Genomic DNA, 112,721 nt, shown 5'->3' on the forward strand with positions numbered 1-112,721 from the left:
TTCCAAGTGCTCTGAAACATCTGAAGGTGACACAAAACAGGGCTGTAACTCTGGGAAAACACAGTATTTTGTCCAATTCACAGACAGCTTGGAAGAAAAACACCTCAGGTGAAGTGATTTTGTGGTGGCTGCACCATCCTGTTGGGTCCAAAAGGAACCTGCTCCCTCCAGTTCTGAGCGTGTCTTTTTACGTGACATTTTGAAAAGGCCAAAATATTTCATCTCAGGACTGTGGAGGTTTCATTTGGGGAACAGAATTTCATGTGGGTGAGTCACTGGGGCTTCCTGATATCCCCTGGAGCAGGGGCTGGAGTGGGATTGATCCGTGTCCTACCCCAAAGCTGCTCCATTGGACACACTGGGGACACGTGGAGCCACTTTCTCTGATCTCAGGGAAGGGTCTGAGGCTATTTTTGGGGGGGGAAAGACTATTGACTGCCATGAATTTGCTAAAAACCTCGGTGCCCCAGAGTCACCATCGTTACCAAAGGAAGGCTCAGCCAAAGCTCGTTACCAGCTGAGATGTAATAAGTGCAATATTACAGCTTTAAACCTTCTGTTTCATTGCAAACAGGCTTTCCTAGAAATCCTTCATCCAGAAATAACAGCTAACCAGGAATAGAGATGCTTCCCACTGGAGGCTTGGGAAAGATTCTGTCTCCTGGGCTTTAGATCCATTAAAGGAAGGGGTTTTCATCACTTTAGCACCTGAAGAGTTGCTCTTCCAACACCATCACAGAATCCCAGGATGGTTTGGGTTGGGAGGGACCTTAAAGTCCATCCAGTTCCATCCCCTGCCATGGGCAGGGACACCTTCCACTAGCCCAGGTTGCTCCAACCCATCCATCCTGGCCTTGGACTTCCAGGGATCCAGGGGCAGCCACAGCTTCTCTGGGCAACCTGTGCCAGGGCCTCCCCACCCTCCCAGGGAAGGATTCCTTCCCAATATCCCATCTATCCCTGCCCTGTGTCAGTGGGAAGCCATTCCCTCTTGCCCTGATATTCCATGCCCTTATAAAATTTCCTCTCCAGAGACTTTCTATGACTGTTTTTGGGACATCAGCAACAAGCCTAAAAACATGTGATTAAAAGAAAAACAACCCTGGTGTTAAATGAGCATGGACCACCTTATAATTAATTTAAGATTAACGGGGAACAACTGAGTTAAAATTCTGTAACGATAATTAGCAAGCAAATTACAACAAAGGAGAAGGCAGCAACTAAAAGTAATTATAGTGTACATACATTAAGATCCTGCACTGCCTAGAAAATAACCCGTGTGTGCTCTGAGATAACTGCACTGCTTGGAGCAGTGGGACAGCACAGCAGGGCCCCCCCAGCCTGGAGGGGGTTGTGGGGCTCCTCTGGGCTCCTGTTTGTGCTGTTAAATCTGAACCTGAGCAGGGGAGCAGAGCTGAACCAACCAAAAAGGGAACTTCATTAGAGCTGCCAAGTGAATTGTTTAGGGGACGAGGAGGAGAAGATTGGCTTTGCACTCTTCATTCATCACCTCCCCTCCCGGGCTCCGGGCTGAGTTCTGGTGTTGGCTTTGCTGTCGGGATTTCCTGCTGCTCCCAGGAGGAATCCTGCCTGTTCCAGGTGGGGACAGGCACAGCCTGGAGACAGGCAGTGCATTTACTGCCTTGGCCCTGCCTTTTTGCTCCGGGTTGGTTCTCAGGCCTTGTGTGTTTGCTGGAGAAAACAAAACAAAAGAAAGGCAGTTCTTGTTGTCTCCTGAGTGCTCTGTCCAGTTCTGACACGGCTTGTGCTGAGCAGCTCACAAATGTGAGGAGATTTTGTGTAAGGATGTGAGTTCTTTTAATGGATAGTGGGAGATGAGAGAATCAGAGAGCCGTGGAATCATGGAATGCTTTGGGTTGGTAGAGACCTCAAGGATCATCTGTGGGCAGGGACACCCCCCACTAGCCCAGCTTGCTCCAACCTGCCCCCTTTGCCTTGGTCTTGTCTTCCTCTTCCTCACCCCCTGGCCCCCATCACACCTCCTGGAATGGTTCCAAGGCTCCTGAGCAGCTCTGACTGCTTATGTCGAGTGTTATGGCTCTTTCTCAGTGCACCTGGACAGACAGAGAACTCTTCACTCCTGAAAACGCCTCGTCCCTTGAAATTCCTGATAAAGAAGGTTAAACAGCATTTTTAGAAATCTGGTACAAAGGTACTGAGAGGCCAAAGGCATTACCAAGCTATACTAAAACTTAGAGTACATATATATATATATAAAATATATAGATAATAGATAATAGATAATATAACATATTATATATAATATAATATTGTATATTATAAAATATAATATATAATACATAATATAATATATTATATACAATACATATTATTATAGATAATATATATTATATAGAATATATAATATACTATATATTACATATCATATACATTATATATATAATAGATAATATATTATATATAATAATATATGATATTATAATATATTCTATATAATATATATTATATAGAAAGAAAGAATATATAGAGAGAGTATGGATAATATAGAGAGTATATATAATACAGAGTATATATAATAAATAATATGATATATTCTATACAATACATACTATTATTTATATTATATATTATACATATTTTATATTACATAGTATATACATTATATATATTATGTATATGTTATATATAATAATGTATATAATATTATAATATAATATTTTCTATAATATAATATATTATATATAATATGGAATATAGAATATATATAATATAATATGATACATATGGTAATGTAATATATAATATAATATATTATATATAATAATGTATACGATATAATATATTCTATATCATACATATATATATAATATATATATAATATAATAGATATATAATATATATATTATATAGATTTTAAGACATCAGGTTGGACTCACACAAGGGTCTTGAACAAACCCCTTCACCTCTCCTGGCTCTTTCCAGTTGGGAACAACCTGCCTGGGGCTTTCTTCTTCTTCCCAGCTCTCCCCATCACCCCCTAAACCAGGGGGGCATCCCTGGGATGTGGGACAGCAGGGAAGGGACACCCAACTCCCCTGGCCCGGGGGGGGAGCAGGGCTGTGTCACCTCCTCCCCCTGTCACCCTCACACGGTGCCAAAGCATCAAATTTGGGTTTGCAAACGACACCTTTGGGTGCAGCTGAGCAGAACCAGAGCGCTGACAAATGAGGAAGTGGCTGATGTTCCAGCACAGGTCATTTGTTAGGACAGAATCCTTTCCCCCCCCCTCTCCCCCGTGGGTTTTTTTATACATTCCTTTTTTGTTTCAGCATTCCAGGGCTCTGATTCATGGGCTCAGACCACTCGAGGTACAGACACCAGCGAGAGCTGCATTTTAACGAGGGAGCAGAGCTGGGTGAGGAGTGGCCTCTCTCCCGAGGTTAATATTGTAAATGCATCTTAAATGTCTAATACATAATCAAACGCCATAAAAATGGAAATGTTATGAGTATTGAAGCCCAGAGAAGAAAAATCATTGCTCATTGCTCCTGCTACCAAAGAATTCGTCTGTGAATCCAAGCTGCAAACTCGCCCGGAGTCACATTCCTGGAAATATCAGGATGGGGTGACAGAGATGAACGGGCTGTGCCTGCTTTTTCCATGTTTCAGAACCCTGGGAAGAGCAGGGTGGTCTCACTCCCAGACCCCAAGGGCTTTGCTAACCAAAGGTTGGTGGGTTTGTCCCAGATCCAGGCTGCCTTCTTTCCAGATCCTTGAAGCAGCAGCACCAGCTGCTTCCCTGTCCCTGGAATCACAGAATTCCTGAATGGTTTGGGTTGGAAACTACCTCAAAGATCACCCAGTGCCACCCCCTGCCACGAGCAGGGAGGCCTTCCACCAGCCCAGGTTGCTCCAAATTTATCCAACCTGACCTTGGACACTCCCAGGGATCCAGGGGCAGCCACAGCTTCTCTGGGCAACCTGTTCCAACATGGGAAAAGGATTTGGGATCCCTGAGGAGCAGCACAGGCCCCAGCAGGAGGCAGGATGGCTGCTGAGTGTCTGACAGGTGATGAGCTCTGGGAGGTGCCAGGCAGAGGACGATGCCCTGAGGGTGCCCTGTGTGCTGGAAGGTACCAGGAGCTGATCCCACCCATCCCAGGAGAGCTGCAGGTGGGATGATTGGTTTCCAGGCTGATGGGCAGCTGTTCCTGCTGTGCCACCTTCTGATCAGACCCACCAGGTGCTCTCCTGCCCTGGCACAGGGCCAGCAGTGATGGGCAGAGGGTCAGGACAGGCTCTGCTGTCACTGCCAGCAGGGAGGAGTCTCCTCACCCCCAGCCTTTGCCAGCTGAGCTGCCCCAGGGGCTGTGTGGCACCCAAAATGTCCACACATCACCCACCAAGCATCACCTGGGACTGTCAGCCAACAAATCTTGGCCTCAGTCCCCCCCCTTGCACTGCTGGGAACACATTTGGGGATGTCCCCTTGAACCATCTGCTGTATTTGAGCTCAGCAGACCCAAACAAGAGGCTTTTTGTGGCCTGATTTACCAACCAATGGAAGATTCTGGTCGTTCCTCTTATGCCATCCCATCCCAGGTGTCACCACATCCCACCCAGGAGTTCTCCTGCTGGTGCTGGGCAGGCAGGATGAGCTGCTGGACCCTGGGGGCCCCCAAACTGCCTGATCTCACCCCCTGCAGAAGCACCCGGGGCTCTGCACACCCCTGTGTCTGCACACACGTGTAAATCTGCACTCCACACACGTGTAAATCTGCACCCCACACACGTGTAAATCTGCACACACGTGTAAATCTCCACCCCACAGCCCCTTCTGCTCCTCAGCCCAACTTCTGACAGGAGGGACCCTCCCCAGAAGCCCCACCAGGCCCCCAAACCTTAAAGGCAACAGGCCTGGATGTTGTAAAAGTGCTTCTGGAACACAGGATTTTCCACAGTAAGCGGGATTTGGCAATGAAATTCCAAGCCCTGCCAACTGAGGATGTTTGGATTCAGCTTTTTCACTCAAAATGTCATTTATCCAACTAAAGTGGCTTGTAGTGAAGGGCTGGAGCTGACAGCAAGCCCACCCCAAAGCAGCTGATGCAGGCAGCAGCAGAACTCACAGTTGTTCCAATGCCCCATTTCTCATTTTCAGAGCAGAAAGTTGCAGTCTGAAGTGCTTTTCTATTATTATTGTTATTTTATTGCAGTGACTATTTGGGAAGGAAAGAAGGTTGATTATCAAAATTGCAACCAAAGACATCAACATTGTCAAAATGTGGTCTTGGGCTTGCTGGGGGCTGGGTTCATCTGCCTCCTCAGCTGCTTGGAGGGGTCAGTTTTATTACAAATAAAGCTTGGGGGAAGCTCAGCAAACACCAACACCCTGGGAATGTCACTTTGTAAATAAAGCAAATAAAGAGAACAACCTGAAGCTGAAGTTTTAAAGGAGACAAGTCCATCTTGACTTATTGTTATTATCCCCTAATAGTTTACACTGCATTATTCCATAATTACTCAGTGAATCACACTGACACTTTCCATGTTGGCTGTTCCAGTGAGTTACTCCCAGGCCTGGCTCTGAAGGCATCATCACTCTTGCTCACAGAGGTGCTGCTCCATGGGTCATGTCTTGCAGTTATCCCACTCCAGGAGAGCACAGAGACACCATTTCCTTGGGTTTAGTAACAGTTTCTCATCTCTGTAAATAATTCCTTGTTAATTATGCTCCCAACCAGCTGGTGCTTATTGTGCAGCCCCATGAATAATAGAAGGGGGAGTAAATCCTTATTTTAATAAGGCCAAGAAACACTTAATTCAACCACTGTGCACTAAATTAAACAAATCTCTTCCAAAGCACCTGTGAGAGGGAGCTGCTCCCCTGCAGGGATTGCTTTGTCACCACCTTTCTTCAGGCCACTGATGCTTTTATTGTGCCCACGTGGACCTTGCTGGTGCCATCTCCATCTCCTCTGCTTTGCTCTGGGGTCCTGCACTGGCAGTGGCTGAAACAAAGGGCTGTTTCTCTGAGCTGCAGTTTTATCCTGCTGATAAAACTCTGATTTGTAGAGAAATCCCTCTTTCTGAGCCTCCCTGTCGCTCACTTTTGAGCCCAACTGGGTTTTGCCACAGGGGGCAGAGGCCACCCCTGGGCACACCATGGCAGGGCAGCACTTTGGATTTATTGCCACTGCTTTTGTTGCTTGCCAGAGAATATTTTCCCAAGTCCTAGGGGTGCTTTGTCCTTGCTGGGTGTGCTTTTCCAAGTGCCAACAGATCTACTTAACTTATGACCCGAGGGAAGGGCTGGAGCTGGGCAGGGTTGGGATGGATATGGGAAAAGGTTCTTCCCCCAGAGGGTGGTTGGCACTGCCCAGGCTCCCCAGGGCAGTGGGCACGGCCCCAAGGCTGCCAGAGCTCCAGGAGGGTTTGGACAACGCTCTGAGGGACAGGGTGGGATTGTTGGGGTGTCCTGGGCAGGGACAAACCTGAATCAGTGAGTGCCAGGGCTGGTGCCACCGATGGCACACAGACTGTGACAGGCAGGGCCTGTTGCCACAGGGCAAGGGGGGATGGTTTTAAACTGAAGGAGGGTCAATGTGGATCAATATAAGGAAGAAGTTTTTTGCAGTGAGGGTGGTAAAATGATAAAACACTGGCACAGGCTGCCCAGAGAAGCTGTGGCTGCCCCTGGATCCCTGGAAGTGTCCAAGGCCAGGTTGGATGGGGTTTGGAGCAACCTGGGCTGGGGAAAGGTGTCCCTGCCCATGGCAGGGGTGGAACTGGATGGGCTTTAAATGTTCCTCCCAATCCAAACTATTCTGTGGGAAGGAGGAAGGTTAAAACTGCTCCTCACAAGAGGAGGGAAATGTTACTGCCCATGGAAGTGACTCAGGAAGCCAAACCCTCTGAAAACTCCTTCTTCTGACCCCAGGGCACTGGTGGGAGTCCCAGACTGGAACTGGAGCTGGCTGTTAACACCACAACCAGCTTAAAATTAACTCCTCATTTCCCCCTGCATGGCTCATCCCCCTTTCCCAGGGAGCTCTGTCTGCTCCCAGGCAGGGAAGGGATCCCACTGAGCAATTTTGGGTCCTGTTTCTGCATCCCCTCCCCACTCGACCCCAGTGCCCAAACCAGTTCCCAGCTCTGTGACAGCAGCACCACCATGTCTAACGTGGTGCCACTCTGTGAGTCTGCAGCCTGTTTCATCAGAGCCCAGAACCCAGTGCAGGGTGTGAAATGACTCACTTTCAAACAAGATGAAACATTTGGGTATTTATTTGATCTCACTCTTTCATTTCCCGGTGACAGAGCAGCCCCTCTTCCCTTTGTGGATTGGGAAATCCTAATCCAGCCCATGCCAGTCCTGTCTCTCAGCAGGGGTTTCTCTCTGAAAGCAGCTTGCATGGAAATGTAATGCAGTTACATAAAAGTCAGCGTTTTGGGAGACTTACATCTATTTATTTAAGATGTTTAAACTAGAAAGTACTCGCAGAGATAATGATTATTTATGACCAGGTGTCACACCTTCTTCAAGTACTGAGGGGCTCTATCCAAACACAGGGAAAACATCAGGCAAACAAGGAAATGATAAAGAGGATATTTGATTTTGATCCATCCTGTTTCCAGTTCCAGCCTCCTGAGGGGAAGCAACAAACTGCTCTTGGAAGCCACGGCACTGAGGGCACCCTCTGGCACACCGAGGGCATCACCAGCACCAGGAGGGGCTCAGGGAGATGCCCTTTGTCCAGGAACCTGCTCATCCCAAATGCCAGCCCCACAGACCACCCCCCTCCCCAGAGCTGTTGGTTCTCCCCTGCAAACGGGCTGGAAAAAAGCGACGGGATTGCCCCAAGGGCTGGGTGTGGGTCCTTGGGCAGGGCAAGGAAGGAGGAATTAGAGCTGGGGAATCAAGGAATCAGTGATGGAGAGTCTGTTCCATCCAGAGGTGGCAGTGGCAGGGCCAGGCTTTCAGAGGATCACGGAATCACAGACGCTTTGGGCTGGAAGGGACTTTAAAAACCATCCAGTCCCAGGCTGGAGCCACTTCAGGGGGGAAATCCCTGCTTGGCTCAGCTCAGCTGCATCTGCCAACGCAGCCCCCAGCATTCCATGGATTTCCCCAGCCCTCCAGCACGGTACAGGAGCAGTTTTCCAGCAATCCCATCTCATTTCTGAAAGGTTCCTCCCCAGAAAATGCTTAAAGCTGAATGTTCCCTGGCCAACCTTTCTCCCCCCAGTCGAGCCCAGCCTAACACACTTTAGCAACGGATAAATCTCATAATCAGGCCTGGATTGTTTTCCTAACAAACAGGGGGATTTGCTCAGACTGTCACCCTTAAGGCAACTAGTGTTTGTAAGACAACCAGGAGATCATAATTACACAAACAAGCCCAAGGTGTGTACACAGACCTACCTCAGAGGAGGAATCTGAAGCAGGTGTGTCAGGATAGAGAAGCCCAGAGCTCTTCTGGTCGCTGGTTCAGCCCCTTTACTGCTCCCTGGAGTAGCTCTGGACCACCTGAGTGGTCAGGTGAGTGCTCACCTGAGTCCCACCCCCCAGTTCATGTGGGTGCTTTAGGTTTGCACCAGCAAGGAGAGAACCAACCCACAGGCAAAGGAACAGCTGGAGCTGTGCCAGGGAGGGTCAGGCTGGATCTCAGGGAAAGGCTCTTCCTGCTGTCCCTGCCCATGGCACTGGATGGTCCCCAAGGTCCCTTCCCACCCAGTGATTCTATGATTTGTAACCCCCAGGCTTGCTGAGGTGCTGGAAGGTGCCCAGGAGGTGGATGGTCCCCCCAGCACTGATTTGCAGCCCAAAAGCTGGGGGTCTGCACAAAGACCCTGTGGGGCCCAATTCCAGCTGTCCCAGGCTGAGCTTTCCCTGCACCAGAAAAACACCACTTTTTTCCCTTAAGAAAAAGATCAATATTTTGAATTCTTCCTTCTATTTCTGAGGTCAGCATCAGGTGTTTGCAATTATCACAAAGAAGCACCACATTACTTCATCCGGAAAAAGCAGAAGCAAATAAATTGGAAATACTGATTATTTGTCTTGTGCAATTACCCTGAGAACTGTTCCCTGGGGACTCGCTGCATGATGTCATGTCAATGAACGTGAGAAAAGAAATTCTATTGTCATGAAAAACACCCACCACGAGGAAGATACTCAAGGATTTTTAGTGTCCATGTGGAAATGTCTCCTCTGAGTCCCTTCTCACCCCTCTCAGACACGTGATAAACCTGCTGGGTCACTATTTCCAGGGGCTAAACAGGGAATGTTGGAGGACACTGCACCAAATATTTAGGAGTAGCCATAAGGAAAATAAACAGCCCTGCTTTTCCTCTGTTTTGTGGAAGGTTTGGGGAGGGTTTGTGGAGTGTGATACACGAACTGGCAGATTCCCAGCTGCTGATTTCCCCCTTATCTGGAGCCTCCTGACTGCCCTCACTTCTCATGGCACCGAGGAATTGATTGTGGCAAAGCAAAGAGAGAGGCTTGGGAGGTGTCCATTCCCCAGATTTTAGAGCCTGGGACATTGGCATGGGAGCAAATCCTTCCTGGAAGCATCTTGTTTACAAGATTAGTGAGAAAATTAAAAAAAAAAAAAAAACAACACAAAAAAACCAACGGAGAAGTTGTTAAAACAACTCAAATTCTTGCAGATATAAAGGAGAAAGAGGAGGGGATGGCCCAAAACGGGGCTGCAGACAGCAGAAAGTGCTTGGGAGGTGCATTTCCAATCAAGCTTTCCCAGCTCTCCCTGGAGGTTTTCCACCTGTTGTTTTAAAATATCACCTCAGAGACAAAATAGCTTTGAGAAGGAAAAAAAAAACAAACCTCGATGTGCCATCGGAGGGAATCATCCAGTGCATTACCCACTGCTCAGGGAAGCACTAAAGCACCACCCAGCCACATCCAACCACTGGAAAAGTGGGAGAGAGTGGGAGGGAGGCATCAGGAATATCGATTTCTGCGATATTTTGGGGGAAAAAATATAAAGGAAAAGGGGAAATTTCAACTTTTTGGTTTTCATACCCAGAGCAAACCCAATTCCCTTGGAGGGGGAAGGGAATCAATTCAAACATTCCTAAAACCACCGAGGATATTCCTTCAGGGAATGTCTCTTCAGGAAAACTAATTCTGACAACATCTGTCTTTGTGTCAAGGCAGAGTCAGTCCAGATGTCCCTCCTGGAGGAACCTTCTTTCTGCTGCAGTTTCATTCCTTCAGGGGGTTTTTCCATCTCAGAGCTTCCTTGCTTTTTCTTCCCCATGGGATTATATTAAAGAAGAAAGAAGGTATTTTTAATAACAATAATAGAAAAAATTAGTTGTCAGCCATCCCATTTCTCATCCCTGGAAAAAGGTGCTGAAACTCCCTTGCTGTTCAGAGGAGGGACCCAAACTTCCTCTGCTGAGCAGGAGCAGAATCCAGCCCTAAACATTCCAAGTTCCCCAGTGTTGGTTGGGTTTGGTTTGGGGTTTTTTGTGGGTTTTTTTTTTTTTTTTCCTTTTCCTTTAAATCAATGTCATTTAAAATTACATAACTGCAAAAAAGCATCTGAAAAACTTAAGGATGGCGCTTCTATTTTATCAAACCTTTTCTCCATTAATCTTCCCACACAACTGCTGTCACCCATTAGCCTGCCAAAGGAATGGGAGCTGGATCCTCTCTGCTTGGCAGCTCAGCAGGTGGCACTTACCTGCCCTGCCAGCCTGTCCTGCTCAGCTCCATCCCTCTGGATCCTCATTCCCAAGGACAACGGGAAGATTAGTGAGGACAGGCCTTTAGCACCAACCCAGTGGCCTCTAGTCCTGGCCAAACCACAGAAAGAAGGTAAACCAACCCCCCCCAAATTCTCCTGCATGGTCACCTGGGATTGCCACAGCTGGGAATTGCCTCAGTGAACCTGGGCTGAAATATCTGGCAATAATCCCACTGGATCTGCAAGGAACTGCAGCAGCTTTGGGGCTGTCAGATTTGATCCTTTGAAATAGTTTTTGACAGGAATTCAAGTTTCTTTTGATGGAGAGGGGGAGTTTTTTTTTTCCTTGTGCAGAAAGGGGCTGTTTCCCTCGGGAAATGTCACTGCAACCCCCCCGGGATCTGCACAGCCCTGGAGCCTCCACGAGCCTCAGGAACGTGCCAGGAGCAGAGTTAGGTCAAAGCTGTTTGTCAGAGAACAGCCCTCTTTATGCTTCCAGCCACATCCCTCAGGTACTCCAGTGGTTTTTATAATAATTGCATTTATTGATTCCCTGCAATGTGACCCCTGAGCTCGGCTGGAGCACACGGAGCCAGAGCAGCACGAGGCAGGGCTGGGGACGTGAGACTTGGACCTTCCCAAACCTGCCTGGGCCTCTGTCCTGGCCTCACAACACCCACCTCCAGGTGACCCTTTGTGCTGTCACCTCCAAAACCTGCTCTTCCATCCCTGGAAGTGTCCAAGGCCAGGCTGGACAGGGCTTGGAGCAGCCTGGGACAGTGGAAGGTGTCCCTGCCCAGGGCAGGGGGTGGAGTGGGATAATCCTTAAGTTCCCTTCCATTCCAAACCATTCTGGGATCCTGTGATTCCACGGGGTTGGAGGATGCTCTAGGCTGGGTTTGGAGCCTTCCAGGGCCTTAAGGGGCTCCAGGAGAGCTGGAGGGACTTTGGACAAGGGCCTGGAGGGATAGGACAAGGGGGAATGGCTTCCCACTGCCAGAGGGCAGGGCTAGATGGGATATTGGGAAGGAATTCTTCCCTGGGAGGGTGGGGAGGCCCTGGCACAGGTTGCCCAGAGAAGCTGTGGCTGCCCCTGGATCCCTGCAAGTGTCCAAGGCCAGCTTGGATGGGGCTTGGAGCAACCTGGGCTGGTGGAAGGTGTCCCTGGCCATGGCAGGGGGTGGCACTGGATGGGCTTTAAGGTCCCTTCCAACCCAAACCACTCAGGAATTCTGTGATTCCAGGGACAGGGAAGCAGCTGGTGCTGCTGCTTCAAGGATCTGGAAAGAAGGCAGCCTGGATCTGGGACAAACCCACCAACCTTTGGTTAGCAAAGCCCTTGGGGTCTGGGAGTGAGACCACCCTGCTCTTCCCAGGGTTCTGAAACATGGAAAAAGCAGGCACAGCCCGTTCATCTCTGAAGGAGATGGAGGCAGGTCCAAGTCCCCTTGTGTCCAGGGTATCAGAGGGACAAGATGCCCCAATGTGGAATGACAGCAACTTTTCCCGCTAGGAAAAGCCTGGGAGAACTTTGCTTTTCAATTTGCTCCAAAGAATTCACGTTAAAATCACTTCTTGCCAAATCCAGAGGTGCTTTCATTGGTTTCATTGCCTCTCCTCTTTTCTTCAGCCCTGAAATGGAAAACAGGAAAAAGAAAAAAAAAAAAGAAAGGAGATAATTGGGAAGATGCCAATTGAGAAGTTTAAAATAGATTTAAATCCTTCCTCTCCTCTACCTGCAGGAGAAATATATATATATAAACACACATACATGCATACATCTATATATATATATATATATTTATGTATTACCATTTTGTTCCTTTAAGGAAAGGCAGTGAATAATGGTGCTGTCAGGAAATGCCAGTTTAACAAGACTCTGCTAATTAAGGGGCACAGGACAGCCCTGCCATGTGTGGCCTTGCACAGGACCCCGGAAAATCTAATTCCAAATCTATGTCAAGCCCATGGATCAACCACACAGAGTCCCCACCAAAATCTGGGATGAGGGAGGGTTAAATCCTTTCAGATGGGAGGGGATGGGGGAGTCCCACAAGTGTGGCAAAGGTGACCCCTCTGTGGGGTCCCAACCCCAGCTGAGATCTGGCTTCTCCTAAAACCCTCCTAATTAATCCTCAGCATCCTCCTGCATAATGCCACAAAATCCCACGTTTATTTGCTTTCCCCACACTGTGAATCTCAGCCTAATCCCCAAAAGAGCAGCCACATCTTTACTCACTTGGCCATTTGTTTGATCTCTCCCAGGTTTGTTTCTGTTGCACACACACGAGGCACAGGAAACAAGATGTCAAAAGTTTCCCTATTTTTGGAGCTGGAAGCAGAGTTGTAAAATGCAAAGGTTTTTACTGCTCTGCTGCTGTTTGGATAAAGGGGGCAGATTAAGGAATACCCACATACCATTGATGTGCCTTCAGGATTTTGTTATGGCTCAAGTATTTCACCTCCCCAAACTGAGAACTCACGGCCCCAAAAGGCTTCAGACCCCCCAAAAATCCCTCTAACAGCTGCAGTGCAGGGCTGTACCTGGGAGGGTTCTGCTCTGAGAATCCTCAAATAATTTGGGGAATTTCACAGCTGGAAGCTCAATACATGGAAAATCCCCTTTGGCATAAAGGGTGTTGGAATGAGGGTGATGTTTGGGGGGTGGCAGCAGCCTGTGGGTTCCCTAAAGCTGCTCTGGGGTCACACAGAGGGTGGGTTGTCACATACTCTGGGATTTGAGGCAGCAGTGACAGAGTGGTGGCTTCCATGGAAACCCCTATTTCCAAGTGGTTTGTGGCTTTCTCATCCCTTGGGAGCTCCAGTGGGAGTTTGTTGGGCAAAGCAGGGAATTATTCTGGAAGGATTGGGGTTTGCAGAACATGTTTTTGGCTGATTTCATCACATCTGCCCCCCTGGGGGGGTCACTGGGTACTGGTGCCCAGGGCACAGGCTGCCTTGTCTGCCAGCTGTGCCCAGCTGTGCCCAGCCTCTGCTTTCTCCACCAGTATTCCCAGTGGCACCAGGGATGATTCCGGGCAAGAATCATTGGGGGATTTGAACCTCTGGGGACTTGAACTTCTCATCTGGGGACAAGTGGCCTTTTAGCATCTGTCCCCTGTTCTTCTTGCTTTGAGTTCCTGAGAGCTGGAAATCAATAACTTTGTTTTCAAGGGGCTTTGAAAGCACGAAAAAACCCCCAAACCACTGGAAGGTAGAAATGTGATCCCAGGATGCTGGAATGGTTTGGGTTGGAAGGGACCTAAATCTCATCCAGTGCCACCCCCTGCCAGGGGCAGGAACACCTTCCCCCAGCCCAGGTTGCTCCAGGGATCCTGCACTCTTTGAGCCCATCCCTGTAATTCCACCTCCTGATTTTAGTCCCTTACAGGATGAATTAAATAATAATAACAAAAGGGTCCAGCAGAACAAAGTACTATGATTTACTTTCCAGGAGGTTTAAAGCTTTCATTTAATGCTTTTTGTCTTTACCTGAGTTGATGTTTGAAGTGAAAATGAAGTTTCAAAAGAAGGCAATGCTTTTGGTGAGGAAACCTTCCCAGTATTTGTCTTTCCTTCACCTTTCAGGGGCACACAGGTTATGTTTTGGGGGGGGGGGGGGGGGAATGACAGAACTCACCCAAAATAATTCACTGGATTTCTCACCTACCGTTTGATTTCCATCCAGAATCCATCCTCCAACAGAAGGAGCAAACTCACACAGCCCAAGGGATAATTTCAGAAATGACTTGTTGATTAATTAGCAATATTTATTGACAGCAGCTCTGTTATTTCTTCCAAGTATTAAGCCCAATAAGCTTTTCAGCTGCTCAGGCTGTGCAAAGAATTAAGCAGGACTCTGTTGCAGCACAGGGTGCACAGGTAATGAGCTGCTTTCTCAAATAACTTAAAAAATGGAGACAATTTCCAAAAGGTGGGTGGTTGGGAAGGGAGAGATTTCCCACCAGCCGATGCCAGCTTGGAATTTTATGGTCAGGTTTGATCTGCTTTGTCTTCGTGGTGAAGCTTTTGGATTTTAGCTCAAGGTGAAGATGGTCTTGGCCATCCCACTCCTATTTACCATCAGCTGGTTTTCTTTAATTAAGATTTATTAGAATAAATCAGGTGGGGAGATTGGAGCAGACAATTTGGAGTGGGAGCATTTAAGGGGGAAAAAGCAGGTTTTTGTACAAACCTGATGTCCTTTCCTTTACAATCCCATTTTGTCAGGCTACTCCCACCCAAAAAAAAAATGAGTGAAAAACCCTTTAGAGAAGGGGAAGAGTCGAAAACAAGCAAGTGGACACAGCCCAGGGCTGAGCTGGGTTTCTCTAGCCAGGCACAATCCATAGTCCTGGCACCGCCCGGGACCGTCTGTGCCGCGAGGTAACGAGTTTGTGGAGGAGGGAATATTTGAGGACGTTTCTAGCCAGGCACCTTTTATTTCCTTGGTTTGTGGGGATATATCACGGGTGTAACAGTCTCAGACCGCCTCGTGGCGAAGCGGTTGGGATGTTTGTTATCCTGAGAGCGAGCCAAGGGGAAAAACTCCCACTGGTTTCAACAGGCGGCAGGAAAAGAAAAAAAAAATAAATAAAGCTGAGGTGGCTCGGAAAGGAGGCGGAGAGAGTGAATGGGAGCGACCAGAGATCGCGTTGGAATGGATATGGGAACTTCTGCCCTTTCCCCGTTCGCTTTACAAAAGGTCACGGCCGTGCCTGGGGTGTTGGAAAGGTTTTGATGTTTATTAGCGACGCTAAAAAATGGGAAAACCCCGCCGGGTGTAGATACGAGCACTGCAAACCAGCGAAGTTATCGGAGGGCGTAAAGCTGAGCCCGCATCGAGTTCGTGCAAATCGCTGCTGCCACCACCCCTATATCTGCAGGGCACAAGCTCAGGCCCCTCAATCCCGTTTTTCCCCATGATCCCAGGGCCAGGAGCGGGATTTTGGGGACGGCTTGCCACCAAGTCGGGGTTCGCTGCACGTTTTGCAGCTTTGCCACAATAAAAAAAAAAAAAGCAACTCTCCGGGAGAGGCTGGAGATAACCAGGCTGGAACAACTCCATCTATTGGGTAAAAATATACGGCTCGAAATGCACATGGAAAACGAATTCAGAGGGAAAGGAAAAAAATCAGAGGGGATTCAAAGCAGTTACCGGCACTTACAGCTTAATTGGACACAATTAGAGGAATGTTTCTTGCTACTGTTTGAAAGCAAAATGAAGGTAAAGGCAGCGGCTTCCAGAGAGCCGAGCTGAGCAAACCCGGGGAGATGCCAGCCTATATCCCAAGTTATTCCCGTCTCGCAAGGTGTTGGGGAAAAGGGGCTTTTTTTGGGTGTCCGATGCAGGGCAAAAGGAGCATCTGACCCCAAAGGGCTCTCCAGGCTCGGCGTGAGGTGGGCAAAGGGCAGCGAGGGCCGGGGTCAGGGGGTGCTACTTCGCTGAATGCGTTTCTCGCGGTTCCCACTCATTTCACGGGAGTGGAGGAGCTCGGAGCAGCTTCGCCACGGAGACCAAAAAGCCAAAAGACCCTCCGCCCCAAGCAATCACCCCCTTCGCCCAGAAAACAGCGGCTGCACGGAGCAGGCTGCAAAGCTCGCCTGCGTTTCCCGAGGCTTTGCCTGGCTCCGTGATATCATGTTTTCCCCCGGGGATGCTGAAAAGCAGAAAAACAAACTCCTGCTGGAGGAGGGAGGAGGGAGCGGGGAGAGGAGGGGGCGGCGGCGGCTCCGCCGGGGGATAACGCGGGGGTGGAGGAGGAGGAGGAGTAGGGGGGGCTACTCCGGTGAAGCAGCGGCGCGGTCGGGGCCGAGCATCCCTCCCTCCTTCCCTCCGCCTCCCGAGCGCGGCTTGTGCCGAGCGGCGGGGCTGCCACCGCGGCCGGGACTGGCACCTCGCAAAGCTTCGCCCCGCTCTTCTTCTTCCACCTCCTCCTCCTCCTCTTCCTCCTCCTCTTCCTCGCCGGCGGAGCGCGGGATGGGAGCGCGGGGCCGGCGGAGCGCGGGGCGGGCGGGCGCGGGCCGGGGGTAGGTCCCGCATCGGGCACCAAGAGGGAAGGGGGGGGTTTGTCCCGCAGCGAGCGGGTGCCGGGAAGCCACAACCGGGGGAAGCGGGCGAGCGGCGGGGAAACCCGCGGGGGGGAACCCGGCGGGCGCGGAGCATCCCGGTGCGGGCGGGGCGCGGCGCCGCAGCATGTGAGCGGCGCGGGCGGGCACGGCCCGGGGGGGGAAGGCAGGCGGGCAGGCAGGCAGGCGAGGCGGGCAGGCAGGCAGGCGCGGGCGGATCGCGGCGGGGGCCGCCCCGCTGCCCCCCGCGGGGGTGCGGGAGGCGGCGGGGCCCGGCATGCCGCGCTGCCGGAACTGCTGCTCGGTGGCGGGGCCGCGGGCGCTGCTGCCCCCGCCGCTCGGGGCCGCGGGCGGGGGGGGCGCGGGGATGTGGCGGCGGCGGCGCTGAGCCCCCGGCGGCGGGGAGCGCCCATGGCGCGGGGGCGCGGGGCGCCGGCGCTGCGCACTCGGCTGCACGGGCTGCGGCACATGTGCTCGGGGCGGGCGGCGCCGGCGCGCCGGGCTCTCTGGGTGCTCGCCTTCTGCACGGCGCTCGGCTTGCTGCTGGCCTGGTCCTCCGACCGCCTGCTGCACTGGCTCGCCTTCCCCTCGCACACCCGCGTGCGCACCGAGTGGAGCCGCCAGCTGCCCTTCCCCGCCGTCACCCTCTGCAACAACAACCCGCTGCGCTTCCCCCGCCTCTCCAAGGGGGATCTGTACTACGCGGGGCACTGGCTGGGGCTGCTGCTGCCCAACCGCACCGCCCGCCCGCTGCTCACCGAGCTGCTGCGCGGTGACGAGGCGCGGCTCCGCTGGTTCGCCAAGCTCGCCGATTTCCGCCTCTTTCTGCCGCCCCGCCACTACGAGGGCATCAGCGCCGAGTTCATGGACCGCCTGGGCCACCAGCTGGAGGACATGCTGCTCTCCTGCAAGTACCGCGGCGAGCTCTGCGGGCCGCACAACTTCTCCGCGGTGAGTGCGCGCGGGGAGCCCCCGGTTCCCCTCGGTCCGGGGACCCCCCCCCATTCATTCCTCTCCGTCTGGTGACCCTGGTTCCTCTCGCTCCGGGTCCGTGTCCCCCCCCCCCATCATCATCCCCGCGTCGCTCCCGGCTCGCTGGCCGCGTGTTTTCCCACGGTGCCGCCGCTCGGGGCGTTGCGGGGTCGTGGCGGGTCCCGGGGGGGTCCTGGCAGGGCACCCACAGCCCCCGGAGCTCCTCGGACCCCCCTCGGAAGCTCTGCCCGCGGAGCCGTGCCCCTGAACGCTCGCTTCTCCTCCGGACCGAAGCTGATGCTCTCTGGTCCAGGAGTGACTCTCCCTGGTCTAAGGGTGACTCTCCCTGGCCGTCAGCGGTGGGTGTGAGGGGCTGGCTGCTCCCTTAGTTTTTAATTCAAAAATTTAAAATTCCGTTGCCATCCCAGCTAGTTCCGCCCCATTTTCCCTGTTGCTCCCAGCATAGTTGCCTCTGGACTTTTCCCACCTCCGGCTGGGAAGCCAAGTTGCCCCAGGTGCGCTCTGGCTGTAGGAGCGGGTCAGCCCCAGCACTGCTCCGTCCCGCTGGGGTTTGATGGTGTCCGGTTCCTGCTCCTTTTGCTCCCGGTGCATTCCCGGGAGTCGGCTGAGCTGCCCCCCCTGCGCGGCCGTGCGGGTTGTGCGGCGCGATGTGGTTTGAAATGATGAGTTTTGCTAATTGGAGCTGCCCTTCACCTCCCGCAAGGTGTGTGAGCCCCGGGGCGCCCGGCAGGGACTCGCCCGTGGGATCGACTCCCGTAACTCAGGGCGGTGTTTTACAAACCACGGGGAGTCTCCCAGCTTGAAAAAATTCCCGTAGGGCTGTTGGCGAGCTGTGGTGTGATAAGAGGAGACACCCGAATCGCTCTAGATGAGACCTGAAACCAGACTCACTTGAAGGACCTTTTCATTGATAGCAGCCGGGTGTTTATTGTGCTGGAATATTCTGCTCCTCTAATCTCTGCAGATATCCGGGAGAGAGAGGTGTAGGCTGTGATTAAATACTCCTGCTGCTGTTAGTGGTGCTGCTGTCTGTGGGGAGAGATAACCAGTGTGAGCCGGTGCTGCTCCACACGCGGGAGAGGAGCTGAATTCCCTGCTCTGTAAGTGCTGCCGGAGATGCAGCCTGAAAATCAAACGGAATTGTCTCTTTGGACTTGTCACATCAGCCCAGCTGGCTGCTAAATTGTAAAGGGGAGGAGAGAGAGAGAGAATCCCTGCGGGATGAAGTGAGCTGCCCGGGAGTGTGGAGTGAGCTGAGCATATGCTGCTGCAAAGAGGAGCAGAAACGGCACAATTTAAACAAGAAAAAAAAAAAAGACAAGTAAAATGGCATATCAAGACAGATCCTCTCTAGCAGGACAAGGTTGCAAACTGGTGGCATAAGGCAATTTGGGAATAATAGGCAGAAACAGGCAGTGGGTGGTGAGTGAAAAGCTGCCTCCCTCTCCCAGTTCCCAGGTACAGGTGTGACAATGTTTGCCAGTCATCAGCAGGGCCTGCCTGCAGGTTTTATTGAACTCTTCCTTGCTCCAAGTTGCAGCAGACACGGCAGTGTGCTCCATGTTGTCCCAAGAAAATCCTGGAGTGCTGTTTTGGCATGACGTGGGCGAGGGGAGCAATGCAGGAGTTCAGGGTTGGTGTAACTGGTCACTCCCTGCTCTGCAGCCGCTGTTTTGTGGCCCCAAGGTGGGCTGATGAAGGGGGTCTTCTCCAGCCACCCTGCAGAGGTCCAAGAAGCTGCCTCTGGAGGGTGGGAACGGGGCTGTGTGAGCCCTGAGAGCTTTTTGGGAGCTCACAGCACTCGGGGACCTCCCCATCCCTCCTGGCACTCCTGGCACAGGGAGTCACTCAGCTGAGGGAAGGGGAAAAATACAGGGGAATTTTCTCCCTCTTCCTCCCATCCCCAGGGTTTTGTGGCCCCAGGGACACACCAGGCTGGAGGGAGAGGGGCACCCCTGTGCCAGGAAACAGCTGGATGTGCCCTCCCTGCCCCAGGTTGCTGCGTGAAGGGTGAGGGGGGGTTGGTGACAACTCCCTCCGTCACGGCACGTCCTTCCTCCTCTCTGCTTTAGAGCAGAAGAGAGTGACCTCTGTGCTGTCCTTGAGTAGAGGCTGAGGAGCTTTTCTACCTGTGAAGCCCTAGCAAAGAAGGGTGTTTCCTGGGGAGATGCTGGGAACAACTTCTCCGGGGTCTGGTGCGTGTCCAGAGGGCTCGTGGTGGTGGGATCTCACTGCCTGGGACGTGTCCTGGGGGATGGAGGTACCAAACCCAGGGTTTGGGGTTTGCTGTGAGGGCTGAGCCTTGGCCAGCCCCATGAATCCCCTTGGGTCTGGGTTCCTTGAAGCTTCTGCTTTTCCTCCCTGAGCTGGGAGGAAATAACACCAGGGAGAGGCAAGAAAATTGTGCAGTTTGAACTGGGCACAGACGTGAAGCGAAACGTGGGAGAAGGACCAAGTGCAAAGGGAATAAGTGATGGTGTAAAGAGTATTTTGCAGCTTTTATATCTGCTCAGATGCTCAAAGAGCATTTTCTGTCTGAAGAGACGAGAGTGAGGTGAGCTTTCAGCACACCAAAAACCCAAACCAGACGTGGTTCTGAGCAAACAAGTCCTTGCTTAGATCTGAGGCAGAAGAAAAGGCTCTGGAGGAGGGAGCTGCTCTCCTTTTATCCCTTCCAGCTCTGTTAGTGCATCTCATACAAGAGATTCCCTCTCCTTCCAGCCCATTTAGACCTTTAGGGTGTGGTGGGATTTGCCCTTGGGTGACATGAAGAAGCAAAGGGTCACTTGAGAACAAGCCCAGCAAACCCACCACGTGTAGGTGGTGTCTCTTTTTTATTCCTTGATGTGTGTAAATCCAGGGGGAGCACTGACCCCTGGGCTCAGGGCTGCAGGGCTGCAATGATTCAGTGGCATTTAGCTGATTTATGACTCAGGATTGAATTATTTTCTTGCCTTGGTCAAGGAGGGGTTTGTTGGCTCTGTACAGTGTGGCTTTCCTTATTTCCATAGGCTGGAACTAAAGCTTGGCCTGAGACAGTGATCATCCCAGAATCATGGAATGGTTGGGGTTGGAAGGGACCTTAAAGCCCATCCAGTGCCACCCCCTGCCATGGGCAGGGACACCTTCCCCCAGCCCAGGTTGTTCCAGGCCCCTGAGCACGTAATTCCCTGATTCCAAGGGCAGGAGCCACTCAGCAGTTTGTGTCCTTGAGAAACTTCTTCCAATTTCCGATATAAAACTGTCAGAACTGGGCAGTTTAATGATTAAGGATGGAATTTGCTTTCCCTTGCAGGAATGGCCCCATCTGTCTGTATCTGAGCATCAGGATTAAGTGGACAGTTGCTTTGCTCTGCATCACTTGGATTTGGGTGTTGATTTATTCCCCTGAACTCGCTGTCTCCAAAATATTTATCTTGGTCGCCCTGTCCTTTGCTTATTGATTTCTTTCTCTTTATTATTTTTCATTCTGAGAAAGCCATTAATGCATCCAGCACCTTGGGCTCTGTTAATGGGATGGGATGTTGGGCTAATTATCTCATCCTGATTTAAGAACTCCCCAAATCAAACTTGTCACCTCTACCTGGGAAGCTGGGAGGGGAGAGAGGAGTTTTTCTGGCAGGGGTGGCAGGTTTTTGGTCTCCCTCCTCAGTGAAACAAGCCCTGCTGAAGGCTCTGCAGTCAATACCTGGTAGTGCTTTTATTTGCTCACCAGTTATTGTTTTGTTAAACAGTTGTATTTATAGATATTGTATTTACAAATATCATGTTTATAAATATTGTGTCTATACCCCGGACTTTAGGGGTAGCAGTTCCACAGAGACCCGGCTACTGCTTTGCTGCTTTTTAAAAATATTGCTGAAATGTTTGCCTAAAAATATTAGGGATGTTCCTCAAATATTCCCCAGATGGGGGCTGTAATTTTGCTGTTTCCCCACCTTATATCCAGCAGTGTCCAGGGTGAAGCTGACCCTCATCACACTGAATTAATGAGGCATTTCAGCACCGGGTTTGCTGTGACAGCAGATGGAAACTCTTGCCTCCAGCTTGGACAGACCAAAGCTTGGAATGGCTGCAGGCACCTTATTTACCACCACCAGAAGGAATTGCACAGTAATTTCAGTGTGTGTATGTGTGGGTTTGGTTATTTGGGGATTTTCCTTGCTCCACTGTTTTCCCCAATTCCTTTTTACACCCTTATTCCCTAATATTTTTTATTTTAACCACTTATTTTTAGCACCAGTTCCAAACATAACTTAACTCTGGCTCGGTGGCCCTTTTGGAAGGGAAGTGGGTTGTGTTTAATGATGCTGATGTGGGGCTGAAGCTTTAAATATAAATAAAAAAATCCCCCAATTGTCCAGCTGCCACCTAAGGGAACTGTGAGTGGAGCCAGTTGGATTCATCCTGGTGCCAATTCCGTGCTCTCCCCACCAGCCTGCAGCAACACGCAGCAATATTGCTAATTTTGTGTTCATGGCAAAGAATCTGAGCAGGAATTAGGGCTGAACTGTGCCAAGTGCTGCCCGCTGTGAAAAATGGGCTGCTCCAAAGGAGCTTTTGGGGTGATTTAATGTATTTTGGGGTCAACTGAGGGTGGATATTCTTGTTTCCCTGCAGGGGTTGTTGTTGAGGTGACCTGGGGAGCAGTTGGGCTGGGGAATACAAATGGGGATGAGGTTGGCACCGAGTTGCTGGGTCCTGACTGGGCACGAGGAGGTGGGCACTGCCCCTGCCCTGCCAAGGCAGGTTGGCTCTGGAGGGTGTTGGAGATCCCAAAGAAATCATGGAGCAAGAAAAGCTGGGCAGCAGCCACGGTCTGGGGCTGTGGGATTCTTCTCTCACCTCGTTTAATTTGGGAACTTGGTGCTTGTGGAGCAGCAGCTCCTTCAGCAGCCGTGCAGGGCTGGATTTGGGAGCCCGAAACGGGACGGGGCTGGAATGTGGTCCCCAAATTCTCTTTATTATTATATTTTTTGGCTGCAGACAGCCTAATTTATGCTGTCTGAGGGGCCTGATGGCCCACATCAGCAGAGCACCAGAGGGAGAATGTCAGCTCAGGGCTGCAGCTGGATGGGAGGAATGTTTGCCATGAGCTTGGAGCGGAGGGATGGGATCAGCTCAGGGGGAGGTGGGTGTGGAGCTGGGAGGGAATTCAGATAGGTTTGGCAGTGACCCAGGTTGTTGAGAAGGGTTGATATATCACTATTTCTGGTTCCTGGGGTTGGAATTAGCCCCTGGAATTGCTGTGTGGCCGTTTGCCAAAGCACATCACTCCTCTTGGCTTCTGGTGTGGAGAAGGTGAACGTTGGATTTGGGCAGGGGCTGGTTCTCCTCACTCTTGGCCTTCACGAGGTGGGTTAGGTCTGGTTGGGATTCAGAGCTCCCATCTCCTAGGGGACTTGGTGTGACTTGATTTTTTTAATAGGTGTGAGAACTTTTAATTTAAAATCTCTGAGAAAGCTTTGCTTTGCTGTCATCTTGACTTTTCACCTTCACCAGGCAAAGCAGACCCCTCTAATAATGTTATTTTCCACTGGAAAAAAAAATGGAGATGCTTTGAAAACTCTTCTGTTGGAACATTTTGGGCCAATTCTTGTTCAAACAGGTTTTATGCAAAGACTTTACTGGTACCTTTCCACACAGTGCAAACCAGGATCCTGCCAGGAGGAAAACCATTTCCATTGGTCACTATGCAGTTGTCACAAAACTGTATTTTTCCACCCTCTAATCTGTGGAGCATCTTCTTGAAAGGCAAAAAAATATATACTGAAAATATATTGCCAAGCTGAGGAGAGGGTGGAGGGTTATGGCAGGCAGAGAGGTTACATCTGGGATGGATTTGGGAGGTGGGACCAAAGGAGAGTGTCCAAGCTGGATGAGGCTCTTTGAGGAGGTGGTTTTTAATGAGGATGTGTTTGGGATGGAGCAGAGACAGGTTTCAAGGGTGAGGGTGGAGAGGAACCTGCCCAGTTGGTCTCCAGTTGGGAGCAGGCTGTGGGGAACAGCCCTTTCCTGCTTTGGGGAGGATCAGTTTGGTTCCAGCAAAGCTTCTCAGACTTTTGCCTCTATTTTCTTTTTTTGTTGTTGTTGTTTTTAATTTGAAAAATGACATTGGGTTTTAAAGGCTGGCACAAAAGTGATGTGAGGAATGTGCCTCCCTGCTGGGTCAGCACTAACAGCTCCCAGCTCCATCAATCCACCTCTCTGGGAAAGCCAGGGGGGAATTTTTCAAGCTGATGGGGAAAATGTGCTGCCCAGGGTCTGGCTGGGAACTCCCCAGGCTCTGGAGGATGAGGGTGTTCAGGGGGATTTGCTTTGTCCTGCTCATTTTGCAACATAAAAAAAAAAATGAGGTTCTTTATATTTTATGGTTTTACAGGTCTTTGTTTCTGGGTAGCACTGTGAGTGTGTGGGGAGGAGGATCAGGGAAACATGGACTGGTTTGGGTTGGGAGGGACCTTAAAGCCCATCCAGTGCCACCCCCTGCCATGGGCAGGGACACCTTCCACCAGCCCAGGTGGCTCTAAACCCCATCCAACCTGGCCTTGGACACTTCCAGGGATCCAGGGGCAGCCACAGCTTCCCTGGGCAACCTGGGCCAGTGAACTCCCCACGCCCCTAGCCAAGAATTTCTCTCCATTTATTCTGGAGCCGTCCATCAGGAAACAGCATAAGGGTTACCCACATGCTAAATGTGCAACCATCAACACGGGTTTGTTTTAGTTATAGAAGAGATTCCAAATAATTACTCACCTCCCTACAGCAGAATTAACATAATTAGGGACATAATTACAGTTACCAACCACTCAGGGATTTGGTGAAGGCTTAATTAATATTTGCAAATTGGATCTGTGACCATCTCCTGCATTCTGGGGGACAAAGAACAGGAATTCTTGGTCTGTTGGTGCCAAAGGACACTGGTGTGGGGAGGTGGAGTCAATCCAGGTGTTCTGCAGGATGGGAGCCCTTTGGATTTGGGCTCCCCACTGGCCCCAGATATTTGGGAGATGCTGCTGAGGGTTTGCTCAGTGAAAGGGGCTCTGGGAGCCTGAGACTGCTGGGATTGCCCTTCCCTCTGGTCTGGTTCAGAGTAATGTCATTTATCCTGAAATTCCAGGGCTGCTGGAGCTTGTTCCCAGTGGGATCCTTCCATGGTGCCATCAGGGCTTTGCAGCATCCTGGGCTGGCTCCAGGAACAGCTGCTTTTCCCAGTGGGATGGATGAAATGGGAGCTGGGATGAGCTTTTCCTTTTGGGGCTTGCTTTTCCCACCCTGTCATTTATCCTGAAATCCCTGGATCTTGTTCCCAGGGGATTGTTCCATGATGCTACAAGGTGCCCTAAGGGCTGGATCCAGGAGCAGTCTTTTTTCCCAGTGGGATGGGTGAAGTTGCAGCTGGGATGAGCTTTTCCTTTTGGGGCTTGCTTTTCCCATCATTTATCCTGAAATCCCTGGGATGCCAGAGCTTGTTCCCAGTGGGATCATTGCCTGGTGCCATAAGGGCTTTGCAGCATCCTGGGCTGGCTCCAGAAACAGCTGCTTTTCCCAGTGGGAATTGCAGCTGGGATGAGCTTTTCCTTTTGGACCTGCTTTTCCCATAATTTATCCTGAAATCCCTGGATTTTGTTCCCAGGGGGGTGTTCCATGATGCTACAAGGTGCCCTAAGGGCTGGATCCAGGAGCAGTCATTTTTCCCAGTGGGATAGGTGAGGTTGGATCTGAGATGAGCTTTTCCTTTTGGGGCCTGCTTTTCCCATCATTTATCCTGAAATCCCTGGGATGCCAGAGCTCCTTCCCAGTGGGATCATTGCCTGGTGCCATCAGGGCTTTGCAGCATCTCAGGATGGCTCCAGGAGCAGCTGCTTTTCCCAGCAGGATGGGTGGAATTGCAGCTGGGATGAGCTTTTCCTTTCTGGACTTCTTCTCCCATCCTGGCTGTGGATTTGCCACCTCCTGAGCTGGGATGGAGGAAAACTCTTGGATTATTCCCACTTTCTCCTCCCCTTGGAGGGGCAGTTCTCCATCCTCCAGGGTGGAACAGCTGCTGCAGGGGGTTGTTCCAGCTCATTTATCCCTGGGATGGGCTGAGCCTGTCTGTCTGTCCATACCTTTTGCACGTGGATGCCATCCAAGGTCCCATTTTCCATTCCCTTCCATGCAGGCAGAGTCCAGCCTGGTCTTGGCATGGATGCAGGAATGCTGGGATGGCCTGGGGTCTGATTTCAGGGCTGGCAGGGGAAATCCTGCCTCAAGTGGGTTTCCCAGGCTTTGAAAACCAGAAATCAGGCTCCAGAGGTGGGTGTTGTCCCCAAAAGGCTTCACAGCACGTGGGCAGGTGTGGCCAGGGCTGCTTTACATTGCAATTCCCTGTTTTCCTGCATTTCCTGGCCATTTTCACCACTTCTTTCACCCTTCCCTAATTTCCAGTCCCTCTCTGAGCCAAAAGTCACCCATCAGTCTTGGTCTGCTTTGAGATCAGGGCTCTACACTCTTCTCTCCTTCTGAAAAGGGGGATCCCTGAGGCTGCAAACCTGAGATGATGCAGCTGATTCATTTCCCACTTGTGGGAGTTCTTCCTCTTTTTTATTTTTCCTCCCCCCCCCCTGTAATTTCATGCAGTGGGAGCAGATATTTGTAATTTTTTTCAGTGATTGCTCCTCTCCCCTGTTCCCCCAATTTTATAATTTACTTCTGGAATAAAACAAACTCCAGCAAAACATCCTCCTCAACACCCTTGAGCTTTAAATTTTCCAATAATAAAGTGGGAACATAAATTAAGAACTAGAGCTGTTACTAATCTTATGACCACACTCACTCCCATCCTGATTTTCCTATGGTGTATTAAATCAAGAAGAATGGCCTATTATAATACAATTAGCTGTGATTCACAGGCAGGAATCGCTGGAGCCAGTGTGGGGGGAAAAAAGTTGCATTAATATGATTGGAAAAGGCTTGAAACCTTTGTGATTTGGGTTTGTTTTTTTTGTTTCTTTCCTTTTTGCCTTTTAAAAACCCTTCAGATGCAGCCATGGGAGGTGAGGGGGGGGAATTCACTCTGTATTTTGTAATAAATTTGTGTTATGATCCAAAATGTCTCATTGTGGGCATGTAAATAATTCTGGGCTCCCAGCATATGTTACTCACATCAACAGTCTCATCCTTTTAGCTTTGTTAGATTTAATGCCTCAGTGCCCCCAGTCTGCTCTGGTGGAAGGACCTCAGTCTGCTGGCACAGTGGGCAGGAGGAAAAGTGGCAACAACTTGGCCTTGGAGCTGTTCCAGCTCCAAACCAAACCAGGCAGAGCTCTGAGAGATTTGCTGGAGAAATGGAATCAGGGAATCAGGGAGTGGTTTGGGTTGGAAGGGTCCTTGAGATCATCACCACCTTCCAGTGGTGCTGGGGTGCAAGGAATGCTGCCCATCCTGAGCCTTAGGGTGAAAATGAGCTTTATTCCAGCTCAGGGCTGTCTGTACCTGTATCCTACGTCCAGAGGTACCTCCTCCCTCCCTGCTTTGCTTTTCTCCACTGACCACAGCAGGGTTGGGGCAGGGTTTGGGGCCAGGTTTTACTGTAGAGCTCTGAATTTGGGTGGGGTAAAATCTGCTTTAGTTATTATCACAGAATCCCAGACTGGTTTGGGCTGGGAGGGACCTTAAATCTCATCCAGTGCCACCCCCTGCCATGGGCAGGGACACCTTCCACCAGCCCAGGTTGCTCCAAGCCCCATCCAGCCTGGCCTTGGACACTTCCAGGGATCCAGGGACAGCCACAGCTTCTCTGGCCAACCTGGGCCAGGGCCTCCCCACCCTCCCTGCCAACAATTCCTTCCCAATATCCCATCTATCCCTGCCTTGTATCAGTGGGAAACCATTCCCTGTGTCCTGTCCCTCCATCCCTTGTCCCCAGTCCCTCTCCAGCTCTCCTGGAGCCCCTTTAGGTGCTGGAAGGGGCTCTGGGGTCTCCCTGGAGCCTTCTCTTCTCCAGGCTGAACGATCAGAATTCTCTCACCCTTTCCTTGCAGGAAAAGAAAGGAAAGGTGGAAGCTGAGTGGCATCTGCCCTGGCTTGAGGAAATGTGGAATCTCAGAATGGTTTGGGTTTGAAGGGACCTTAAAGCTCATCCCATCCCATCCCACCCCTGCCCTGGGCAGGGACACCTTCCATAGAAACAGCTCTATGTGCTCTCAGGCTGCTCAGGGAGCATTTGGGGTCTCTTGGAGGACTTGCTGCTTGGGACTGTGACCCTGAGCTGTGTTTCTGGTGGAAAGGAGGCTTCAGGGTCATCTCATTCCCATGGAGTTGGGGCTTGAGGTCCTTTAGGCTCTGACTTGGGCTTGTGCTCCTTAAGGCCTCATAATTCCAAGCAGTTGTTGCCTTTTCTCCCTGCAGGTGCAATCCCAGTGGGAGACACTCTGTGCAGATCCCAAGGGTTTTGAAAATTCCCTTTTGCCTGTGCTTGTGAGAGAGAGGAAAAGCCCCCTCTGTCCTTAACCAGCCCATGGGAAGAGACCTGGATTTCTCCCACTCTGCCTGAGGGCAAACACTGACCAAAACACCCAGAACGTGCCTGGAATCACTTGCAAAACTGGGAGGGAAATTTAAGTTGACTTTTCTTCTCAGCCCTTTCTCAAGGTGCTGGAGGGAAGTACCCACTTCCACAGGGATTTATTTCCCAGGCTTTGTTATAGGAATGGTGGGGAGAAAGTCTGAGGGTCCTTTCCCATCCCAGTCTAGAAGGGAATGTGGCTTGTGAGTGTTTCCACTGCTTTATATTGTTTTTTCAAAGCCTTGTCGAGGGTTAAAAGGAATGTCTGTCCCTCCTTGCTGCAAACATTCCAGCTTTCTCCTCCCTGCCTGCTCTCCTGACACTTGGGAATTGCCCCTCCATCACCTCCAGGAGCCAGGGAGAGGTTTTCCCCCTTTTTGCAGGCGGGGAGATGGGGTGGGACAGAGATTCCAGGCAAACTCCAGCTGTGCTCCCACCCCTCTGTGGCTCCCTGGAGAACAGGAATTCTGCCCAGCTCAGGGACAGCCACTGCCCTGTCACCAACCTGCTCCCCTGGGGCTTCTCTTGGGCTCTTTCCTCTCTCTCAGACCTTTTTTCTTTCCTATATTTAGTCCAAAACGCTGGAAAACAGGCCAGATTTTTGCTGTGCAGCAGGAAAACGGCTGGGAAGGGCCCTCTGGAACACACCAACACGTCCCTCCAGGTGCACAGAACTTTATAACAAATATTTTGCAATAGCAGTGGATTTCCTAAGGGGTAAAAAGCCTTTACCCTCGATTTTCTTCCCCTCCTGGCATAATGGATGGTGGGATGGGGAGGTTGGGATCACCTGCAGTTGAGATCTCCAGCTAATTCTCTGCACTGGGTGCTAATTAAGCATCTCCTGCTCTCTAAACTCAGCTGAATGCAACAATTTATCCCTTCAGAGGGTGCATTTCCACCATGAGGTCTCACCCTGCCTGAGTTATTCCCTGTGAAATACTGAAAATATTTCCTGTGTGAGGTGTGTTGTGTGCTCAGAATCCCAGCTCCCTCCACCACCAGCTTTGGAATATCAAACCCATCAATCATTCTGGTTTTAATAATGTCTGCAGCCATAGATTCTCCCCCTGGAAGCCTCCTCCAAGTCTTGGATGACTTATGGCACCCGGGGCTGGGGCTGGATCCTGGTTTATTGGTGGTTCTGGTGCATCCACCAACATATTTCAGCAGAGGAGCCAGCCAAGGATTCCTGCAAAACTGGCTCTTTGCTTTGGGAAAAGTGCTTTTTCTTTTTATCCTTCCCAACTTGGCCTCCTCTTCTCTGTCCCTGTGTTGAATGTGGCTTTGATTTCCCTCAGCCCTTCCCTCCCTCCAGCTTTCTCAGTCTCCCAGTGCTCTCACACCCCCTTTTCCCCCTCCCTGCTGGGGTTGGGGACACGAGAGTCCCCAATCCTGTGCTGAGGTGGTGACCCCTCATGTGCAGGGGCGAGGTTGTGGTTGTAGGAGCTGTTTCAGGGTCATGCTTTGTGCTCCCTGCTCTATAATTAAATATTAAAAAGCAATTTCCAAGCATTAAAAGGTTGATCTCCCCGACTCTAAGATCAGGTTTTCCTAACCCTGGAGGGCAGAGGCTTCGTTGTGGCTTTTGTGCCAGGCAGGAAAAGTGAGGAGAGGGATGGGACAGATGGATGCTCCTGTCTTGGATGGGTTTTTTTCCTCCTGCTTCAAGCTCCCAGGTTGGCACAGCCTTTGCAGAAGGCTCCTGGTGCTCTGCATCACTCCTGGTGATTTTCCTGGCCTTATTTCTCCTTTCCATCATGTTCCTGCAGCTTTTATCATGTTTTCCACTCTATCTCCAGGCCGTGCTACTGCTTGGTTGTTCAAGTCCATCCCACTTTTCCCTGTTGGTTGAGCAGTGTTTTCCATCAAATATTGAAAATAAAGCTTTTTATGTTTCAAACATCCTTCTTAAGATGGTGGGGCCCAGAAGTGCCCAGGGTGTTGCCTCACCTGGTGCTCTGTGTGCAGTCCTGGGCCCCACCATGGGAGAAGGATGTGAAGGTCCTTGGATGAGGGTTCATAAAAATACCATTTTAAGATGGTTAAAGGTTTTCTGAGGTGTTTGTGTTTTGCTTTCTGGCTTGGGCGTCGCTCCAGGTGAAATTTCCGAGCTTTCCTTGATGGTCTTAAGGAGTAAGATCAAAAAAAAATCAGAGTTTATGGATGTCCTCAGTGCTGGCCTTTGAACATCCAGCCCTGTGTGATCACACAGCCCAGGGCTTGGCTGGGTGGAACGAAAGCTCGGGGTAATCTTGTGATGTCTGAGCAAGTCAGTGCTGTGCTCAGCTAAAAAAAGTTGCAGGTTTTAGGGCTGGAGAGGGGAGAGGGTCAGCAAGGCCCAGTGCCAGGTCCTGTTCTGGGGTCGTAACAACCCCTTGGAACGCTCCAGGCTGGGGGAAGGGGTGGCTGGAGAGCTGGGAAGGGACCTGGGGGTGCTGGTGGCAGCAGCTGGACACGAGCCCAGCTGTGCCCAGGGGGGCAAGAGGCCAAGGGCACCTGGGCTGTGTCAGCAATGGTGTGGGCACAGGAGCAGGGCAGGGATTGTCCCCCTGTGCTGGCACTGCTCGGGTCACACCTCCAGGGCTGTGTCCAGGTCTGGGAATCTCAGGAAAAGAAGGACATGGAAGGGCTGGAGCGTGTCCAGGGAAGGGAACGGAGCTGGGGAAGGGGCTGGAGCAGCAGGAGCAGCTGAGGGAGCTGGGGGGGCTCAGCCTGGAGAAAAGGAGGCTCAGGGGGGACCTTCTGGCTCTGCAACCCCCTGGCAGGAGGGGGGAGCCGGGGGGGGTCGGGCTCTGCTCCCAGGGAACAAGGGACAGGAGGAGAGGGAATCATCTCAAACTGCTCCAGGGGAGGCTCAGGTTGGACAGCAGGAGGAATTTCTTCCTGGAAAGGTTTGTTAAACATCAGGATGGGCTGCCCAGGGAGGTTTGGAGTCCCCAGCCCTGGAGGTGTCCAAGGAAGGCCTGGCTGTGTCACTCAGTGCTCTGGGCTGGGGGACAAGGTGGGCATCGGGCACAGGGTGGGCTCGATGTCCTTGGAGGTCTTTTCCAACCTCAGTGATCCCGGGATTCTGAGGTGAGGAGCGTGGGGGTCGGTGGGGAAGACAAGTGGCGTGGGTTTGAGGAGCTGCTCTGCTCTGTCCCAGCAGCTCTGGCAACACCTGGAGGGGTTTGCAGATGGTCAGACGAGCCAGGCAGGGAGATGCCGAGTGCTGGGGAAGAGCTGTGAGTTTGTGGTGGGTGGATGGTGGGATCTGTGCTATCCAAACATCAGAAATAGCTCCTGAGGCTCCTCTGCGTTTCCCAGCCTGGCTGAGTCATCCCTCTACCTTTTCATTAACGTTGTGGGCGCTGCTGTTTTTGGGATCTTCCTTGTTGGCCCGTCCCCAGCCTGCCTGGGGTGGTGATTGCCTCCCAGGGAGGATGTGGTGGGATGTGCCTGAGTCCCCACACTGCTGGAGAGGAGACTCAGGGAAGGGGGAGGATTTCCCTGAGCGGCACCTCCACCATTGTAGCTGTTCCTGTGGCTTTGAGGGAAGTGGAAAACAGCCCTCAGCTCCAGAGGGAAAACCACACTCTGTGGCATGAGGGTGAAACTACAGAGGGGTTCCTACAGAAAGGCTTTCATCCTGTCCCAAAATGAGGGAGGAGGGGAGCTGGGGGTCCTGTCCAGCCTCCAGGAGGGGCCTGGGGCTCCTCATTGCCTGCACCTCTGGAATGGGAATTCCATTTTGGCTGAGCTCTCATGGGCCCCATCCCTTCCCTCTGGCTCCCTTTGTCTCTTTTGCCCTTCCCCTCCCTGTTGCAGCTCAGATGGACGTTTCTGGTCCCTGCTGCAGGAGGTGGGTGTTCCTTTGGGCTCCTGCAACCAGATGTGGAGGGTTAATGGGAAGGTTCGATCCACTGATTGTCCCCCTTGGTAGGGAGAAGGTCAGAACTGAGGGCAGCGTTGGCTGGAATGGAACAGATGAGCTGGAAAGGCCCCACAACCACCATCCAGCCCACGTTCCCCTCCTGCAGCTGGGGGAGATCCCAGCCCTGGGCTGAGTCTCCCAGGGCGATGGGAGGAGAGGATGGATTTGGGGAAAAGAGTATTAAAGGGGGAGAAGGGGAAAAGTGAAGCGTTGGATCAACTCTGAAACGTGCAGGTGACTCTGGGCAGTGTGTGCAGGGGGGAGGGAAGGGGCTGAAGGGGGTTTTCAGCTCTGTGGTGGTTCTAATGCTCAGAGATTTTCGTGGCTACTGACCCAAAACACCCCGTTTCTAAGGGGAGAATTTGAAGAAGGTCGAGTAGAAGCACTAGAACAGCTTTTCTTTCTTTTAAATATGTTCTTACTGGCTCTGGTGCTGCTGGGAGAGATGGTCCATGCTGAGGGGTGAGTGGGGATGTTCTCCAGGAGCTTTGCTGGAGCCACCAAATGGGTTAAATGAATAAAGGGAAAAACATAATGAATAGACATCAGTGACTCTGGAGAAACCAACCTTCTCGAGCAGCACCAAGGTCACAGAATCCCAAAATGGTTTGGGTTGGGAGGGACCTTAAATCTCATCCAGTGCCACCCCCTGCCCTGGGCAGGGACACCTTCCACTAGCCCAAATTGCTCCAAGCCCCTCCAACCTGGCCTTGGACACTTCCAGGGATCCAGGGGCAGCCACAGCTTCTCTGGGCAACCTGTGCCAGGGCCTCCCCACCCTCACAGCCCAGAATTCCTTCCCAATCTCCCATCTCTCCCTGCCCTCTGGCAGTGGGAAGCCATTCCCTGTGTCCTGTCCCTCCATCCCTTGTCCCCAGTCCCTCTCCAGCTCTCCTGGAGCCCCTTTAGGTCCTGGAAGGGGCTCTGGGGTCTCCCTGGATCCTTCTCTTCTCCAGGGGAACCCCCCCAGCTCTCCCAGCCTGTCCCCAGAGCTGAGGGGTGCTGTGATCTCCTCCCACACAGCTCAGCCTGAGCGACTTCCCATGAAAAATACTGCATTTTGTTTGGGTTCCTCTCCACTTTTTTGAAGTGGTTTTGCTTCTTTGGCCTCCCTTTCCTGCCTGTCTCATGAAAGGTGAGCTCCAGTGGAGATGAAGGGAAGCCCAAGCCATCAGTGCCAACTGTGTGAGCTCTGCTGGGTTCACGTGGGTTATTAGTGGGACTGTTGATTTTTGGTCTTCAAAAGCCCAGGGCCAAGAGGGGTGGCAGGGCTGTGGTTGGGCCTTCACCTCTGATTTTCCCATCTGAAGGATCACAGTCTCCTCTCACCTCCCTGCAGGCACTGGGTGGACTCACGCCGAGAGTTTTGACTTCTGTCAGCGAGAGAGGAATAAGTGCAAAAGGGGCTGAGATGCCTCAAAAACGTCGTTTCCCAGCAACTAAACAGGAGCAGGGGAAAAAAAGCAGAGAAAATAACTGGCTCTCTGGCAACCTGTTTGTTTTAGAGGTCGTTCCTGAGGCATGAGGGCTTGTTAGCATTAGGCTGACACTTGCTTGGTTTTCATCTTGCTCTCTCCGGGCTGGGAAAGGCAATGCCCTTTTGATGTCAGACATGAAGGAAGCAGGCTCCTGTGTGCCAGGTGGGGATTCCAGAGGAGCAGGGGATACAGCCCTCCTGCAGCAAACCAGTGGCTTAATGCACAGAGCTCCTTTGCTAATTCTGAGATCCCTGTGTTTAAATGTAAAAGGCAGTGGTGGTTGAATCGTGGGTGAGGGAAGAGCTGGGGAATAATGAGGGTGAAGCTCCTCGTGATGAAGATGTGCTGCTGCTTGGGGAGAGGATCAGCACCAGGCTGGGATGTGCCATGGGGTGGTTTATGCTCTGCCTCTGGAATAAATTTGTCTGGAAACTCTGGGTGTCCATGATGCAGGAATTCAGAGTCATGGAATGGTTTGGGCTGGAAGGGACCTTAAAGCCCATCCAGTGCCACCCCCTGCCATGGGCAGGGACACCCTCCACCAGCCCAGGTTGCTCCAACCTGGCCATAGACACTTCCAGGGATGAAATTTTTAACAGAGAGAGTGCTCAGCCATTGGAATGGGCTGCCCAGGGAGGGGGTGGAATCTCCATCCCTGGAGGTGTTGAAGGTGAGACTGGATGTGGCATCAGTGCCATGGGCTGGGAACCACAGTGGGGTTGGAGCAAGGGTTGGACTGGATGATCTCAGAGGTCTTTCCAGCCTGGTTGATTCTATGATTCCATGATTCCGTGATTCTGTGATTCCGTGATTTCTCTGATTCATGCAATTTTTCAACATTCTGGCAAAGCTGCTGTAGCCCTGGAGTGGTCTTGCTGGGACAACAGTGCTCCAAAGCAGCAGCCTTTCAGCAGTGACTCCTGTTCCTACATCAAGGTGACCTTCCCCACATCTGCTTTGCCTCCTCATATTGTTATTTTTCCCTCCCAGCCCAGCTGGGCTCGGCTCAGGAATCCTGGATCTCTCCTGGATCTCGATGGGTGGGGAAGGGGCTGAAAACTGGCAAAGTTCTGATGAACTTTGGGGAGGGAACATTAAATATCCCAGTGAAAAGGGGGGGGGTTGCCATTGCTGTAGGTATTTTTGTTACACTTTAATTAGATTAGTGCTGTAGGTTTCCTGGCCAGCTGTTCACTTTGCAGACAGGCAGAAAAAAACTCCGGCATTGCTCTCCTGCTGCTTTCATCTTGTAATGAGCTTGTTAGCAATTAGTTGCCATTGGAAGGGGCTGCAGTGGTGTGGAGCAGCAACACGACGAGCTCTGTGCCCAAAAAGTTGATTTTTTTTAGTGGGAATTGGGTGGAAAAGGGGTTGGAATAGAAGTGGTTTCAAGACTGATGGGCAGGACGCATCAGTGCTCTGTTTGATGGCAATTCCTTGTCACTTTGTGCTGGTTTGGCTGAGTTTGGGATTATGACACACAGGTATAATTTGGGGATTTACAGACAGTCATTTGGGGGCTTTTTTTTTTTTTATTTTAAACACTTCTAGCCTGGAAATTTTCCCTTCACTCCTAATAGGCAGGTTGGGGAATTCATTGAAGACCTTTCAGTCTCTCTAAAGACTTTTTTCCAACCCAGCCCTACCCACACACCTGCAAGGATCCATGGATGGCACAGCATATCCTGGGGAGAAATGGGATATGCAGGGATTTCAAGCATCTGCTGGAGCTGGCAGAGATGAGGATGCTTTCCAGGGGAACAGGAAGGTTTTCACACCATCCTGCTTGTCCTGGTTGTTGATTCAGAGCCTGGATTTTTCCCAGTCTCGCCAGGCAGAAATAAATCCGGGATAAGTTTGAATTGCTGAATTGCAGCCATGGCAAAGGGCTCACCCAGGACCTTGGAGTTTGTGCATCGTGTTTCAAGGCTGAGCTGTTCTAAAAAGAAGCCCTTTTTATTAAAAAAAGAAAAGGAAAATGAAGCTGGAGAGGGGACTGTGGCTTTTGCCCAGAGTTTCTGTTGCTCCCTGCTCCTCTTGTGCTTCATTTGTCTTCCTTTCCAAAAATCACCAAACCATGAGGACTCAAATAACTCTGAACAAATTAATCCTTGGGAAGGAGGGGGGGGGGAAATGAGCAAAAAAATTCAAAATAAGTTGAAAAATTTGTCTCGTGGGAATGTCCCGAGGAAAGAATAAATCAAGAAATAAATGAAGCTTATTTTTGCAAGCTGCTTTGATTTATCCTTAATGATCCTTCCACTCTGCAGATGTGGCCTGGGAGGGGACCCCAGGGGTCACCCAGATGCTCCACACGTGTGTGTCCAGCCCTTTTTCCATCATCCCTGTTTTTCAGCTGTTCCTTCCCTGTTCCTTCTGTGGGACCCAGAAGTTAATGAGCATTGACTGAAGCTGGAGGCTCGTGTTGCAAACCAGGGCTGAGCACTCACTCGTGTGTTTAGCAAGAAATAATTGTGGGTTTGGAGCAGGGAAGTGTTTTCCCAGGAGTTCTGCTCCTGCAGAGCTGTGGCTCAGGGAGGGTTAACACGGGGTGCTGGCTGGGGGGTGCTCACCTGCACTGTGGCTGCTGATGAAAACTTCTGATCTTTCAGCCCCAAACTGTTTGTTGAGGAAAGGGAGGATCACTGACTGCTCTGTCTGCAGCCCCAGAGATGTTCTGGTGTAGGAATGGGTGTCCTTATCCCCCAAAAATCCCCTGTGATTTCTATGGGCTGATCAAAGCAAAGCCTCTTTTGTTGGCTGTGTCTCCTTTTGTACCCACTGACTGATGGGGACAGAAAATCCCATCCCTGGGAAAGCTGCTCCAGGTTCTTCCAGCTCAGTGGGTCGTTTTATTTGCCCCTTCATCTTCTTCACCTGTTCCCTTCCTGCAATCCCAGAGAACCTGGAATGGTTTGGCTTGGAAGGGACCTTAAAGAGCATCCAGTTCCACCCCTTGCCGTGGGCAGGGACACCTTCCAGCAGCCCTTCCACTGTGGGGTCTGCAGGAGGGACCCTGAGCTGCTGTGGGTGTGCAGGAGGGACCCCAGGCCATGGGATCTGCAGGAGGGACCCCAGCTGTGGGGTCTGCAGGAGTGACCCCAAGCTGAAAGGTCTGCTGGAGGGACCCCAAGCTATGGGGTCTGCAGGAGTGAACCCAAACTGTAGGGTCTGTAGAGGGGACCCTGAGCTGCTGTGGGGTCTTCAAGAGTGACCCCAGGCCACAGGGTGTGCAGGAGGGACCCCAAACTGTGGGGTCTGCAAGAGGGACCCCAAAGTATGGGGTCCACAGAGGGGACCCTGAGCTGCTGTGGGTCTTCAGAAGTGACTCTAAGCTGTGGGGTCTTCAGGAGGAACCCTAAACTGTGTGGTCTGTAGAGGGGACCCTGAGCTGCTGTGGGGTTTTCAGGAGTGACCCCAGGCCATGGGATCTGCAGGAGGGACCCCAAGCTGAAAGGTCTGCATGAGGGACCCCAAACTGTGGGTTCTGTAGAGGGGACCCTGAGCTGCTCTGGGGTCTTCAGGAGTGAAGCCACATGATCTGCAGGAGGGACCCCAAGCTGTGGGGTGGGCAGAAGGGATCCCAGACCATGGGGTCTGCAGGAGGGACCCCAAGCTGTGGGTCTGCAGGAGGGACCCCAGACCACAGGGTCTGCAGGAGTGACCCCAAGCTGAAAGGTCTGATGGAGGGACCCCGAACTGTGGGGTGTGCAGGAGGGACCTCAAATTGTGGGGTCTGCAGGAGGGACCCCAGGCCACAGGATCTGCAGGAGGGACCCCAAGCTGTGGGTGTGCAGGAGGGACCCCAAGCTGTGGGTGTGCAGGAGCTGCTCCCCCCGTCCCTGCCTGACTCTGCAGTGGTGCAGCGAGGATGGAGCTGCAAAAAGTCTCAATCAAACCTGAGCCTGGCCATGCCTGATGCAGAACTTCCCCCCTCCACCACCTGGATTCCAGAAACAAAAAAAAAACCACAAAAAACCCACCAGGCAATTTCCTTGCAAGGACAAGTGCCATTTCTATTTTTAACAGATGATTTATAAATAGGGGCATTATTTTAGCCCTTTTGCAAGGGGAGGGGGCCAGCACTGAGCTCCACCAGGCCCAGCTTTGCTGCAGCCCTTCCAGCTCTCCCAGCCCTGTTTAGGCTGTGCAGGCACGTTTTCTCTTGACCTATTTTTATTTTTTTTTTTTTTTTTTTTTGGTGATGTGTTTGTGCTAAGCCCCAGATGTAATGGGACTGCTTTTTTTTATGAGTTCCCAGAGTAATAGGTTTGGCAGGAAGGTTTTGGAGGCGTTTGCTAATAGCTCAACCTGGGCAGCTCTTTTCTGCCTTGGTGGGTTCGGGGAGGAGGAGGAGGAGGAGGAGGAGGAAGGAGGGAGGTCGGGGAGTCGCTGCTGTTTAATGTGACACGACTGGAAACTCTGCTTGGAGTCCCTTCCCAAAAGCCTCCCCTTGCCCTTGCTGAGGGCATGGAGGTGCCTTGTTTTCCTGCACCTCCACCTGCATCCCTGGCAGTGAGAAGCTGCTCTCCTGGATTTCCCTGGCAGGAGGAGGAGGCAGCTCAGGGCTGACAGGCAGGAGGGGCCGGTGGAGGCTGCAGGGAAGGGACAAATAAAGTGTCACCACCACCCGAGGTGTCACTCCCCACTGCCACGTGCCTGCAGGTCTGGCTGCACTTCATTGGGCTGATTAAAAAGCACAACGAGGAGTGCAGGGCTGAGTCATAGGAGCCCTGAGTGGACCAGCTGCTCTGTACCAGGCTCCAGTGCCAGCTCTGCCCGGGCACCTCGGCCCTGCTGCCACTTGGAGCCCTTGGGCAAGTGGAGCGTGGTGGCAAGATGGGCTGACAGGAAGGCTGAGATCATTCCTTCCTCGCTGTCACAGCGGGAAGCATCCCCCCCTTGGAGCTCACCTGGATGTCTCCCAGCTGGACAGAGCTCTGGAAATCCTCCCTGCCTGGTGCCACCGACCCCGCGGGGCTGCAGATGCCCGGTTGGCATCCGTGGGGCTGAGATCAGAGCTGGCTGCTGCCCCTCTGGAGCAGCTGGCACCCAGTTTAGAGCGGGTTGTTTTGCCAAGAGTGGCTCTGTGTGAGCCCTGGGGCTGTAATTACTGATCTCACTTCCTATCAGTAGGTCCACAGGAGCTCTGCTGCAGCCCCGGGGCCAGCAGGACCCTCCTCTGACAGGGCCGTGGTTAAGCCCAGCTCAACTAATAGAATTTGGTCACCTAAAGCAGCTTTTTGGATGCAGCTGAGTTTGAGGATTCTTTAATTTTTAAGCTCCCGATGGCTGTGTCACAGGTCTGAGCACTTTCACACTCAGAGCAGGAGTGAAGGGGTGAGGAGGTGGGTTGGGAGGACCAACCTTCTTCCCTTCTGGACTTTTACTGGAGGGAGAGGAGACTTGATCCAATGTAAATATTACTTTACATAGGAGAGATAGTTAGAATTGTGTATATAATGTATTATAATATTTATTTGTATAACAATTGTAATATAATTCCCTTCCCCCCATATTCAGTCTTGTGTTGTGTCTGGAAAACCCCTCTCACACCAGGGGGAGTTGTGGGAGGGGAGCTTGGACTCGGAAATTGGATTTTTATGGGTCTCAAACCACCACACCAGATAATATCCAAACTTTACTATTTACTGTGGTTCAAAGTAAATAAATATCACAGAGAGAAATATTTGAGAAAGGAAGAACCTCTGGAATGAATCAGTTTGCTTTTTGGGGCAGAATGAAGGGAGCAGGAGCCCTCTCAGAGCAGGCAGGTGCTGGGCTGGGGACAGTGAGCACCACGTGCCAGCGTTGCTGTGTTGAGCTGCCTTTGCCTTTGGGAGGGTAATTTCCAACTAATCTTGTTGAACAACATCAAAAAAAACCCCATCTTCACATTTTATATTTCAGGCACTTTGTCCCAGCAGACAGGCTGTGCTGCCTGAGTGTTTGTGTGGGTTAGGATATACTTATTAATTTTCATTTTCTGCTGTATCATATAATCATGAGCACTTAGGAGAGAGACGAAAGCAGGGCCACCGCTAAGTGAGTCAATTAATCACGGGGTTCCTGGCCAGCCTCTCCAGCTGTGGTTTACCAACAAGGCTTTCTTCACCTTCCCACGTTCAGTAATACATATATTTAGAGGAAATTTTCAGGTGGAGACTTTCAGAATGAGGTGGTTGGGCTGGGTTGCATAATAGCTGTGCTAATAGGACTCGTTAGTCTGCAGAATACCAGCGTGGTAGTGCTAGTGGGGATAGTGAAGTTCCACTTCAGGCTGCTCTGTGCTGTTTAAATCCATCCCTACATAAAATTAGCAGTTGTTTTGGTGATGGGAGATCAACAGAGGTTTCATTGCCCTCCCAGAGCCAGCCTTGGTTTTGTCTCATTTAGCATAATTTAGCATGTTCAGGCTTTAGAAACACCAACCATCTGTTTTGCCAGAGAATCTTCGGGTGGGAAAGGGACCTTAAAGCTCATCCAGGTCCACCTGGAAGGGAAGAATTCTGACTACAATACTCAAACCTGCTGCCTTGAAATGAAGGACACTAACTAATACTACAGAAACCAATTGGGAGGAACTGTGACCTGACGGGTGACAGAAGGGCTTTTCTCTTTTCTTCTTGGACTCTTGGTGAAGAAAAAGAGAAATTTAATCTGATGTAAATATATTATTCCATCGTAGAAGAGATAGTTAAGTTGTTACCTATATATATGTGTATATATATATATATATATATATATATGTATGGACTTGGAAATTGTATTTTTGAGGGGTCTCAAACCACCACAGGAACAACCTACACAGGGCTTGTCCCTCACCCAGCACCTCCCTGGGGAACCCTCAGAGCTCCTGAGAGAGGGATTTTCTTCCCAGCCTGGGGCTAAAAAACTCATTTATCAAATCTTTCCGAGCAGTTTGTTGAAGGTGCCTGTTGTGAGGTCAAACTCAGCTCCCTGGGATGGATATTTGGAGCTGCAGGCACAGAGAGTTGGGGTTTGCCTTGCAAGAACCCTCCCAGGGTTGTTTATCCTTGGCATTTAGTTTTGCTTCTTGTTTTTGTTTAACCTTTTTCAGCGTGGAAACCTCCGTGGCAAAGCTCAGGGTGGCATTTTGGGGTCTCTCTGAGTGATTTGGGATTAACCAAGTGGTGCATGAAGTGGGTTGGGATTAACCCAGAAGTGTTTTCTCACAGCCAGCCCTGATCCCAGCCTAGGGGAGATGCTGTGCATGGACAGCCAGAAGTTAAAATAAACACTTTTTTTTTATAAAGAGTTGCTGTTTTTATGACCAATTCCAGGTTTTTATCCCCAAGTTCTGTTTTGAGCAGCGTGGGGATGTCTCTGGTGATCTCCCACCGTGTTCCTGTGCCCCAGGATGTGTCTCCTCTCCCTTCACAGCTTTAATTCAAACTGATTCCAGTGGCTGGTCTTGAATGCAAGGGCTTGATGTTTTACACTTGTTGAATGCTGAAACTTCAGGGATGATTTTGGATCCTTTGGGAAGCTGCAATTTGTTTCTTTCCTGCTCAGATCTCCAACCTGAAACCCTCCTCCTGAGTGCTGAGTTCTGTGCCCCCCCCTCCCTCCTCCCTGCAGCTCTTGGCACTTGAGCCTGATGATTTCAGGAGCAGAGGCTCAGGGAATTATTATGGTGATTATGTCTTTTAAAATTCTGCGAGGAGCAAGAGAAGAGAGCAAATAAAATCCCAGCCTTTCCCCCCAGAAACACCCTGGTGGTGCCGAAACATCCTGCTTTTATTCTCCAAGCTGAGGAGAAGGAGCTGCCCTTCACTGCCAGGTTTTATTATTGTATTTTTTTTTTAGTTGCTGGTGAGACCAAGCAGGTTAAATACCCAGAATCCCCATGGACTGCATGGACCAGAGGGAAAATTGGGAATATTAAGCACTTTGCCCAAAGCCATCAGCATCTGAGAGGGCTTTGTGCTGGAACACGTTGAAAACCTTGAGAGCTCCAGTAAGTGTTGCCAGCTCTGAGGATGTTTTAATTAAAGGTGCTGCCATTTGAGACAAATGATGTGCAAATCTTCACTTTCTCCCTTGTTTTTCTGAAAGAGAAACACCCACTTTCCTGGCAAATGCAGGCTCTGGTGCCCCCCAAAGACAACACAAGTGCTTGAGCTCTCACCCAGACTTCCTTGTGCTTTTTAATTAATGAACCTTGCTAACTGTGTGTCTGGACCATTTTTAAATGTAGGCAGCAGCAAGTTTTGGGAAGGAGAGTGATGCTTGATGGTTTTTTCTCCTTCTTCTGCAGCTCACTTTGATTTTTTCCCCATTTTTTCAGAAAAAAAAAAAGAGGTTTGTGGCAGAAAATGAGGCTGTGCTTCAAAGCACAGGAGCCTGGTCAAAACCAGAGACGTTATCATACTGAAAAAGCAGGAATTTGAGCTGTTTGGGCAGAGGTGTTGCTTGGGCTTGTGTGAGTTATGGGAGGTTTTGCTGCAGAAATTACCATAAAGCTCCACACTCAGGAGCTGCTGCCCTGGATGGCACAGGGGCAGCCCTGGCTCCCTCCAAAACACCTCCAGCATTTAAAGCCAGCAGAGGGAAAGTCATCTGCCTGCTTGGAACAGGGGAAAGTCTGTCAAACAAACTCCCTGGGGCACGGGCAGCACCGGGGACTGAGAGGGGTTCTGGGCTGGCACCAACACCCTCAGCCCAGGGCAATAAATATGAGGTGTTATGGAGCTGCAGGAAAACTCTTCCTCTATAGGCCTTTTGTCTGTGGCTTGAAAGCATTGCAGGAGTGTGTGGTTAAAATAAAAAACCCAACCCAACCCAGAAACCAAGTGGTGGTGGCACTTCATGATATTGTTTAGTGGGCATCGGTTAAAGGTTGGATTTGGTAATCCTGGAGGTCTTTTCCAACCTTAGTGGTTCTGTAATTCTGTGGTTTCCCTGGCTTGCTGCCTTTGGCCGCTCTGTGATGCTCCTGGTGCCTTCCTGGGAGCAGGGCTGGCCAACAAATCCCAAAGTGTTAATGCTAGAAAGGCAAATCCTTCGTGCTGCCAACCCCGAGGGCATCCACTCATCACTGCACTAGTTCCAACAGGGAAAGATATCCATAATATCAAGCTGATAGGGCACTCAGGCTCCTTCTCCAAATGAATTCCACCCTTCCTGTTCCCAGGGGACAGTCAGTGCAGCTCTGCCAGGCTCCCTCACCTCCTCATTACGGGCGAGGTGTTGTTGGCTGCCTTCAATTAGAAGTTGATTAATGAGAGCGCTGGGGACGTTCTCCCCGGAGCACACGAGGAGCAAAACGCTTCCCCAGGCCTGCAGCCCAGAAATAGAAGTGATGCCTCATCAGATGATTTGTTTGTTTGCCCACAAACCCCGTCAAAGTGTGTTATTTACCTCGAGCTGCACCAGCATTCCCAGCTCAGCTCGGAAGGAGAAGGGAAGTGAGTCGGTCTCCAGGATTTTCCTGGGCTCTGGTGTTGTGGAAGGTGTAGTTTAGCCATAAATGTCTCTGGCAGGAGAGCTGGACTCTGAATAAAGTGCAAAATGTCCAAGGCAGACACTGGAATGAGAGAGACCCTTGCAGAGCCACGGGAACACCCTCCAGCCCAGCACCAGCACCGAGGCATTCAGGGAGACACTGGATCAGCTGTTCCAGATGGCAAATCCCAGAGCCAGGAAGCTCCAGAGGGGAGATGTGTCCTGCCAGCCTGGCTTTGTGTAGCTGTGGGTCCCAGCAGCTCCTTTGACATGGGAATGACAAAGATTTTCATACATAAGCCTCATAATTTGAGCTGCTGGGTAGGTGAGGGAAGGTGGATGTCTGGGGGCTGCAGTGCAAAACCCTGTTGGCTTTAGTCGTAATTTCCAATGGGATGTGACAGATTTCCTCATTCTTTGGCCTCAAATTTTGTAGTCCAGCTGCCTTAGACCTTCCAGCAGCCCTAAACCACCTCCAGGGAGTTTGATGCTGCCTCTGGAGAGCGTCAGTCCAGGGGATATTTGGATTTGTGCTTCGTCCTGCAGGAATCCCACATGGCCAAACCTGGGATGTGACACTCTGATCAAGGATAAAACCCACCCTCAGCATCAAGTTTCTCTCCCTGGGACACCTTCCACTAGCCCAGGTTGCTCCAAGCCCCATCCAGCCTGGCCTTGGACACTTCCAGGGATCCAGGGGCAGCCACAGCTTCTCTGGGCAACCTGTGCCAGGGCCTCCCCACCCTCCCAGGGAGGAATTTCTTCCTTACACAAGTTTTTATTGAGACTTCTCGCTTGCATGGAATGGTACCACCAAAAAAAAACACCCACCCCTTTCTTCTTGAGTCACCACCTCTTTGTAGTTTGACCAAACAATTAGGAAAAAGCGTGGAATTGAAAGAAAACTTATTTGGACACTTTACTTCCAAATTAAGAATTCATAGGATGCTCCCCCAGGTTGCAGAACGATGTCTTTGCTGTGGAGCTGGAGCTGATGTTCTGTAGGGGAAGACCAGGAAGGACTTCTGGGTGTGAGAAATGCTTTTCCTTCTGCTTTCACATTGCTGGGGTGCATTTCCAGGCAGGATTGCTCTCCCAAGGCTTGCACAGGGTTGGAGATGGATCTTGGATCCAATAAACACAACTCCAGGCTGAGCAAGGGAGAAGTTCACCTTCCTTTGGATTTTCTTCCTGGGGGTGATGGATGTGTTCTGGTGGTGCCCTGGAGGTCCCTCCCTGTCCCTCTCCTCGAAGCACCCTGGAAAATCCCTGATTTCAGTGCTGCTTCTCAGCTTTGGTGCTGGAGACAGCTCTGAAATGGGAACCTGGGTGACCTCCCTGTCCTGGAAGGGCTGTAGGATCTTTTATAGAGTAAGAAAACAGGAGGAAAGCTAGTCCTTTCCTTCAGCCAGAGCTTATCTGCCCCATGTCCTGTGGTTTTCTCCTCCAGCTTGCCTGGATGGCTGCAATTCCCAGGAGATAAATCCTTACCCCAGGTGCTCCCAGCCCTCTCCTCCACTCGCTACCCGCTCGTGGGGGAGGCTCTTCCTCACTTGCTGTGTTTTGGTGATGTTTTTATTTCCCCCTCCCCCTTAAAGACATTTTTCTTGGCTCACTCATGCAAAAATCTGTCACCTTTTTTTTCCCCCCGCCTGCTCATCGTGTGGCTTCCCATCATCCCAGAGACAGTCCCTGACTCCAGCAGTGTTAATATTTCCATTCCACAGGCTCAGCTTGGCCATTAATAAGCCAAACCAACAGCAAACAGGGCCGTGTCTGCTTGGGGTGACCTCCCACCTCCCTCCCAGGAGCCAGTTTGTTCCCCAATTTGTCTCCCGTGCCCTTGATTTGGGGTGACTGAGGGCGAACGTGTCACACCGTCGTCCTCCTTGTTAATACATCTCCCTCCAGCTCTGGTCACAGGTTTCCTGCCACAAACAGGTAATGAGAAGCCTCTTGCTCCCCAGTAACCAGCCCTCTGCCTGCAATTAGTCTGGATGAGCTCGTTTTGAGCTGGGTTTAATTGGGATCGTGTTTGGCCGGATTTACCTTCGGGCTGCGACGCGGCTCCGTCCATATGTGTGAGGAGGGGTGAACAGAAACCCTCACACTGAAACCATGGGCTTGGTTAAACATTATCTCTGCCTTTATAGCCCTGGATGCTTGGCCAGCTGGTTTTCCTGCTGGAAAAGCCATTAGAGCATCCCTGTGCCCCAGCAGTGGTTTCCCTGTCCAGCTCCCAGGCAGAGCGGAGCAGCTCTCCAGCGAGGCTGGGAATTCTGGAGTGGGATGTTTCTCCATGGATTCCCAACTCTTGGCTCAGGAGCTACATTTCTCTGTGCTTTCCCTGTTTTTAAAGTGGAGATTAAATGCAGGGATGGCAGCACTGACCTGGCTAGAGGAGGAGGAGAGCAGGGCCACACGCCCGGAGCTGGGCTCGAGCATCCTCTGCTCGTCGTGGCTGTTTTGCAGGGTCTGTTGACAACTCAAGCTAATAATAATAGTAAGCTTCATTTTTTACACCATATTCTCTCCCCATCCACAGGCCAATTTCATGCTTTATTATGATTTCAATGTTTTAGTTTCTGCCACAAGTGGAAAATTATGTTGGGATTCAGAGAAGCTCATTAGAGCACATTAAAGCTCTTTGTGAGACGCTTCCCCGGAATTAGAGGCTTTAACCTTGTTTAGTGAAAATTCGAAGCCAAGTGTGGCCGTGGCAGCCCTGGAAGGGATGGTTCACTCTGAGGTTAATGCACTTCATCCACCCACTTTAAATTCCCTGTGCTTTTTCCCTGGCTGAGGCCCCGTGTCCATCCAGGCAGGTCTGTGCTGGGGCTCAGGGAGAGGCAAAGGAGCTCATTTTCAAAGCCACCGTGGGAGGTTCATGCACATTTTGGTAGGTTTTGGCAAGGCATAAAAAGTGGGGTTTTTTTTCCAGAAAATCTGGGCCATTAATCCTGGGGCAGGATTAAAATTGGTTGGGTGAAGCTCAGCCACCTGTACCTGAGTCGGTCCTGCCATCTCTTTAAAGCCTCACTCCCCCCTTGCCAGGGGAGTCTCATGGTCTCTGTCACTTCCAATTTTCCAGTTATTTCCAACTCAGTTTTGGCTTTTGGGGTGTTGGAGCTTCCACCAATCCCAGTCTTGAGCCAGGAACCAGTTTCCTTTCAAAGCCCTGCAGCAGGACCTTGCTGGAGTGCAGCCACGAGCCCTGTGACCTCACAAGGTGCCTTTGGTCCCATCCAAGTTTTTCCACCTGCTGTCCTTTTCCTTCCAGGAGGATAGGGATGGATTTATTCTCTGCAAAGCTTGCTTGGCTGTTGTGGGGTGATACTTCCCCAGTTTCTGGAGTAGGGTGGGATGCAGAGGGATGAGGAGCAGCTGTACCCCCGAGAGCATCACCACAAACATCCCGGATGTGTGGGAACAGATTTGGTCAGTGCTTTGGAGTTGGTTTATTTTTAGCATGCCTTGAGAAGGGATTTGGGATTAGAGCTTTGTTCTGCAGTGTCCAGGCAATAGCAGATGGGAATAGGATGGGCTGAGCTGCAGCAGGGTGGGTGCTCTCAGGGATGCTGGTCTGGTAGGACCACGTAACCAAGTGACATGGGCGAGGTCCTGTGGGGAGTCTGTGGCAGAGCTGGAGATAAATGGCAGTTTTGTGGTTTTTAGGCTCGTGCTCAGATGTATCAGAGGGTCTTTGTGTCAGTTGGATTCTACTCCTCAGAGGAGACTGAGGGAACACTCACCAGGGTCTGCAGCTTCCTCAGGAGGGGCAGGGACTGAACTCTGCTCTGGGTGAGCAGGGGCAGGACCCAGGGAAGGGCTGGAGCTGTGCCAGGGAGGTTTAGGTTGGATCTCAGGGAAGGTTCTTCCCCCAGAGGGTGCTTGGTACTGAACAGGCTCCCCAGGGCACTTCCAGGGCTGGGACAGCCACAGCTTCTCTGGGCAACCTGTGCCAGGGCCTCCCCACCCTCCCAGGGAAGACTTATCTCCTAATATCCCAGACTTGTGGCTCCCAGAAGAGCAGCAATGTGGGACAGGACCCGGAGCAGCCCCACCAGGAGCTGGATGGAGACAGCACAAGAAGTTGTGCTATTTAAGGTATTGCTTCATACATCTTTTTTATGAGCTCTGGCAGCAGCAATAATATAATAGAGCTCTAATATGTGGTTTGCTGGGTACGAGCGAGGCTTTTCTGCATCGCAGAGCACAGTTACAGCCCAGCCGTGGCAGGAGAAATGAATTCCCTGGGCTCTGAAGCAAAAGCAACCTGCCCAGTTTTCCCATGCCTCAGGTGTTGCTGCTGAGGTGTTTTCATGGTCCTGGTTTGCAAAAATCCCTTCCAGAGTAAAGTTTCCACGTAAAAGCAGTGGCTGCTCTGGGGAGGGCTGGGCAGCCAGGGGGGTCGTGGTTGGAATTAGGTCAAATTTGGAATGAACTTGGTTGTGTTCAGGGGATTGGGGTCAGTAACAAGTTACAAAGCAGGTGACCCATACCCCAAGTTACAAAGCAGGTGACCCATTCCCAGGGAGCTGGCATGGAAAAGATGGGCAGGAGATTTGGCTCCATCGTCCCAGCACAGCACCAGGGAGGGGGTTTGGGCTCAGGGCAGTGGGAAGGGGGTGTGGAACATCCCTGTGCACCAAAGGCATCCTCACAACAGGAACCCCAAATTCCTGCTGCTCCCTCAGGGAAGATTTCAGCATCTGCCAGGGATTTTTGTTGGGTTTGTGGTTAGTTTTTTTTTCAAATAAAATCTGCAGGGCCTGATAAAAGCCAAGCAATGCTCCTGGGGCGCTGCAGCCAGCGGAGAGGGAACATCTGAACCACGGGTTTCCCTTGGATTTAGCCAAGAGACTTAGACCCCTGTGGGTGGAAATCAGCTTATCCTGAGGTGCAGGGGGAAGGGAAGGGGTTCTGTGTGTCCTTGCAGCATCTGCTGTACCTGGCACATTGCTGATGGGGAGCATTAAATGAGATTAATGGTGTTCTTGCTGTCTAACCCCCGTCGCTGTTTGAGATGTATAAAACCTTCTCCAGGGGGACTTCACGTGTTTTTCTTGCTTCTAGTCCTTATTTCTGGATAAAAGAGTTGTTTCATATGGCCACCTTACCTAGGGGACACCAGTGGCCACAGAGGACCTACAGGCTGTGGGGCCCCACAGCTCAGGGAGCTGAGCTCGTTGTGGTCCTTGGTCAGGACAAAATGAACTGTTGGATCCACTGTGTGTGTATGAGGATTGTTAAAAGACTTATTAAACCTGAAGGTCCTTAAACATCAATCTGCTTTCCTTGGAATGCTGTGGAATGAGGTAGCCCAGGTGGCTGTTAATGCTGATGAGCTAATGGGATCATGAGAGCCCATAAATGTCCTGAGATGATGGGTAATGTAATAGGGACATAAAAGAGAGCAGGAGAGTGAAGGTGTCCTGCTCAGGGAGGTGACAGTGGCACCTCTGGCAGTGAGCTCTGCCTGGCATTGGGAGCTCAAGGTATTAAAATGGAACCTTAAATAAAACTTTGGGGACAGAAAGTCTTCAAATTAATGAGCTTTTTTAAAATCCCTGAGGGTGGAGTGGATTTGGGGGGGGAAAATGGCTGTGGCTGCTCATGTTTGTGGGCATAGGAGATTTTCATGACTTATCTGTCCCTGGTGCCACTGGGAGACTGGGCAGGGATGGGTCAGTCTTGGGTGGTGCATCTCAACCAGGGACATCCTGGGATCAACTCGACAGTCCTGGACCACCAGTGAGTCAGGGAACATGGAATTATTTAGGTTGGAACCCCCCCATGTCCACTAAACCCTATCACAAAGTGCCACATCTGCTTGTTTTTTGAACAATTCCAGGGCTGGGGGCTCCACCACTGCCCTGGGCAGCTCCTTCCAGTGCCTGACCATTCTTGCAGTGAAGAAGTTTTTTTGCAGCCCATTTGTGCTGCAAAAAGAGTTCCTGCTGCAGCCAAGCAGCCCTCCCCTCCCCTCCCCTCCCTGTTTGCATCCTTGCACAGGCAGGTCCCTTTGCTGTGGGCTCTGTGTCCCCAGCGTGTCCCCACTGCAGCCCCTGTGGGATTCTGATCCCTGAGAGTGTCACCCACCCTGTGCCACGTGGGATCTTAGAGTCACACAATGGTTTGGGTTGGAGGGACCTTAAAGCCCATCCAGTGCCACCCCTTGGCATGGCCAGGGACACCTTCCACCAGCCCAGATGGCTCCAACCCGGCCTTGGACACTTCCAGGGATCCAGGGGCAGCCACAGCTTCTCTGGGCAACCTGGGACAGGGCCTCCCCACCCTCCCAGCCAACAATTCCTTCCCAATATCCCATCTAACCCTGCCCTCTGGCAGTGGGAAGCCATTCCCCTTGTCCTGTCCCTCCATCCCTTGTCCCCAGTCTCTCCCCAGCTCTCCTGGAGCCCCTTTAGGCTTCCTTCCATCCCGGAATGGAAGCGTGAGCCGACGCTTGGAGATCACCCCGCCCTCCGAGGCAGTGGTGGCACAGATGGAATGTTGGAAGTGGCAGCATTTTCCCTAATTCCAGGGTGACTCAGCTCCCTCCCATCTGTGGGAACTCCCACTGTCTGCACGGGGCGGATCTGTCGATCCGTCTGGGATGTCTCGGGTGACTCCCGCTGTCCTCCCGTGCTCCCGTGGAGTCAGGCACTGCTGGCATCCCTGCTTTACCTACTCACAGCCTGGGTTTTCCCCCCAGGAGGTGGAAAACACGGCAGCTGCCTGTTCTCCTGCTCCACACACCCAGAGGGAGTCCCGGAGAGGGGTTTTAGGGTGTGCTGGTGGCACCTGCTCCAGTGGTGGGGAAAAGGCTCTGTGGGCACAGGCAGTGGAGAACAGCTGGGGTGGCTGGAATTTTCTGCTCTGGAGAGCAGTGGGGAGTTGCTGGGAGGTCTCTGTGCAGCCAAGGGTGAAGGAAGAAGGACACTGTGGATGGGAGGTGTCTGTCTTTGGATAAGGGCCTGGAGGGACGGGACACAGGGAATGGCTTCCCACTGCCAGAGGACAGGGTTAGGTGGGATGTTGGGAAGGAATTGTTGGCTGAGAGGGTGGGGAGGCCCTGGCACAGGTTGCCCAGAGAAGCTGTGGCTGCCCCTGGATCCCTGGAAGTGTCCAAGGCCAGGTTGGAGCCACCTGGGTTAGTGGAAGGTGTCCCTGCCCGTGGCAGGGGGTGGCACTGGATGGGCTTTGAGGTCCCTCCAACCCAAACCATTGTGTGGGTACCAGAGTATTTTTGGCAGGGCCCTACAGAATATTGCTGTTGTCAATCCCAGAGCTGCTGCTGGGTAGGGAGTTCAGCAAGGGTGAGGAAGAACAGTTCATTAAATGAGTCAGTGGGGAGAGGTTGGGAAGACAGATTGTAATTATTATCCAAATGAATCCTGGCCTTGGAGCCGTTTGCTGGCACCTGTTAAAGGGCTCCAGGGCTCTTGGGCCGGGACACAGAGCTCAGCCCTGGGCTGTGCTGCCGAGGGACAGCCTTGGTGGGCAAGGAGGAGGGATGCAATCCACCATCACCCACCTTTCTCCTCTCCCCACCCCATCTGCTGCTTCCCCAGGGCATCCTCCAGGTTGTGGCTGCCTTGTCTGACCTCGTCCAACCCAAGGCTGGTGATGTTGTTGTCCCAGCCTGACCAGTCTTGGGCCAGTGACCTCATTTCACCTGTTTGTACCCACCAAGTGGCCTCACGTTTGTGCTGGGGCATTGACTGTCCTAAGATGAGAAACTTTTAGTTAAACAAACAAACAAACAAACACTCTTTCCCCCCAAATAAACCCCAAACCCAGTAAAAGGCAGAGGATGCTGTTCTGCACCCGTTGCTGAAGGTGCCACCTACTCCAAGGTGGGACTCGATGCTCCCCAAGGTCTTTTCCAACCTCAACAATTCTGTGTTCTGCAAACAGAGCCTTGGGAACTTAAAGAGCTGTTCCTGGGTTAATTTGTGCCCTCCTGGGAGGTGAACCTTGGTGAGATCATGCAGATACTGTTTCCTACAACTAATAAATTCCAGTCTGGTGGGACAGAGTCTCTAGTTCTGCAGCACTTTGTTATGTGTGGAAGCAATCAGGGCCTGACGGAATCAGAGAGAGGGCAGCAGTTTTCTTAGTTTATAGACCAGCATAATTCTCAGATATCTGGCGCTTCACCATTCGAGTTTATTCATTTGCTGCCAGAATATTGGTGCTATATTTCTTTTTTAAATGCCCACTCAACCCCTGCTAAATTGCAGAGATGGCTGTGGGGGTGATGGATGGCAGTGTAAGGACTGTCCACGAGTACTCCCCATCCACACAAATTCTTGCACCAACAGGCCATTCCAGGGAGGGGCTGATGGCACAAATAAGAAGAAAATTGCAATATCTCTTACTCAATTAAACGTGCAGCCTGATGTGCCTCTGCTTAGTGCTGCCAGAGTTGAACTGGTTTTGAAGGGTGGAATGCAGGAGGATGAGTTGTGAGCCACAGGGTGATGTTTAATGCCATCCTGTAAAATAAACTCGGATTAAAACCAGAGTTCATCATGTCCAGTAGCAAAAACTGGTTTTTGGAGGCAGAGATGGATGTTTCAGGAGTGTTGTGTGTTATGGAGCAGCTTGTTATTAGATTTGGGATGCTGGCTGCTGCTGGGTCGGAAAAGAAACCACATTAATGCCAGCAACAAGCCTCACCTGCCCTCAGGTGGTGCCTGGGACCTCGGTGAGCTCTGATTTCGAAGCAGCAGCCTTGGATAAAAGCAGAGTTGACATCCTGGCTGTTCCCAGACAGGCCCGTGACAGCAGAGCCCGGAGGGGCCCGGGCAGACACGGAGCTGATTGTGAGGAAACATCTCGGTGCCGTGCCTGGCAGCGCTGCCTGGCAGGTCCCACGGGGACATCTCAGCCTTGGAGGCCGAAAGGAAAACCCTCTCCTTGTAAACATGGCTCTGACAACTTCTGTGGCGCTGCCTCCCCGAGCTCCAGCCCCATCACTCTTCCCTGCTCCGAGATTAAACCTGACACCGGGAGGGATGGGGGAGATTCTGCTCGTCTGCCACGCTGCTCTGCCAGCTTCCTGACAGTCCAAAACAAACAGGGAGGGAAGGAGAAATCCCTGGCTGCCCCTTGAGAGAGAGAAGATACCAAAGTGTCTCATCTCCTGTTGTCTCCCCTGCTGGTTTGTGTTAGTGGTTGGAAGAGCCGTGTCTTGCTTTACGGTGACCCACTAAGTCACCTTTTGAATCTGTGGGTCTGGGATTTTTGTATCCCCCAGGATACAGGATGTAGGAGATGGAAGGAGAAATCTGTGGCTGCCCCTTGAGAGAGAGAAGATATCAAAGTGTCTCATCTCTTCTTGTCTCCCCTGCTGGTCTGTGTTAGTGGTTGGAAGAGCCGTGTCTTGCCTTACGGTGACCCACTAAGTCACCTTTTGAATCCGTGGGTCTGGGATTTTTGTATCCCCCAGGATACAGGATGTAGGACTGGGATACATCTAAACTGATGAAGAGGATGCCCTAAAGGCTGCTTTGGTTTGCATCCCCCTCTGCATGAGATAGGGGCTTGATTGCTTCCCTTTTACCCATTATTTGGAAGGGATATCAAGTCCTTTTTGCCCATTAACATGAGTTCCTCCTTCCCAGGCTGCACTTGCAGGCTCATCCTTCTTGGAGAAGGATCCTCTTGGGATCTGACGCTTCAGAAACCCCTTATTGTGGGCGTCCCTTGCAATTTTCTTTTCCCAGCCATCATTTCATTTTCAGTAATGTCCCTCCTGCCAGGGTGTGAACAAATGGACCACGGGGATGCACTTGGCTGGAGCCAACAGGACCGTGCTGTTCCTCACACCTCCAGTGGAATAATGACATGGCTCGGTGCCACCACAGGCTCAGCAGGTGCCACAGGAGAGCTGGGAGCCATGGGAATGTACAGCCCTGCCAAAACCTCAGAGATGAAGTCTGCTTCCCTCCTAAACAGGATCTTTTCCCCACCATCCCAGGGGGGTTCTTGCCCAAACCCATCTCCCTCCTCCACTTCCAGCTTCACGTTCCCCTTCTCCTGGACCTGCCTAGAAAATCCTTGTTTTCCTCTCTTCTCTGTTACTGCTGGATGGTGGCTTGCTGGGATATGTGTCTTTGAACCTTTGTGCACCACAAATGTGGAGGAAATGATTGCCCAGGCTGCTAATTCCCTCTCTTTTCCCCGCTTGTGCCTTGATGTGACAATCACAGCTCTCCTCGCCGGCGAGCTCTCACCTGCCTCTTTGTCTGCATTTAGAAAAGTAATTTACAGACTTCAAATTACTTGCTTTTGCCATCATTTTTCTCTGTGCTGAAAGGGTAATTTATCAGCAGACACGCTTGTCCTGTGGATCCTGGTTATAAACTGTGAAATACCTGTTTCTCTATTACCCTGGTCAGGCTTCCTTGCCTTTGGGATGTCGCTCTTGTTTGGCCTGGTGGTTTGACATGCAGCAGGATGTGTTTGTACACTGATGTCCCAGAGCTTTTGATGGTTTGTTTCGGGCATGGAATGTGTTTGGGATACCTGTGGTTTGTGTTTTCATCTCACAGAATACACATTTTTCCCTTTTATCATCTAAGGAAGGGCTTTCTCTTTGCTAGGGAAGGGCTCTGTGGTGGTCAGTTAACAGGTTGGACTCGGTGATCTTAAAGGTCTTTTCCAACCTCAATGATTCCATCAAATCCTATTTCATAGATTCAGAGCTTATTTACCTTTGTACTCCAACAGGGATTTTCAGAGGAGCTGTCAAAAGGAGCTGTGATCCATCAAAGAGAAAAAATAGGTATTTTTATAGACTATTCTCAGGGTACTTGTCTGTATTTTTGTTTCTGGCTTGTGCTGGACCTTTTTATTGCAAGATTAAACATCACTAACAGCAAGGAAGTGCTGTTTTCCCTGAAGACACATAAACTGAGGTTAAATCATCCTACTTTGCCTCGTGTTTACTGTCTCAGGTGTATCACAGTGGAGAGACTGATGTTGCCCTTTTCAAACAGCTCCCTGTTTTATCCTGATGATCAGATAATGCTCCGAATCCTTCCCTGTTATCAGGGAGCCTGAAACCAAGAGGATCCCATGAAAAAAAAGAAAAAGATGTTGTCTCTTCCCAAATAATCACTCCCAGCAAAGGTGAGAGGGTGAGGAACACCCTGCAGCCCCTGTCCTGTTCCATCGTGTTCCTTGGATAAACACAAAGGGTTTACACAGGAATTCTTACAGCTGCAAAGGGCCATATAAAAAACAGGGCCCATAAAATTGCCTGAATTTATTTGGCTAAAAGACTACACCATGTACAGCAGCTCTTAAATCCTTATCCAGCATTTCCTGTTCTCATTCCAGGCTTCCCTGTTTCCCCATGATTTCCACTAAGCCAGTTTTGATTCTTCCTGTGTTTGAAACTCCCCCCAATTAGAAATTTTTGACTCCTGCCTTCAAAGCTTATCTGGGAAAACCCATTTAGGGGGGCCCTGGCTGCAAACACAGGCTCACTGTTCAGCTTATCTTTCCAGCTCGGATGGTTTAATAGGTCAGCCAAGTATTAAAATGGGATTTTTTCATTTGGATATAAAATCTTTTTTAAAGGGCATCATTTTTTTCCCCCCCTGCAAACATTTCATATTTAGACTTGACTATCATTTCATGTCTCTCTTCATTTCACCTGCTTCTCAACTCTGTGGTTATAAGACCCGTGTCAATATTTGAGGGAAATAAATTGCTGATGACTCCGGCTTCTGGTTGGTTTTATGACTCATCTTGGGGTCACATGAGCTCAGCAACCCCATTAGCTGGGATTTATGACAGCCTGGAGCCCGGGTCCTCTTGGTGCTGGGCTCAGAGTAGCCAGTACTGGTGTTTGCTGGTTGCTGACTGGTTTCACAAACTGGGCTTTGTGGAGCTGGGACTTGAAGGCGACTCAGGCTCCCCGTTCCCTTTGGCAGAAGCCACCACAGGGGATGATTGGGGGGTTCCCAAATGGCTCTGGGTCATTTTGTCCTCCTGTGTGTTACAGGAAGAAGTTCTGCCTGTCTAGATGTGCCCTGCTCTGGCAGTGCCAGGTGTTAGGAGGGGCTTGTTGGGGTTTAACCTTTGGTTTTCCGTGTGTTCTCCCAGCTGGGGGAAGGCTGAGCATGAGCTGGTTGGTGTCACCATCATCAAAGATGTCACATCTCTGCTACCCTGCCAAAAACCACCACATTTGGGAACCCAGGTCCCCCCACTTGAAAATCCACATCCAACCCACTTGGAAACCTGTGTCCAACCCACTTGTAAACTTCTATGTCCCCCTCTTGGGAATTCACGTCCACCCCACTTGGAAACCCATGTCCACCCCACACAGAAACTCTGTCCCTCCCACTTGGAAACCCTTGTGTCCACCCCACTTGGAAACCTGTGTGTCCCCCTCTTGGAAATTCATGTCCACCCCACTTGGAAACCTGTGTGTCCATCCCTTGGAAACCCCCATCCACCCCACTTGGAAGGTGATGTCACCAGTGGTGGCCTGGGACCCCCCACCTGGGTTTTGCCCAGAGTTTCTTTCAAGGAACAGGCCAAAATGAGACTAAAGAGGAGGAAAAGTGATGGTGCCAAGTTTGGGGACCCTCAGGACACCCCAAGGGACACAAAACACCTGGTGCCAGGTTTTGGGGTCCCCCACTGTCACCCAGATTTTGGGATGCCCAGAACCCCCCGCTGTCATCCCAAGGGACACAGGGAACACCCGGTGCCAGGTGTTGGGGACTCCCAGGACCCCCCTCTGTCCCAGTGGAGAAGATCTTCCCTCATTTGCCCAACTGTTTTAAACTCTAATTTAATTTGCCAAGGAGTGGGAGTGAGAATTAAGGGATTCTTGTGTCATTTGTGTCAGGAGAGCACAGGGATCATTCCCATGGCTGGGAGCTGTGCCTGCAGGGGTCGATTTTCAGCAGCTGGATGAGCATGGAGTGAGTGTGGGCTCAAGTTTCCTCCTGTTGGGGTGATCCCCTCTCTGTGTCTGCAGGCAGGAACGTGCAGCAGTGGTGGCCTCACACAAACCCAGGGAATTGGGTTATTTTTTGCCCAAACACAGCTTGTTTCTCAGAGATTTAACACGATCTGACTCCAGCGAGCTGCTGAAGACATTTGTTCTTTGCTCTAAAACAGTTTTCCCTTCCTGTCTTCCATCTTTTCTTATCTGGAAGGAGAACACGATGCACTGAGTGATTAAACCAGGATGGATTTTTCTGGGGATATTTCCCTCCAAGCCATGGCTGTTTCCCATCCCTCTGGCGTGGAAACAGGGGTTGATTATACAGGGAATATTATGTCATTTCTCTCTTCTCTCCTTGCAGGCATTTAGAAAATTGGGGAAATATTATATCATTTTTCTCTTCCCCCAGGTGTTTACGAGATATGGGAAATGCTACATGTTCAACTCAGGAGAAGAAGGGCGGCCTCTCCTCACCACAGTGAAGGGGGGGACAGGCAATGGGCTGGAGATCATGCTGGACATCCAGCAGGATGAATATTTGCCAATCTGGGGAGAAACAGGTAAGACCTTCTTTTTCCTCCGGTGATTTTTTTGGAAAGACCTTCCCATCCCATCCCACCCAATGTCTAAACCAGCTCCTGAAAGCAAGAGGAGCTCAGTCTGTGCAGAAATGAGTTGCTTTTCTTCTGTGGCTGCCAGTTGGGACCAGCATTTCTGTATTTCAGCTCATCTGCGAGTGCTGGGCTTGGAAATCTTGGCACCAAAGTTTGGGAGGCCAAACAGGAGTGTCACCACCTGTCCTGGGACAAGGATGGGCATTTTTGGGTGACAGGAGGTGTGGTGTCTCCTTCAGAGGCTCCAGCATGTCCCTCTTCCTTGGAAAAGCATTTTTTGGAGGCCAAGTTCAAGGTGGACCTTCAGCTGCTCTCTGTGTTTTCCTCTTCCTTGGAATTTGGGAACATTTGTTGCCCTGATAGTTGTCTCTGCTGGGTTAGTGCTGCTTGGGTGGGTCAAGGACTGGGTTCTTTGGACTGGGAGCATTTGGGATGGATGGAATCAATTGGGTTGAGCATCTTGTGAGAGCTGCACTGCAGCCCTCTGGTCCTGGCACAGGAAGGTTGGAACTTTGGACTGTCCCACAGGTCTCATGGGTCAGGATGGTGTCTTAGTTTAGCAAGATTACAACTTAGAAATTAAGAAACTTCAGGTGGAAGTGTGGAAAAGGAGAAAAAATACCAACAGCTTTTTATTGACAAAATCTGAATTAACAACAAAATGTGCAATCAAAAACTTCCAGAAGAAACAAAACCAAGTCCCAATTCCCTAGTTCCCAGTTCCCACCATCCCAACCCAGGTGCCACAGTGGGAATTTGCTGGCAGAACTGGTGCCAGTTCCTTCAGTGAACCTGGAGTGTGACACGTGCCACCAAAGCCACCCACCCGTTCAGGGCAAACCTTATCAGCTCCTCAGCAGTGGCAGCTGCAGTTCTCATGAAGCCACTGTTGACATTTGAAACAAAGCATCCAAAAAAATAAAAAAAACACTGGAAAAATTGCCAGCCTCTATTCTGTCTGGCAGCTCAAGGCAGAGCTTTGTGGGGAGGGTTGTTCAGGAGGAGGAGGAGGAGGTTGTGTTTATTTTTGGTATCAGGAAAAGGAGTAAATATCACTTCAGGTCTCGTGTCACCGTTGCTCTGTCACCCTGTACAGATGAGGCCCCTCGAGCACCTTTCAAACTCCAGCTCAGCAGCAGAGAAGGGGGTTGGAGTCATTCAAAACTTAAAATTTATCTGTGTGGGGTTTGACTCTCCCGATTCCAGCAGCTTCCCGTGGTCCTGGCACTCAGGTCAGGTTGGCTCAGGCTTTCAGAGCAGGAGCTTTGCCTTCCAGTTTGGAGATCCAAGTCAGCCTGACCTGGCCCAGGGGAGGGGGTGGAAACCCTCCTTTGGAATAATCATTTCTGGTGCCCTGGTTGGGAGTCTTGTCCCTTTACAGGCTGTTCACGGTGCAGAGGGGGAAGATGAAGAGCATCTACCTCTGATGTTTTCTTGGGGGAGCTCTTGGGGCAGGAAACCACCTCACTGATGGCTCAGGGCTGTCCCAGGGGTGGACAGACAGCCCTGGAGCTCTGTGTGTTCAACCTTGTTGGGTTCTTGTATCGTGGAATCACAAACTGGTTTGAGTTGGAAGGGAATTTACAGACCATCCATTCCACCCCCTACCACGGGCAGGGACACCTTCCACCAGCCCAGGTTGCTCCAAGCCCCGTCCAAACTGGCCTTGGACACTTGCAGGGATCCAGGGGCAGCCACAGCTTCTCTGGGCAACCTGTGCCAGGGCCTCCCCACCCTCCCAGCCAACAATTCCTTCCCAATATCCCCTCTAACCCTGCCCTGTGTCAGTGGGAAGCCATTCCCTGTGTCCTGTCCCTCCATCCCTTGTCCCCAGTCCCTCTCCAGCTCTCCTGGAGCCCCTTTAGGCTCTGGATCAGCTCTCCCTGGATCCTTCTCTTCTCCAGGTGAACCCCCCAAGCTCTCCCAGCCTGGCTCCAGAGCTGAGGTTTTTATTGGACCCCTCTGAGGTTCTCCATGGACAGGAAGGTTCTCCACAGCCCCAGGATCTGCCTTGTGGAGAATCTTTAGGAGGAACCCACCCAGAAATGTGCTGCCTTCAGAGCTGTGCTTCCCTGCCACTGTGATTTTGGGAAAGGTGGCTCAGTCTCGGGTGGGTAAATCAGCCTCTCATGACACAGGAGGCAAAAAATAAGCAACAAGCAAGTGAAGAAATGAATTAGGAGGGAAAACAATGAGGGAGGAGGATCAACCAAGTCTTGTGGGAGGAGGCTTCCAGTCTGGTACCTCCACATCTGTGAGCATCACTCTCCTCTGGAGGCCAGGGGAGATGGCAGCTGCTGCTCTGCTTGCTCCCTTCAGGCAACCTTCAAGCCCTGCCTGTGGCAAAGGAGGCCTGTCCATGGCCCTGGACTTCAAACCTGAGGTGGGGAAAAACCCAACCCCGAGTGCCTTCAGTTCTGTCAAAAATCTTGTGGCTTTCAGGGTCTTTTTGAGTGCAGACTTGGCATCTGAGCCCACGTGGAAAGGAACAATGGAACAATGTCCTCTGTTGATTGTCCTGCCCCCCATGACCTCCCCACTGCTAATCTCACACATATTGCACTGAAATTTGTGCTAAGCTGAGGATTAGAGGCACAGGGAGGGATTCTCACCTCCCTAGAACTGGGTTGAAATTTTCCAAGATTCAAGGCAAAACTATAAAAACAGAGCCTGGATTGGTCAGATGGTGGAGGAGAAGCTCTTGGACTCGTTACAAGGAAACTTGGCCGTGTTCTTACAGGCTCAGGTAGAGCTGGTACTTGACTTTGAAGCCTGTAAAACATTAATCTTTGCCTTTCAACAAAAGACTTTTCATCTCCCACGTTTGTACAGCGCCTTGTACAAGATGTCTTCAATCTTCATGGAGCTCTCTGGACACCACCAGAATCCAAAATATTAACTATAGTGGTTAATAGTTGCTGTTCCCATGGAAACACTTAGCTCTTAGTAGGTAAGTGAAGGAGTTGATTATTTCCAAATATTTGCATAATAATGTAAATGTGTTTGGAATTAAATCTCCTCAGCTGCTGCCACTGGGACTTCCCAAACTTGGCTTTCTAAGGAAAGGCTTTGCCAAGGGCACGGAGCTCTTAGCAGGGAACTCCAGCCCTGGCTGTGGAGGGGGATGAAGGTGGATGTGGGGTGGGATGTTGGCATTGCAGTGCCAAAGGCAGGTGGGCATGGGGAGCTCCAGCCCTGGGGAACCTCCAGGGTGGAAGGAGTTGAGTTTTTAATTCCCTGGAAGTGTCCAAGGCCAGGTTGGATGGGACTTGGAGCAACCTGGGCTAGTGGAAGGTGTCCCAGCCATGGGACTGGATGGTCTTCAGGGTTCCTTCCACCCCAAAGCATTCCATGATTAAAACCTGACCTGCTCCATTCCCTCCTTATCTTTAATTCCTCAGATGTTTTCCAGACTGGTTTTGCTGCTCCATTTTCCCAGTAGATGGGCCCATCCTGGGCCCAGCAGCTGCTCTTTTGGCTGCCTCTTAGACAATGATTTTTGTGTGGTTGAGTCCTCTGACCTTTTTTTCCTGCAGTTCCCAACTTTCCCTCAAATGTGGCTGCTTTCCCAGCTGGCTGTCCCATGTTAGTCCAAGTTTTCCCAGAGCTTCCTGGGGCTGTCCCCACCCAGCTGCTGTCTCAGCCCTGGTGTTGCACCCCATTAGGGCTCCAGAAATGCTAAAGGTGGACCAACCTCCATCACCACAGGGGGGTCTTCACGTGGAATAACATTCATTTCTCTGGTCCATGGTGGTGCCCTTGGCTTGTGCTTCCTGCAAGGCTCTATCCCAGAGGAAACACCGACCCAAAGAACCCTCCAGGCCCTGCCTCTCCATCCCACCCATGGCCAGGACACCCCATAGGACCTTTCCTCCCTCACCCAGGCCCCTCAGACCCTGTGGGCACAGGGCAGCTGTGAATCCTTTGGCTCCAGGGGTGATTTTTACCAACACTGAGTTCAAACAGCAGCACCTGATCCTGTATTTAACCCCGAGGCTGCTCTGGTTTTCCTCTGGATTTGGAGATGCCACAAAACCACCTTTTCCTTCACAGCCCCTCACTGAAACAGTCGGAGCGTGGACTCCCCAAATCCCCCTTTTGCTGCTGCCTCAGGATCTCAGCTTGCTTTTTTAAATGGTTCTTTGCAATGCAAATAAGGAGCAAAGAAGGAAAACACTGGTTTGGAGCTTGGGATGGGGCTGCTGCTGGAGCTGCTGCCACCGTGTCACGTTGGCATATGGTTTGTAATGCAAGAAGAGGTTTAATTATCACTGACTGGGCAAACAGAACGAAGTGGATTGTCATCCTAGGAAGTCTTTAACCGAGGATCTCGTCTGACAAATGACTTGTGAGAGGAAAATATTCCTTTTGCTCATCTTCTCGTGCAAAGCCATGGTTTGAACATGTGAAATGTCTGTGCAGCCTGATTTTGGCAGGACCAGGGCACACAGACAGCTCCAGCCTGGATTTCCAAGTGCAAAGGAAAAGGGGGAATTTGGCTGTGTGTGGATGTCGGGGCATCAGGCGGCCCTGCCGTCCTCAGGAGTGCAAAAATATTGTGTCAGGGCTGTCAAAATCGTGAGGGGGGTGGGAAAAAAAAAAAAAAAGTGATGATGCAAAGGAAAAGAGAAGGAAATCTGCAGCTTTGGAATTTTTACGCTTCTAGAACCGAAATTTTCTGGCGTTTTATTTTAACCCCTGAGCTCCACAGACGTGGAGAGAGCTGGGGGAATAATCGTGGCTGAAATCTTCACATCCCTTTTGTGCTTTGAAGAAAACCTTCAGGTATTCCTGGAATAAACCTGATCTGTTCCAGGTATAAATCTGGAAGTGTCCAAGGCCAGGTTGGACGGGGCTTGGAGCAACCTGGGCTGGTGGAAGGTGTCCCTGCCCATGGCACTGGATGGGCTTTAAGGTCCCTTCCAACCCAAACCATCCTGGGATTCTGTGATATTCCAGGTGGGAATCACGATGCAAACAAACAAAAAAACCCCTAGAAATCTTACAAGAGGGGAAAAAATGATACCAGGGAAAACTCCTTCTGGTAACAGAGGAGGAAACAACAAACCACAGACTCAGGAGGAGTGTAGGTGGAACCTGCACATATGGCCCAGAGTCTCCCAAATTTTCCAGTTTCCCATCTTTGTCTCACAGGATGAGGCCCCAGGGAGCTGTGGGGCTGCTGAGGGGGTTTGTTTTATTGCACTTGGGAGGGAAAGAGGCAGAAATGCAATCAAATCCAGTAAAATCCCCCTGTAATTTATAGCAGGGATTGGAAAGGGAAGGCACTTCTGGGTAATCTTTCTGGAGTGGCCCAAGGAATTATCCAGTGACCTGGGGCAGGAGCCCAGTAGAAATTGGAAATCACTGGGCTACAGGGCTGGAAATAAGAAATAAAGTGAAGGGTTCTGTGTTTGTTTCAGGAATTGTTGGATAAAGGTGAACATTTTATAGCAATTAATCAAATAACACAAGGAATAAAAACGAGGGGGAGGAGAAACATGCTGTGAAATGGCCATAAGGAGGAGCAGGAAATCCATAAAGCTGGAGCTTCAATCCACTTAGAAGACAATCCCAGAGTATTATGGACTGCTGTTATTTACCTCCACAAAAACACAGGTTCAGAGGGATTTGCAGCACAAATCAGCCACGTTCCCTCATCACAACCAGCACCACCACGGTGCTTTTGGCTTGGGAATGGGCTGTTCCCCCTCCTTACTCCCAAAAGCCCTGATAATTTCTGGGATCCTGCAGAGGGTTTGGAGAAGGCCTGGATGACCTCAGGTGCCTGGAGGCCAAAGCTGCCAGCCCTGAAGGCTCATCCTGTAGAAGTTGACTGCTTCAGGCACAAACTGGGAGCGTTTCCATGGTTTCTTTGATTTATGTTTCTTTTCCCTGCCCTCCGGGATTCTGTGCCAGGCAAAACAGACCTGAGCAGCATCTTGTGCTGCCAGGATGGGGCTGTTCCTTCTCCATCCAGCATCTCCCTGCAAGGATCTGCCAGCGAGGAGACACAGCTGATTTAGCTCTGGGGTCCCATGTCTCCCCTTTCCCCAAAGCCCCCCCAGTTGCTCTCCAGCTGTGCAGCCTCTGTGCTCGGTGCATTAATGAGCCCAACCCCTGGAGCTGTTGGTTTTCCAGCTGTGGAGAGGCACAAGCCCTCACTGTCAGCTGCTTCTGCATTTTAAGATGATTGGTGGTGGCTCTTCATGATTCCAGGCCTCTTTTTGCTTACAAAAGGTCTGAACTGAAGTGGAGAAGCAGCCTGAGCTCCCCCAGGTCATGGCTGAGAACCCCCCAAGCTCCTGGTGGGATCCCAGGGGGTGTTTTGGATTTACACCCCAGGCATTCACCAGAGTTTGGGAAAAAGGGAAAAAAAAGACACAGGTTTGTGCCTCTGCTTCTTTCCCAGCTTGTGGAATAATTATAATGAATATAAAACTCGCCTGTAAATATAAAATAAGTAGGACATGGCCTGGGAATGGGAGAATGAGGGAGAGCAGCAGGAATGGAGGGCTGTGGCAATGGATACCCCATCCACACATTCCTGCAGAGCCCTGAGCACGTTTCCAAGCAGGAACACACTCCCAGAAAGTCCATGTGTTCTGTGCTGACTCCAGGGCTTCTCAGAGCTTTTGCAATTCCCATCCCATCCCTTCCCATCCCAGGGGTGGTGGGAGCAGGGCCCTCCTACTACTGCCTGGGGGCAGCTTTTTTTGCAGATGAAACTCTTGTTTGCCTTGGAAGGGGCTGGTTCTTAATTTCATGATCAATTAAGATATAAAAGGGAACAGGAAAAGAAAACCAACCCAGAAGGAAAGCAAGGCAAGGTGTCTGTGAGGGAGTAACTCACTTTCTCCAGCTCTTCTGAGCCCAGAGCGTTTCCCAGCTGATTAACAAACCCTGGGTGTCCCTGGAAAAGCTGCTCCCTCTGGGAGGAGGGAACAGCAAAAAGGCTTTTATTATTCACCACAAGAATGGTTTGAGATGGAGGGAACGATCCTGAATCCATCTGCAAAGTGCAGCTGGGAGCTGGGGAGCTGGAGGGAGCTGGGGGACACCTGGGTCGGGGTCCTCTGGTATTCCAGAAGCATCATCCCAGGATCCTGCATCAACAGCCTCCCTCCTGATTAGCTTCAGCTGATCTTTTATTATGGAATGATGGATAAGACAAAGCCATGGAGCAATAAAAACTGAGCTATTTTAGAGCAGAGCCACCACTCCCTGGGCAGAAACCCGAGTGTTTCAGGGCTATCTCAAGTTACTCTTGGTGCCACCACCAAGGCCACCAAACCCCCTGGGAGCTGCAGCAAAAGGGCTGTGCCTGTGTTTTGTTGATGGGTTTTAATATTTCTGTTGTGGTTATTACTTCCACTACTACTATTTAAGGAGAGGCTTTGAAAGCTGAGGAGAAGGAAGTACCATCTGCAGCGTTTGGCCCAGTGACAAATGATGCTCCACGTTGGAGTTCCTCGGATATTTTGGAGAGTGAGCAGCAGAGAAGGGAAGGGAAGTGGTTGCCATTGCCTTCTTTCAAGTGTTTTTGCACAGAAAGGTCTCTTTTCTGCCAGTGGAAGGTCAGTGTGAGGGAAGCAAAGCAGGTGTGCTTGGAAGTGGGGATGTGGAAGAGGTTTCTGCTGTTGGACAGCCCTGTGTTCATCCCAAAACGTGCTGGGAGCTGGAGGGACCTGTCCTTGTCTTTATGGGGAGAGGCCAAAGGTAGCACAGAATCACAGGATCATGGAATTGTTCAGGTTGGAAAAGTCCTCTGAGATCATCCAGTCCAACCATCCCCCAGCACTGCCAAGGCCACCACTGTCCCCTGTCCCCAGGTGCCACATGCACAGGGCTTTTAAATCCCTCCAGGGGTGGGGACTCCACCCCTGCCCTGGGCAGCTCTACCAGGGCTGGACCACCCTTTCCAGGAAGAAATTTTCCCTAATGTCCAACCTGACCCTTCCCTGGCACAATTAGAGGCTGTTTCCTCATGCCTAGAATTCATGCTCTGCTTTTCCCTGGGATCTGGTCACCTTTGATCCAGGCCAGGAGACCTTCAGTTCACTTGGAAGTCTCACTCTCAGGGAAGGATCCCATTTTCTCCCCCAGCTCCATGGTGTTGTGCATCCAGTGATGGCCTTTTCCATATCCACACTCATTTCTTTGTGACACTCCAGCACCCACCACAAAGCCTGAACCCAGTCCAGGCTGACAGTCCCAGTTTGCTCTTCCCTCTCCCAGAGTGTTCCACTGGTGGCCTCTCTCCATCACTTCCCCCATCTCTCCCTCCACGACCTGCAGGTCACAGGGATGTGACTCCCTCTAATTCCAGGCTGGGGCTGGAGCATCTCTGTGCTGGAGCCACATCCCAAGGGATGTCAGAGCTGATCCTGGGGGGGAAAATGGCAAAACCCCCCGTTTGTTTCCGTGATGTCCTGACTGAGATGCATTTCTCCCTCTCCCAGCTCTCATCCCAGCGTGTTCCCAAGGGGAAGACTGACACGTTTTTACCATTCCCCAGCAGTTTGTTGTGCTCCATCCCAGGAGCCAGGGACGATTCATCTCCAGTGTCTCATCTGCCCTTCAGAGCAGACGTTTATTTGTGTAACAGCAGGAAAGGCCTGGCAGGGTTGTTTGTGTGATGTTACAAGGGCTCCTGTAAATATTTCGGTTATAAACCAAATAATTAAGCCTTTTTGCTGTGATTCAAGTTGATACTGAACTCGTGAAAGCTGCAAACTCATGAAAGCAGGAACATTTGTGTCCCTGGTTCCATCCCAGGGGAGAGGGATGGGCTGGGACAGGAGCAGGCCAAGGTTTGAGTGCTGGATCTGTTCCTTTTGCTGCCCCAGGGTGGGATGTTGCCATGGAGGAGTCCTGTGTGATCCCAGGATTGTCACCCTAAGGATGCTGAGTGGCTCCCATGGGCTCAAGGACCCTCTGACTGTACCAAGGCAAGAGCTGAGGGTTCCAGAGGCAAAATCTTTGCTTGAGGTTGAGGTTGGGGTCTGTAAAACGTAACAATGCAGAACTTTGGGGGCAGATAGTCCCCCCCTGCTCATCACATGGGGGTTGGACCAGATCACCAGAGCAGCTGTGGCTGCCCCCAGATCCCTGGAAGTGTCCAAGGCCAGGTTGGACAGGGCTTAGAGCAACCTGGGATAATGGAAGGTGTCCCTGCTTATGGCAGGGGTGGGACTGGTTGGGCTTTAAGGTCCCTTCCCACCCAAACCATTCTGGGATTCCATGATTCTATAAGCTGAGGGTGATTAATCTGGGAATCACAAGGTCTGGAGATACCAATACATGGCCATGGAGAATGTGATTGTTGCATGGACAGGTCAGAACACACCCAGTGTTGCTGGAGACAGGGTTATGACCTGTTCTTGTCTGAGAAGTGTTGTCCTTTCAAAGGACAGGTAGAGCTTTAAGGTCCCTTCCAACCCAAACCTTTCCATGGTTCTATGATTACACTCTGACCTGCTCCATTCCCTCCTTATGTTTAACCCTTTGGACATTTGACAGGTTTTGCTGCTCCATTTCCCCAGTTCCAAGCAGCTGCTCTCTCAGCTGCCTCTTAGATGGTGATTTCAGTGTGGTTGAGATACTTGACCTTTTTATCTCCAGGTTCCAACTTCCCCTCAAACGTGGCTGCTCAACCCATTTCCTTTCCCAGCTGGTTGTTCCATGTTAATCCAAGTTTTCCCAGAGCTGTGAATCCATGATCTCCCTTTCATCAATACCAAAAGCTGGCTGGACATTTGGGCTCAGCCTCCGAGGCATCCTGGTACCCTCTGTGTGTCCACCCATCCCTCCATCCCTCCATCCACCCACCCAAAAGGGGCAGCAGCAGTGCCATGACCCATCCTTGGCCCTGGGAAACCTGCTCCCAGCTGACTCCTCTACCAACCCAAATTAGCAGCAGCTCTTCCACCGTTAAATATTTCAGGATGTTCCGGGAGGAGCGGCGGCTCCTGGAGGGGGAGGGCCGGGTGGGAGCTGCTTCTGTGCCTTTAAAAACCTGTCCTCCCTTGTTTTTATTTATTTTGAATCCTTCCTGTCCCTGTGGTGGCAGCAGCTCTCTGAAGAGAAAGCTGGCAGATGGGTGCCCGGGGAGGGGGGAGTTGGCACCCCCGGCTCTGGATTCCGGGAACATTCCTCCCCTCTGGAGGGAATATCTCCTCCTTCCCCACTCTGTTTCTGGCAGCAGCTCCCAGGGATGGAGGAGATCCCCGGGGTGGCTCCTGATTTTTTGGCTGTCCTCCCACATGATTCCCTGAGGATGCTGAGGTGGGAAGGGAGTTTATCTCCTGTATGCTCCATAAGCAGCAGGAGCAGCCCTGCCCTGCTGTGACCCCTCCAGCAAAGCAGGTTACGAGACACTTGTTCCCTCACTTTAATGATTAAAGCTAAAGCTTAATAGGAGAGAAGCAAGGAGCTGAAATATTTATTTGCTGGCCAGCAAAAACCTCTTTTCCAACCCTGGAGTCCTGCTGCTTTCTCCTGCCCTGTGTATTATGTAAGAAGCTTTTTAATAATATACATTCAGACATATGGCCCCTCAGATTTAGTATGCAAATGCAATATGCTTAACTAAAAATAGCAGATATGCTTAATGTAGTTTGTTATAACACCTTCTGTTCCTCGGTGAGTAATGGATCAGAGCTGGGGAGGGAGGGAGCAGGAGAAATCTCCACTCCAGACTTGTCTTTGTGGTCCAGGAGCTTGGTCATGTCCCATCTCCTGCCTCTTCCATCCCCAGGACCTGGGGATTAAGTGGAAGAGCCCCAAATAAATGCTTGGTGGGAGATTTAAGTGTTGAGTTGCTGCAGGGAAGCTTCGGGGCCCAGCCTGGTGTAGGTGTTGCTTTCCATCCAGGAGTGTTAGTTTGTGGTTTGGGGTTTGTATCCTGTCTGCATTATCCCAGTTTTTACACTGGAGGAATCATAGAACCGTGGAATGGTTTGGGTTGGAAGGGACCTTAAAGCCCATCCCATTCCAGCCCCTGCCATGGGCAGGGACACCTCCCACCAGCCCAGGGTGCTCCAAACCCCATCCAACCTGGCCTTGATCACTCAGTGCTTGAATTCCAGTGGTGCCAAATGACCCATCAGCTCCCTACCCTTATCCCATGGGATTACACAGCAGAGATGTTATTGTGGGTTTTCCAGCCTCTGGGCCACGGGAAGAGAGAGGAGGACACCAGGTCCATCTCCTGCCCTTCCCAAATCCCTCTTTCAGGCTCCCTCTTGCAGGCTGTGATGGCAAAAGGCATTTTTCCTTCTCCTTTCTCTTCGTGCTGTTCCCTTCTCGCTGAAGCAAAGAAATAACAAATGAGGTGTCATTTTGTGGTGCCAGTTGGGTGACATCAGTGCTCCCCTCCCCTTGGGGAGGCAGCTGAGGTGGGGAAGGAGCTCTCCCTGCTCCTGCTGCAGCCCCCAGAGCTGGGCTGTCTGTCTGTGCTTTTCAGATAAGAGGACTCAAGGTTTCCAAAGTATCCTTTCATTAAAAAAAAAAAAAAAAAAGAGAGAAAAAGGGAAAAAGGAACCCTCTGAAACAGTCTGACTGTATCCCAGGAGATAAAGGGGAAGGATTGATTCTCCACTGCCTCGCTTGTCTTCAGCACAAGCTGGTGGCCTTTCCTGCTGACAGCTCTTTGAGGGCTGGGGCTTTTGAGTTTGTTTTCCCAAAATAAATCTTTAACCTCTCACACCAACATGACTTGCTGCAGTGGAGTTTGTCCCACAGGGCTTTTGTGCTGCTCTTCATCCACTCTCCACCCCCATCAAAGCCTCCTGCAGCCTCGAGGAGTCCCTGATGTGCAGGAGCCACATCTCTGTGCTTGTCCAGCCTTGGGCAACCTTGTCCAGGTGACCTTGTCCTTGGGTGAGGTTTGGGATATCTCACATCATTTCCCACCTCCAAGAGAGAGGAGCTGGTCCAGCAGGAACCTGTTCCCTGCCCTCATTTTGCCCACTCTGATTATTCCAAGGACCAGTGGAACATGAAGCCCCTGTTGCTGGTTGTGCCTCAAAGCAGCAAGGTTTGAATTCCCAGCCATGGGGAAGGGTTTGGGTAGAGAGAGGCTGGCTACCTGGATTGTTTCCTTGCCTGAATTTCCCACTGGGTCTCAGGTGTGTTTATCTGGTCCTGTTGGAGCTGTTTGAGGAGATGAAGGAGTTGCTTTGACTCAGTGGAGGGAAATCAAAACACCTTGGATGTGACTCCTCTTGCTGTAGCATCTCCCTGGGATGGGGTGAATCACTCAGGAAGTGAATTTAAGTGTCCAGAGCTGGGCACAGGCCTTGCCTGGAGCCTGTGTTGGTGCTGTCAGCAGCAGGGAGCCCTCCAGGGGCAGCAGAGACCCCAGGGCTGTCCCCACAGCACCCACGAGAGCCTGGCAAGGAGAGGAGACAACATTCCTTGGTGCACTCAGAGGTTGGAAAGGGGAACAGCTTGGAGGTGCTGTCCTGCCTTTGGGGTCCCAGCACAAAGGGGACATGGGTGAGGGACCTGTCCTCAGGATTCAGGGGCTGGGTGGTCTCTGTATAACCTTTGGATTACAGGATTTTCCATCCTGTCACAGCCACCCCAAATGCCACTCACACCCGCTGGAAAGCCACCAGGAGCTTTCCCCCTCTTCTGCAAGGGGGACTCTTCTCCAACATCAACCTGTCCCCATTCCCTTGGGCCAGCACTGGCCCTGCCACGTGCTCAGGACCAGCTGGACCCTCTGGAGCTTGGCCAGATGGACGAGACTGTGACAGGATCCCTGCTCCCCTGGCCACCCTCTCGTGGGGACTTTGGTGTGTTTGATTTATTGTCGTGGAATCATTAAGGCTGGAAAAGCCCCCTAAGATCATCAGGTCTGACTTCTAACTCAGCACCACCCTGTTCAGCACTAAAGCCTGTCCTCAGCTCCCACCTCTGCACCGTGTTCTCAGAAGTGTTCTCAGCACTTCCAGGAACGGTGACTCCACTGCCCTGGGTGTCCTGTTCCAGGGTTTGACAACCCTTCCAGTGGAGAAATTTTCCCTGATATCCAACCTAAACCTCCCCTGGCACAGCCTGAGGCTGTTCCCTCTCCTCCTGTCCCTTGTTCCCTGGGAGCAGAGCCTGACCCCCCCCAGCTCCCCCGTCCTGTCAGGGGGAGAGCGAGAAGATTCCCCCTGAGCCACCTTTTTCCAGGCTAAATTTGTTCCCTAAAATACAAGTGAGCAGCTGGGCTGGGCTCACACACACCCTGCACAGCCCCACTGGGACTCCCATTCCTGCTGTATCCAAGTGGAATACACACCACCTTTTCCCTGGCAGCTGCCAGAGCCAGTGGTGGACATCTCCTTTCCATCCCTGGGGAAACTCCAGTGGCAGACACCTCATTGCCATCCCTGGGGAAATTCTGGTGGCAGACACCTCATTTTCATCCACAGGGGAATTCCTTGTCTCTGGCTGCTCCCAGAGCACAGCCTGGGAACAGCAGCACCCACAGGACAAATCTGGAGCGACTGGTTTCCAACTGGGAAAGCTGCAGGGATCCTCAGCTGGGATCCGACCTCCCAAAGGCCCTTGGGAACAGTCTCATTTCAGCTTCCCTTCACCCTGTTACCAGACCACTTTAAGTGAAATAAAACACACCCTTCCCATGGGAATGAGAGCACACACAGGGGAGTGAAGCTGGTTTTGCTGGTGTGTTAAACTGGTTTCTTCCTAACTCCCCGTTTAGCCTTGCAGGTCCTGCTTTCTCCCAGCTATGTTTCCATGGCAATTTGATTTTTTTCTTTTTTTCCCCCATCTGTAAATCTTCATCTCGGAAAAATGTGACTGTCAGGGGTTTGTTTTAAGATTTCTGCATGGATACAGTGGGATTGAAGGAGCAGGTGAGTCCTCCCCCCAAGCCTGGGACCACGAGGCACATCCTCTGCTCCCTGCAGGTCCTGGCTGCTCACTGGTGTGATGAGCCCAGCGTGCTCAGGGGGTGCTGAGCTCCAGGCACAGCCCCTGGGGGGTTGTCTGAGGACACACAGTCAGGATCCCACGTGCTGGGCTGGATGGGAGGGATTTTGGGATTCCCTGGGTCGGTGGGAACAGGGAGGTTTGCACAACTCAGCTCGGGGTGCTCGACCCTGTCCCAGGAATTCCAGCCCTCCCTGGGGGGCTGGGGGGGGAAGTGGGGGAGCTCTGGCTCTGCTGCTGTTGTTTCCATGACAATCCTGAGCCAAGGATGCTGTAAAACCAGAGATGAACCTCCACATCTCCTGGCATGTCTGTGCTGCCACGGCAACCCCCCATTCCCAGGGCCTTCCTTCCCAAGGGAGACAAGGAACAGCGGCCTCAACAGACCCTTCATGGGTGTGATGGAGCTGGCACAGGGGTGAACATCTGTGTTTCCCTCCAGCTGTGGCACTTGGTGCTGCCTGAGCCCCTGGAGGGCACTGTGTGTCCCCTGGCTGGGCACCTTGGAGGGGTTGGGTGCCCTTTGCAGGGGGTGCAAGAGGCCCCAGTGACTCTCCCAGCCCAGTGAGTCAAGTAGGACTTTGCTCCCATTTTACAGGTGGGGAAACTGAGGCCAAGGTCAACAAGAGTGGGCAGAACCCAAACTTCCCAGCTCTTTGCAGGAGAAGGTTCATTACCCATAATAAACCTTCAGGCCACCTTCTGACCCAGTCACAGCGTGAATCAGCAGAGAAAATACCATCTCCCTTACTCAGATGGAGCCATGTGGCACCTGCTTTGCCTTTCTCCAAGCAGGACCATCTTCCATGAAGCTGCCAGTGCCGCCAGCAGAGCTGGGGGGAGACAACTCCAGCCAGAAACAACCCATGACTCAGGTTGGATCTTCATTTCCCGATAAATGAGTGCCAAGAACAGCTTCAGACTGTTAATTGCCAGGGAGAAGTGGATCCTTTTGGACATAACAAGGCAGGGGGAGAGGGAAGCTCTGTGCCCTTGGCAGCACTTGTGATTTTAATTGCAGCTTCTTGCATGTTCACAGATGAACTTTGTCCCCTGCACCCGAGTGCACAGTCAGCTGGAGCTTTGTTAAGATTTTTCAAGGGATGCTCCAAGCAGAAAACCCTGACAAAAGTCATGGAAAAGCCACCAGGAATAGAAAGCTGAGCTTTCTGCACCGTATAATGCTCTGCAGCCAGTTTGAAGCAGATGCTGGATTAATCCCCAATTTAATTAACGCTGCTCTAATCCTTCAGTTGAAAAGAGCAGCTCGGGATTTGTTGGGAAATGCTGCCCTGTGCACAGTAATGGGGGTTAATGTGTTGAAAAATGCAGCCATCGAGGAGCTTTTGCTCTGTTCCCAACCTGGGACAGACTGAAAACTGAATTTACAGGCCCTGAGGAGTGGGGCTGGACGTGAATGAAGGTCTGTGGTTGGGGCTTCCCACCGTGACAAAATCAGGTTAAAAACTCTAAAAGGTACAAACCAGCCCCCGAGTGATTGGAATTTATTTTTAGTTTCTCTGCCATCTGAGCCAATCAAAGGGTTCTCAGGGTTATTTTTTGCCACGTTGATGGGTGATTACAAGAAATGGGATGAAGGAAAGAGCAGTGGGCTGGTGCTCAGCCCCAGGGCTCCAGGAGGAGCCATTCAAAACCATGCTAAAACTGTCAAAATTAGCAAAACCGTGCCTGGCACGTGCCTCCAGGGACATTCTCACCCCTGGTTGCACCTCTCCAGGCTCAGGATGACAGGCAGGGTTTGCCCCTGAGCCTTTTTGGGGTTTGCTCTGCACAGGGATATTTATTTAGGAGCTAAAGACACCCAAATCAGATTTTCTTGTGCTTCTGGGTCCCGTGAGACCTTCCTTTTCTTACACTTGCAGCAAATATTTCACCCCCACTAATGCTCCTCAGCCCCAGGTCAGAGCTTGGAAACATTTCTGGTGCATCTCATGAGTCCTGATCTGGGCAGATTTCATCAGAGGGGGTCATAGTTGGGCTTTTAATTTTTCTCTCTTAGTGGAAAACAGCTATTTTGTAGAAAATGAATTTTTTTAGGGGAAGTAACAGTTTTTCAAAGCCGGTTTCATGTTTATGGTTTCATCCTCTCCTGCGTGTCATGCAGGAAAAACAATGAGTTCTGCCTGGGTTCTGGCAGCTCTTCTAAAAAAAAAAAAGCTGTTTGTTTTGTTCTCCTTGTTATGATCACTGATGAAAACTAATAACTGTGTGTGTTTTAAACCCAGAGTTTCTTCTGTGGTGTAGAAAACACCTTCCCCTCCCCTTCCACGGGTGCAACTGGCTCCATGCCAGGATTTCCTGTTTAAAATCACAAACCCTGTGGCTTTTAAGTCTCTTCTGGATCCCTGCAGGTTGTAATTTTGTTTGGTTGAGGTGGATTTACAGGGATTTACCCATGGATGGACCTGGACACACAGTCCAGGTTGTGGGGAATGTGGGGAATTCATGGAATTAAGTCAGAGATGAACAGACCCAGGGCAGGTGCAGAAATGGGCAGAACAGGCTTGGATGGAAAACGTTTCTCCCAAAACAATTCCCGTTGCCCAACAAACGAGACTAAATTGGAGCTTTCTCGTCCCACTTGCCAGGTAATTACTGAGGGGACCATATGGAATCTCCTCCTGAGTGCTGGAAGTGGCTCAACACCAGGGTGGGATTGGTAGGAGTGAGGAATAACAGGATTGGAATTGAAATTGGGGGTGCTTGGGAGAGGGTTTGAGCCCACTGTGGTCTGTGCTCACTTGGGGCTTGGGCAGCTGCAGAGCCCAGGGAGGTGTTGAGCAAAGATGAGGTTGGATGGGGATGTTCTGCATCCCCAAAGGTTTTGGGGGGAGCTGGCCTGGACCCTCAGGGCAGGGGTGTTTTGGAGGGGCAGCACTGGGAGGGGTTGGCAGGGAGGAAACCCCCAAAAGGGACCTTCCTGGGGGGCAAACGCAGGGTCAGAGAGTGAGGGAGCTTGGGTGGGGTATTGGGAAGGAATTTTGGGCTGGGAGGGTGGAGAGGCCCTGGCACAGGTTGCCCAGAGAAGCTGTGGCTGCCCCTGGATCCCTGCAAGTGTCCAAGGCCAGGCTGGATAAATTTGGCACAACCTGGGCTAGTGGAAGGTGTCCCTGCCCATGGCAGGGGTTGGGAATGAGATGATCTTTGAGGTCCTTTCCAACCTAAACCATCCTGTGATCCTATGAGGAAGATTCTCTTGGGAGAAGGCAGCAGATCCCTTTGCTGCCTGACTGAGGCAGCAGAGTGACATCCTCTCAAGTGATGAGTTCCTGAGCTCTGGAAACCTCATGTCATCCAGTACCACCTTATTCTCCCCTCTATCATCCCATGGCCTGGTGTCTTCTGCTCTTGTGTCCTGCATGTCTTTGCAGCAGCTCCATGGCTGTGATTCCTTGGTGCCAGTTTGTACCAGGCCTATTTAGGATTTCATACAGTGCTGTTAAAAATTGAAATGAAAATAGTAGCAAAACACTAAGGAATAGTAAGAAAGTAAAGAATGATTCATCTTTAAACAGAAGCTCTTTAGGTGTGGAGGTGGCATTGCTGGCCACCAGCATGGATTCACAGAGTGGGTAACTGGGATTTTAGGCCAAATTATGCATTGTTAACAACTTCCTTTGCAGATCAGTGTGTCCTCCCCCCTTAGTCCCATGTGTTCCCTCAGGTTTGTTGGGATGTGAGTCCGTAGCAGCAGCACTAAAAGAAGGGTTACATGTCCCAGCTCTGCCTGTGTGGTCAGAGGAGCCCAAAGTGCTGATTTGCATCCCATTAATTCTGCTTCAGAAAGTCTCTTTTGAGCTGGTTTTAGCTCTAGTGGAAGAGGGGGACTGACTGGAGGCACTGGTCAGTGTAGATTTGGGATGTGGAAACCTCCCCTCACCTGGAACTCTGATGTGTCTGAGCCCAAGTGCTGCCAAAGGCTTTGTCCAGCTTGGAGCAACTTCAGCTCCTTTGGATTTAACACATTTTGGAGGTTATTTAATGACCTACATTATCAGGCTGTGTCAGGGCTGAGGCAGCAGAGACAGGTTGCACCCGTGCTCTCAGCACTGGAGACCTTCTGGAGAGCAGGAATGCCTCTGTTTGGGGGGAGGAGGAGTTTATTTGGTTTAGTGATGCTGGAATATGTTCCATAACCAAATACCAGCTCGAAATGAGATGCCACCTCCTGTTTCCTCTAGTTTGCAAATTCAGACCAAGCTGGAGAAACCCTGAGTGTTCAGGGAAGGTGAGCCCTTGGGATAAGCAGCGTGGAAGGACCAGGAACCTGGAGATGTTCTTGGTCCCAGCTGGCAGCAGAGGTGATTTGGGCTCAGGCCCAGGTGTGCTCTGCTCACAGCAACCCTGCTGCTGGCTTTCCTTCCTGCATTCCCAGAAGTCTGATGATCCAGGTGAAGCATTCCCAGCTGCTCATCTGCTGCCCTGGAGCATCCTGGATTTACCAGATACCATTTTCCATGCAGGTGGACACTGTCCCACCCTCCACAGCCCTTTAACCTTCCCCTTCTTCTTCTTCTTCTTCCAGAGGAGACGACGTTCGAGGCTGGAGTCAAAGTCCAGATCCACAGCCAGTCCGAGCCACCCTTCGTCCAGGAGCTGGGCTTTGGGGTGGCCCCTGGATTCCAGACCTTTGTGGCCACCCAGGAGCAAAGGGTAAGTCCCGAATTTCATTTCCACACCAAGATCCTTGCGGTGGTTCCACACGAGAGGTTGTCCCTGAGCACCGATGCCCTTTGAGAGGCATCTTCAGCACGAACAGCTGGTTTTGTGCTTTGCTTCCAAAACTGGTTGGGAGGAGAGCAGCTTTTCCAGCATTACTTGCAGTGCATTGCCCACAATCCCTGTCATTTCAGCCCCAGAAGGGACCTCATCCCCTGTAATTTCCCTCGGCCGTGGCAGCCGCTCCGTGCCTTGGGTCCCGTCCAACCCGCCCAGCTCTTGGCCAAAAAGCTCTCACACCACAGGGATGGCAAAAGAGAAAAGAGGAGAGTGTTTCCTGACGTGGAGCAGCGTGAAACCCATTCAGGTGACACGGAAGTAGCCCCGTTATTTATGATCAGCTGTGCTGGGATGCTCAGGATGCTTCGCCCTCCCTGAGCCCCGGCGGTGACACGTCAGCGTGGCGGCGATGGATGTGATGTGACGTGGCAGCATTAAACCCAAATCCTCATTAGGCATATGGGAAGCTGGCCAGTGGAATAGGTTTTCCCCCCAGTGCTTTCATTCCAGCCCCCCTGCCTCATTGCCTCACTCGTTTTCCTCCCTGCTCCTCCTGCATCCGCCCTCAAATGAGACGTAAATCAAGCGCAGGGAAGCGAACCCGAGCTGTTGGAGGGTTTGCTCTGATTAAACCTCCATGGGGATCAGGGCTGCAGTTGTTCACTCCTGCTCAGAGCAAGGCAAGGTGCAGGTGAACCACCAGATTTATCATTCAGGCCTCTCTCCATGGCCACCAGGACACAGCTGGAGATGCCACAGCTCCTGGATGCAGCTCTGCTCCCCTTCCTTACGACTCACTTGTGTGTCATCATCCAGGAGATCAGGGTGGTTTGGGCTCCAGGTGGGCGAGTGCCAGGTGGAAACTTCTCAATTAAAGCTGAGAGCTGTGGATTTGTAGATCTGGTGGGAAGCCTGGAGGAAAGGAGCAGCTTTATTACCACTCAGGGCTCTGTTTGGGAGTGTAACACCCGAGTAACAGCAAGGCAAAGGGTTCTTTGGGGGCTGAGGCAGCAGCTGCTGGAGGCCAAAGCAGAAATGGGTTGGAAAACCCATTTTGGGCATTTTTCCCAGCCATTCCCTTGGCACAAGCCCTTCCATGCATCCCCAGGGTCCTCCCCTGGCTCCAGAGGGGGGGAGCTGCCCCAGGGGACCCAGCAGCCTTTGGCATTGCTTCCGTGGGGCAAACTGTGAGGCAAAGGACCTGGAAGGGTGGAATAATGATTAATTAGCAGCAGAACTGCTGACAGGAATTACCAGGCATGGAATGCCTTATCCATATCCTCTGGCATCTTGGTCACCTCCCAGAGCAGCCAGGGAATGAGTGTGCTGGGTCATCCCTGTGCCTGGAGGTGCTGTGGGTGTACTCAGTGCAGAGTGGGGTGTTCTGGATACAGCCCTGGGATTAGGGGCCAGATAAAATTCCCTAAAACTGCCAGGTGTAGCTCTTCCCACACCAGAACCTGGCAGGCACTGGGTTACCCCAGGGGTGACAAATGAGTCAACAAAGGTGAGGGAGGAAGTCACTGTCGGAGCAGAGAATTCCACTGGGATCTTGCATTTCCTTCCTCAGCATGAGAGTGTTTTTCAGCTGTGAAAAAACAGCTCCAGCAGAAGCAGCAGCCCCTCAGTGAGACCCTTTAGCTCTGCAGAGAGGCCAGCAGGGGAGATGCCAAGGCTGGTGATGGATGAGGGCACTGCCCATCAGCACACAGGGCTGGGCAGGGGGGTTGCAGTGCTGGGCAATCTCCTGGTGCTCAAAGAGTTTTGGCAGCAGCTCCTCGAGTCAAACCCACCTGGCAGTTCCAGCAGTAATTGGAAAGATTTGTCTTCCTTAAACACCCCAGTTTCAGCAGGATTTGGGAGCGTGGCTGGGAGCTGGAGCCTGCAGGAAGGATCTCAAGGACTTTGTGTTGAGAGAGAAATAAGGTAAATGCTGGAGGCTTTAAGACAGCTGCTGTAAATCTTCCCCACCCCATTGCCAGCATGGAACTATTCTGTTATTTCTGCTAAAAAATTAGAATTCTTATCAGGAGGACAGAACCTGAGAGGGGAAAAAAACACATCCCTCCCCAAATCCCTTCTTCCAGGCAGGGGGGATGTAGAAGATAACAAGAAAAACAATTTTGAGGGACTTTTAGCTCGAGTGTGTCCCTTCTTCTGCAGGTTTTGCCAGAGTTTTGATGCTGGGAGAGGGAAGGGCACATTCCTGCTTGGAGTCAGGGGTTCTGGAACTGATTTAATTGTACTGAGGGCTCCAAAGCCTTTCCCCAGGAGAGCTGGAGGGATCTTCATATTCAGCTCCCCAGGCATTGCTGCCTACCCTAATCCCTCCTCTCCATCAAGTCATTTTTTAGCCTAATTACAACCATTACAAGGTAAACTATCTCCTCTAATTACCCCCCAGGGCAATCACCCACCTTCTGAGGCTCTCAGTGCACATCTTTTATTCAAACCCCTGATTTAGTCTGTTTTTCCCCTCTAAATCTCAACACCTGGGACAAGCTGCTCCTTCAATAAGCCAGAGCAAAAGATGGAAAAGCCCATGAACCTCACCCTGGGGACCAAGTCCAGCCAGTTATTGGGGTCCTAAAACGTGTCTTTTACGCCATGAAACATAAAAGAAATGATCCTCCAGCTGGAAAAGAACAGAAATAAAGATAAAGAGAAGGTCGTTTCCCATCTCCCAGCTCAGAGGAGCCTCTGTTAGTTATAAGCACTATTTCCAGCAATAAAATATAGGTGTGGATTGGGGCAGACTTGCCTTGGTGTGATGTGGGAGCTGTGTCAGACAGACTTTAAGGTGCAGGGGGTTGTTCATGGCTGGGTTAGAGGTTCATGGCTTTATTTCTGACTATTCCTCAAATCTACCCTTTGGATCCCCATCCCAGGCTGGAAATAAGAGTATTTTCTGGGCTTTGCTTCCTGATTTCCTGCCTTTCCAGGTGTGCAGCTGCTTAGCACCAAGCAAGGGCTTTGCATCTTGGTCCCAGGGTGATAAATCCTGGCTCTTTACACCCAAAGCCCCTTGTCAGAGCCAGCTCTGGGGCTGGGCTGGTGCGTGATCCCATTAAATCTCCCTTTAAAATTAGCTGCCAGTCTGAAAAAAAAAAAAAAAAAAACCAAATCAGCTTTTCTCCTCCTCCTGCAGTGGCTGAACCCTCTTGATTCCTGCGGAGAGAGGCTTTTTAAGACACATTTCCCAGTTTTTGGGAGCCAGGTGGTTAATGTGGGAATGCTGAGCTGCACTAAGAGCATCCTGAGAGGGGCTTCCCACGTGTCTGGGCTTGGGAGTGCTGAGTCAGCCAAAGCAATCCTGCAAAAAGGCAATGCCAGCAGGAGGTTTCCTCCACAAAATGTGGTGGTTGGGTTATTTAGGCCAAGCTGTTCGTTTGCTGTGGGCTTGTGGCCGAGGGGAAGATGTTTTCTGGCTGTGAGAGAACTGGGATCGTTCAGCCTGGAGAAGAAAAAGATTTGGGGTGACCTGATTGTGGCTTTCCAGGACCTGAAGGAAGCCTAGAGAAACATGGAAAAAGACTGTTTACAAGGGCATGTAGTGACAGGACAGGGAAGTAGGTTTAGATTGGATATTAGAAAGAAATTATTCACTGGGGAAAGTGAGTCCCTGGCACAGGTTGCCCAGAGAAGCTGTGGCTGTCCCTGGATCCCTGGAAGTGTCCAAGGCCAGGTTGGACAGGGCTTGGAGCAACCTGGGCTAGTGGAAGGTGTCCCTGCCCATGGCAGGGGGTGGGATGGACTTTAAGGTCCCTTCAAACCCAAATCATTCTGGGATTCTCTGAAATCTGACACTAAAGTCTGGGGGGAGCCAGGACTGAGCTCCCTGAATGACTCAGGAGGCAGCACATGATGGATGATCACAATTAAAACAAGAGTGTCTGGATGGAGGAGGGTGGAAAACCTCCTCCCTGGATCAGCCTCCAGGCTGTGGCTGTGTCTGACTGCCAAGGGAAAGGAGCTGGAGTGGTTTCCATGGCTGTGTGAGCCCAGAGCTGCTGGTCTGGAGGGTTCACACCCTTTCTCCTGGGGTGAGCTGGCCACAGTCCCTGTCTCAGCCATGGTCCCTGTTGTGCCTCAGAGCCAGGGATGCTCCAGGATGCAGGGGTGTGTTTCCATGGCAATTGCTGAGACTAATGAATGAGGGTTGTTTGCTCATGAATGGGAGCTGTGCAGAAGCTGGCACAGGACATGCTGTGCCCTCACCCTCCAGTCAGGTCCCAAGGGAGGGCAGGAACCCCCAGAGCAGGGCAGTGCCCTTCACTTCCCTCTGCTCCTCCCTTTGGAGGGGTCCCCCTCAGTTTTCCCTGCTTTCCTGGCTCTTTTGGGCCAGCCTGGTGTTGTAACAACCCTCTCCAGACCTTCTGTTGTGCTTGGGGAGGCTGCAACATCCCCCCATGCCCTGCACCAGACCACGGCACCGAGGCCTGGATGGACACACTGGAAATTACATTTCTAAGGGCTGATCCCACAGAGAGAAATAAACTCCTGCTGCCTTTGGCTCCCCTTTTCCTGGCTGGTTTTTGCAGCTGCATCTCAGGGGGCATCTCCCAAACCTCTCCCAGAAGGGCTGGGATCAGATAATGGTTCTTCCCCAAGCAGCTGCTCCCGGCCACGCCACGGGCACAGCACATTAAGAGGAGATGAAAAGCACACTGAAAATGGCAATTTCTGCCAACTTGGCAGTAAAAATTTAAGAGGCTTCAATTAAGCAACAGGTTGGAAAGATGGAGCAATATCATTTAATAGGGCTCGAGTGGGCCTTGGAGACTCATCCCCTCGTAACGCTTGCACGGGACAGAGAGCAGCAGCTACCAGGAACTGCAGCATCCAAAGTGTAATTACAGAGGCAGGAAAATGGGACTCGAGTCTGGCAGTGATGGCTCAGAAGCCCCTGTTTCCACTCAGGGCGTAGGCAGTGGGACTGGAAAATGAGGAGCAATTAAATAACTCAATTTCTGTGTTATAAGGGGGTACCAGGGTGGGGAGGCCCTGGCACAGGTTGGGCAGAGAAGCTGTGGCTGCCCCTGGATCCCTGCAAGTGTCCAAGGCCAGGTTGGACAACCTGGGCTAGTGGAAGGGGTCCCTGCCCATGGCAGGGGGTGGCACTGGATGATCCTCAAGGTTCCTCCCAACCCAGACCATTCCAGGATTCCCTGGTTCTGTGATTCTTTGTTTCCTGACCCTTGCTCAGAGCATCTTCTCCTACCTCCTCCTAGGCCCTCCTAGGATGTCTTAAACCTCCTGCTGGAAAAATGTTCACTCTGATTTCTTTCTGTTTCCCTCAATCCCACACTCTGTCCCAGTTGAATCCCTTGAGCATATCATTAAATTCTGAATTAATTCAACAGTGAGAAGCCAGCCAGGCCAGCAGCAGTGGCCAACCCCAGAGACACCTTCATTGCACGAGAGCAGTTTGAAGCAGGTGGAAGAAAACATTGGGTTTGTAGGGCAGTGGTGGGGTTTTGGTTGGAAAATGGTGTCAGGAGTGAATCAGGGTGTTTGTGAAAGGATACAAAGGAAAATGGGTTTGGAGGGGAAGTGATGGGAGGCCGGGAATGGGGCATCTGAATGGGCAGAGATTGGGAAGGGCTCCCTGAGGGAGGAGGTCAGAAGGGACATCAGAGATGGGAGTGAAGGAATGGTTTGGGTGCTCCTGCTCACCCTTCACTGTGGGATGTGGGTAACAGGGCTCTTTAAGAAGATGGAAAGCTGAGGACAGGAGAACTTCAGCCTCCAAATTGGGCACCTCTGCAAGAGTTTGGCCACTGTGGTCCAACAAATACAGCCAAGGGTGTCCAGGAGAAGGGGGGCAAACAGCTTTGCTGCCTGTGGATTTGCCAAGGGAGTGACCAGGAGGGAGAGGGCAGAATTTATTGGAACAGGGCAGTGGTGGAGTCACCTCCCCTGGAGGGATTTAACAGCCATGTGGCACCTGGGGACGTGGGTCAGTGGGGGCCTTGGCAGGGCTGGGGGATGGTTGGACTCGATGATCTCAGAGATATTTTCCATCCTCAACAATCCCATCTTACAAATCCTGTTATCTAATGAATTTAAGACTGAGTTTGCACATGAGCCACAGGTCCAGCTCGTTTAGGGGGGAGCAAAGTGAGTTGTAGGTGGTCAGTGCAGTAAATGCTGGGAGCAGCCACCCAGCAGGTCCTGGGAGCAAACCCAGGATGAGGCTCAGAAGGGGCTACCCTTGCCTTTTTCTGTGGCTCTGCAGGAGGTTTCAGTATTGCTGTTTGATTTGCAAAATGATTCCCAAAGAAACAGGGACCCAGAGCATCCTGGAGCTCCAAAGTCTCATTTTCCTTCTGGTGTCCACTCACCTCCAGCACCCAGGAACCCGTGGGCTGTGTAACATCCCCGAGCTCTGCTCAGGGGGAGCTTCCAGGTCCTGGAAGGGTTAAGCTCTTGTCCTTAAAAGTCAGTTCTGTAGTGCTTGTGTGAAGAGAGCAAATGGGAAGGAACACTGGCAAAGGGAGATGGCAAATAGAGAACTTCCAGCATCATTAACTGGGAGCCGGTGCCAGCGAGCCGTGTGTGCACTGGGTTTCTCATTTTACAAGTGCTAAAGCTGCCTGGGATTGGAATTCTATTAAGTTGATGATGTTTGATGTCTCATTAAAGAACAGAGCTTCCTGGTTATTATTTCATTTGGAGCGAACGCTCCCCATCAGCAGTTTGGGATGTTCAGGGAGGGGTTGGAATCCCTCCTTAGGGTCAGGTGGGGACCCACATGTGGAGGAGGCAGGAGAGGGGCTGAGTGGAGCAGAGTTGATGCTGGATACGTCCCCAAGGCTGGATTCATGGCACAGCCCAGCTGCAAACAGGGCAGGGAAAGGTTCTTCCCCCAGAGGGTGGTCGGGCACTGAAAAGGCTCCCCAGGGCTTCCCGAGGCTGCCAGAGCTCCAGGAGTGTTTGGACAGCACTCTCAGGGACAGGGTGGGATTGTTGGGGTGTCTGTGCCGGGCCAGGAGTTGGACTGGATGGTCCTTGTGGGTCCCTCCCAGTTCAGGATATTCTGGAATTCCATAAAACTGCCCCAGCCTTGTGCTGGGAAATCTCCGCTTCATTTCCACACGTTTCCCTATTAGATAAAACTAAACATGCAGAAAAAAAAACCAGAGATAGCACTTAAAATTAATTGAAGAGAAGAGCTCTGTGGCTGCAGACAGAGCTCTGTGGCTGCAGACAGATGCTGGCAGCTCCCAGGAGGCCCCGTGCCAGGAGCAGCGTGCCAAGGGCAGCGGCGTGGCCAGGGAAAGGGCAGAGCTGTGCTGATCACCCCCCTCACCCTGATCTGCTTCCCTCCACGTTTACCAAGAGCATCTCCTCCTTTCCTTGCGTTCCAGGTGAGCAGGATCCATCCTGCTCTCGAGGAGACGAGTCAGTTTGTTCCTTTTCCTCTCGGCAGGTTCGTAACCGATTTTCGGGATCCCTGAGAGCCGGGATCAAGGGGGTTTAAAAAGCATTTAATTCATTAATTAATGACTTAACGATTGCAAAAGTGTGAGGACGTGGGTCTGTCAGCCTCAATTAGAGGCTGAGCCTGGGTTTCTGTGAGCATGAGCCAGCACAGTGCTGGGGAGGGACAGGTGCCCTTGGAAAGCTGCCCTGGCAGCCGAGCAGAATTAGATCCTGCAGGAGCTGAGGGCAGGAACTGTCCCTGCTGCCTTTACCCCTGCCTTACCTGCTGCTTTTATGTGGGCTTTTTTACCTTTTGGTGGCTGTGAGGGTGGGGAGGCCCTGGCACAGGTTGCCCAGAGAAGCTGTGGCTGCCCCTGGATCCCTGGAAGTGTCCAAGGCCAGGTTGGACGGGGCTTGGAGCAACCTGGGCTGGTGGAAGGTGTCCCTGCCCATGGCAGGGGTGGCACTGGATGGGCTTTGAGGTCCCTCTCAACCCAAACCACTTTGTGATTTTTGAAGGGTAACAGCATTTCAGAGGGTTCCTGGCAGTCAGTGCTACCTGAGGGTGCTGCTGCTGTGGCTCCAAACACAGAGAGGAACTGAGCAGCTGCCTTCAAAGACAGCTGGAAATAAAAGGTCAGGACAGGAGTTGCCACATCAAGGACTTGGTACATTGATGTCTCTTCATCAAAACCACCTAGAGAAGGCAAAGGGAGCTTTCCTGAGAAGAAACTACCTCTAGATGTTGAGGCAGGATGTAGGAGATGGGGCTCCCCTATTCCCTGCAGATCCCCATCCCTACTGAGGTGTTTTTTCCCTCCAGTGAGGTCCCTTATTCACTGGCTGAGGGAGGATGTGTGGAAGCTCAGTCTCTTCCCCCCCTCCATCCTGTGCTGAGCCCGTCACCGACACTCAGAACGGAATTTAAGGGCTTAAAAGATTTGTGTGTGTGGCTGTGCTTGGAAAGGAGCTGATACCATCTGAGCCCACAGTTATTTATTCTCCTTTATCACACAACGTGCAGCATATGGGCCCCTTTCTGCGCCGCCGATGACTAAACGATGGCATCTGGTGCTCCTTTATATCACAAGTGTAAAGCAAATGAGAAGAGATCCCTTCAGCCAACCCTCTGCTATTGTCACAAACACGCTCGGGGTGGTTTCGTTCCAAGGTGCTGCTTTGCCGGCTCTCGGAACGGTCTCGTTCGGAGCCAGGCGTGTTTCTCAGAGGGGGAATTGCTGGGGATTGGTTTCTTTTTTTTGCTTTAGTGCCCCAGCTGGTCCCTGCAGATGGGATCCCACGTCACCTGCTGCATCCTCACACCTGACAGGGCTGTTGGCTGCTCCTCAGACGGGACCTGCCGAGCGGAGACGGGCGCGTGTCGCTCCCGACAGCTGAGTAGCTCTTGGTTGCTGTTGCTTCTCAAAGCAGCTTGAGCAGCAGATTTTGGGAATGCCAGAGCTCATAGAAACATAGAACAGAATCATAGAATCATAGAACAGAATTGTGGGAATAAGACCTCCAAGATCATCAGCCTCTGGCAGAATCCCAGCCATGCCCCCTAAACCACATATCACAAACTGCTGCTTGTTTTTTGAACACTTCAAGGTTGGTGACCCCCCTCTCTCCTTGGGCAGCCTGGTCAGTGCCAGGCCACTCTTTTCAGTGAAGAAATTTTCCCTGATATCCAACCTGAACCTTCCCTGGCACAACCTGAGGCTGTTTCCTCTCCTCCTGTCCCTTGTTCCCTGGGAGCAGAGCCCGATCCCCGCTGGCCTCACCCTCCTGTCAGGGAGTTGAAGAGAGAAATAAGGTCCCCCCTGAGCCTCCTTTTCTCCAGACTCTCATGTCCCTCATCCAGCAGCCCACGTGGCAATGCCAGCCCTGGCCTGCCCAGCATCCTGACCAGGGGCTAGAGGTGCTGAGCAGCCCTTGCAGATCTGCTGGGGCTGAACATCAACTGCACAGTTTTCTGTCTCATTGGCACTTGAGGAATGAGGCCACATCCCTGGAAGTGTCCAAGGCCAGGTTGGACGGGGCTTGGAGCAACCTGGGACAGTGGAAGGTGTCCCTGCCCATGGCAGGGGGTGGGGTTGGGTGGTCCTTAAGGTCCCTTCCAACCCAAACCATTCTGTGGTTCTGTGCTCTGTTAGGAACTGGGAACCAGAACAGTGCCCATAGGCACAGCAACAAAAGTGCTGGAATTAGCAAACCACTCTGGATTGCTGGATGGGAACTGTTCAGGGCAGAATTGTCCCTAGAGAAGGAATTACTTTGGCTTGGCTGACCTGGGAGCTTGTCCAGCCCCTCAGGGCAAGATCACCCTCAGAAGCCTGGGATCTTCCCCAGACTCTCCTGTAGCTTCCAGGTGTTGTGCTGCTCCAAGGCAGACTGTTCCCATCCCCTGCTGTCCTCACCATGGGATGTGTCCATCCCAACATCTCATCTTCCTCTTCCTGGCTGCAATTTAAGTCCATTCTGTTTTTTTAACACCTGGGTGGTTCCTAAGTCAAAGGAGAAGCTTTACCAGCACCACAGGCTGGTGAACATCTTCTCCCAGGTGCTTTGGAGACCTGGAGCTCTGCTCCCACTGGAGGTCTCAGGGAGGGCTCCAACAGCTCCCCCCATGATGGATTTGTCACAGTTATCCCAGGTCCATGCCTGAAGGATTCCTGGGGTTGTTATTTATCCAGCAGGATCTACCCCCACTTCATGGACCATCTCTTTTATCCTCCCTTTCCCACACGTCTCCAAGAGAAACCAACCCAGTCCTTGCCACAGGTCCCGGGCTCACAGTCCATCAACATATGTTTACTTATTTATTTTAGGACGTGATTAATGTTACTACATTTGCTGGAGGAATGTTTTTGTTCTGCCAACGTGCCTTGCCAGCACAAAACGTTCCGTGTTTGGAGCAAAGCACAGCAAATTGGCCTCTGCTTTCAAACACAAGGGAGGGCTGGGGGATGCTATTTTCTGCTCTCCAGCAAGAGGAGTGCAGAGAATTGAGCAAAGATAAAGAGAAACAGAGACTGCTACCAGGCTGCAGACGGGAGAGGAACGAGGTAGATTGGCCAGAGAGAGACTGTTTTTCCACTTGCATGTTCTGGACTCCTAGTGAAGGTTTCTGGGGGGATTTTGTGGAGGTTTTGTGGTATCTTTGTGGTTTTAAATAAAGCAGTAACAGCAGAGGGTTTGCATTGCACTGGCCCAGAGCACAGCAACTTCTGAGGTGGTGGGCAAATGAGGGAGAGGAGAACATGTTCCCCATCTTCATGGGGTGCCAGGAGAGTGGATACTGTGGATATGGGTCCACAGGGAGAGTGGGTGTTTGGAAAGGGCCATGATTGACTTCTCTGCCTTCTCTGAGGAGGCAGCAAAGTGCTGCCCTGCACCACCTCCCATGGCAGCACCACACTGGGCACAGCCATTCCTCTGTGAGGAGCACTGAGCTGTGGAGGCTTCTTCTGCAGCAGAGCTTGCTAAAGATCCTCACTTGGCCAGAGTCCTGCTGTGGCCTTCCCTTACTCAGTCCCCTCCTTAAAAACACCATAAAACTGTGCTCTGGGGGCTCCCCTGGGGCAAGAGGAGGGAGTTGCTGTGCCCACTGCTCACTGCTGGTCCTGTAGTGGGTTGGCTTTGGTTGGATGTCAGACACCCACCAAAACTGCTCTGTCACTGCCCTTCCCAGCTGGACAGGGGAGAGAAAATACAGGGAAAGGTTCCTGAGCTGAGATAAGGACAGGGAGAGATCACTCAGCGATTGCTGTCATGGGCAAAACACTCAGCTGGGGGATAGTAATTCCATTTATCAGCAACACAATCAGAGGGGCATAATGAGGAGTAAAATAAATCCTAAAAACACCTTTCCCCACCCCTCCCTCCCTCCCGGGCTCTGCCTCCTCCGCGCCAGCGGCGCAGAGAGACGGGAATGGGGGACACGGTCAGTTCATCCCACCTGCTTCGGCCACTGCTCAGGGACAGGAGCCAGAGTCCTTTCCCTGCTCCAGCACAGGCTTCCCACAGTTCACAGCCTCCTTCAGGCATCCCCCTGCTGCAGCGCGGGCTCCTCCACAGCCTGCAGGTGGATCTCTGCACCCCCATGCTCCTCCCTGGGCTGCAGGGGCACAGCTGCCTCAGCAGGGTCTTCACTCTGGGCTGCAGGGGAATCTCAGCTCCAGAGCCTGGAGCACCTCCTGCCCCTGCTTCTCCTCTGACCTTGGGGTCTGCAGAGCTGTTCCCCTCACAGATTCTCACTCTACTCTGGCTGCAACCCCATCTGTGCAATAACATTTCTTTTTTCCTTCTTAAGTGTGTTATCCCTCAGTTCCAGAGTGGCTCAGCCTTGGCCGGAGGCGTGTCCGTCCTGCAGCCGGCTGGCCTCGGGTCAGTCGGACACGGGGGAAGCTTCCTGCAGCTTCTCCCAGCAGCCCCCCCCTGTAGCTCCCTCTCTGCCACCCAAACCTGGCCACACAAGCCCAGCCCGGGTCCCCGGTGCCCCCTGACACCCCTCCTCCTCCCTGTCTTGCAGCTGACGTACCTGCCTCCGCCGTGGGGTGAATGTCGCTCGTCGGAAATGGGCTTAGACTTCTTTCCCGTTTACAGCATCACGGCCTGCAGGATCGACTGCGAGACCCGCTACATCGTGGAGAACTGCAACTGCAAAATGGTCCACATGCCAGGTCAGTGCTGGGGGCTGGGACACCCCCCAGAGATTGGGGGGGGTGAAAATAATGCCCAGGTTGTGGGTTTGGTCCCTGTAGGGACCATTCACTCGATGATCCTCGTAGGTCCCTTCCAGCTCAGAATATGCTGTGCCAGGGGAGGTTTAGGTTGGATATTAGGAAGAATTTCTTTGCAGAGAGGGTGCTCAGCCATTGGAATGGGCTGCCCAGGGAAGTGGGGGATTCTCCATCCCTGGAGGTGTTTAAGGACAGACTGGATGTGGCATCAGTGCCATGGGCTGGGAACCACAGCGGGGTTGGATCAAGGGTTGGACTTGATGATCTCAGAGGTCCCTTCCAACCCAGCTGATTCTGGGATTCTGTGATTCCATGATTCAGCAGGAGCTCGGGTTAAAGGGGGTGGGAATACCTTTCCCTAAGGAAAGATGGATGCCAGTAGCCTTGTTGGAATGTCCTGAAAGGGGGACAAGGCGTGGCAGAGGGACTTGGGTTTGATTTCCTCTTATAGAATCATTAAGGTTGGAAGAGACCTCCAAGATCATCAAGTCCAACTCTTATTTACAGAGTTGTGGAATATTCTGAGTCAGAAGGGACTCACAAGGATCATCAAGTCCAACTCTTGAGTGAATGGCCCATGGAGGGGATTGAACCCATGACCTTGGTGTTATTAGCACCGAGTTTTTATTAATTATTTTATTAATTATTGAGCCCCAGTTGACACCCCCGGGTGGTGTTTCCAGCAGCCCCCTCCTCGTTTCACAGTGGCAGGCAGAGGTGGGGACCAGCCAGGGTCACTTTGCTAAAGGGAGAGGTCCTTGTGTTCTCCAGGGAGAGCCTGGTGGTCCCCATGTGATGGACATGTCCTTTCCCTGCAGGGGATGCTCCCTTCTGTACCCCGGAGCAGTACAAGGAGTGCGCGGAGCCCGCGCTCGGTGAGTACCACGAGGGGTCCCTGGTACCAGGGGTGCCCCAGCTGGAGGCACTTCCAGCATCCTGGATCCTCCTGGATCCTCCTGGCTGGCAGCACCGGGGGGATCTGGAGCAGCTGCAACCCAGAGAAGGGGTTTTGATGAGACCCAACTTTTTGGGAAGGTCTGGGTGCACCCTGGGATAAACTTACTCCTGTTCCTACCTGGAGTGTGGGGTTCCATCAGCACAAAACCCTTGGGATCATGGACACCCCAGGAGCACCTCTAGGTTTGGGGTTGAGATCAAGGGACCCATTTAAAGTCTGGATTTAGTTCCCTGAGCAGAGGCTGGTGTAGCCTCTCTCCAAGATGGTGAGAAGTGGGATGAACTGGGAGAGAAATGCCCAGGAGTGACAATGTCCAGGAGTGACCTCTGGAGCAGAGCATAACAACCTCTGCTCCCATATCTGCTCCCTGACTCCAGGAGATGTAACCCTGTGACCTTCTGCAGGTTTGCTTGCTGAGAAGGACAGCAACTACTGCATCTGCAGGACACCCTGCAACCTGACCAGGTACAACAAAGAGCTCTCCATGGTCAAGATCCCCAGCAAGACCTCGGCCAAGTACCTGGAGAAGAAGTTCAATAAGTCAGAAAAATACATCTCGTGAGTGTTGCCCAAAACTGATCTCCTTTGCTTTATGAGGGAAGTGTCTGTAAAGGCCCATTAGCTCAAACCAGCCCTGGCTGATCCATCCCTAACACAGGGAGAAGGGACAAACCCTGAAAGAAATGAGGTGTAGGTTGCTTTCTTCTTAGTAGACGTGTGTCCAGACGATCTGTGTTCCTTCCCTAGGCTTGTCCTCGTGAGCAAAGCCCATTCCCACCAAAAAAAGTGCAAAAACTCCTCTTCCTTTGACAGGGAAGCCCAGACTTGCTGCCCCTGTTGGAGGTATGGCTGCTCTCTGCCTAACTCTGGGCTGAGAACTTGGGCTTCTTCCAGTCCTGGGCACTTTATTGCCTTGTGTAGGCAGTGAGAGTTATTCCATGTTATTCCATATCCTTTGGATTCTTGCTATTATCATGGAATCAAAGAATCCCAGATTGGTTTGGGTTGGAAGGGACTTTAAAGCCCATCCAGTGCCAGCCCCAGCCATGGCCAGGGACACCTTCCACCAGCCCAGGTTGCTCCAAGCCGTGTCCAACCTGGCCTTGGACATTCCAGGGATCCAGGGGCAGCCACAGCTTCTCTGGGCAACCTGTGCCAGGGCCTCCCCACCCTCACAGGGAGGAATTGTCATTAAAGTAAAGAGTTATCAGCAAAGTGAGATCCAGAGCTCAGATCCTGGGATATCTCAGGGAAAAATTTTCCAGCTCTCCTAAAGCTTCCAGAGCCCTGATGGTGCCCTGTGGTCTTGGTCTGCATGAGGTCCAGGTGCTGTGGGTTGCTGAGGATCCCAGAGAGAGAAACAATCAGGACAGGGAGAGGAATAAAGCCCTAAAGTCCTGGGTTTTTTTCCCTTATCCCAAAGCACTGGTGGCTGCTGGGCTGATGCTGTTTTCTTCTTTCCACAGAGAGAATATTCTTGTGCTGGACATATTTTTTGAAGCACTCAACTACGAGACAATTGAGCAGAAGAAAGCCTATGAAGTGGCAGCCTTACTTGGTAAGGGGGAGGTCAGGGGGGCAGTTTGGAGCCTGTGGGAGTCCATGTGTGTGTGGGACACACGGATGCTCTGAGTGGGTGCACAGCTCATGGAAAATCCCAGCACGGTCCCGACACCTTCCTGGCCAGCACACTGTCAACCCCATCTCTTGCTTCCCTTACACCACCAAGCCATCCCAGGAATGTCCCAGGGACCACATCCAGTCTGTGTCCATGAAGAGCTGCTCCATCTTCATCCCTGCTTGCTCCCAGCTCCCCATTATTTGGGAATCCCGGGCCGAGCAGGCACTGGGTGCTCTCTGTGGTGCCCCCCATATGCTGGAAGGGCAGTGTGTGGAGAAGGGCAGCTCAAAACCATCTACCCATCACCTCTTCCCTGCTCCAAATCCATCCTCCTTCCCAGCCAGGCCAGCCAGACCCCTCTTTGCCTTTGCCTGATGGAGGAGGTGGAGGAGACGTTGGGTTGCTCAGCCTCAAACTGAGGTTTTGTGGGTGCCAGCTACAGGTTTGGGTGCTTGGGACCCTCTGGGTTTGGGGGTGTTCAGTCAGGAGAAGCAAGTCTGGTCTGTGCCCACACTCAACCTTGCAGCCTCCCTGTGTGCCATCCCAAATCCCTGGATCCCTGGAGTGCAGGGAGTGATCAGCACCTTAGAAAGGTCATCCTGGGTTCTGGACACCCCGGGATGGGGACACTGAGGGAAGCAGTGCCCCGTGGGGTGCCCCCCCTGCACACAATGGATGTGGTGTGAGCCCTCCTGCCCCTGCTGTGGGTTCCAGTGAGGATGAGGAGGCTGGTGATGAAGCCTCTTTGACACAAACCTCTTAACTTGTAGGACCTCACATGACCCTCCTTGCCAGGACACCGGGGCTTTGGGCAGAGCCTCCTCTTCCCACAGCCCTCAGCCCCTGTGGAACCAGCACTTTGCCCCCAAACTCTTCTCTCCCTCTTTCCTCTCTGTCTCATGGACCCCCCCCAGCAAAGGTCCCTTCACCCCTCCACCCACTGGTGCCTTTGCTCTGGGCTGCAGCTGATCCATGGGTGTTTTGGAGCAAAATCCACGTGATTTGTCCTCCCTGAAGCCACGGTTTGGCAGAGCAGCACAGTTCATGTCAGCACTTGTCTTCCCAGCACATTCCTGGAAGCCTCCTTTCCCCGTGGTTCCTCCTCCTCAGCCCTGGGGGACTCAAGCATAAGCCTTGAGATGCTTCCCTAAAAAAACCCAGGCCTCCTCCCTTTCCTGCCTTTGGCAGGTTTGGTTTTTTTGGGGGGGCTCTGGGGACATTACCTAATTCTGCTCCAGCATCTTCCTCCTTCCCCCGCCCAGTTTGGGAATTGGGTGTTGGGATTGCTGGGATGAAGCCTGCTGTCTGACTGGCAGATGGCTTCCTTGGATGCCAGGGTGTGGCACTGCATCCTCGTTAGGCTCCCAGCTGATGGCCTCGTTAGCAGGAAAAGTGCTTTGGTGGCCAACGAGGTCCTTCCTGGGATGCTGTTCATGGCCTTGGAGCTGCTGGGCTTTCTGGGGGTGCATTTCCCCACTCTTTTAGGGGTGGCAGCACCACAGCTTCGGGATTAAAGGAGGTGGGAATACCTTTCCCTAAGGCAAGCAGGATGCTGATAGCCTTTCTGAATCGGGGCAAGACGTGGAAGAGAGACACGGGCGTGATTTCCCCTTGTGGAATCATTGAAAGACCTCCAAGATCATCCAGTCCAACCTTGTTTAGCCCCAGCTGACACCCCTGGGTGGTGTTTCCCTGGGTGATGTTTCCCTGGGTGGTGTTTCCAGGAGCCCCCTCCCCGTTTGGCAAGGAAAGGCCCCCATGGCAGGGGAAGGTGGGGACCAGCTGGGGTTCCCTTGGCTAAAGGGGGGTTCCTTGTGGCCCGTGGTCACAGGCTCTGGGAGTGTTGTTGTCTCTCCTAGGTGACATTGGAGGCCAGATGGGGCTGTTTATCGGTGCTAGCATCCTCACCATCCTAGAGCTCTTCGATTATATATACGAGGTAAGGCCCTTGTCCTGTCACCTGAGTCCTTGGAAGGGTCTGGGTTTGCCAGCCTTGGTGCCAGGCTGGAGCCTCCATGCCCCGTTTGCCCACGTGGATTATCAGTTTTAATTAATAATACCATGTAATTAAGGCTCTACAGTAGTGGGTTGTGAGTGTGAAGTGTGGTGAGGAGGTTCCTGGGTTGGGTTGGGCCCACCCAGTGCCACCCCCTGCCATGGCCAGGGACACCTTCCACCAGCCCAGGTTGCTCCAAGCCCCGTCCAACCTGGCCTTGGACACTTCCAGGGATCCAGGGGCAGCCACAGCTTCTCTGGGCACCCTGTGCCAGGGCCTCCCAGGAAAGGATTTGCTCCCCATGTCCCATCTAAACCTACTCTCTTTCATACAAGGAGGATGCAAACACTTATGGAGAAAAGGAGTTCCCAGCAAATTTGGTACATCCCAGCTCAAGATCCTTTGTCCTTGTCCCTGGGAAAGTTTTTCCTCCTAATTCAGCTCATATTCTTCTTCTCTGGGAGTTTCAGAGCAAGGGATTTGGGGCCTTGCCCCCACACATCCAATATCTCACACCTGCCCAGTCCAGCTCTCCCATAGCCCTGTCCTTGTCCTGTACCATGATGGGACCAGGGATTTTTAATCCCAGGGGATATTGCAGCTGTGAGCTCCCTGGGACATCTTGAAAAACCCCTTAATGTTATTAAAGTTGGGATGCTGACTTTATTTCTTAAGACAGTCCCTCCCCCTCCCAGCCCCCTGTGGGCAGCTCTCAGCACTTGGCAGTGTTATTCAGCACTGAAATATATTGAAAATTACAAGCATAAAGCTCATAATGGCAAAAAACCCTGTGCCTCAGTTTTGTAGCTCAGCTGAATGCACAAATATTTCATTAAAATCCCCTACTCCCAGCTTTCTTGTGGTTTTTGTTTTCATAAGAAGTTAATAAAAAACCTCGCAAAGTTTGGATTTTTCTTCTCTCTTTTACTGCTTTATTTGACATCTGCTTATAAACTTGTCAAATAGTTTCCTTTTGCTGGTTTTTTTTTTCTTTTGTTCTTTTTTGGGCAAACATGGCCCAAGACTCATCCTGGCCCCTTGGAGAGGCTCCCTCTGCCCACCTGGGGATGCACCAGGAGGTTCACCTGGCTGTTCCCTACGTGGGGCATCTTCATGGGCACCTGGCACAGACGTTTCACCCACACCAGACAGGGAGAAAAAGAATAAAAATGTCTATAAAATGCCTATTTTACACAGTTGATCTGCTCAGGGCTTCCCAAAGAGGGGGTTTCAAAAGCACACTGAAAACCATTTTCAGCCAAAGCATTTGGAAACTCTGAGATTTCCAGCAAACAGCTACAGCTTATTTTTCTGGTGGATTAGCCAAAGGTGGGTGAAATATTGACCCTAAAGATGCTTTTTTTGTATCATTCACTTGGAAAAACCCTCCTCGTGGTCCTGCCCCGGGGCAGAGTTGTGTTCCTGGGCTCCTGGAGGTCCTGAATTCCCCCCAGCAGCCCTGAATACCAGCCAGCATCCACCTCCCTTCCTTAGGAACTGACCCAGTTTTTCATGTTTGTAGCTTGCTTCTTGGGTTTTTTTCTCTTTTCCCCCAGTGGAAGTTTTCCAGAAAAACACTCACTTTTCAACCTTTCTGGGATCTCCCTTGAAATTTCATTCTCAGCAGCAGCTGCCAGGGAAATAAAGTGGCTGTGAAGGGAAAAGGAGTTCAGGGAGCTGGGAGCTTTCAACAAAGCCCCAGATGGGTTTCAAAAATGGAGTTTGGGTTGGTTGGTTTTTTTTTCCCGCGTGAAGAATTCAGTTTTGACACGTGGGGTGGCTTTAGCATGGAATCACAGACTGGTTTGGGTTGGAAGGGACATTAAGGATCATCCAGTGCCACCCCCTGCCATGGGCAGGGACACCTTCCACTAGCCCAGGTTGCTCCAAGCCCCGTCCAACCTGGCCTTGGACACTTCCAGGGATCCAGGGGCAGCCACAGCTTCTCTGGGCAACCTGTGCCAGGGCCTCCCTACCCTCACAGGAAGGAGTTTCTTCTCAGTATCCCATCTCTCCCTGCCCTCTGGCAGTGGGAAGCCATTCCCCTTTGTCCTGTCCCTCCATCCCTTGTCCCCAGTCCCTCTCCAGCTCTCCTGGAGCCCCTTTAGGCTCTGGAAGGGGCTCTGGGGTCTGCCTGGATCCTTCTCCAGGTGAACCCCTCCAGCTCTCCCAGCCTGGCTCCAGAGCTGAGGGGCTCCAGCCCTTGGAGCATCTCCCTGTCTCCTTCTGCATAGCCTTTGCAGAGTATCCCCCAAACCCATCCCATTCCCCGTGCCCTCGGAGCCGTTGGATGAGGACAGCGCAGATCTCAGCTCAGACCTCCTGCCCGGCCTTCCCACCGTAACCCAACCTCCTTCCTTTCGCAGCTGATCAAGGAGAAATTATTAGACCTACTTGGGAAGGAGGAAGAGGAGGGGAGCCACGATGAAAACGTGGTAAGGAGCCCCCCTGGGAGGCAAGAGGAGACCCCCCCGCGCTCGGCTCCGTGCGGACGCTCCGGTTGTTTCCCAGAGGATTGACGCTGCCGTGGCTCGGCCTGAGGAAGGAGCCGGCGGTCGGGGAGGGCCAGGGAGCCTCCAGCAGCCCTGGGATAACCCTGTCCCCTGCTGTCCCATCCGCAGAGCACTTGTGATCCCATGCCAAACCATTCGGAAACCATCAGCCACACTGTGAACGTGCCGCTCCAGGCCACGCTGGGAACGCTGGAGGAGATCGCCTGCTGACACTTGACTGCTCCACAGGGCCAACACCCAAGGAAGGAAAACTGCACAGGAAAGCAGGGACCCAGCTCAGGTTTGCAACGGGGGCAAAAAAAAAAAAAAAAAAAAAAAAAAAGATAATAAAAAAATAAAAAATAAATAAATAAAAATTTAAAAAAAAAAAAAAAGGAAGAAACCGCTATGCATTAAAATAATATAAATATATATATTATATATATACTCTGCCAAAACCAAGCGAGAGGCGCCTTGGACTTGACTCGTGTTGTCCTTTCCTGTGTGGGGGGGTTTGTCTTCAAGATGTGAAGGCAGCAGCTCATTTTTGAACTGTACCAAGCAGAGACCACCACCACCACCAAACCCAAAAGCGAAGCCCCGCCATCCCCACAAACTGCCAAATGTACAAAGCACTTGCATGCCAGGTCTTTTTATGGCAGCATATTCCTATCTGTCTTTATAAGCTCTGTTCCTCTTTGCAGTCTCTGATTTTCACTACCAGAAGGAAATGGCCCAGCCATCCCCTGAAATCACCATTACTAACGTCGTAGGCTGAAAATTAGAATAAAGAAACAAAAAGTCGCAGCTCTCGGATTCTTCTTACGTTCTTGTCCTTCGTGTCAGTCTGTGATGAATCTTAAGCTAAGCCAGGCCTCCCAGGGCCGGGCCAGCACCGTCACCCCAAGGTGAGCATCCCTGGAGAGGGGCCGGAGCGGGGGCTCCCGGTGGATCTGCTGTGTCCTGCTCCTCCGTCTGCAGTGCCTGGATAGTCCGTGTGTGGTGGGGTGGGCACGGGGCGGGGCTGGGGGGGGGAGGCTTTATTTTAGTTTATTTTAATTATTTTTTTTTTATATATATATTTTTTTAATTATTTTTTTTTCGTTACTTTTCCCGTTAATGGATTCTGTGCTTTCTCCTCGTTCTCATGACTGATATTAAAGCTGGTCTTGTGGAAATGGCCAGGCTGTGTCATGTCTGCCTTGCCCCTCATCCCACCCTCGAAGCTGAAGCCCCTGGCGCAGTCTCAGCACCAGGACAAGCCCGTTGTGGGAGCTCATCCCATTCCTCAGCCCTTTTCCCCTTCCAGCACATCCTCACACAGCTCTCAATGGGGTGGGTGTGATGCCATGGCCATGCCCAGCACAAGTCACCCAAATCTGCTCCATCCCCAAAGCCTGGAGTCCATCCCAAGCTCAGGCTCCCCAGCAGTGCTCCCAGCTTTCCCAAGAACATGGCTCTTGGCTTTTCCTCCAGCAGCCAGGCTAGGGATCCTCTCTGGCTGCTGCAAAGCTTTTCCCTACTCAGCAGGGTCCTCCTTCAATTAAATATGAGCTGAGGCAGCAAAGAGCCACAGGGACACATCCCACGGGCTGTTTGCCTGCAGTCCCCTCCTCCCTGCCTCCCTCTGCAGCACCAGGGACTCTGCAGCCCCTCAGCATTTCCCTCCCTTAGGCAAAAGTGGTTTTCTCCCTTAGGCAAAAATGTCAAAAAAAACCAATACCTGGTTTGTGGGATTGAACACACCCAGAAACCTTCCCCAAGCAAGAAGAGTCCTCTGAGACATCAAGGAGCAGCAGAGAGGTTTCAATCCAGTCCTCTCCAAGCTGGCAGAGAAGGGCTTGAGGGATGTGTGCTGAGATGTGTGGCCTCCAAAGGGTTTACTCCAAGAGTCGTTTCCATGCATAGAAAATTTTCCACTTTGCAGTTTATTAAATCTCCATTAAAAGATTTTGGTTGAGTCATTGGAAGTCTGCTGGAGCTCGATGAGGTGGGACACCACAGGATGCCCAGGGGTGCCGGGAAGAGTTTTGCTAATTCCAGCTCTAGAGGAAAACCACTTGGACAGGGGGGTTGGCATGAGGGTGGGTGGCATCTCTGGTTGCTCCTGAGGAGCACATCCTCCAAAGGACTTGCTGAAGAGCTCGTTTTGTGTTACCAGTTTTCAGAATCTCCCAAGACCTGGACTCTGGCCATGTGTTCATTATCCACGGGATGTCCCACAGCCACCCATCTGCTGGAAACAAGTGCTCACCCACAGCCTGGCCACAAAGCTGTGGAGCTGCCAAGCTCTCTCTCCTGTTGGCAAACCCCTGTGCCAGCCTGGTCCCTGCAGTCCCTTCTGGACCAGTGGAGGGAATTCGTGCCAGGCCTGGCTCGAGGTGACACATTGAGACATCTCCAGGCTCTGTGCCATGTCCATGACAGCTGGTTGACAGCCTGGTCTGGGTTCCCAGTACAGACTGGTCTGTCTGTCCCTTTTTAATGGCTGGAAAGGGACTTGGCTGATATCCATGGGGGACCTCTGTGCTATATTTATTGTGCTTGAGGAGCAGGAGTGTCTCCACCTTTGTTCAGGTTGGAGTCCAAGGGACTTTACAGGCTCCAGCCTCCCAAATGCAAGAGGAGCTCCCTGACAGAGTGAGGGTGTGGATGGGGGTGAGCAGGGAGACACTGCCCACAGTGCCCATCCCTGGCAGGTGACTGGTACCACTGGACAGCTGAGGCTGGAGGAGATGCCACCAAACTGGGCAAATCTAGACATGTCTGCTCCTGGGCTGCTTTGCAAAATTCACGAGGTAGCCCTTTAGTGAAAAGAGATCTTATAAACGTCTCCTGTGAGGAAAGGCTGAGAGAACTGGGATTGTTCAGGCTGGAGAAGACAAGGCTTCAGGGTGACCTACCTGTGACCTTCCAGTGCCTGAAGGGAACCAACAAGAAACAGGGAGAGAGACTATTTACAAGGGCATGGACTGATAGGACAAGGGGGAATGGCTTCCCACTGACACAGGGCAGGGTTAGGTGGGATATTGGGAAGGAATCCTTCCCTGGGAGGGTGAGGAGGCCCTGGCACAGGTTGCCCAGAGAAGCTGTGGCTGCCCCTGGATCCCTGGAAGTGTCCAAGGCCAGGTTGGACGGGGCTTGGAGCAACCTGGGCTGGTGGAAGGTGTCCCTGCCCATGGCAGGGGGTGGGCTTTAAGGTCCCTTCCAACCCAAACCAATCTGGGATTCTTTGATTCCATGATAACAGCAAGAATCCAAAGGATATGGAATCTCCTGGTGCGTCCGTGGAGCCGGGAGAGAGAGCGGTGATTGGAGTCACCTCGGCTCTCAGACAGACTCTCACACAGCTGCTGGTTGAAGAGCCTCTTCCCTCTGCCTTCCTGCCCTCTCCTGCCTGAAGAGCCTCTATTTGGGGAGCAGGGGGGAGAGGGGGGGGTGGGAGGAGGGAGAGGGGCTGGAGGAGTCAAAACACGGCGTCTCGTTGCAGTGGTCGGTGTAACACAGCCCAAATCTGACAGCCACAAGCTGTGCTAGGGCAGGACACGTCCCTGGGGGACATCCCAGTGCCGTGCAACACAGAGCTGCCTTCAGCAGGCAGCTCTTGGGAGGTTTCTGGAACATCTCAGAGGGTTCAGCCAAGGGCTGAAGGAAGGACACGAGGCTTGGCGAGCTGCCTGCCAGTGCCACGAGAGTTCAAGTCATTTAGTCAAACAAAGGGAAGGTGAAGAGGTGGCTCCATCAGTCTATAAATTTCTCAGTGGAAAGGTTTCTAATAAAGGGTTCTTTAATCTGGCAGACAGAGCCAGAACAGGGAGGGAGGGGGTCATGACAAAGAGAAGCTAAAAGCATTCAAATGAAGGAGCCTGCCTGGGGTGTGGATGGTGCCTCAGCTCTGAAGTCCTCAAATCCAGATGGGACATTTTCTTCCTGGAGATGAGGGTGGTGGGACCCTGGCACAGGTTGCCCAGAGAAGCTGTGTCTGCCCCTGGATCCCTGGAAGTGTCCAAGGCCAGGTTGGATGGGGTTTGGAGCAACCTGGGCTTGTGGAATGTGCCTCCTGATGCTCTTCTCCACCTCCTGATGCTCTCACATCCCATTTCCTGACATCCCAGAGATCAAATATTCGGATCTTGGAGCTCTGAATCAAGTGAGAAGAAACTTCATGAGAAGGTTCATCACCCCATGAGGGCTTAGACACTTTGGTGCTGTGGTCACCAGACAGAAGCTCTTCCACACCTCAAATTATTCCATGTTCAGTCCTGCTCTGTATTCCCAGAGCAACACCCAGCAGCAAACCTCCCCCAGCTCCTGAGATTACCTTAAACAATCGGGAGAATTTTCTCTAAAAGAAGAAATAATCCGAAGTGGGTGTTGTTTTCTCTTCCTGATCCTCCCACCTCCCGACTGAGAAAGGTGACATTTGCTTCACAGCTTCAGATGTTCAGGAGGAAGCCTGGAAACGTGCAAAGAAAACTGCGATTCTCACACAAATCCTCTGCTCCCACCCACCCTCCTGGAGAGGAGCTGCTGAGATCAGGGGATGCTCCCCAGGCTTGGCAGCACAGTCCCCAAAACCCACATGTTGGAGGACGTTCCTCAACCCTCTAAGCAGCCTCCTGCCTCTCCTGCACCTCATCCCCACCAAGATCTCCCAGGAGATGTGCTCTCCTGGGTGGATTCGTGGAAGAAGGCAGGAGTTGGAGCTGTGCTTTGGTTTTTTTTTGAGATGCAAAGCATGGCTTTGACCCCATCTCCAGAGGAAATGCCTCATGAGAGCTTGTTGTCAGCACATTTGTCTGCTCATTCATCACCCCTGGCAGCTTTCAAATCTGCGAGCCAGTTCCAAGAAAATTTGGCAGTGGGTTCTCAGAAATAACTCAGTTCCTGCATGTTCTGTGAGTCTCACCCGTCGGGCAGGAGAGGGGAAACCAAGTTGGCAGCTCTGCTGGGATGAAAACAGGCACAGCCCAAGCATAAGAAGGATGTGAACCTGCTGGGATGAGTCCAAAGGAGGCCAAGGAGCTGGAGCCCCTCAGCTCTGGAGCCAGGCTGGGAGAGCTGGGGGGGGTCACCTGGAGAAGAGGAGGCTCTGGGAGAGCTGAGAGCCCCTTCCAGGACTTAAAGGGGCTCCAGGAGAGCTGGAGAGGGACTGGGGACAAGGGATGGAGGGACAGGACAAGGGGGAATGGCTTCCCACTGGAGGAGGGCAGGGTTAGATGGGATATTGCCCTCTTGTCCTGCTGCTGGTTCCTGGGAGCAGACCCCGACCCCCACCTGGCTCCCCCCTCCTGTCAGGGGGTTGCAGAGAGTGAGGAGGTCTCCCCTGAGCCTCCTCTTCTCCAGGTTGAGCCCCCCCAGCTCCCTCAGCCTCTCCTCACAGCCCTCGTGCTCCAGTCCCCGCGGTGGGTTTGACAAGGACCGTGACAAAGCCTTTGCATCCCCGACATTCCCTCCCAAGCTGACAAGCCTTGAAAAACGCCCGAGCCCCCGCGCCCGTGTGTGTGTGTCTGTCACATCCCTCCCGCCGGGCTTCGTGTGCCAGGGAGAGCCCGGAATAGCGCGGCGATGCCACCCTGCCCTGCAGCGCTTCGCGGGATGCCCGAGCGCCAGCCCCGAGTGCCAGCGCCGCTCTCGCCTCACGTCTGGCTCCGAACACACACGGGAACGACGGGCAGGGCTGGCAGCGAGCTCAGGCTCAGCGCTCCCTGCTCATCCTCCCTCCTCTGACTCACGGCACAGCGAGACACGGAGGGGCTGGAGCGTGTCCAGGGAACGGAGCTGGGAAGGGGCTGGAGCAGCAGGAGCAGCTGAGGGAGCTGGGGGGGCTCAGCCTGGAGAAAAGGAGGCTCAGGGGGGACCTTCTGGCTCTGCAACCCCCTGACAGGAGGGGGGAGCCGGGGGGGGTCGGGCTCTGCTCCCAGGGAACAAGGGACAGGAGGAGAGAGAATCATCTCAAACTGCTCCAGGGGAGGGTCAGGTTGGACATCAGGAGGAATTTCCTCATGGAAAGGGTGGTCAGGCACTGGAAGGGGCTGCCCAGGGAGGTTTGGAGTCCCCACCCCTGGAGGTGTCCAAGGAAGGACTGGCTGTGTCACTCAGTGCTCTGGGCTGGGGGACAAGGTGGGGATCAGGGTGGGCTCGGTGATGTCAGAGGTCTTTTGCAACCCCAGTTCTGTGATTTTGTGATTATGAGATGAGAAACGTGGGAGTTGGTAGGGAACAGTCTCTGCAGGGTTTTCTGGGTGAATCCAGTTTTGGAGCCTCCTTTCCAAAGCCATAAAATTTGTGGTGTTTGTGCTTTTGGAAGGAGCAGCAATCCCAGCTTTGCCCTCCTGCTTTCTGCCATTGGGGCCACTCAAAAAATTTCAAACCAACCCATCCTGTTTGATTTTAAATTGTTTCATGCACAAATGATACAAACCTGAGCTCCAGATAAAATACCTCGTTGAAATGAAGCACTTTCCCTGCAGTTGGTAGGACCAGCCCTACCACCTGCCCCTTTTTTAATTTCTTAGCCATTTCTAAGGCAGCCTTTCTCAAGAGGAACCTCTTCAAACTGAGCATTTTCTTTCCTTTCCACTTTGGAGATGGTTTTATCCAGCTCTAACCAACAGCCACCTTTCTGGATGCTCCAATTCCTTCCCTCTCTCAGCAACACTTATTAAACACCTCCAAAACTGCTGGAGATCTTTCAGAAGACATAAATTCTCTCTGCACATCATACACAGCTTGTCTGCAGGAAGCTGAAGTTTCCTCCTGTTAATTCCTTACTGCTGAAATTCATTTTCTGTATGGTTTTGCTTGTAAAAAAAATCTCAATTTGTTTTGATCCTGATTGTACCCATCCAGTCCAATTCAGCTCTTCTCTCATCTATTTAATGTCCTCCTCTGTTCCCTTCTCTCCTGCTCTGATAACATCAAAGAGCCTCTTCCTGTCACTGCCACGCTCACGGTTCCTCTTGGCACGTTGCTTTTATTAATTTGTGCTCTCAGAGTCCTCCTCGGCTCTGTGTCGGGAAGAATTAGCTTCAAACTTCACGAGCAAGCAGCTCCTCGTGGAGGCTGACAGGGATTGGCATCTCCTTGGGAGCCCACGATGCTCAGTGTGCATCCCGGGATTCCCTGGGGAGAGTTTTTCTCATAAAATCATAGAATTGTGGAATGGTTTGGGTTGGAAAGGACTTTGAAGATCATCCATCTCCACCCCCTGCCATGGGCAGGGACACCTCCCACTAGCCCAGGTTGCTCCAAGCCTTGTCCAACCTGGCCTTGGACACTTCCATGGATCCAGGGGCAGCCACAACTTCTCTGGGCAACCTGTGCCAGGGCCTGCCCACCCTCCCAGGGAAGGATTCCTTCCCAATATCCCATCTCTCCCTGCACTCTGGCAGTGGGAAGCCATTCCCTGTGTCCTGTCCCTCCATCCCTTGTCCCCAGTCCCTCTCCAGCTCTCCTGGAGCCCCTTTAGGCACTGGAAGGGGCTCTTGGATTGGATGGGGCTTGGAGCAACCTGGGCTAGTGGAAGGTGTCCCTGCCCATGGCAGGGGGTGGGATTGGAGCTGGATGATCTTTAATGTCCCTTCCAACCCAAACCAGTGTGTGATTCCCTGGTACTCTGCACACCCCAGCTGTGAGCAGGGCCTGCACACTCAGCTCCACCCATGGCCCCCATCCTGCTCAGGGAATAAACCCTTCCTGGTGCAGATCTTGCAGGTCCAGCGGGGACTGCCCCGGGCAGATGACATTTGGAGGGGCAGTGGTGGCAGGGGGGACCCTGCAGGTGACATTTGGAGGGGCAGTGGTGGCAGGGGGAACTCCAGGTAGGTGACATTTGGAGGGGCAGTGGTGACAGGGAGGTGTGGGCAGGCAGCACTCAGGCTCAGAGCTGGTGCTTGCACAGATGGCAGGGCACAGGCAGGGGACTGGCACGTGCCCAAATCTGTCCAGGTCGTCTCACCCACGTCCAGACAAAGCTCTGCCGGGTCCTGACGTTTTGCTGGCACAAGATGCTGCTGCTCATGAGCCATCTGAAGCACCACACTCCTCCAGGCTCCGTTTTCTGATGCTGCACTGCCATAAAGTGCTGGCTTTGGTGTGATAATGTCACAGGCAGCAGCTCCAGCACATGCTGAGCCCCATAACCACGGTGTTTACTCACACATTAAAGAAATAGATGGATACTGGGAACTAGAAATGGCCACTTGTCCCATCAAGGCATATCAATTTCCTTATCATTCTTCCCTGAGGACGGTCTCTAATTGCTTCCTGAATGATCCCAGTTCTCCTCTTTGCTGCTTTGCCTCCCAGGCAATTAATTACTGAGGTGAAAAGTGCATCCCTGTGTTCACTCAGATTGATTTAGCTTGTGTTCAGACATCCTGGTGTCCCAGGGAAGCTGTTCCCAGGCTGTTCCAGTTTGAGGGGACACTGGTGGTGGTTGCAGTTGACTGAAGGTGTTTTTCACTCTGAGGGGAGATGGGACCTTCATTGTGCCTAATTCCTGGTGTCTGGAAGTGCAGCCTCCATCCTGAGAGTCACTGAGGCATTTCCTACCAGTGGCAGGAAGGGCAAAGAAACTTGTAAAAGAAAGTTCATCCTCTGCCCTGACTGCAATGGGAAGGGCTTCACTATGGCAGTTTTCTTATTCAAAATTCTAGAAACATCTTGGAAAATCTCTGTGAAAATTAAGTGCCCAAGGCCAGGTTGGATGGGGCTTGGAGCAACCTGGGATAGTGGAAGGTGTCCCTGCCCTTGGCAGGGGGTGGGACTGGATGAGCTTTAAGGTCCCTTCCAACCCAAACCAGTCTATGACTGTAGGAAATTTAAGTCCTCGCCACAGAAGTGAACTTTCCAGAGGTAGTCCAGGGAAGACAGAGATGTTATACACCAGCAGAGTTTGCAAGCCAGTAAAGATCAAAGAAGACCAAGCTGCATCCAGATAAAGTCAGAGTGAGAATATTCTCTAACATTTTTCTAATAAAGTGTTTAATTAGCTGTGGGACCAGCTGCATGGGAAGGGCTACATTCCCCACTCCTTTCTCTTCATAAGCCAGGTGGGATGGAAGACCTGTAAGACCTGAGTAGAAAATGATATTATTGACTTGTACCAACCACACAGACCAGGGTGGAAAGAAACCCACCTCTCCTCCATTCCACCTTCTTTTCCAGCATAAACAAAGCTCCTCTATCCCATGGGACGCTCAGAGAACCAACATTTTATCGCTCTGGGTAATCACAAACTGTAAAGAACATTTCCATGGTCCATTCAACATACCCCCCCCTTCAGAGCCTGCCAGCAAGGACAGCAATTAGAGGCAATTAGGCTGGAGCTTTTAGCTCCAAGAAGGATTGTCCTTGTTCTGTGTCGTTTTGGACAGAAAGAGCCAAAGCCCAATCCCAGCCCTAGGGGAACTGCTTGTGACGATGCTTTTCTCACAGCCTGGTGGTTTCTGAAGGTTTTGCTGCCTTCTCCATCCCACAGTTGTTGATGGTCCAAGGGCTCAGAAAATTTCTGGAGAGCTTCAGTCACTGGTTTTTTGGCTGTGTCTGAGCACATGAATATTAAGGTGTTTCACGTTCAACTCAAGTTTTACGCTCTCAGAAGCTGCTGTTTTCCCCCCTCCTCCTCTATGGGTGTTTCCCTGCCTCTGCATTGTTATTCCAGATACAGAAACATTCCTCAGCCTCCTTAAAAGAATAATATTGACACGCTGCAGGGTTCCTGCTCTTCCCCAAGCCAAGAAGCAGCGAGGTGCCACCGGCACGCCCGGAGCACACACAGTGCATTGGCCGTGGAGCAGAACGAGCCAGCAGCTCTGTGTTTCATCTGGGAAATCCTGGAGAGGAGGTTTGGCATAGGGGGGATCCAGCTGATCCCACCTGCATCCTGAAAGAACCAATGTATTGGAACCCTCAGCCTCGGTTTGCCTCGGAGCTCTGGGGTGAGAGGTGCTGGTGGGTCCTGTGTGTGGTGGGATTCCTCAAATCACAACTCTCATTTTTGCCCTCTCTAATCCTCCTTAGCCCTCCAAGCATTTTTGTTTCCTTAATTTTACATAGCCTGCCCCTGACTTTGGCTTCCCCAGGGCAGCAGGTCCCCGGGTTCACCCTCTGCCTGCTGCAAAACCGAGCTGCTCCTTCAGTCACTTTAAATAATATTCCCCATCTCTCCCTCTGGCCTTGCCCAGACCTCGGCAGCTGTGCCTTGACACCACTTTGCCTGGATGTGCTGAAGAGGTTTTTGGCTGCTGGGCTCTCTGTGATACATCCAGGGCAGCTGGGCCAGGGGCTTTCCTGGGCTCCGATGGTGCCATGACCCCCACCCAGCACAGTCCTTGCAGGGCACAGGCTGCTCCCTCATTTCTGTGCTATCCAGGCTGCTCCCACATTCCTGTGCCAGCCAGGCTGCTCCCCCATTCCTGTGCCATCCTGGCTGCTCCCCCAGTCCTGTGCCAGCCAGGCTGCTCCATTTCTGTACTATCCAGGCTGCTCCCATATTTCTGTGCCATCCAGGCTGCTCCCCCAGTCCTGTGCCAGCCAGGCTGCTCCATTTCTGTACTATCCAGGCTGCTCCCATATTTCTGTGCCATCCAGGCTGCTCCCCCATTCCTGTGCCAGCCAGGCTGCTCCCAGTTTCTATACTACCCAGGCTGCTCCCTCATTTCTGTACTATCCAGGCTACTCTCACATTTCTATACTATCCTGGCTGCTCCCCATTTCTGTGCCATCCTGGCTGCTCCCCATTTCTGTGCCATCCTGGCTGTTCCCCCATTTCTGTGCCAGCCAGGCTGCTCTTCCATTTCCCCACTGCAGACACCAACAGCTTGTGCTGTGTGATTGTGGAGGTGTCCCAAAGGGAAAGGCAGGGATGGCTCCCTGGAGGGATAAGATGTTTGGTAGATGTCTGAGATGGATGTGCAGCAGCTCAAGTCTTTTCCACTGTGTGCTTTATCTTCTCTTTTCCTCAGTCTGGTTGCAACCCCCACTGGGTCCCCTCCAGCATCCATGTCCTTCCTTGGAGACTCCCAGTGCTGGCAGCTACAGCCACCCCAGGGACTCAGCAAAGAGCAGGAAAACCACAGGCAAAGTAGAGAAAGCTTTGCAGAGCAAAAATCCCTTTTTTTCTCCCCATGTCCCAAAGGAAAATGTGACAGGAGGAGAGCAAAGTGGAACACAGCCAGCGAGCAAAGGCACCTCGGTGTCTCCCAGCCCCAGCTGGCACCCACCACCCCCACACTCAGCTGCCCCCAGGGTGGGAGCAGATCCCAGCCCAGCTCCCAACAGAGCCTGTTGGAGCAGCTTCCCTGGCTGGGAAGTGTCAGTGTGTCTGTCAGGAGGGAGGTTTGATGGGCTCGGACCTGACAGGCTCCTGTCGAGGGGGCGGATCAGAGCCCAGAGAGGCACCAAGCCAGTGACAGGGAGGGACAGGGAGCATATTGTGGCAGGGACAGAGCCCCTGAGAGAGCTGAGCTGACCACACAAATCAGCCACGGCCAAGAGATGGCAGGAGGCAGGTCCAGGCTGCAGGATGAGACAGGGGCTGTGAGCAGAGATGCTGAGCTGGACGTGAGAGAGGTTTGGATGAACACCAAGGTGGGGAGAGCCCATTTGGCTCTTCTTGGATACTCTCCAGACCATTTTCAAGGCTCAGAGGGGACCTTGTCAGCTTCTACAATCCATGACAGGAGGTTTAAGCGAGGTGGAGATGGGGCTCTTCTTCTTGGTAACGAGTGACAGGATGATAGGAAATGGCTTTTAGCTGTGCCAGGGAAGTTGCCTTCATGGAAAGGGTTGTTAAACATTGGAAGGGGCTGCCCAGGGGAGTGGTGGAGTCCCCACCTCTGGAGATGTCCAAGGAAGAGCTGGACATAGCACTCAGTGCTCTGGGCTGGGGGACAAGGTGGGGACTGGTCACAGGTTGGACTCGATGGTCTGGGAGGTCTTTTCCAACTCAGTAACTCTGGGATCCTGTGATTTCCATGGCAAAACTGTGGACAGGGGATGAGGCAGCAGCCACAGGCTGCCACAGGTGCCTCAGTTGTAAACCCAGAGTCAGAGCTGAGCCGGGTCTGTTCTTGGTGCAGTTGGGCTGGTCTGCCAAAATAAAACTACAAGAGAAGCCCCAGGCCCTGGTTTTGGAGGCAGAAACCAGGAGAGGTGGGAGAAGAACCGTAGGAGAAGGACACACCCTTGAGAACCCCTTCAGCCACCTCCAACAGGGACTTCTCCAGCTGTGGAGACGGAAAAATCATCCCCAAAGGGGGCCCTGCCACCATCCACCAGCAACCCTGAGGAGGACAGGAGCTGCTACAGGCGCTGAAAGGATCCAGGGAAAAAACCTCCTTGTAAAGCACATGTTTGTTTGCTGAGTACAGGACCCGGCCTTTCAATTATGTATGACAAAATAAGGCATAATCGGTGTATTTACAAGCAGCAGTTTGTCACATGGGTCACAGATGAAATATTTAGAAGCAGAGTAAGTGCCTTTTTGCCTGGATAGGGTTCCTGGCCCTCCCCTCACACACAGCCTTGCAAATGCTGCTCCAGGACCGAGGAAAAACATTTAAAACCCCAAAAGGGGCTCCCAGTTTGTAGCTAAACCAAATGTAAAATACTATTTCCCATTTGTGCCTGCTGGCTTGTGGTAAACCATTCCCACGTGGGAGTGGGAAATGCTTGTGAGGGCAGCTGGTGCTTGGGAGAGGGGACCCAGAGGGGAAAGGGGAGAAGGAACAAGCACCATGGAAGGTGGGCCAGAGCCCAGCACCAGCTCTGTCAACAGATCCTCAAAGGCTGGAGAGGCAGAGAGTCGTGAAAGGCAGGGCATAGAAAGATGGAGAGGACAAGGGATCCTTCCCCAGAGCTGCAAGTCCCCCCCAGCCGGGGTCTGATGCACCAGACACCAAGTGCTGCAGTCAGGGAAGAGCATCCTTCATTCCTCACCCCTCCCAGCAGGAAGGGGCTTTGCCCAGGGAGCTTTAAGCTGCAGAAACAGGAATGAGCAGCACATTAGGGAAGATGAATCTTGTCCAGGGTGAGCCATTCGTTTCCAGAGGGGAGTTGCTCTGCTTATAATAATTGATAATTACCCCAAGTGATTTACAGCTCAGGGGGGCTGAGGGATGGTTTCCCTCCACGCCAGGGCCTCCATCATTCTACCCGGGTTAAGACTCATTTTTCTGCTCCCATCCTTGTTAAAAGAGGCTTTGGGCAGAGTAATTCAGACTTTCAAGGCCTCCACTCAGCCCAGACCACAGCAGGGCTCCACCCCACTGCTGGGATCTGCTGGGCAGGGGTTCCCTACTGATCCCACAGGGAGAAGTGAAGGTCACCCACCTGTGGCCAAAGTCATTTGTCACCTCTTGTTTGCCCCAGGGCCAACCCCAGAAACCCTTCCTAAGGAACACCATAAAGGCTCCTGAGGCTGTGAATCCCTCTGGGCAGTGAATTCCCAATGGAATGGTAGAGCCAGTCCTTGGGTCCTATCCTGGCCCATCCAGAGGGATACACTACAAAGCAGAACTGATGGAAGCAAGACCAGTCAGGTGGGGAATGGGATCCATGAAGAAGAGCAGCCCAGACTTCTAAGTCAGGTGTGGAAAAGTGCTGCAGGAGTCCCTGAGCCCTCTGTGAGTGGCCCAGCCCTGGTTCTACCACCTTCTCCAAGGGCTACATGATTCATACTTGCCCCAAATGGCAACCTGGGATCAGCAACTGGAGACCATTTGATAAAACCAGAGAAATAATTTGCATTGTTGGGATCACCAGAGGGAACTTCTCAGCTCTGCATTGCCTGCTCTTGTCACAGTCCTGACAAGGCAAATGTAAATGTATAAATTAAACCCAGCTCAGTCCCTCTTCTCCCAAGCCCCAGTGCAAATAGAATAAATCCTTTTCATTTAGAACATCAAACCAGGCGTCACTCACAGACAGGTTTAAAAATAAACTCCTCCACTGCATAAGTTAAAAAAAAAAAAAAAACCAACAAGCAATTTTTCTTCCCCATCACTCATCAATCTGTTTATTGGGGGCTGGCAGTTGTGGAGAGCACCAGGATTGTCCCATCATGGAGAAACCCTTCCTCTGTGGTGGCCCAGGTTTGGGAACACGCAGCCCCACCCCCTGGTCTCAGAGTTTCTCCTCCCTGCTCTGCCCAGGCTTTATTTTGGAGGGGGCTGTGTTTGTACAACACAAGTGCTGCAAAGCCCAAGCCCGATTTAGAGAGGGGTGAAGCCCCCCCAGATGATGCTCAGGAGAGGAAATGGCCCCTCTGCCCCCCCAAAAGGCTGGACCTGGGAAGGGGGTGGGAGCAGGGTGGTGACAGCAGGATGAGGACCTGGGTGGAGCAGATTTTGGGAAGGAGCTTGCAGGAGAAGACGTGGGTTTTTCCAAACTTCCAACACTTCACCCTCAGCTCCTTTAGTCCTGAAATCACCATGATCCCCCCTATAAACATGAAGGGGGGATGTCCCACCCCCCACCCCCCCGAGGTCAGCCCTGCTATTGCCCCTTGTGGGAAGGGAGGAATGAACCCCAAGGGAAGAGCCTGGATGCCCAAAATGTGGGAAGATCAGCCTGTCTAGCAACAAAAAGAGGGGGCCAAAAACCTCCTGGGCAACAGTGACCTCCCCAAATCACGAGCCACCTCCTCACCTTGCAACCCCCAGGGTGGAGGAGCCTCATTATGGCAGCGATGACGAGAATAAAATATAAAAATCTGGGAAAAAACCCCACAAACCAGGAGGGAGCAGGTGTAGGACAACACCTGGGTGTGCCACCCACGAACCTGTCCCCACCCCTTGGCCACCACATGGGTGGACCTGAGCTCAGGGTGTCCTGGGGACGTTGGCTCCCTGCAAACCCAGGGCTCCTGATTTGTTTTTAATGACATTGTTTACTGCCAGCAAAATCTCCCGGAGCCCAAACTTGTCTTTCCTAATAATAAACAAGCAAATAACAACGAGAGGGAGAAGGAGGCACATTTTTAAGCCATCAGGGTTTGATTTGATTGATCCTGGTAATAAACCCCAGCAAAATGGAGTTGTTAAGCTGGAACGGAGGTTGTAGATCTGAATCTCCATCAATAATTTAAGTGGGAATGAAAGAGCTGTGTTTGAGCAGGGAAAAGGCCCACCAGCCTCAAGGCTGAAAAATACAGGAGCAAAATTAAGGTCTTGGGGAACCTACAAGCTGGGAAGAATTTTGGGGGTCCCAGCATTGGCTGCCAAGGCATCCCAGTGCCAGTTAAGAGGATGGGGCAGGTCCAGAGGCCAAAGGCTTTTCCTGCACTGGAGCTTCAGATGTTAAAACCACCCTGCTGTGACTCTTGGGGACAGTCCTGTGCAGGTCTAAGAGCTGATGATCCTTGTGGATCCCTTCCAACTCAGCATATTCTGTGATTCTCTGATCCTCCTCCTCCACCATCCTTTCCTCTTTTTTTTTATTTCCTTCCAGAGCCGGGGATCAGAGCCCTTCCAGCAGCTCCATCCCTTGCCTGGGCATCATCCACCCACACACAGCCCAGATGACACAGCAGGGACTGGAGAGCAAACCCTGATGTGAGATCTCTGGGCAGGGCACCAGGGCTGCTCCATCCTCAGAGCCTTCCCCAGGCTCTGGAGGAAGAGGGAGGACGGGAAAGGAGGGAGCCTGGCCTTGCTCTCCCCACTGACCTTTCTGCAGGGGGCCCTTCACGCAAACAGCACTTTGCAAACAGGGGCCACGGGAGGCAGAGCTGCTCTTTACCAACCACAGGGAAGGAAGCAACATGAAAGCTTAATCCTTTGAAGGCTGGCTGGGTAATGGGGGAGTCGATAGACTGTGCTGGGAACACTCCATCAGGCTGAGCCTTATTTAAAATACCAAAGGAAGACACTTGTGCTGCTGGAGGATTTAGAGGCAATAAGGCGTGACTAATGCCCCCTCGCTGAGCTCAAGGAACGGCACTTCCCCAGCCCTGCACACAGGAGATGCTCTCTAATTTCTCTCCTCCCCAAAGAAGGGGATGTTTCTTGCACTTGGAGCAGAGACACCCCCAGCCCCACGTTGCTGGTGAGGGGGATTCACAGCCCAAGACACAGACTTAGACACACCTTCCTCCTCCTCCTCCTCCTCCTCCTTTCTGCTCCCCCAACCCCGTGCAAGCAGCTCAGCACTTCCAGAGCTTTCCAGCTTGTGCTGTCCTGTCTCCATTTCCCTCTGGAAGCACGAGGCTGCTGGAGAGAAGGTTGGTGCAGAACACACACATGGATTTGCTGCAAGACAATCCTCACAGAGCCTCAGGAGGAGCTCCCAGGGCTGGTGTGGTCCCTCTAGATGAGTCAGTCTTCTTGCAGCTCCCTTCCCGCAGGTTTTGGCACGGTGGGACCATGGGATGGTGGAGATCAGGGTGTCTGGGGCTGCCTGCCTGTCCTCTGCTCAGGTGAGCTGTTCAGAAAGGCAGAAAGACACCCAAAAACCTGCCTGTCCATCAGGACATGGCTCATGCACGTGGGTCCCCTTGGCATGGCCAAGGGGGTGCCAGAGAAATGGGCAGAGCATGGGCTGCCCAAGCCCCTTCTCTCATCTCCCTGTCTCTGTAAGGTGCACCCACGGGGGCCTGCCTCCTCCAGCTCCTGCAGGACTCACCCCTCTGGGAAAAGCTCGATTTATAAACTGTTTTAAAACATCCAACATCATCTGAGACCCAGTGAAATCCTCTTGATGAGAGAGCCCACAGCAACAACCGCTTGGACGAGCGAGATGAGAAGATGAGAGGAGCTGGAGAAACATCCTGCCTGGGCTGCTGCCTGTTATAGGCCTTGAGCAAGAATTCTTGGCCACAGGAGACTGCAACTCCTGTGTGTCCCTGGAGCAGGGAGGAAATAGATGCCACAAGACACACTCAGGATGCTCAACCAGCCCTGTCCCTGCCTTACCTGCTCCTGCAGCCACCAAACCCCAGGGATGGTCTGAAAATCAGTGTCACTGTAAAACATGCTGATGACTTCAAGCCTCAGAGCAAATGGGATGTACAGTGTGGCAGCCGTGGTGTGATGGATTCCCACTGCCTCCCCTCCTTGCAAATTGCCTGGAAAGGAAAAAAAAAAGAAAAAAAAAAAAGAAAGTGATGTTTCCCCAACTGATCTTTTCTTTGGAATCAGCCGGTGCTGGTGCTCAGGGGTTCACAAGCCCTTCTCTGCAGGTGTCCAACGTGCTAAATTCTGTGGGGGTGGTTTCCCTAAGCCAGGCTGACACCCAGGGCTGAGCTCCTGGCTGCAGAGAGCAGAGGATGCTTTCACTGAAAGGCACCTGGAAGGTTTGGGAATGTGCTGGTTATCCAGAGGGTGTGCTGTCACTTCGTGGTGCACCCAGGGTCACACGTGGTCTGTCCTGCCCATCCTTGCACACCTCCACCCCCCTCTCTGTGCAGGCTGAGCTCCCACCCGGGGGTTGTTGCTCTCTGGGGACAAACTGAAGCCCAAATTTTTGCAAGCAGCTTAGAGGAGGGGTTGAATGAGTGTGAGGAATGACCCCCCAGACCCCCCTGCTCTGCACCCGCCTCAAGCAGCCTCCTTGGGCTGCACGTGGGACAGGAGGAGCAGAAATCTCCTCTGCTTCTGCCAGGGGCAGGAAGGATGCTGGGAACACCCTGTCTGGCCAGGGAAGGGGAGATCCTCTTGGACTTACCCAGCAGAGAGCAGTGCCCACCAGAGCCCCAGAGCCCTCCTGCCTGCCTGCCCTGTTGATGGTGCAGCACCTCGCTGGGTTTCCCACCCCTGGTGATCAAACTTCCCTGTTTGTAAGAACCCCAGGCCCTGTCCCCAGTGTGAGAGGCTTCAGAGTCCCTCCTTTTCCTCCTCGAGTGTCCTGACCACTCCAGACAAGAGGCCACGGGTTTTCTCCACCCTTAAAAATGACTTGTTTTCCTTCATTTGCAAGCAGTGTGGATTGTGGGATCGTCCCCTCCCCACTCTATCATATTAGGGACCAAGGTGAAGATGGGAGGAGAGTTAAAAGAGGAAATGTTTACAGTGATGGCAACTACCCT

General features: G+C 51.9%; 1 protein-coding gene across 1 annotated transcript; it reads left to right on the forward strand.

Annotated features, from left to right (window-relative positions):
• The first annotated feature begins 17,168 nt into the window (after positions 1–17,168).
• LOC127474239 (acid-sensing ion channel 2-like) lies at positions 17,169–95,699 on the forward strand. The gene is made up of 11 exons (XM_051794775.1): positions 17,169–17,720; positions 56,562–56,712; positions 75,263–75,390; positions 87,413–87,563; positions 88,442–88,498; positions 88,986–89,139; positions 90,048–90,139; positions 92,062–92,141; positions 94,565–94,633; positions 94,820–94,991; positions 95,395–95,699. Exons 1-10 carry the CDS (start codon positions 17,181–17,183, stop codon positions 94,919–94,921), a joined length of 1,524 nt encoding a protein of 507 aa, XP_051650735.1. The 5' UTR covers positions 17,169–17,180; the 3' UTR covers positions 94,922–94,991; positions 95,395–95,699.
• Positions 95,700–112,721: the final 17,022 nt, after the last annotated feature.

The sequence above is a fragment of the Manacus candei genome, unplaced genomic scaffold (genome assembly GCF_025592945.1).
Source record: "Manacus candei isolate 608988 ecotype Guabito, Panama unplaced genomic scaffold, ASM2559294v1 h1tg000040l, whole genome shotgun sequence".
Classification (NCBI taxonomy): Eukaryota; Metazoa; Chordata; class Aves; order Passeriformes; family Pipridae; genus Manacus; species Manacus candei.

What these genes read in the sequence shown, in the direction of transcription:
- LOC127474239 (XM_051794775.1), top strand. Translation starts at nt 17,181, where the DNA reads ATGGCGCGGGGGCGCGGGGCGCCGGCGCTGCGCACTCGGCTGCACGGG. An exon ending in CAAAATGGTCCACATGCCAG is followed by an intron (nt 87,564 to 88,441) that starts GTCAGTGCTGGG and finishes CTTTCCCTGCAG; the next exon opens with GGGATGCTCCCTTCTGTACC. An exon ending in GGAGCCACGATGAAAACGTG is followed by an intron (nt 94,634 to 94,819) that starts GTAAGGAGCCCC and finishes TCCCATCCGCAG; the next exon opens with AGCACTTGTGATCCCATGCC.